The sequence below is a fragment of the Pinus tabuliformis genome, chromosome Q, assembly GCF_031772625.1.
Source record: "Pinus tabuliformis cultivar Carrire ecotype Pingquan chromosome Q, CPIR1, whole genome shotgun sequence".
NCBI classification, from domain to species: domain Eukaryota; kingdom Viridiplantae; phylum Streptophyta; class Pinopsida; order Pinales; family Pinaceae; genus Pinus; species Pinus tabuliformis.
The window spans coordinates 1,322,605,854-1,322,750,032 of NC_142296.1; the positions used below are offsets into that span (position 1 = coordinate 1,322,605,854).

Consider the following 144,179-nt stretch of genomic DNA (forward strand, 5'->3'; position numbering starts at 1 on the left):
AGTCATGCCTCGCTTGAGCTGCTCCAAGGGAAAATTGCTTTACACTTGTGATCTGAAGTAGATTAGCACTTTGAAACACAAAACTGATCACAATCCTTGATTCTGCAACCTCAAAACTGCCTACCCAGCCTACTTACCTAGCATTTTGTCTTCTTTTTGTTTGGGTGCACTTGAACTAGCAAACCCAGCTTTTCATCTTTTCTTTTGGCTATCCTCCTATCTAAATCTACCCTTATTTCATCCAAGGGCTCAGATTAAGCTGTTGAGCACCCTTGCTTCTCTACCTAGCTAATAATCTGCCAAGATTAAACAGTTTGGTCAAATATTATTTCTCTATCTTCTAGAACAAGCAATTTAAACCTAGGGAAATCAATATTAAGTTGTTTGGCCTTCCCTTAACTATGAAATCCTTCAAAAATGGAACATAGTAGTGGCATTTGATCTTGCACACTTTCCTGCCTTTGTTTGGGGTTCATTTCATTTATATATTTTTTTCTTTGGCCATTTCATTCTTTTTGCCCTTTGATTATTCTTTTAGGGCATACCCTCTTTACATTTTTTAAATTTTTCTGAGTTTTTCTTGGAGATATGGAACCTTTGCAGCATGAAAAAGATGACATATTTGGCATATAAACAGTCAATCATGAAATATGAAACCTATTGCAATAGGAGGCTAACAGGCTCATTAAAGTGATCAGAAAATTCATCCCTTTCGTATTATTTTATCCTTTTTCGGACCTAAGGGATTAATTTACGAAAAAGGACTTCCGGAGTTTCCTTTTCGTCCCTTTTCAAACTCTCTAAACATGAAAAGGACTGGGTTATCCTTGTCATTAAACTCATTAAAACAATAGCGAAAAACTCACCCATTCTAGACGAGACAGAGTTTCCTTTTTGTCCTTTTTCAATCTCTCTAAACATGAAAAAGACCAATTTATCCTTGTCATTAAACTCATTAAAACAATAGCGACAAACTTGTCCATTCTAGACAAGAACGAGTTTCATTGTTGCTAGACTCGTTAAAACATAGTGACAGGTTTTCCCTAAGGGAAATTTATAGAACAAGCATATGTTATCCTCCTCAAGCTTGACAAAAATAAAGAGGTACTAGTCAGCAATGACTGGGGAAAAAAGGAAGAAACTTGAAGAAATTTATGGTAGCAGGTCGCTCTTGAACATGACACTTTCACTCCATCACCATTATTGAGTCGGGTTGGGTTATTCCGTTCACCGGTCATCTCACCATTGGTCTTCCACACCATCCATATTTTGGGGTTAATGCTACCAATCCATCTCAGTGTCGCCGACATGTTCAAGAGAAGTCATTCAATTGAGAAATCACAAACCCAGTTAATGCCTCATCCATTGCAATACCCTCAACCTTCATTTTTCATGACCGCCATTCCTGAACCTTGTGTTGTCAGATCGTTTTCACCTCCAGAAAATCATTTGCTTCATTTCGTGTCGTAGATGTGGGATACATCAAGGCCCTCCTACAATGAGTCACTTCTTGTCGACATCAACACATTATCCAAGAAGTTGACTTAGAAACACCCCTTTCAGTACTTTGAAGCTTGCATGCCTCAATGGCAAGTTTCTCACTTCCGGTGACACGTTGACATCAATGACCTTCAACCAAAAGATTTTGCGTGGTGTTCGACATCGGATCATATATTCACACCACGTGAATTGTACTGTAGTACCTTGAGGGTCATTATCATTATCGGTGGATCCTCTCGCGTTTGTTAACAGCCCACATTATTGGCTAGTAATCAGGTGATGTCATTCCATGTTCGACTTCAGAACATATCTTCACGTGGATTGACTTGTACTTCCGGCGAAGATTGAATGAGTTTGAAGACCCTGGATCTAGTTTCGTCCATCCGGGCTGTGATATATTCATGGATATAAAAACATCAAATGTATAAAGAAGTTGTACAGATGGTCATCCGAACCAAGGATGATGACTCCACATCTAAATAATCATCTGACGACTATCTGATCTATGTACATTAAATGAATTTATAAAGCTGAGCATGGGAATGCCCGCCTCAGCTAGATCATGAAAATTATATTATGATGATGTATTGTATTGTATCTTATACAGGTCACCTTCCAATTCGAAACCTCGGATCCTCATGATAAAGCATTTCACCCGACATCAAGATTTACGACTTCATGCTTTAGGGGGAAACTGTTATAGACATATTTGGGCACTTCAACCCCAAAATTATATGTTGATAAACTAGGGATCATCAACCCCTAAAAGAGTTGTTTCATACCTTAAAAGAACATGGTCATCTGATTACATCATTCCCCCAAAAGTTCTGCTTGAAAAAATGATCCAGAAATGGCCTAAACTGAACCATACTGACTGTTGCACTGGCCAAGTGTGATGTATACTGAGCGGTACACTGGTCAGGTGTGATGCATACTGATTAGGCCTTGTGTAGGGTGCGATGGGCAAGGATGGACAAATGTCCGAGATAGTTTGCTAAGTGGATACTCATGGAATCTTCTAGAAACTTCTCCTATGACACTTGCCTCTCTGAATTCGCCTAGGGATGAGTAAGAGATCCAAGAAATCTCCAAGTGGAACCAGTTTCAACAAGTGGAATGACACTAATCAAAAACCCGGAGATGACTCACACCCTTGCACACATCTATAAATGGATCCCTCATCTAAGAGATCTAGAGGCTGGAATTTTGTGAATTGCAAGGAAGTGCTAATAGTTTGTATTTGAAGAAAGAGCATTGTATTGTTGGTGTGATATTTCTATTTCATGAGGTGAAGAGGGATTGACGCTGGGAGGATGATGCTGGATCAGACAACTGGGTTGTAATTCTCCCTTCTATTTAATAAAGTTCTTCAAGTTTTCTTCCATATGATTGTGCAATCGTGAATGTTCTTATTTGTGAATGCTATTATATGTTCATTATACATCTGATTCTGTAATGCTTATGATATAATAGATCAAGATGCTTTGATGGTTCTTTGTTATTGTGTCTCTACAGGTACTCTCCAAGCGGGATAAGTACGGGGAGGAGTTGCAAGCTCTGTCAAGGGGGAGAGAGATAAAACAAGGGAATAAGCGGAAGTTCCAGGTTGTTCCCTTTGTCTTTCTCTTATCTGTTATACATAGAAGGAATCGTGAATTGCTTTAAACTATTGTTTCTAGGGTAGCTGCCAAACCTAGAGGGCTAGTCATTCGAAAAGACACTAGTTTCCCCAGAAACACCTGTTCACACTTGCCTTATCTGTTTCGAGTTCTGCAATCTTCTCTTCTTTTTCCTTCAACAAAACAGATATCTCGGTAGCTTTTTCCATGGTGGCAGTTGCATACGCTCCTGTAAACTGTGACAATCTAGTCAAGTTTTTAGCTGGGTTGGAAGGGATGTCCTTCCAAACTATGTCCATCGGCTCATTCCCAAGTGGGAGCTCGGGTGTTTCTATCCTTCTCCTTTTCCTCTGTCTCCTTACTACAACCTTGTGCAGCGAGTTGTAGAACACATCAAGAGGATGGATTTCAGTCACCTTTAAGACAATTTCTGATGTGGGAAAGCGGGAATGATTTCAGTTTGCTGAGACATCGTCGCTTGCTCATCCATCGGTTCAAACTCTATGTTTTTCTGAACATGCAGAGGATTTTGATACTCCATAGTTTCCTGGGCATCTGTTGTCTTGGGAGTGTCTTGTAGTTTCTTATTGAATTGATCCCACTCCTGCTCCAAACTATCGCTTTTTTTATCTCAAAACTAATATCTTTAGGTGGGGCACTCATACCCTGCTTTTTGGTTGACTTCCTACTATATTCTGTTGTATTCTTAGTGTCTTGGGCCTTCCCTGTATCCAGTGCTTTCCTTGTATCTACTTGAGACTCTATGCGAGAATCAGGTCCCTCGTTGTTGATAATCACACTGGGTGTAGGTTTGTCCTCAATTTTTAACAAATGTAGCAGAATTATTTCGAGCCCTTTGTTTCTAAACTCTTGAAAGCCTCCAAAATCTTCAGGACTCAGATTATTCCTTTCCCATTCGAACGATTGTTCGAAGGATTGAGCTGACTGTAAAAGGTCTTCAAAATCATTAGCCTCATGGTTATAAGGCTTGATCTTTACTGCAGTAGTGATTTTATATGCTATCTTGTCTGGATCAAATTGCCTTTTGGGCAAAGTATGGAGCCTGAGGCTTTCTAGGCTTACTGACTTCTTTATTGCATGGCTAAAATTTTCTAATGAAAAGGAACCGCACCTAATAAGAAAAGATGGCCATAATAAATTCTTCCTTTCTTTCAGGACTTTGGTCAAGCCTTTTCCCACAGTCTGGTGGGCTATTTCTCTTGCTAATAATTTATCAGAGACATACAAAGGGAGGACATGTGGGTCTGTTGTACTACCAAAAACCCTGATGTATGTAAACCATTCTTCAACAAAATATTTGCCGACTGCAAGAAGGTATGTAGCGGCTTCTTTGGAAAACCTAGGGGCTTTCTTATTGAAAATTAATTGATGCAATGGAAAAATAATAGCATGGCATATTTTATAAAAATTGGGTATATAATGGGATTCCCAAATTTGTTTATGGTTGAGATGGATAGGGTAGGGGCCTGCAAGGTCCATTTCCAACCCATGATTGGAAATTTAGTGCAGAAAAAGATGGCATCCATAATGTAGGCACTAAAATAGAATGGAGGAAGGTTCTCTGGAGAGGAAAATCTCTTTTGTCGATATTCGGTGATGATAGTGGCTAGGTTATCAAATAGGATGGTGGCCCAATTCATAATGTGGGAATTGACACAAGCATCAATCAAAGGAATTCATTCTATGGAAAACTTAACATTATTAGGTAACGCGTATGCCTACATAACATAGCAGCTGCATAGTTGTAGGGGTTTGCCAAAGAGGCTACAGGATACATATCCATTTTATCAAATTTGAACTTGTTCTCCAGTACCCTCCAGCCCTGGATCATCTTAAAAGGTTCTTCGTTCTTCTTTGTGAAGTTGGCCACGCATGATTTATCATATTTGCCCTGAGGGTCAAGTATATGGTACATTTTCTTCAAGTCTTCTACTTTGAATGACCCCATGAGTTCCATTCTCAAGTTTCTGAATTGCCTATATTTAATAGTGAGGTTTTCCACCACCCACCTAATCATATCATTTTATGGGAGGATTTTCGTTGTCGCTCCTATTCTGTGAAGTAAAGAACAGGAAGCATCCTTGAATTGGAGTCCCGAAGGTTTTATTGAGTCAGTCATCTCTTTTGTGACAGTAATCTTGGGACGTTCATCCTCAATCCTATTGTCTATTACCTCCCAAGTTGTTGCCCCCCCATTGGCGCTGCAGACCGTATCAGAGAATATAGGAGACGTTTCTGATAGCTCGGACTCTATAATGCTCTGCTTTTTTGTTTCTACATCACTTTCCACAATGACATGTCTTTTGTAGCTTGCCTGAAATGGAAGAGATATATTCAATGCAGACGATATAGGGCAATTAAGGCTAAAAACTCTCTAAAATGACTTTGAATCGTGGGAGGATTTCGAATGAGATATTCAGCGTTAACTAGCCATAAATTGAAACATCATTACCTCTCCTCAGGCCACTAAACATTAATTACCTTATCAAACCATTCATTATTATATTAAAACACAGTTACTTCCCACGCTTGGTGCTTTATTCGTGCATCACATCTTTTTAAATGATGTCATATAGCGTTGCATGTTTATAATGCGAAATGCGATTGCGAATATCACATTTCGCAAATCGTTAACGGATGACACAATGGCATGGCTTATTTATTTGTGACTCCTGCGAAATGCGATTGCAAATTGTTAAGGTGTTTTGATCAGAATGTCGCAGCGGGGGGGTTGATCGCATATCGCAATTTCTTTAAGGTGTTTATGATTATCACATGGAAAAATGTGATTTGCGATTTGCGATGAGGATCCTAAACTTGGGTTGTTTTCAAAGAGTTTTCAAGGCAAATTTTTAGGGTTCGGATTTATTTTTCAAAGAATAAAAAATCAAAAAGGGTCCCCATTTATATGTCTAATATTAGCTATTACTATATATAAATGGGGGGGTTGTTACATAGTACAACAATACCTCATTTACCTTTAGGTCATCTAGGCTTCTTTCAATAGCTTCCTTGATTGAAAAGAGCTTCAACCCCTTGATCTACTTCATCTCTTATGTCATCATAGCATCATCCCATGAATTACACAAGTTGGAGTTCATGATGAAACACTTGCTTCCTCTCTAGATTGGTGAACCTTCCGATGAAGATTCCATCATAGAATATTGAGGATCTTGCATATCCCTATCCAGTGATGTTACCTTTTGATGTATGATGAGCTTTGTCCTGGATGACTTCTTTGTTTCCTTAAGTTTCCAATGAGGTTCCCAAGAGATATATTCTTCATATTTGACTGCCATAGATTTTTTTCCATCTGTGCTTCATGTTTCCCTATGGTGATGTCACGAGTTATTGCTTCTAATGTTTTTCCTCTTTCTTGGACTTCCTTTTCAGTTTCCTCCACTTCTTTGGTGAAATGGGATTCTTCTCTATCTTTCTTGTTATTTCCCTTCTTGAGCTTAGGACAATCTTTCCTGCAATGCTCATAGCATTGAATCTTAGCTATGTTCTTCTTTCTTTCTGACAGATGTTTGAGCACTTTTTCCCTCAACCTGTCTTCTTCTATCTTGCATAAAACCACAAGTTTCTGAATGAAATAGCTTTCCAATCCTCATAAGCAGTTGTCACCTTGTTCATCATTTAATGCATTTAGAACAAAAGTGATCATTTCCTTATCTGAAATCATCTTTCCCAAGTCTTGCAGTTGAGATCTTATGAGGATAACCCTTTATCCTTTGATACCTTCAATTTGTGTAGATCAAATATAAGTGACATGACCTTCTTTATCACATATTCAGAGAATAGTTCTACCAGGTATCATATACATATTTTGATGTTTGCAATCCTACTACGAGGGAATCCTTGGCATTTTCCATAAGAATATCTTGAGCCCTTATATCCTTTTCCATGTATTCAGATATTAGTTCACCTTCGGATGGTTTGGAGACTTTTCTAATGGCTTCATTTTCTTTGAGGATTATTTCTATCCTCCTTTTCCATGCAAGGAAGTTTGATGACCCAACCATCTTATAGATCTCCTTGCAAAACGAAGCCATTTTATCATATTTAGATTATATAATAAAAGATACTTACTTATCAACTGAAGATAAAATCTTCAACTTGATCCCTTTGTTGATGATGATTGATGAAGATGCCTTGATGCTCCTCAGATAATCTTCTTTAAGGATAAGGAGTTCCTTGCTTCAATGAGGAGTGGACTACCTTAGGACCTTTTGAAGATGATGGAAATGCCTTTAGCCTTATTTGGATAAATAGCCTTCAAGATACTTCAACTTCTTCGGGTGTGAATGAGTGAAGATCAGAAATGCTTCTAGGGTTTTGACTTTCTCCAAGATGATGTGATCTTAGTTCTAGAAATTATTCTCTTGGATGTCTATACTTTGGACTACCTTGCATTGTAGATCTCTTCAACTTGATGAGGGTCTTTCGGGTATTTTAATGATGACTTAGAGGATCCAAAACTTTTTCTAGTGTAGACTTCTTCGATCTAGGGTTTGATACTTCGATGTAGATCCTGACTTCACTTTGATATCCTTCAACTTGCTTTGATGCCTTCCTTGAAACTCAATCCTTGAGTGTCTCTTTGATTCGATGCCCTTTTTCTTGACTTAGTCACCTTAGCTCTGATACCATGTTGAGGAAATTAGGGCATCAATAGTTGGGTGATTTATCTTTAATTAGTAATTGCTTGTGAGTGATTTTTACAAATTTAGATTAGGATATTCTTCACTTAAGTTATTAATGTTATTCTTCATCAAACAGCTACCAGTGCACGAACATAAATAAACAAGAGACACAAAATGTAAGCTATGAGCCAAAGCCAAAACCTCTCACTCTTTGAGAGGAAAACCCGCACAAATTCTTCTTATAGAGATTCTAATTGACGAATACCAAGAGCAACACCCTTGACCTAGTTTCCAATCCAAGACAAAGGCACAAGTTCTCTTGACTGTCTTCATCTCTTTTCCTCTTCTTGATTCCTCTTCCACTTCGACCTTCTTAACGTTGAGACTACATCATTGAGACATTCACGAGATCTTATCACTTGTAGGAGCACCAAGACCTCATAAACTGTAATGATACCCAAACTGTGATAGCACCAAGACTATGACTTGAGAGAAGTTAGCATTGGATCCTTATTTTTGTGGTAGCACCGAGACCCCTTCATCTAAACAGAAATTGCACCGAACCTGTGGTCTTCTCAAATCATCGAATTGTAGTTATTAGGTCCCTATACTACTAGTGTAACCTCTTATTTTTATTAGTACAACCCCCTTATTATATTGTTGTTCCCATGTAGTCCCCATATTGTTATTATTGTGCCCCATAGAAGCTCGCTATTGTTATTATTGTGCCCTTATATTATTATTGTTATGTCGGCTCTGATTATATTATGACCCCTTAGACTCCTATATATAGAAATGAGGTCTTGTCATTTGTATCATCCAAGAATTATTCATTTGTGTAATGTGAAGGAGGTTTCCCCCTCGAAGAGGCTTATTTCTAAGGCATTCATCTATCTTTTCTATCTTTTTGTGAGTTGGTTTCATAATATTTGGTATCAAAGCTTTGCATTTTAGGGTTTCGCTGCTCCAAACAGGTCATCGTGGAATTTTCGCTATAAATTTTTTTTTGCGACGTTTCAGAAGCTAAAAAAAAACTCATTTGAGACGAAATCGTGCTAAACCTCCCATCTAAATTTCAGATCCTATCTCGCTATAGTATCGGAGATATAATTTGAGGAAGTTGGGGTTTTTGCAGACCCCCGAATTACATTCAAAACAGGTCACCTTGGGAAAATTGTCATAACTTTCCCTTTGAGCATCAGATTGAAATTTCGTAAGAAGTTAAAGAACAAGGACGGACTGTAGTTTCTTGTGTATATTTTTCAGATCCGAAGGTCAAAATAGTGACACGTGGCACTTCATACAAGTTCGCTCTTCTAAAAAGGTATATAATCAGGTCATCTTTGGAGATTGTGCATAACTCTTTGTTTGAGAATCTAATTTCAATCACACTTGTGGCATTGGAAAGAGGACGCAGAGGGCTACTGCAGGTCACGATTTCAAAACTGGAAGATCCTAAATTGCAGAGTTACAGTCATTTCAAGATCGAGATCCTAAAATCAAGAAAAGGTGATATGAGGAAGTTTGATGGCAAGGATCCGGTAAGTTAGATACTACAGATGGAGCAATATTTTGATCTACATGAGGTGCAACTGTTACAAAAGGTATGTATTGCATCTTCATATTTAGAACTGGATCAATTTTTATGGTATAAAGGGCTTTGTTCTTGTAAACGACTTGTTACGTGGTCAATTTTCATAGAGGAAATGATAGCACATTATGAGTATACAAAGAGAAACACATTCTTTAACCAATTGATAAATCTCAAACAAAAGTGTTCAATGGCAGAGCACATCGAGGAATTTCAAAAATTGAATATAAAGGTAAAAAAATATTCCAGAGAAGCAAAGGATTGATGTCTTCATAGGTACTTTGAAGGATAACATTCAACATGAGGTTCATCTTTGGGAACCTGATTCATTGGAGAAGGCATTCAAGTGGGCAAGAAAAATTGAAAGCGAAATTATGGAAACAAGGAATCCCACCACTCACGACTATAATTATGGAAGATTTTTTTCTCCTAGCCTTCCACAACCTACAAGGTTTACACCACAACAATTGGAACAAAAAAGAGAAAGGGCTTTGTTACAATTTTGATAGCAAATGCACTAAAGGTCATAAGTGTGCTGAGAAGAAATTATTTTACATAGATTATGAAAAGGAGGAAGAAAAAGATCAAGAAACATCAAAAGAAGAGCATATACACCAGGAACCAACCCCAGAGAAAGAAGAAATGAATCTGAACATATCTTGTAAAGCATTCGCGAGAATTACCACTCCTCAAACTCTCAAGATAGAAGGACATCTCAAGAAGAAAAAGGTTCAAGAAGTGAAAGATCACATCAAGAAAGAATAAATGAATCCAACCATATCTTGTAATGCATTGGTCGGAATTACCACTCCTCAAAATATCAAGATGAAAGAACATATCAAGAAGAAAAATGTTCAAGAAGTGAAAGATCACATCAAATATAAAGAAATGAATCTAACCATATTTTGTAAAGCATTGGAAGAAATTACCACTTCTCAACCTCTCAAGATAGAAGGACATATCAAGAAGAAAAAGGTTCAAGCAGTGAAAGATCACATCGAGCATCAACAACAAGTTCTCCAACTTTTAAAGGATAACGCCAATTTGGTGCAGAATCGAATGAAACAACAGGTAGATCAACATCGCAGTGAAAAAAAATTTGATGTAAGTGATTGGGTATTTTTACGGCTACATCTCAAGCAAGTTATTTATGAGAAGGAAATGTTGGCAATACTACATGCACTTAAAGGATGGCGACCTTACCCAATGGGAAGACACTTCAAGGTAAAAACGGATCATGATAGTCTTAAATACTTTTTAGAACAAATATTGTATTTAGAAGAACAGAAAAAATGGGTCACAAATATGTTGGGTTATGACTTTTGACATAATCTACATAAAAGGGAAGCAAAATTTTGTTGCAGATGCACTCTCAAGAAAGGATGAGGATGTGGAAGCATTGTTTTGTGCTATTTCTATTATCCAACCAGAATGGATAAAAAAGCAAGGGATGAATGGAAGAAGGATGAAGAAGTGTGGCCACTCATTCAAAAGTTGTAGAACATACCAATTCAAACAATATTGCCAGAACTTGAAGAGGAAGAAAAAATCATATTAGAACTTGGAGTAGTCACTGAAACAAGAACCCGACGGCTACGAAATCGATCAATTTCAGAGTATCTCGTCAAGTGAAAGAACTTACCAACTGAAGATTCCACATGGGATGACAAGAATTTATGCAGAAGCATCAAGAACTACTCAAGCGTTGAGGACAACACTTTTTGAAGGAGAGGGGCATGCTAGGTCCCTATACTACTAGTGTAACCCCTTATTGTTGTTAGCACAACCCCCTTATTATATTTTTGTGTCCATGTAGTCCCCATATTGTTATTATTGTGCCCCATAGAAGCCCGCTATTCTTATTATTGTGCCCTTACATTATTATTGTTATGTCGGCTCTAATTATATTATGACCCTTAGACTCCTATATATAGAAAAGAGGTCTTGTCATTTGTATCATCCAAGAATTGTTCATTTGTGTAATGTACAGGAGGTTGCCCCCTCGAAGAGGCTTATTTCTAAGGTGTTCATCTATCTTTTCTATCTTTTTGTGAGCTGGTTTCATAACAGTAGTCTTCTCTCAGCACCGAATTGTAGTCTTCTCTCAACAACGAACTGTAGTCTTCTCAACACCAAACTTCTGATTGTGATTACACCAAAACATCCTTTTTGAGATTTCACAGAAACTATCTTACTGAGATCTAAACTTGGAATCGTGATTGCCAACGAAATTATCTCTGAGATACAAGCTATTGTTCTGTTGCATCACCGGAATTATTTCCTCTGAAATTGCGAACTTCTGAGATGATGAAATTTGAAAATCCCAGGTTTGTATATATAGTGGTGTGTCCATAATAAATGAGTTGACATGTGTTATTCAAACAGTTGTGTCTCTATTTAGGTGAAGCTGACATGAGATCTTCTACTTCTTCTGACTTGAAGAGGAGAACTTGTGCTTGCCTTTGGAGGGATTCTAGACAATTCTATAGACTCATATACATTTGTAATATGCCCAAGAAAGGTTATTCATACATGACATTGACTCTTTTTTACTTTAATGACAAATCCTAAAGGCTCTCAATGGGAGCCATCTAAAAATAAAATTTCTTGCTCATGAAACCCATGAAGCAAGCATTACAATAATAATTTTATTTTTCTTCTTTTCATCATTTACAAAAATCACAATTACATGTCATTATGAAGATCGAACCTAGTTACACTTTTCAACAAGAAAAACATTCAGCACCCAACCAAAAGGGGCTAAAGGCCAGTTCGGTGAAATTAAGCAGCTTTTGTTTAATAATATAAAAGAGGCCCATGGAGTTTGTATTTGGCAGTGCAGTGATGTTTGGAAGCAGTGGCATGTTAAAATACCTTGAGATCTTGCATGGATGAGTTGGCAGCTATTTTTGTTGAGATAATCTTGATAATGGCATGGATGGGTCGGCAACTAGTTTTAGTAGCAGTTTTGGTGGAACTTCCTATTAAGTGGCAGCGTTGGTAATTTGAAAAAATTTAGAAAGTCGCCAACTTTAGAAAACCTTAGCTAACTCTGTTAAAAGCCAAAATTAACTAAAATCAGCAGAAAAACTCACAGAAAAGTTTGGGACTGGCAGAAGACCTGAAGATAACATGAACAACAATCCTAGAAGACTGGAATGAACAGGGCAAAGGCAAAAATTGAAGATTCATGCAAATATTTGAAGGTGAGCTAACTAAAATCTCCAATCCAAAAATATCATTTCAGAAATCTTTATAAGCAGAATTCGAGTAGCATAATTACTAGTGCAGAGCAGAGTGTGTGAGGTTATTGGTGCATTGTGATGCGTAATCATGGGATGCATTAGAGATGTATCAGAGACAAATATTGGTATCTGAAAGATGTTTTTAAAGATGCAAATAAGTGCATTAATGATTGATGTCGGTGTTGTTGGTGCATGATTTGTTCAATAATTGAAAATTGTTGAAGGTGGTCTATTGGTGTTTTGTAACAGTGATCAGAGATTGTTGAAGGTGTTTGTATGGTGCCTTTCGTGAGCAGTTGCAGTGAGAAAGATTTACTTTTTTATGACATAAGAGTGTAGAGAAGAGTGCGTGGATTAGAGGCTTTTGGTGCAGCGTGATGCATAATGGTGGTATGCATTAGAGGTGTATCAAAGACCAATCTTGGTATCTGAAAGGTGTTTTTAAAGATGAAAATAAGTGCATTGGAAATTGGTGTCGGTGCTACTGGTGAATGATTTGTTCAGTAATCAAAAATTGTTGAAGGTGATCTTATTGGTGTTTTGTAACAGTAATTAGATATTATTGAAGGTGCTTGTATGGTGGATTTGGTGAGCAGTTGCAGTGAGAAATATTTATTTGTTTATGACATAAGTGGCCTATTGGTTTTGGTTTAAAATGGATGAAAGATGGATCAACAAGGTTGGCAAGTAATAACTTGTAGATCAGGGGTAGGAGCACCTTCTAGTGGGTGCTAGTAAATGAGCAGGGGCAAGAGTCTCTTTCAGCGGAGACTGATAGACGAGCAGGGGCAGCAGTCCCTTTTAGTGAAGATTGATAAACGAGCAGGGATAGAAGTACTTTTCATTAGTACTTGATAAACCTACAAGTAGTAGCTTGTGGGGCATTAATGTAATAAAGTTGAAGCTTGTAAAAAATTAAAGATTGGAGTCTTGTGTAGATGATGCTCATATGTTTATGATGTTATGTTTACATGATTAAGTAGTGTTTTTTATCCATGAATAATTGTTAAAGTGGTTGAAAAGTATAATTTGTGAAGAATTGTATAATTTGGCCACACTACTAATTCACCCCCACTCTCAGTAGTGTCTTGGTTTCCATTGTTTCTAATATCATTATCTTCTTCTAACGGGTGTGGGTACATTTTGGGGTCTCGTAGAACATCGTCTTAGATTAGGATAACAGGTTCCTAAGAACATTTTGGTCGAGCCTTTGGTCATTGTTGGACACCAAGCTCAGCAAATCAACTGCCTTCCACCCCCAAACTGATGTTGAAATGGAGGTTGTCAACAAGATGATAGTGCAAATTTTGCACATGTACAACTCAAAGAATCCTCGTACATGATGAGAGTCTCCCCTATGTTCAACACAGCTACAACAGAGCACTCCATAGCTCAAATGATCATAGCCCCTTTTAAGTGGGCCTGGGATTTCAACCATTATGTCCCATTGATGTCACACTACCCCTTGCAACTACACAACGAGAGTCTACACATGTTCAATCTAAAGTTGAAAAAGCTAACAATTTTATTGAACAAATTCATCACATATGCCAGTAGGTCCATGATGTCTTGCAAAAAGCCAATACTAAGTATAAATAATTCCATGATCAACACTCGGTTCCACACAAGTTTCAAGTGGGAGACAAGGTTTGGTTGCATCTACAAAAGGAATTCCTTACAGGGGCCCATCGGAAGCTTTAGCCACTCCACTTTGGATTTTACACTATCACCAAGGTTGCAGGTGTGTTGTCATTGCGAAAAACACCCTCCAAAAAATTTCTTACACTTGAATTTTGGAGCCTACTGAGGATCTTGCAATGTATCATTCTATGGTCACTTCGTTTTCCTATAATGTTTTGTAATGTATTGAGTCTTATTCTAAGTGTCAAAGTCACTTTCTTATGCATGTTTAGTTTTTGAAGAATTTACAAGTGCACTTCTTTCAATGCAAGCTTACATAGGCACTACGTAGCTCTTAAAGATGGCATATGCAATCACTGGTGACAATGACTATGCAATCCATAATCACATTGTACTATGCAACATATTTTGACAGTCAATGCGCACTCCACATTCACAGTGTCCCTCACTCTAGTTGCAAATGTACTTTTATTCTGGTGAATTTACTCAAATGTCGCTTTGTCGCACCTTCATTTTCACAAGTGTCACTTTCACATTCGTGACTATCATTTTTTTCTTTCACTTTAACAAGTGTTGTTTTCACGTTATATTTTCACTGGCATGTGTTGCTTTCCTTTTTCTTTAAACCTTTGCAAGTGCCATTTGCACTTTTCTCTTACTTTTGTAAGTGTCGTCTTTTGGCATGGGAAGTTTCACACTTTGTGAAAGTAGTGTTCTGGTCTATTTCAAGAGGAAAATTTGAGCGACGGGTATTATCTATCATATTTACATGTATTAGACTCATTCTTAAAGTTTTATGCAGTGTCATATTAGTATCGTCATTGTCGTCGCAAAGTGTATCCTAAGTGTCGCACTTGGAGGCGGAGGTTGTTTTGTCATCGCATTAAGGGGATCATGTTTGTTCTTAGTGTTGAGTGTTCAATGTTGTGTCATTGATTGTTCTGAGTGTTTGATCATGTTCAAGCCCTACCTTGCTTTCATCTCTGCCTCATTGGTCCTACACTTAGTCAAATTCTAGAAGATCTCATGCCTGACCAACTTGAGCTCAACTTGCCCTCTAGAACTATGCATTATGCAGTTGCAAGCCTCAAGCATGCACCCTTGACTCATGGAACTACGCAATGCGTAGTTCCCTCCTCTACGAACTACATAGTGTGCAATCACAGTGCTTAATCATGACCTCCTAACCTCCACAACTGTGCAATCAAGCCTCCCTTTCAGTCTCCTTCTGTGCATTGTGTAGTGGCAAGAAACAAGTTATCTCCATGCCTTCTTGAGCTATGCAACTGCACAATCCCCTAGCCTCTCTCTCTCCTGAACTACACAATGTGCAGTCTCAGTGGGAAATCATGCCTCCCTGAGCTCCTCAACTATGCAGTCTTCCTGCCTAGGCCTCTAGAACTGCGCATTGCACAATCACAAGCCTCAGTCATCCACTCTCGACCTCTAGAACTGCGCACTGCACAATCCTTGAGCCTTCCTCCCAATTCAATACCCAATTCTAGCTCCATCAGTGAATTTCATGAAGTATGTTAGACTAGGATTTTTTCATAATGATTTCACTTTGTCGTGAGTAATTTCCAGTTGCAGGTATTGTATCTTTTCATGATAGAATGATGATTGAAGAGAAGGAGGAGGAGACCATACTAGAAGACACTTATGACAAAAGTTGGAATATCAAGATCATAGTGAAGACTCCCGATTTTCAGCCTCTTTGAGGGTGAAGAAGAATAATAAAGCAAATCTTTCATGAAGATGACGTACTAAACAGAGCTCTCACAAAGATTGAAGACAAAGAAGCAAGAGGAAAAGCTTGGCATTTCCACTTCATCATGGATTCCATGACATCATTATCAAGTTGTGACTTGCACCAATGCCATTGCAATGTCATGTGTCCATGTGTCTTGCCACGTCATTTGTGGATGTAATGATGTAACTATCAAAAAGAAAGGACAAAATGTAATGTGTGGAATTCCAAGAGTCATATGTGGAATATAAAAAGTCACATATTCATATATGGACAAAAGAGTCTTTAGGAAAAGTCCAAAAGTCATATAGAAGTCTAAAGGTCACATTAGAAGTCTAAGAGGCATGGGGATATGAAAGGTCATTCCTCTTGTTATAAATATGCCCTCATGACTCGCGCAAAGCGATTTTGGGAGGCTTAGCCTCTAAGAGCTAGCCTTGGCTTCTCTAGCTTAGCATAGGAGAGAAGATCATTCTTTGGAGAAGCAAGAAGTGACTTAATGTGCCACTATTGGAGCTAGTGGCTCATCGTTGTAACTATGTACTTCGATCTTTCACCTAATAATCAGAATCTCAATGAGCCAACACATTTTCATTAGAAAAAGTTTTGAGGTCTAAAATGGGCCTCCTAGGGAATCTTATAAAATAATAATGGAAATAATAAAATAAGATTAGATTACCTCATCAAGTTTTGGAGAGGAAAAAGAAAAAACTACTTTTTCAACTCGTATTTTAAACTTATATCCCTACGATTTTACTCAATTTTCAAGTGGGACAACTTAATGGATGCATAATTTAAGTTTGTATCCAAGTAGTACCCATGTTGTGTACTTTCAATGAACCGTACTACACAAAAAAAATGTGAAATATATGAAAAAAATGTGATTGCAATTACGTTTTTGCATGTATTTCATATTTTTCGTGTACTAGGGTCCATCAAAACTATGCAACATGGGTACTCCTTGGATGAAAAATTAAATTTTTCATCCATCAAAAGTATGCAACATGGGTACTCCTTGGATGAAAAAACAAATTTTGCATCCAACGAGTGCTCCTTCTCGAAATTTGAGTAAAATTATAAGGAGATAAGTTGAAAATATGAATTGAAAAAAGAGTTTTTTTATATTTTCATTTTTTTTTATTTTTTTACTCCAAAAAATGGTGAATCATCCCCCATGGTTGACATCATCATATTGAATCCTATTGGTTCTTATAAAGTTTATTTTTCTTGTACATTTTCATTTTAAGGCCCATTGTTTACCTCAAAATATCTCTAATGCACGCTTGTATCGTGAATGTAATAAGAATATTATTTATATGTTTGTGGTATGTATTTTGTTCACATGTACTAAGGAAATTGAACTATTTTGGTGGCTTTGGTACTTATCTTGTTGAATGCGTGTTGTATTTTCTTTAATGATAATTATGTCTATGTGAATTGCTTCGCTAGATAATTAACAAATATTTTCATGCTCTCGTGTGTCTCTCTTAGGATAGTACTATTACTTTTATTTCTCTAGAGACTCACTCTTACTTCCCTCTTGTGAAAGACTCCTTTTACACATTGGAATTGGTGTTTAATAGTGTCATATTACTTGTTTATATCAAAGGTTATGTGCATACTCTCTTATGTTATCCATTGCAACTAAGGCAAACCTTAAGTTATAGTGGTTGGGTCAATATTTTGGATGGGGCTCCTACTCCAAACGATACAAGGTCTAATTGGTACTTCACATCGAGGAGAACCCCTTGGTTGACGGGTTTCCAACACTGTCAACAAGGTGATAATGCTTGTGATCTAAGTATCCCAACATTCTTTGGCTCGCACCCAGTATTCAATGTGGATCGCCTTTGGCTATACTTTCCAACATTGTTGGATACATTAGAAATCACAAAGCAAATAACACATATAGAACTTGACCTATATTGCATTGAACAGGGCACAACTAATCATATGGTGGAAACACGAATTAAGTGCACTGACTAGCATAGGGTTCAGTTGTATTAGGTTGTCAAAGTAGGCCAGCCCTTGCACCAAGGGCCAAGTTCAATAGAATTTTCTCATCTCATGGAGGAACTCAATGTAATGGATATCATTTATTACTAATCGAGAAGGATTGATCTAGGTGGATATCAATGGCCACCCACCAATTCCACTGGCTCACAGCATAATTTTCTTATTTTGGTGGTTTTCTATTTTTGGTAGTTTTTAGGCCCTGAACTTCTAGAGCATTTTTGAGGCCCTAAATGGAGTTTTTAGGGAAACATTGCAATTTTACATAGTCGTAAAAAATTGTATTCCTCAGATAGACCTTTCAAATGAGCTATTGTGCATACCAAACTAATACTGTATGTGAAAGTTACGACCCTAGGAAGTTGATGTTCCAACTTACCCTATCGGGGCCTTTGACACTTCATCTCCTAGGGTTAATTTTTTGGATGTTTAGGGATTTTAATTACTTCTTCATAATAAAAAGTCATGTGAGTCTCATTGTAACACAATTCAGGAAGGCATGTAACTATCACATCTCTAACTTAGAGATAAGCTACCACCATTCAAGCTAATTTGTTTTTATTATGCATATATATAGTTTCAGAATTTCCCATTTATTAATTGAAGTTTCTTGTATCTTTTTGTTTTTGTATAAATTTTGAATTTCATTTATTTCCCTTCATAAATTCAATTTTAGTGACACTTGCAAGATTATCTGACGATCAACGGTATTGATGAGGGGAGATTGGATTGGAACTCTGTATTATTTGTTGGCAATACTATTAGAGATGGGTGCAATAGTTCCATTGTTCTTGAGATTGGACCATAAGAAGGAAAATCTCTTATGGCCTCTAGATAAAATACTATGTTGTGGCATCAAATATTGGGACAGATTGAAGAGAAGGGTCTTTAAGTTGTACGTGATAATGGTATAGTAGAAGGTATGTCTAATTGCTCTCTGGATTTTGATTTATGAGAACATTGTTTATATGGGAAGCAGAATCATGTAAGATACTCCTCTAGTTCTATGAGGTTAGAGGGAATATTAAAATTGGTGCACATTGATGTGTTTGAACGTAAGTCGGTTCTATCACTGGGTGAATCTATGCATTGTATCTAATTTATAGATGATTGCACAAGGAATACATGGATTTATTTTCTCAAGAAGACATCTGAAGTCTTTAAAAAATTCAAATATTTTAAGGCCCTTGTGGAAAATTAGACAGAGAATAAAATTAATGAACATCGTAACTTAATCATGTCAAACATAACATCATAACCATTATAATACACATGTGTAACATACATAAGACATCAATATTCCTTTTATTTATTTTGACAAATACAAGCTTCAACTTGCAATTACACCATTTACCCACAAGCTACTACTTGTAGGTTTATCAGTTGCTACCGAAAGGAACTTCTATCCTTGCTCGTTTATTAGTTTTCACTGAAATGGACTCTTTCCCCTTCTCATTTATCATCTTTCACTAAAAACATTGTTTCCCATGCTTGTTTATCAGTTTTCATTGAAAGGGACTCGTCCCCCTACTCGTTTATTAGCCATTGTTGAAAGGGACTCTTGCCCCTACTTGTTCATCAACCACCGCTAAAAGGGAATCTTGCCCCTAGAATGAAAACTATCACTTTCTAGCCCTGTTGATCCATATTTCATCAATTTTCAAACTCAAATGAATAGGCCACTTCTTTCATAAAAAATTAAACTTTGTTACCTCAACCACTCATCAAAATCACCATTAAATCACCTTCAGCAATATCTTATCACTAAAAAGACACCAAACACATCAGTAATCACTGATTACTGACCAAACACCAAACATACACACCAGCAACATCAATCCTTTACAATTTATCAATATCACCATAAAATTCTCTTCATCAAAACATCATTCAAATCATATCACCAATTGCACCTCTTCAGATATCAAATCTGATCTTTGATTCACCCTTGATGCATACTCACATTATGCATCAGGTTGCACCAACAACCTCTCACACACCTCTACCAACCAACACGGTTGCGCTCTTGCACACACCTTCACTTTGCAAATTTGATTCTGCTTATAAAGGAATTTGGACTAAAATTTTTGAATTAAGACTTTAGTTATCTTTTCTTGAATACTTGCATGAATCTTCTATTTGTGTCTTTCTCCTGTGTCAACTGAATCTTCTAAATATGTTCCTTAAGTCATCAAACTCTACTATGTTGTTTCTCCAAGAAAAACTAAGTTAAATTGTTGTTTTCCTCAATTCTAGTGAGTTACAGGATTTACTATGAGGTTATTCTATTTTTAGTGAGTTCCAATTTTGGTTGAGTTTCCAAATCTGCCTCTTAATCTGTCCATGCCACTATAATGTTTCCAACTCGTTCATGCATTTGATTTCAAGCTTTAGCGCTTTGTCAACTCGTTCATCCAAGGCCTTAAATCATGGCCCATAGCGCTTATTATTGCAAATTATAACTTTTCCAATTGAATATATGCCATTAACTTTGCAGTGCTTTATTAAGATAACTGCTACATTATATATGTTTGTGGCTCATTTGTCCATGCTGGCCCCAAGGGCTTATTCAACAAACAAATATTGCATATACCTTTGTCTCTAGCCCATGGTTCTTTTGATTAGTTTCCAACTCATTCATACTTAAGGCGCTAATCCTTTTAACTATGCACATAACATTTTACCTTGTAAGTAGCTCAGAATCCCTCGATCACAATAACACACAAAAAACCCACAAAACCATGACCTAAGTGTGCCCTCTATTACTTGACAGAACTGTTAAACGTCGGCAATATCTCTGTCTCCCGGCCCCATTATCCTGACCGCTTTTACCATGTACCTTTATTTTTCTTTGGGATAAATTCTCCCATGCTTATGTGTGCAAAGTGGGGCCACATTTCCTCATCTCCCATTGGTCCTCAACTCTACTACAACTGCCACCACATACCGGTGCCTAGTCAACGGGGTGTTCCTCTTCCTCGTTCACTTGTGTTACCTCCAAGATCCGAGTATCGGGATGAGCTGTCCTAGTGGGTTCCACCCCTATTATTGTCGATCAATCAAATGTTGGTCAAGCCAATAAATATGCCACATGTGCCCAGTGCCAAGTCATCCTGAAGTCTCTTCATGCGCAGCACTCAAAACCTTTCGAGTTGTCATCATGTTGACGTCACCAGCGCCACGTGGTGCCATTTAAGTGGTGACACATGTCACTCAGATTTCGCCCACTTAAGTACCCAAAAACATCAAATATGCACACGTGTCCTCTATACTAACATCATGCCGACATCAACATCCACTAAAATTTTGTCACGTGGCTATCAAAGAGGTGAGAGAAAACGGTCTCAATCCTTGTGTTTTTTTATAATTTCCTTTGTTAATTTTCTACGGATCCCAACCATTTCTTTAACGCTACATTATCATCTTGGCTGATTTTCCATTGGGCCTTTGCTACATCATCGCTTCGCTACACTAGCCTAGCTCTTAATCATCCTAACGCCTTGCTCTATGCTCTACTTTAAGTTCTTTTTGGCAAACCTTTGCGAACTTAGTTGTCAAGTGGGGATTCCTGCTTTAAAACTCCGCCAATTAACTACACATGCACCTATTGTTGCCATGCCACCTATGTCTGTGGTAACGGCATCCCTAGCATTCCCTTTTGTTCCCTTTTAATTTCCTTTGGGCTACTACCACCAGGATCAACTATTATACGGGCTTTGCCATGGGCTAATAAGAAATGGTTCCTAACGTTGTTGTCATAGCCATGCTTGCCCAGTCCTTTGGTTTGGCCACTCTGCCAAGATTCTACCACGTTTTGGAATGTTTTCTGAACTAAACTTGCTCCAAAGGTCATCCAACTACTTTAGCTCTACAGTCCTTGACTTCTAGGGGTCCTGCCTTTGATTGGCCATAAATTTCAATTCAAGAGGCCATTTCTAAACTTCCACATATAACAAAAAAACTATTTAGAATCTCTTTCCATCTAAGTTGGTCCCCACTATATTTGAAGTGATCTTATGAGCTAGAAATGGCTTCAAAGACCACTACATCTTTACCAATTAGCTCCACCTCTTGTTCACCAATCTGCTTGGAAACATCTAAGCTTTGCAACACATTTGTGTTGATCTTCCTTCTTCTTGTAGTCTTCTCTACTTTTTCCATTTCAATACCTTTGATCTCGATACAACACCATTGACACATGTGACATCCTCCTTATGCCAACATCCTTCTTATTGTCAACAACACCATTGTCAGTAACAACATATCATTACTTGACATCAATGATCACCTTCGTTGATAGCATATTCTCACAATATTCAATCATATTCTTTGCATTTTCCTTCATCTTCATCACCTTTTCCATTAATGACAACACATTTCTAACAATCTCCCCCTTTGGCGTTGATGGCAACACCATGATCAAACAAAGCAACATCACCAATAATCAAGCAAAGAGAAGTGTACTCTGCCTTCTCCTCCTTTGGATGTTGCTCCTTAGTGCACTACTACTCTGATATACTATCTATTGGTGGACTTCTCCTTTTTATTGATCACTAATACTTCTCCCTCTTTTGTGTTTGTTTTTGTTTGAGATACATCTCCCCTTTTGACATCAATGGCAAAGACATCAACATGCTCCCCTTGTCCCAATCTCCCCCTTTCTTGCTAATCTTGTAGACCTATCAATTGCTTCTTCTTATGCTAAAGACTTCAAGGATCTATGATATGATCTTAAGCGGATTCCTCTCAGTCATGTGAAGAAGATTGAGTTGAAAGGAGAGGAGTTCTTACTCTGAATCTCTGCCTCAAGTAGTCAAGAGGGATCTCTTGCTAAAACAACATATGCTTGTACAATTAAGCCATGAGAAAAGTCATGCTTGCTAGTCTAAGTCTCAGATAAGCTTACATTCATAATAGTGCCTCCTCTTGGATACATACACCTGACTTCTAACAACAATCTATCCCATGCATGACTGACACCATCAACTTATCAACTTATGAACAACAAAGTACAACACTTCGAAGTGCTTATATGAAAAACATAGAGGGACTCTCACCAATGCATGCTTAAACCAATCCCTCAAATTCTACTTGACAAACTTCTAATGACAACACACTCACCATGATACATTTGAATCATCGTGAACAATAATAGAATTCAAATAAGGATTCTTTCACCAACACTTGGACTTGCAATCTCATACTTCTGACCAGAAACTAATGACAATTAATACCAATTGATATTACCTTTGAGATCAATTATACCAATAGTTTAACTACTACCAATTATTGAGAACTTGTTAACTAAGTGTTCTCCCCCCATGATCATGCTCTTTTCACCAATATTTGTTCTCTCCAAAAATCTGATGTCTAATACCAATTACTAATTAGAGTAGTCTGAAAGCATCACAACGGTCAAACCATTCATCATATCTGCAACATAGAACTTCGATCATTCAAGCAACATTACAATGTAGCAAACACCATTAGCCTATGACTTACATGCTTGTCCTTAAGCAACAAACAATTGATACAAATTGATGATACCAATTGTTAATGAATAATTTGATACTCAAATGTTAATTTGAGTATACTCCCACTGTGGTTATGCTCCCTCTTAGCATTAGGAATTTTGTAAACATACTTGCACAAAACAAGAAAACTTTGACAACAAACAGATCATCATCCCTATTTTTTTATCGGCATCTATACATACTAAGACTAACTGATTTCACAATAGTATTAAATCAACCACAATAATTAGCGACACCAGTCTCCAACATTTTATAAACTAAGGAAAAACAAAAGGGGCATACTTCCCTTATCCTTCATATGCATTACTTGGTGTCTTTCTTTATGCTCCTTGCATCTATCCTTTCTAGCTTCTCTTGATGCCAGCCTATCCTTTTCAATGAAGAGGAACAAGGGATCTACTCCCCTTGAGTAGATTGTCTCTCTTTTTCTTCCACACTTGGGTATGATGAATTTTTACGTGGTCAACACCACGCGCTGGTACTCTTACCTGATTGAGTGACTTACTACCATTGTCTGAGCATACAAACCACTAGCCATTCCTCTTGTTAGCACCAATTAAATCCAATCTACATCTTACCTCTTATTCTTCTTTCTCATTGTTTGTGTTTGCTTTCTGCAATAAAGAAATGTTCACTCACCTCTTAGAAGGGCTAACCTTCAATTGAGTAGAGCTCCAACACAATATCAAATAATAGTCATACCCAATTACATAGCTTCTACTACTACAAATAGTTTCTAATAAACAAAAACCCTAACCACTTGGTATACCTTCATTAACAACGCTACAACACCTACCTACGGGACATTCCTTAATGAAGCCACCTTACATTTAAACTACCTAGAAGGGCTAACCTTCAATTGAGTAAAGCTCCAACACAATATCAAATAATAGTCATACCCAATTACATAGCTTCTACTACTACAAATAGTTTCTAATAAATAAAAATCATAACCACTTAGTAGACCTTCATTAACAATGCTACAACACCTACCTAGGGGACATTATTTAATGAAGCCACCTTACATTTAAACTACCTAGTCAACCTTATTTAATAAAGATGGGCCACAATACATTAAGTAACAACCTATCCCTTGACTAGGAGATTTGGGGTGGGACAAGCAATGAGTGTAACAAGTTAGCAAGTAAACTTTTTTTCAATGCACATTGAGTTTAACCCAAGCATTTAGTAACTTCGTTGAGCTTCTTAATAAAGAATACCATAAAATGCAAATTGAAGTTTGTAACATAATTATCTTTTGTGGATGAGGTAGAATGTGATGACAATATACTTGACATGGGTAGGATTTATTTTGAAGCATGAGGGGTCCTCATGTTTCACAAATTGTAGTTTGACTCGAGAGGCATGAGTCTAGCCAAGTCACAATTGAGACAAGTATTGAACCCAAACTCTAGCAGAGTCTCAGAACTTAGTCATACTCAATAAGACGCAAGTCAAACTCATGTCAAACTCGGCTTGGACTTACCAATCTCAACTCAGATTCAAATGACACAATTTACTATATTTTGAGTTTTCATATTTGTCAAGTTCCATTTTGTCTTTAACCAAGTTTTGTTGATAAGTGAATTTTATCAAGCCAGGAGCTAGCTTAGTCTTTGTCAAGTCCAAGACTCACAACTTTGGTTTGACATGAATTTTGCCATAAACTACACTTTTACAAGTTGCTTAAAGGATGACAACGGGTTCATTCTAAATTCTAAAAGGGGCAAGGTCCTATGTTTAAGCAAAAAGGTTAATTAATGCTACACAAATGTTCATGTTTTGAATGTTAATGCAGTGAAACATAAATAAGTTGTTTGTGGTAAATTCAAACATTGAAAAAGCATGGAAACCTATAACAAGGAAAATATTAGAAAACATGTTAACAAAAATGATAAGATTACAAGGCTTATGAAGAAGCTCAAAGTTAGAACCCAATGAGATCAAATAATTGTGGGAGATGCTTCATAAAGGAGTATATAAGTTACTCCTTACCATGTGGATCAATAGTGTTGTTATACTCCATAAAGAAGGCAACTAACATATAGAGTGGCTTGCACCATTCACATCTATTTATCAATCCTCCACTATGGCAAGAAACAATTATAGGGCATACGTGGATATTCAAGACACACACTAGAGTTTATTGGTGCATAATGTGATTCAAAAACATCTATTTCCTTTAAATCATTCCAGTCTATTTATAAGTGCTTTATGATGAAAATAAACAATATTGGGAAATTGGTGCATGATCAAGACACAAGGCAAAATTTCCTAGTGCATGATGTGATTCACAAAAATCTATGTCCTTCGCATCATTCAAGTCTATTTATGAGTATTCTATAATGAAACAAAACAATCTTGGACGCATATGGATGATGAAGATTCAGAGTAGAGTTTCTTGGTGTGTAATGTGATTCACAAGCATCTATGTCCATCACACTGAACACATCTATTTATGGGTGCTCTATGATGAAACGAAACAATCTTGGGAGGCACGCAAATGATCAAAACACATAGCAGAGTTTCTTGGTACATGATGTGACGCATAAGCATATATTTTCTTCAAAAGAGATGTAAGACAATACTAAACATCAATCTAAAGTAATTTTTAGGACTCCTTTGTTCTAGGAGTTAATGTTAGCTTCTATGACCTATATTCACTAAATTAATGTAAAAACGCATGGCTCATGAATAACTATTGATATAATCAAATTATGTTTTTAAGTAACATTTAGAACAACATCATTTAATGAAAGAGAGAAGGCAAAGCTACAGATCAACTTATACTTATTAATTTAATATTTCCATGTGTATGAAACTAAGTTGCATGATGCAGAGGAATGGAAACGCATGTATGAAACAGGAACACACTTGAAACATGACACCTTAAAAATAAGAAAACAAGGAAGCATGATGTGTGCACGCGCACGCATGTGCCCTATTTCAGAAAATTATATTGAAATGTTTAAAAAAACATTTAAGTTTTACATTTCAAAATTTCGATTTAGAATAAATGATTTAGAATATAGACTCATAAGCACCATTGCTCAATTTCCTTTGCTCAAATCTCCCTTGCTCAAACCTCAAATGGTGTGAGAAATGAAAAGGGCATCATCTCTTAAAAGAAATTTGTTATTTCTAGTCTTTAAAAAATTCCCAAAACATAATAGTAAAACCTAATCACTAAGAAAGAATGATCACTTAACAATTTTAGTGTCCTAGGCAAAAAAATAAGCTGCACAACTGCGTCGTACACCCACGCACATGCCATACAAACACATACAAACACTAAAACACGATATACAACACCTGAAACACATTTCAACCGGGTTGAAACACGTTTCAAAAACGTGAACATGTTCCACACAGAAATGCAGTTGATGAGGGGGTGGTGGTCCACTATGAAATAATATTGTGTTAAGTATGTGTAAATATGATCCTTTCTTTCAAAAATGCAAAAGAAGGGCAAAGTTAATTTTGACATTCCGAAATAGGATGGTAAGCTGTAAAAAACGCTTTCAAATATAAAACCAAAACAACTTTAAATTTTGATAATTGCTTAAGAAAAACATTTCCAAATATAAAACTAAAGCAGCCCTTCAAATTTGAAAATTGTTAATAGGCCCTATTGCCACTTCAAATTAAATTTAACTAATAATGTAATCTCATACCAGTGGCTAATTAAGGAATAATGGGAAAGATTAATTGATTAATTATTGCAGAAGCCCTACAGATGGCCGAGGGCATATCCTTTAATGTCGCATAATAAAATTTATCCATTTTGTTTCTGTTATACAATGTAATATCATACCATAGTTAAAGCCCAAGGGATACAATGTGAGAATAGGAAAAAAAAATCAATCTAAGATAAATGCATACATATAACCTTAATTCAGCAAAAATACAGATAACTGAGCAATCAAAGCTGGGATATTATTTTGATCCTGCTTTGAACATATGAAGTATTATGATCTGTCAAAGGAAAGATTTAAATAATAACTACGTCTAAATGCTGTCCCTGACAACACTGTAATAAGTGTAGGACAAAAGTAGAAAACACTGTAATAAGTGTAAGACAAAAGTAACAAAGCATCCACAATATACAAATCCTTGGCCTATTTTTGTTAAAATGAATTCTCTTTATACCATCTAATAACGTAACATATGAAGTCATTTCATCTCTAGAAATACAAACCTTCGATAACCACAAGGTTGACAAGGGATCAAATATGCTCATGCCACTCTCTTTACAAACTCGTACCAGCATTTTCAACGCTGGTATGAATACTGAACTTATTTCTTCTTAACAGGGTACAGCACATTGCACAACCGATTACGTTCATTAAGTGGAAGAACAGCTTTTTCATCTGAAATTCCTCTTCCACCAGAGGGTGCACTCCATCTTCATCCCCTGTATTGAGGGCCAAATAAAAATATACACTGAACAATAAAAATAATCTTGCTTCTCCACTCCAATTCATTGATTGCAGATGCATTCTTGAACTGCCAAAATAACTTGATCGAAAAGTGACATAATCTACGCCAACATGGAGGCTGAAATGCTTAATGCAATGCTTATCAGGATTCTGGAAATTCATCAAAGTGTACACTTCTCATAAAACAACAGGTAGGCTTCACTTCCAAGAACTTCTGATAAGGGTACTCTTTTCACATGAGAGTCACTAACATAATACCATGGGCTTTTTTTAGAAGAACCATCCTTTCTAACATCTTCAGAAATCTCATCCTGATGACATCTTACATATCCAACATAATGACCACCTCTCATGGTACCCAAGTGTTCAACCACGCCAATTAGACGGTAAATACAGCTTCCTTTGTCACAACATCTGCAAGCAAACAAAGCAATTAATTATTGTTGTATATAGACCACAATTCAGTAAGATGCAATCTATTTTTCTAATTATCAATACAAACAAGCTTGCAGAAAAACTGAAAATGTCATCCAGCCAAAAAAGGAAAGATGGAACTGAAATTTATCTGGAGTTCAATTGATAACAAACACTATTCATCTAAGCCCTTGATTATGAATAACAAATAAGCATGTTAAGTTCTTTACATGCCTTAGTTATTCGGTACAAGAACCATGTTACTTGTCATATGCAATAATGCATGTACCTGCTTTATGAAAATTTTCACTACATACAAGTGCCAACATGGCTACATTTATAAAGCAAAATAACATGTTCTGGAAACACGCCCTGCAAAGAAGCCAACAAGAAATTTATGCCCTTGCATTACTGTTTTATATCTGTAGAGTTAGCCAATAATTTTGGAATTATTATGGTCTAAGAAGATAGGGAGGCGTCACAACTTTATATAACCTTGTTTGTCATTTATGCCATAAGTTACTGGACACATCCCTCCAGGATCCTGGGTATGTTGCATCCCTATCCAATCCAGATATGGCACAGATACAGCTCATATACAGCTCTGACACAGCTGGGAGATGTATCCTGCAATATACAACTAGGATACAGATAGGTTACATTAAGAATATTACTGATATACATTCAGGATACAACTAAGATCCGGCTGCAATACATACCAGATACAGTTGTCAGGGAAATACCGGCCATATCTTTTAAAACCTCAATCTAGGAAAGAATAAAGAATAAAAACAAAGCCTAAAATGAAAAGGTGGCATATAAATCAGAATCTAACCGGTTACACCACTCATATAAGTTTGTGCTGCAATTTACCTCCAGTATGTGCAATTTGTAAAGGGAGATTGGAGGGTTTGAAAGGCAATTTGGAGGTGATTTTTCTTCATTATGGGCTAATTTTGCATTATCGTGGGCTGAGTTCGAGGAGGAACTTTTCCACGATTTGCTGATTTTATTCATTGTGGGATGATTTCAAGGAGAAACTTCATTAGTGCAGACTGATTTCTTCATCTCTCTTGGCCATACTATGCAACATAATCGTGTTATATTATTTTTTCCTACATAGGAAAAACCCTACAATACTCAGGGCTAACAAACTAGCCTATGTTGATACAATCTCAGTACCTAACATGCAGCAACATCATCATGTTCAGACAAAACCTGACCACCTGAAATAACCCTTTGGTCCATAAGAAGGTAGAATTCCACAGATGCCAGATGCCTCAGCGTCTTGCGCCATAAAGATGTTTCATTACATCCAAGGAAGACAAGCTCTTAGCCAATTAGAAGCAGTTTATGGTCACACTCCAGAACCCAATGGCAGTTTCAGCCTGTCACCAGTATCTACCAGATACCCAATATACCATCATGGTCATCACTGAGGCTGTCCTGACGTTCCCAGAAGCATCTAGCCTTCAGCCCCATACGTTAGACTTACATGCCTGAACCAAGTTGCAGTTTAGCCTCATTTTTACAAATTCTATTATAGTGTACTCATTTTTCCAAATTCTATTACATTTATGTTTTATCATAAATTTCCATGTACTTTGTTATGACCTGACCACAACATCCTTATTTGGTATTAGACTCTATGTACATGTGCTATTTTTGTGTATGCTCGCGATTGGGTAATAATGTTCCAAGTACTAAGCATTTATAGTTTCATAATCTAACACGTGTCCAAACTTTTAAAGAAGAGCCATAGTGACTTCATTGGTCACTTGTACTATTGGAAGGTAGTGCCTTCTCAACAAACCCATAATCTAACCATCTCTACCCTATTCCTGAAATATACGGTGATCTTCTAGGAGATGCATGCAAAACTACCACTTGACACGGATATGAAAAATGTTATTGAAGTTTGACCCTAAAAGGGCCCCAAGGTTATTCGTTCCTGTCAATACTGTCATTTTCAAATGTTTGAAATTGAAGGGCTAATTGTGTTGAAATTGTAACTAGGTTCGGTCTTCATAATTGTCATTATACTGGTATTTTATGTTCAAAAAAACAAAAGAAGAAAATTATTATTATTTCCTAGCATGTTCTTCATGCTTTGTTTTGGTCAAAAGAAAAATGTAAAAGGGCATGTACTTCGTGACCCTAGTGAAAAGAAATAAAAAAATGATTTTCTGTAAGTGTCATTTGTCCCTCCAATTTGCCAAGTCGGCCCTCCAAGGAACAAGTCGGCTCAGCCCCTTTTTGGCACCCATTCGGCCTCTTTGATGACTATATAATAGAGACATTCGTTCTCCCTCATGAACACTTTATGATACATCCAACAAGTTATCCATCTCTGCAATCTACAAAGAATACAAGGATGAAGGTGGAAGTACAGAAGAATAAGATATGGTTTATATACCCTCGCTCAAGTAAGATTAGAACCCTGAAGGAGAAGTCTAAATCTCTGTACTGTTTTCTTGAGGAATGTGATCTATCCAAAGCAATATATCTCTGTGGAATATGAACTCTCCAAGACAATATACTTGTGAGGAATGCGAACTCTCCGAGACTATATACTTCTGAGGAATGTGAATTTTCTGAGGAACTCTTTCTCTGTGGGACTTGACATCTAAGTACAGAAACATGGCACCTTGTGACCTAAATTATTGTCAAAGTTGTGGCAGAGTTTGGAGGGCTGACTTGGCATTTGGATCACTAGTCAGTTTGACTCTAATTTCTCTTGATCAATGTTGCGGGGGAGCACCCCCCCCCCCAAATCGATCCTGCTCCCAATCCGCACTCCGAGCAGGAGCGACTCAGGAGCGCCCTCTCATAAAAAAAAAAATATGCTCCTTGCTTTTTTTTCAATTCGATAGAGGAAGCATTGCTCCGGGAGTTGTCGAGGAGCGATCGCTCCCAACTGCTCCCGGGTTATAAAAATCGCTCCCGGAGCGACGCCCGAAGAGGCGCACGGAAAGGTAAACCAACAAGAAATAAACAAAAACCAACAAACAAACAACAAGAAGAATTAAAAACAAAAACAAAAAAAAGAACAAACGATAAATACAACAAAAGAACCAAAGAAAGTGAAAACAACACCAAAGAAATAATTTAAAGAAACAAGGGAAACAAACAAACAAACAAAAAAATTGGGCGGAGAACAAAAAAAAAAAGGAAAGATTTTTTGTGGAAATAAAGTGAGGGAGGGAGGGAGGGTTAAATAGACCCTCCCTCATTCATTTCATCATTTTATTGAGAGTGAGAGTGACAATGAGAGAGAGTGACAGTGAGAGAGAGGGTGAGGGTGAGAGTGAGAGTGAGAGTGAGAGCGAGAGCAAGAGAGTGAGGAGCAAGGAGACAGCAAGAGAGAGAAAGGAGCAAGGAGGAAGAGAGTGAGAGAGCAAGAGAAAGCAAGAAGCAAGGGGAGATTGAAGAGCTTGCAAGGGGAGATTGGACGCCAAAGAGGTAGGCTCTACAATATTGAATAGTGTCTAGCAAAAAAAAATTTAATGTTCATTCCTAAATAAATAAATAATTTTTTTCTCTATTTCCCATTCCCATTCCCATTCCATTCCATTTTTTTTAAATTTTGCAGATTCAAAATTTCAAATTTCAAACATCATGGTTATATTTCTTGGCATTTTCTTCTTCTTGGTTCCTTTTTTGGTTATTATGGTGTTGGAAAGTAGAAAAAAAAGGGTTGAAAATGAAGAAAGGGGTCATAGTGGATTTGATGAAAACCCCAGTGAGGAGGCGCTGGAGGAGAGTGAACATGAGTCAGCTCAAAAAACTAAACAAGAACAAACTCCATTGTGGAAATATGTTGATAGGCCTGAAGTAGGGAAAGGGGGTGGAACCACTAAATTTCATTGCCCCCATTGCAACAATAATTACACAGGTTCATACACCCGTGCCAGAAAGCACCTCTACGGGAAAAGGCCATGGGATGGAGATAAACAAATAGGAATCAAAACTTGTTCAGGTGTGTCAGCAGCAGATAGAGCCAAATATATAAGGGAAGAGGAGGAGGCCCAATACAAATCTAAAAAATCAATGGGTTTCTTTGAACCACGCTCACAATCACATGCACAAAGAACTCCTTCAGCATCCTCCCAAGGCAGTGGATATGTAGGCACAGGGTCCCCAAGTTTAAGGCGTAGAAGCATATCAGATTTCCTTGATGAAGGGTGTAGGAATGATGTGGATTCAAAAGTTTACAAGTTTCTCTATGCATGTCAAATACCATTCAATGTTCTTCGCTCACCTTATTGGCCCGAAATGGTTTCTGCCATAAATGATGCCCCTAAAGGATACAAGAACCCTGGGTATGACAAGGCAAGAACCGTTGGACTTGATCATGAAAAAGCAAAAATATCACATTCTTTGAATAGAATGACAAATTCTTGGACTAACCATGGGGTGTCCATTGTATCTGATGGATGGACAAATGTAAAGGGCAAGCCATTGATAAATGTTCTTGTTGTGTCTGTTAGTGGTGCCATCTTTCTTTCAGCATATGATTACTAAGACAAGTTCAAGACCGGCATCAACATTACAGAAGCATTACTTGAAACAATTGACCGTATTGGGCCATACAATGTCATCCAAGTCATCATTGATAATGCTCCTAATTGTAAGGCAGCGGGAGTAATTTTTGAGGATAAATACCCCAACATATTTTGGTCTGGGTGTTTGGTTCACACAGTGAAACTTTTGATGCATGATATTGTTAAGAACAAAAATGAAAAATACAAATGGATTGGTGATTTGTACAAGAGGCAAACAAATGATAAAATTTATTACAAATCATAGCAATACCCATGGCCTTTTCCGCAATCGCTCAAGATTGGAGTTGTTGAAGATTGGGAGGACTAGATTTGGTAGCTATTACGTCACCTTCAAGCGCCTTTTGAAGGTAAGAGAGTCATTGGCTAGCGTGGTATCAAGTCCACACTGGCAGATGGATACCATGTCGGGGCAAATAAAAGATATTGTTCATAACAATGATCCCAACTTGTATAAACTGATTCACGATTGTGTGTGTATACGGTGGGATAAACTTAATGTTCCACTACATTGCTTGGCGTATATCCTTACGCCAAAATACTACTCTACATCTTGGTTGGGCCAACCTGCACCAGGGGGTGGGGTTAGAGTCAAACCCCATATAGATGAAGAGGTATCTACAGGATATTTGCAAGCATTAGAAAAGTTGATACCTGACAGGGAGGAATGTGCTAGTGTGCGCCTTGAATTAGGCAGATACTTCAGTGGCACTGGTTTGTTTGGTAACTTTCATGCAATGGAAGATAGAGACAGATTTGACGCTCTCACATGGCGAGAATCATATGGCGGCCATGGACTTTTGCCAAAATTGGCAAAAAAAAGTTCTCTCACAGGTTGTAAATACTTCTTCTGCAGAGAGGTGTTGGAGCACCTACAGCGTCATACATAATGTGAAAAGAAACAAACTCAATGAAAACCGGGCAAAAAGCTTGGTTTATGTGCACTACAACTTGAGGTTGTTGAGTCATTACTGTGATCAAGCTTATGAGAATCCAACATATAAAATTTGGGACAACCACCCAGAGGATGATAATTTGGAGGATGGCACTATACATCTTGAAGAACTAGAAGCGGAACTTAGGAGAGAGGAAGATGAAGCAACAACCATGCCACCTCCACCATCCAGTAGCAGTGCTCGAGTTCCGAGTCTTGTTCCTTTGCTGTCGCCGCCTCCATCTACACCCTCACATGGAGGGCATGTGCCTTCTGGTTCTGGTCGTCGGTCTGTGCGACTCCTAGAAGACCACCACGACCTGCTCATACATCAGACACTTCTCGTGGCAAGGGCCACATTAAGTAGTAGATAATAGATTTACAGTTTACTTGTCTTTTCTAGTTTCTATTAGTTTTCATAACTGTTGAGTCTTGACTCTTTCATACCATAATAATATTTTTTGTAAACAATATATCACTGTGACAATTTAAGTTTGAAGTTTGAAGTTGGCAATTATAACTCATTGGTAATGATTCTGAATTATGGATATGATGTTTCGTGAAATTTGTTTCATTTCATTTCATAATTCATTTTATAACATGTCATTTCATGTTAGATATTATTTCTTGTAATGGTTAAAGTTTAAACTTAGCTTACAAGTACAACTTTGGTGATCAATGATGATAAATGCTATATATTGAATTTTCAATTTTGAAAGCTTGAAGTTGAAACATTAAGATTGATGAATCATGATTCACGAGACTCAATATGTTGTATGTTACTGTTGAAATTTGGTACCGGAGGACAGGTGGTTCCCTTAGGCTTTGATCTTTGGCCTAGGGAAAAGTGTCCAAAAGAATTTACTTTTTCTCCTAAAGTGACTTTATAATTTTATAAAGTTAAATCTAATTTAAAAGTGACTTTAAGTGATAAAGTTACTAAGTCTAATTTTAAAGTAAATGAAAAATTAGAAAGGAAAAGTGACTTTGGAAATAAATGACTAAGTGGGTCTTTATTAAAGTGGGGTGAATTAAAAAATAAAAAGTGAGATTTAAATGAGCATTTAATCTCAACCATTGATCTAAATCTATTTCAGCCATTGGATTTAGAAATCACCCAAAAGTCACTTGGAGTTATATTAAAGGAGGAAAAGGTCATTCATTCTTTCATGAGCAGATTGGGAGAAGGAGAGCAAGAGAGCAAGAGAGATTTCTGAGCAGGGAGGAGAAGGAGACAGCAGCTTGGCACACATTCCAAGGCAGCAGTTGAGCAGATTTGTACCGCTGATTCAGCACATAGTGAAAGGCAGATTTTTGCACAAAAATCGAGGAGCAGTTTGCTGATTTTTCTGCACACAAAACAGAGGCCGTACAGCATTTATTGCTGTCCTGTTTGCTGTAATTTCCAAATTGCTGTGAGGCACGGGAAAGGAGATAAGTTGTAAATTTGCTTGCTGATTTTTTGCTGAATAATTCTCACTGTAAAAAGGCAATTTTCAGAAATAAAGAAGAGCTCTCAAACTGGTTTTCCCCAAGAGTTGTAGGGGGTTTTTCCAGGGTCAAGTTGACCAAAAATATCAGTGTTTTAATGTGTTTTGATGGGTGATTGCTGATTTTTAATTCTGCAATTTCCAGCATTCTGAAAAATTTCCAAAATATGTGTTTTCAGCAATATTTATTTTTTTCAGTCTGTTAAATGTATGGTTATGGGAATGGGCATTTAACTACATGGGAGAAATAAGGAGAAACTGAAAACCGGGGTGGGAAAACAGAGATTTTTACAGTTACTAACTTGTGGACGTGGTTGATGAAGATTATAACTTCTAGATGATTGATGTTATATGGTTAAATGATCAATCTATGTTTTTTTACGTTTTTTATATCTAATTCATCATTCTACATGTTTTTGTTGACATATATGTATCAAAATATAAAAAATATATATATTATATAAAAATCGCTCCGGGATTCGCTCTCAAACCGAGAGCTTTTGAAAATGTCGCTCCTGCACCTGTTTTCGCTCCCACTCCCAAGTAACATTGCTCTTGATGACAAAGATTCTATAAGGAAAGGATTGATGGGTTTTCCCCTCATGAGATTTGCCCTGGCCTCTGGCCTAACTTCTGGTGTCTCTTGTCCCTTAGCACTATGATCTCTATTTGAATGGCTAAATTGTTAATGTGTAATTGCTTAATGACATAACTAAATGAAGTAAATGCTAAGAGAAAATATGTAAATCAGTCACAAGTAATTATCATGTTTAGAAATTCTATCATGCATTCGAATTTCAACAAATTGGGTAGCTCTTTTGGAATCATAACTCTTAACAAGAGCCCTTATCTTTTCCTAGTTACTTCGATGAAGAAAAATTATGGCTTTTACCCACTTTGTATTGATTACAAACCATTCGAATCACTATCAAGAATAAGTTCACCATGCCTCACATAGATGATTTAATGAACAAGCTAAATGGTGCCAAAAAAAACTATCAAATACCTATACCACTTTAAGATCAGGAAAAGGTCACATTCAAGAATCATCACAACGAAATACAATTTCTAGTGATGTCATTCAACCTTGCAATGGTCCTACCATAGTACAAGGTTTAATGAACAAGGTGTTTAGTAAGTATCTCCACAAATTTGTTTTACTCTGTCTTAATGATATCCTCATAGATCATAGAACATTCTCACAACATTTAGAACATTTGGATCTTGTATTAGATACTTTAGCATAGCATAACCCTAATACAAAAGAATATGTGTTACTTTGCCAAAATTTATCTAGAATATCTTGGTCGCATCATCTCTGCAAAAGGTGTCCGCGTTGATCCTAGAGTGGCCAATGTGTACGACAATCAGGAAGCTTCAAAAAGGGGTTAGCAAGCCTCTACAATTGATTTGTACAAAATATCTATTATTCTTCCTCCTTTAAGTGACTTGGAAGGAATAGGATCCTTTCATTGGTCAATTAAGGCACAACATGCTTTTGATAGCTTAAAAAAATCCCTTGTTTTGGAACCGTTGCTCACTACACCTAATTTTCACCAAGGTTGCAGGGGAGCAGCCCCTCCCTCTCGAACCTACTCTCGAAGCACGCTCCCATCGAGAGCGGATCAGAAGCGACCCCAAGAGCGCGCTCCCAAAATTCGCTCAAATTTCAAGAGCGCATTCCCTAAAAAAATCGCTCCCTAGCTTTTTCGCAATTTTTTTTATGCAAACATGTTCCAAACGCAATTTTTTTTCAAAGAAACAATAATTTTTGAGTGGGGCAGCCTAATGATCAAGCCAATGGCCCTAGTATTGATATGCAATTCATGGTAATGTTTATGAATTTAAGTAAAAGTGACATGGAGATAGTAGAATTTTAGATCTCACTCAAAACCTAGCAGACTTATCAATTTTGTAGGATTTCAGGATTGGAGGGATTGCAATATCCTTTGGATTTTGTCAAGTACTAGGCTATGGAACTCGTCAAGAGCACCAATCCCTTGACGTTAGTGACATTGGTTTTCAAACTCCTCTATCATGACCCTACTAAAAATGTACCCATAACTCAAACAAAATCTTGACATGCTACCTTTTTTCTATCTTATGTTAATGCTTGGAAGATGATATTTATGACAAAGATCCCAGGATAGGCAATGATTTTGATGATATGTAAGTATTTGTTGTAGCATGATTTTTTTGGATGATAGAGGCCATCTAGAGCCAGTTTGTTGATGTTTTTTAGGTTCAGAGATGGATTGCACTCGATGTTATTTTGGTTATGTGCACCCATACATGCTATATAAATCAAAACTTGTAACTTGTGGACCTATGGTTGATAAGGATTCTAACTACTAGATGATGATGTTATTTGGTTTAATCCTTGTTTTTATGCTTTTTATAACTAATTCATCATTCTACATGTTTTCTCAGAAATTAGACATTTCTTGTCGTGGTAAGAGGCCCAAGCATTAGCAATAGATAATAGATTTACTTGTCTTTTCTAGCTTCTAGTAGTTTTTATAATTGTTGAATGTTTCATATTTATTATGATATTTTTTGTAAACAATATATGACAACTTAAGTTTGAAGTTTGAAGTTGGCAATTATAACTCATTGGTAATGAATTATGAATATGATGCTTCGTGAAAGTTGAAAGTCGAAACATTTCATTTCATGTTAGATATTTTGTGTTATCATTTGGTTACTTGGTAATGGTAATGATCACAAGTACAAGTTACAACTTTAGTGATCAATGATGATAAATGTTATCTATCGAATTTTGAAAGCTTGAAACTTCAAGATTGATGAATCATGAGACTCGATATGTTGTATGTTACTAACTTGTGGATGTGGTTGATGAAGATTATAACTTCTACGATGATTGATGTTATATGGTTCAATCCATGTTTTTTATGTTTTTTATGTTTTTGATATCTAATTCATCTTCTACATGCTTTTGTTGACATATATGCACCAAAATATATAAAAATATATATTATATAAAAATTCGCTTCCAAACCGAGAGCTTTTGAAAATGTCACTCCGCGCTCCCACTCCCAAGTAACCTTGATTTTCACCTCACCCTACATCATTATGTCTAATTTTTCTACGTTGGGACTTGGTGCACTACTCTTATAAGATGACAGCCCAATGCCTTTGAAAACAAGAAGTTAAATGACAAAGAAAGGAACATGTCATGCATATATTTCATGCAACTGCCAAGTGACATCAATTCCTCTTTGGTAATAAGTTCATCAAAACCAATCACCTCAGCTTTGTTGACACCTAATCCTCAACGGATGGGTGAACTGGAACGCGAACAGTCATCAAGAAGATGAACTGATCTGTCCCATTTATGTATATAAATGATAGTTAGCTAATGAATTAAGCAATCAGTTTTTCTCTGCCCATTCTGGAGTTACCCTGGCCTGACATGGTATCAAAGCACAGGTCCCAGAATCCTTGTAACTCCTCTGGCCATAATGCCTCTGCTTGAACGTTTGCCATAATGCCTCTGTCCTGCGCTGCTCTGCCTCTGTCTGATATTCCTCTGACAGATATCTCTGCGCTCTCTGACTAACATGAACGCCTGAGACTGCGCACTGCCCGGTTTGAACGCCTGCGTTATTTGTTATGCTGGTTACCGTTGATACTGTCAATCTCGTGACTACAGCCATGCTCAGATAGCCGTAACCCTTTTCCAGAGCTCCAGTGAACGAGCACCGACGAGACAGCGCATTTCCTTCTGCGAGGAGGTATAACGTGTCCCCAGCCTGCCGGAACCTATCCCTCGACGCCTTACAGCTGGTAATGGAGGTATTTTCCTTCTCTTCACGCGTCTTATCGTTGGTATCGTGCTTCCGCTCTTGAGCGAGTAGCTCGAGGCATAAAGATTTTCACGTGACCTGACATGGTATGGCGGAGATCGAAGCCGAAGTCCTGGTTTCATCGGCCTGGCATTCAAACTATGGTATATAACCTTGATCTCTGATGCACAAAGGCGTTTCCAAACAGCGACAACAATAGACTTTTGCACAGCGCTTGCTGATCTCTTCATTGGCAATCTCAGGGCAGTATTCATCATTTTCTTTCTCTCTGGTTTTTAACGAGCATACATATCGAGCCGAAATTGGCACTAATTTTTGTACACCCCCTGTAATTGAACTCTCAAATACTGCGCTTCTCCTTTTCGCAATTAGAAACGCTTCGGAATACTTGGGGATTATGTGCGGTTGCAAAGCAGGCAACAAGATATTTGACTGATTAAGCCCTAGAGCTAGGGTTTGTGCCACCTATATAAACAGTTTTTCAAAGCATTGCGTTGTTTTTTCAAAGTGTTCATATATATCATTCAAGGCAGTTTTCAAAGCATTCAAAGTTATATCAGTCAGAGTGTTTTTAGTGTTACATGATAAATTGATATATTGAAGTGATATATTAATACATTGAAGTGATATATTCCCTTGCGCATTTTTTCAAAACATAGTAGTATTGCAGTGATATGTACAATGAAATGCTGATGCTTTTAGCAAATATCAGAAGGATTTGAAGGCTGTAACGTAAGGATTTTTTTTAGCAGAAGTAATTTTTTTTACAGAATGCATTCAATCATCTCTATGGTCGGAATAGTTCTCACTGGCAAGGAGAACTATTCTGAATGGTCTCGGATGGTAAAACACACCCTCATCTACAATGAGTTGTGGAAAGGAGTGTGTGTCGGAGAAGAAGACAAAGACCCTGTGCAGCCTACATCAGATAAAGAACTTGTCATTTGGGAAAACAAGAACAGCAAAGCCTATGCATTGATCGCAGCATCTGTAAATGAAGAAGTAAGTCGTCATATTTCATCCTATTCCACTGCCTTTGAAGCTTTACAAACGCTGAAAGAACTCTATGATTCACATTCTGCACTTGAAGTTGTTCAGCTCATGATTAAACTCTTCACTCTTGAACTGAAAAATAATGATCCCCTTGCTCTTGCATCTGAAATAAAGTCTATAATGCATGATATTAAATCCATTAAGGTTGAGCTGGATATCTCTCTTATTTCCTTTCTCAAAGAACTCTATCCTACCTACTCCAATTATCTTGAGTCTTTACAAGCAAATGGAAATCTTAAAGACATAACCTTTGAGTCTCTTGTGAAAAAGTTTGCTGAAAGAGAAAAAGCCTTTGGAAAGAAAACAGTCCCTGAATCTTCTGAAGAGACTGTTTGCCTTGCTCATAAAGAAAAGCATCCTGCTCAAGATTCTACAAGAGGAAGAGGTGGACGAAGAGGAAGAGGAAGATACTTCAGAGGCAGGGGGGGCAGACATTCTCAAGCAGAAAAGGCAGATATGCATTGCATTCGCTGCAAACGAAATGGATCACATGATGCTTCTACATGCAAGCTACCATGGGACAAAATTGAGCAGAGAAGAAATCAGCAGAAAGGTAAAACTGATGACACAGACAAAGGTAAAGCACCTGAATCCGTTCACTATATTGAGGCACAATGTAACATTGGAGTAAATGAAGATTTGTTTAATGCTTCACTTGCTTCTTCGAAAAATGACTGGTTGCTTGATTCAGGAGCAACCTGTCATATGACTCATAGGAAAGATTTTTTTGAAGATTTCACTGACAATGTTGATGGAGCAGTATACTTTGCAGATCAGTCAGAAATCAAGCCATCAGGGCTTGGCACAATCAGGCTTAAACTCTCTGGTCTTCCAGACTTTCTTTTGGACCATGTTCTATATCTCCCACAGCTCAAGAGAAACTTGCTGTCCCTGGTCCACATCCGCCAGCAAGGTCACTCCATTCATATGTTTGATGGCAAGCTTGAGGTAAGAAAGGCATCTGACCACTCACTTGTCATGAGGGGTATAGAAGAAGAAAGACTTCTTAAAATGCAAGGAACTTCTGCTCATGCACAACATTTCTCATATATTTCTCATCATGAAGAAGGTACACTTCCGTCAAGTTTATTATGGCATGCTAGATTTGGACATTTAAACTATGATAGTCTCCGCTTGTTGAAGAAAAATGGTGTTGTTGGTTTGCCTACAATTCCTAGAAAACATAAGCAATGTGATGCTTGCATTCTAGGAAAGCATAGCAAACAGTCTTTTCATGATTCACATTCAAGAGCACATAGGAAGCTTGAACTCATTCATTCAGATTTATGTGGTCCAATGCCTGTTCCTTCTGCAAATGGAAATAAATATATCATGACATTTATTGATGATTACACCAGAATGTGTTGGGTTTATTTATTGAAGAACAAATCTGATGCTTTTCAAACATTCAAGAATTTTCATAAATGGATTGAAAATGATGCACAATCTCATATTGGGTCTATTCGCATTGATAATGGAAAAGAATATACATCAAATGAATTTGAACACTATCTTCGCCAACATGGGATTAAACATCAAACAACTGTGCCTTATAATCCTCAACAGAGTGGTGTAGCTGAAAGAATGAACAGAACAATTTTGAATATGGTACGATCCATGCTTTTCTTCAAAAATGTAAAGATAATGTTTTGGGCTGATGCTGTTCTATGTGCTGCATATATAAAGAATAGATGTCCATCTAGTGCTATAAGAAACAAAACTCCTTATGAATTGTGGTATGGACATGTTCCTTCGGTAAAACATCTCAAGATCTTTGGTTCCACCTGTTATGCTTTAATACCAAAGGTACATAGAAACAAACTTGGTGCTAGAAGTCGTAAGTGTATCTTCCTGGGGTATTCAAACACATCTAAAGCATACCGTCTCTATGATGAAGTAAATAAAAAGTTTGTTGTATCTAGAGATGTCATTTTTCTTGAATCATCCAAATCTGACAGTGTTGTTGAGCGGCAACTTGATCGCTTGGATAGATTCACAAAACCGAAATCATTCCAAGAGTTTGATAATCAGATTCCACATCTTGAAGGGGGGATTCCTATACTAGATCAACATGTGGAATCTTCTTCTGAAGAACAATCTCCCCTGCATGACACTCCAACAACGGATGATGCTTTAAGTGATGTAATTGATAGAATTGGGAGACTCAATCTTGATTCAAACCCAACTCAATCAACAGAGCAGCCTGGACCATCTCAGAAAGGTCCCCCAAAGTGGCTGACAAAGACACTTGAAAGTGTTCATCCTGATGAAATTGGAAAAACAGGAACCAGAAATACAAACCGACAAGATGGAGGTGATGTAGATAACTCTAATTCACCTGTTGATATGGATGTTACTTATGATTGTGAATTGAACTTGTCTACAGATTTTGAAACAACTTCCTTCAAAGAAGCTGCTTCTCATGATGAATGGAAAGAAGCGATGCAGAAGGAGTATGATGCCCTCATAAAGAATGGCACTTGGAAGTTGGTTGATCCTCCATTTGGAACCAAACCAATTGGCTGCAAGTGGGTCTACAAGAACAAATACAAAGCTGATGGCTCACTTGACAAGCACAAAGCTAGGCTTGTGGCAAAAGGTTTTGCACAGAAGGAAGGGGTCGATTATGAGGAAACTTTTGCCCCCACAGCAAAATGGGCCACCATCCGGACACTCTTTGCACTAGCTGCTCAGAACGGTTGGAAAGTCCATCAAATGGATGTAAAAACTGCATTCTTGAATGGAGATCTAAAAGAGAATGTTTTTATGTCCCAGCCTGAAGGATTTGCTGTGAAAGGACATGAACATAAAGTATGCAAACTTGTGAAGTCCTTGTATGGCCTCAAACAAGCACCACGAGCCTGGTATGAAAAACTAACTGAGCATCTTCTGAAACTCAACTTCAATCATTTTGATCTTGATGATGCAACTTTATTTATCAAGAAAGTTGGCAAAACAGTTGTATATCTTGTGGTATATGTAAATGATCTTTTAATGACAGGGAACAATGAAAGCTATATTGCATCCATAAAGAAAGAATTAGGAAAAAGTTTTGAAATGACTGATTTGGGCTATGTTCATTAATATCTTGGCATTGAAGTAACCCAACATCCAAAATCCATATTTCTTTCCCAAAAGAAATACATTGGAGATTTGTTAAACAGATTTGGCATGACAGAGTGCAATCCTCTTTCTACTCCAATGGAACAAAACTTGAAGCTCACATCTATTGAAGGAAAGGAATTTGAGGATGCAACAAAGTATAGACAGCTTGTAGGAAGTCTCATCTACCTCACTACTACCAGACCAGACATTTCATTTGCTGTTGGAATCCTCTCCAGGTTTATGCAAAAGCCTTGTGAGGGACATTGGTCTGCTGCAAAAAGAGTTCTAAGGTACTTGAAGGGAACTCAAGACCTTGGAATCAAGTATACACAGGTGGACGACTTCAACTTGATTGGATACTCTGATTCAGACTTCGATGGAGACAAAGAAACTGGGGTATCTACTTCAAGATATGCTATGAGTCTTGGATCAGGAGCTGTCTCCTGGAGATCACGCAAACAATCAGTACCAGCAGATTCCACAACAGAAGCAGAATATGTGGCAGCGGCTGAAGCAACGAAAGAAATTGTGTTGCTCAAGAAAATTCTTGAAGATTTGCAGGTAAAACAAATACAATCAACTCCACTCATGATTGATAACACCTCTGCAATAAAGTTGGCCAAGAACCCAAAGTTCCATGATCGTACTAAGCACATCAATACTAAATTTCATCTGATCCGACATCATGTTGAGGCCAAAACCATCCATCTCCGTCATTGTTCCACAAACGAGCAAATTGCAGACATCTTCACCAAAGCGCTTGGAAGAGAAAAGCTTGAAAGATTCAGAACGATGCTTGGACTCACCAACATCCCTTCAGATTAAGGGGGGGAATGTTGACACCTAATCCTCAACGGATGGGTGAACTGGAACGCGAACAGTCATCAAGAAGATGAACTGATCCGTCCCATTTATGTATATAAATGATAGTTAGCTAATGAATTAAGCAATCAGTTTTTCTCTGCCCATTCTGGAGTTACCCTGGCCTGACAAGCTTGAAGCACTTATTGATGCAAGGAACTCTCATAGAGGAGCAATAAAAGTGGAAGCTTGAAGCATTTATTAATGCAAGGTACTCTCACAGAGGAGCAACAAAAGTGGATTTTAACTAACTTCAAGCTCATGACTTTGAAAACATCTATAAGAAGGTTAAAGAAATATTATTGTGGATGCTTTATCTCAGCGAAATAAACCACCTAGTAAAGAGAATGTTGTGTGGATGCTTTCACTTAGTACAATAGACCACACACCTCCAATTCCATCTCAATCAACCAACCTACATGGGTACGTGAGATCCTTGCAAACTACATAAAGGATCATCATATGGCTCAACTTCAATAGCACATTATTAATGGAAAGAAGGGCCAAACATGGACCATCAAGAACGGTATTATCCTCTTTGAAAATTACATCTATTTACAACATGACTCCTCTCTTATAAATCAACCTTTTCAACATGTGGGTTTCCACAAGACTTAGAAGAATGTCTCCTTTGACTTTCATTCGACAAAAATGAGGTTTGATATTTGAGTGATTTTTGGAAAAATGTGGCACTCGCCAATGCAATGAGGTAGTTATTATTTCTTATCCTAGTCATCTTTAGCCTAATATCAACTCCATCAAGTTCTATGAAGAGGTATCCATGGATCTAAACTTCATCACAAGTCTATCACTCTTTAAAGATAAAGAAGTTATCTTTGCAATAGTAAGCATTTAACTAAGTATGCCCATTGCATTGCCCCAATTACAATATTTACAACTTCTACAGTTGTTGATCTATTCTTTAAACATGTTTATGAGCTCCATTGACTCTCCCACTGATCATTAGTGAAAAGGATTCCAAGTTCGTAAGTCACTTCTGGAAATAACTTTTCAAATTAGAAGGGGTCACTCTTAATATGAGACCTATATATCGCCCTCAAAAAGGAGGCAAATACAAATTGTCATTAAGTGCTTGGAGAGATATATTTGGATGTGTTGTGGCTTGTACAGCATCCCCACATTATTGTATATATAAAATACCATAATGGGTTCCCTACATAAATTTCTATTTTACAAGTTTCTTGATTTATTGATGTGTTTTATTTTTGAGTTTTAATTGTTTAAAGTTTTAAGCATTTATATTTTTAATTTCAAATAAATTAATACAAAAATGCCCAAAAATAATTTTTAAAAAAATTGACACTAAAGCTATGTGGACTCTTGAAGTCCCAATGTCTCAATTTCCCAAAATCCCGACACAACAAAGTCCTAAAAAGAAAAAGTTTTTACAACATATAAATAGAATAATATTTGTTAGTTCACAAGAGTTTATCGAATTTTATCACTATCAATAAATAATTCAAATCATGAGTAGGCTAATTAACTGATATCCCAATACCCTGGCATCCTAACGTCCCAATATCCCAAGCTTGATCATTTAGTTATCATAATATCAGGGAATAGTCTATTCACCCAATGTTTGATCAGGCACTTGGACTTGTAGTTTTGCACCTTCATCTTTCATCCTGACACCATTCATTCTTCCATCTATACTACAACTCATTTTGCTTGGGTTCACTCTTCAAAAAAAATTCTTGTGCCTCAACCCTATATCCATAGCAATCCTATCCTTAGGAACACCTCCCTTGAGTTGGAGAAGAGCCAACCAAAAATGAGAGGGAGAGGAGAGTTATGGTTGTGATAGTGTATAGCCTTCTTGAGTTACAAAAACTAACACCTTACGCTTGGGAGTTATGTTCGTGGGTGCCATATTTTGTTGTAAAAATCCCTAAGATGATTCAAACTCAAAGCTACCGCACACTAACTTCAACCCTAAAAACCCCTTGAACTCCATAGTTGCTACCCCACTTGCCCTAGATAATTTCTAGGGCTTGTCTGCTAGTGACTACCTTTCAACCCCAATGCCCCCCCCCAACCATCCCACACGACCTTGACTTGTATGAGGTAGCTCCTCTTGTTTCCTCACCTCCAAAGGCTCACCTCCTTGAGATTTTTCCAACAAACAGCTCCTTGTGTCTCCTCCCTAGAGCTTACCCTCGGGCTTTCATCTCACCTTCCCCCTAGTAACCTTTGTTAGCCTTTGGTGCCATACTCAACCAATATGATAGCAAACTCCTTGAAGCCATAAATATTTCATTGACTCTCAAACCCAAGATTGTTACAACAAAGGTTTTTGTGCTCAAACTTAGGGTACAATCTCCTCTTAGGCCAATCATGGTTGGATACAATGTTGATCATTCCATGCACTTTCCTAGGCCAACTACGGTTCTTTCAAGAAGGAAAAACCTTCTTGGTTAAGCATGATCTGGCCCCTTTCTTGGTTAAGCATGATGTGGTCTATATTGTCTGCATGACCCCTAGATCCCTCTCTCCCAGAGCTCCTCTAAGCCCAAAGTCACTTCACCCAAATCCTCTATATTTGCCTCCTTCCTTTGCTCGCCCTAAGCCCTCTACAACCCAAAATTCTTGTGTATATGATCCTCCTCCATGTTGATTCAACTCCCATGGTATTATGCTTGGCAAGCTCGATGATGATTCAAGCTCAAAGCTACCTTATATTGACTTTAGGACTAAAGGCTAAAACCCCCTTGAACTCCTTGGTTATTACCCCACCTGCCCCAACATATTTTGGTACTTGTTTGCTTGTCATTTACCTTTTTCTCCCTCCCTCTCACATGCTACCTTGACTTGCACAAGGCAATGCCTCCTATCAAATTTGTCTCCTTCACTCTAGAGTTTCACCTCCTCACAATTTTTCCAACATATGCATTCTAATGTTCCCCCCTTGAAAAATAAGGTCACCTCGCTAGAGCGACCATCTTACTTTGAACTCACCTTCCCCCTAGGTTTGCCTTTGGTCTCATGCTTGCCTCTATCCTTTTGGTCACATTTTGTCTCTTCATCTCCTTCACATGAGGAATCATTTTTTGTTGGACACCTCCTCAAGTCAAGTGTTTTCAAGGACTAGCTTGAGGTAACTAATCCCCAATAGGACTCAATAATTGGGCCACCTTTGTCTCTTGCTTGAGATGGAAACCATATCTGGCTCACTCATCAAACCACATCCAATGCAATGTTGCCCCATATTTTCCACTATGACTCGCCTAAGACTTCACCATCAAGCCCCACTCTAGCTTTGCTGTATATTTCGGAGAAAAATTTAACCAATTATTTGCAGTGGAAAAACACAAATAATTAGCTAAGGAAAAAAACTCCCTAGAGTGAAACCGATATGTGTTACATGGCTTTAGTTTATCATGCTAGAACATTTTTACACTGGCCATACAGGGTTGTAGAATTTGGATTACATAACTCTCACAATTTGCTAAAAGGTGATGATGATATTTTGGACTTCTAACTGTTCTGCGCATAAAAAAATGTACTCTGCATATAGGGTCTTTGACAGTCTTCTAGTTGACACTTGAGTGGTCAACAGTACCCATCATACACAAAACCTTTTGAATGTGGTTATGCAGAGTACCCATAGCACATTCACCATACATGAACCACCATTCTAGGTTTGCCATGGGATGATAACAAGGGCCATAAATTTGCCCTGCAACAACCCATTTGTGATGGGTTACCTCCTTTGAGTCACAATGTCTAGCCTAGACACATGACCATGGTTCATCCGCTTGATGTCTAGTGCTTAAACAAGGTCACCTTTGTCTTTGTTCCCCTTTATTTTGGCCCCGGGTCACATGTTTAGCCCTGTTAAACCCTATTGGCATTCAATGTAGGGCACTTTCCAAGTGATTTGATCAACCTCAAGCTTCGTGCCATTGATTTGGTCTTCTTTAGTAGAGAATTTCTCATTTGGTGTTTCTAATAGGCCCAAATCCATTTGAACAAGCTTTTTAGGTGGCTTACTTGATCAAAATTCCTTTTACCTTGATTAATCAACCCATAATGTATCATTCACCCTTGTAGTTATACTTTTCCAAAGGGTGCAATACTATGGGTCTATGTCTTCATCATCTCCTTCGACTCCTTTATAATTTTCTAAGGATATATCCCCAAGTCACTTAAATAATTAATTATTTATCCTTAGATAAAACATTAGCCCAAGTCTACATTAATCACTTAAATTAATCAATGTACTTTTCCTATGTAAAACTTAGAAAGGAAATCATATTAGTAGTTGATCCTCGTGAACAACCATTTAAAGAGGACATTTCTTCCACATGCTAAGACACCAAGCCTAAGTGGAAGACCTCTTGATGATAGCAAAAATCAACACTCCCTCCTAGAAAGGAAGGGATTTTCCACCACCCCCAACTTGTCACTATAAAACACGAACTTCCCCTTCACTAGAGGCTTGGTAAAAATGTCTACTACTTGCTCCCCTATGGATATGTACTGAAATCTCACAGCATCTCTCTAGACCTTGTTTCTGATGAAGTGATACACGATGTCTATATGCTTGGACCTATCATGAAAAATTGGATTTTCAGAGAGCTTAAGACAACTCTAATTATCACAATGAATCACCATGAACCCCATCTCAAGACCAAATAACCCTAAGAGCATCCCGCGAAGCCATATGGCCTCACAACTCGCCAAAATCGCTGCCATGTACTCTACCTTACTAAGCTAAGTGCCACTAAGTGTCGCTTCCTGCTATACCACGAGATCATAGCTGATCCCAAGCTAAAACAACATCCATAAGTAGACCTTTTGTCCATTGCACTCCCAAACCAATCAAAATATACGTAGCCCTACAACTGCACTCCACAAACTTTGAGATATCTCAACCCAAAGTCCATTATACCTATCAAGTACCTTAGCACATGCTTCGTTACCACCCAATGAACCCTCCTCAACTACAACATAAACTGGTTCAATGTATTCACAACAAAATAGTTGTTTGGCATAGTGTTGACCAAATACATCAAAGAACCTATCAGCTGCCTATACAATGTGGGATCCACCAACTCCCTCTTAGAAGCGCTCAGCTTCTTTAAGTTGGTGATTGTTGACCACTCTATGTCAACTACCCTATAGCAGTACACTTTTTCACAAAGGGATTCCATCATGTTCAAGCATTCAAGTCATCCTGGATTCATCAGTCATCAGTTTGTGAGAGTTATAAACCCATTTTGCAATTTGTAATGTAAATGATCTTAATAAGACCATAAATATAGGTAACAACCTAGGTGAGCCTATTATTTTGATGATATTTTCATCCTAGGAGTTTTTTTGTCTCACTAATTCATCTGTGTTTCTAAACACAGATGATCTACAGAGTTTTTCCCTCTAGCCTCACCCCAAAGCTAGGGTGGATTTTGTCATCAAAATCTTAAGTGAGTCCTAATGTCTTAATCGAGTCTTCTGTAAAAGTGATTTCGGAATAATTTTAGCTAATTGACTAAATTATTTTATTACAAATCAATTGATTTACTAGAACATGTTGAATCGCAGAATTGGGTAAATAATTGAAGTTCTATAACAAACGGTCTTTTCCCCTTTGAGGGTTGAAATGTAATTGTCTTATGTAAATAATATTTTAGTCATGGTGCTAAAATATTAGAAGGTCGCAAAAAATTATTAATCCCCTCATGTATCAATTAATTAAATTTTCTGACAAAAAATAAATTAAAAATCCTAAGCCAGAAATTTAATTAATTAGAGTCTAAATTAAGTTTTAGGAAAAATAAATTCTCCAAAGTAAAAAATAAAAAATAAAAAATCATGGGTTCTAGAGAAATTTATTTTTGGAGGTCCCCCATTAGGGAAATATTGAAAATTTCAAGAAATTTTGGATCTTGAACCTTGGTGGTTAAATCAAAATCAATTTTTTGAGGAAACTGGCTCAAACTAATTAATTTTGAACTAATTAAAAAATAATTAAAAGAGAAATTCAAAAATTACTCAAAAAATAAATATTTTGATGGTGGTAATTAAAAAATAATCAAATCTTTATCAATAGTCAAGATTACGTTGAAGGGATCAAGCCAACTAGCTGTTTGGAGAATTTATCTATAAATTAGAGGGCATTTGTCCACAAAGAATCTGATCTTTGAATCATGCACTTGCTTTTGAAGATCTCTTGTAATCTTTTCTGGAATAATAATAACGCAAAGTCTTTGGAGTTTTCAATGATAGTGGTATTCTTTTTCTACTTCTTATGGTAATATTATTCTTAATATTCTGTTAAATAGATTTTTATGAATTGTTGATTATTACTCTTCATGCAATAACTTATTGCACAGGTATCTTGCATAGGTTATTGGATCTAAGATAGCATTTTAATTTAATTGAATTAACAAGTATCTCTGACTTTTTAAAATTACATTGTTATTTTATATCTCTATCGATTTGATAGCTTAATCTTGAGTGTGCAGAAATCATTTGTATTCAAAACACTTTGGCATTAGGGGAAGTCTTCGGTTGTACCAGCCAACTCCCAAGGTATAAGATCTGAAGAGCCTTCCTAATTGAAACCCCGAGATCTATCTAACGAAGTTTCTCTTGCAGGAATCTTGGCTAGTGCTTCATTTAAAATTATTTATCTTTCATATACCGAGTTTAATTGATATATTTGGATAGGCATAGCTTGAGTTTACAGATTTGGGAGCAGAGTCAGACTCATACTCCTCAAATCTAGTAGATTTGTATTTTATTTGTATAGATCTAAAGTCTTTGTAAAATAATTTTTAATTTCTAACGTCTGGGTTTTGGGTTTAATTTTTATTTTTATACATATTCGGGATCAGGGGTTTCATTTTTTACTTGTGTAGGTGTAGATCTCAGATTATTCAAAGAGATTTTTGGAATTTGAGACAGATCTAGGCCCTGGAGGGCAAGATCTAGTCTCAAATCTTTGTTTGCAAGGCTAAATAATTCGAAATCATTTAGTAAAAAAGCAAGGTTGACAAATTTTTTGAGGTTGGGCAAAAGATCTGAGTTTAACACTGCTCTTTTTCTCTGCGGCTTTTGTTTTCAGGCCTCCCCAAGCTTGTAAATCCCAACGCTGCCCTTAATAGTCCTCCGTTCTACCCTTAATAACCCTGCCACAGCTCCAAAAACCCTCCTACCTCCTCTCAGATCTCCCCTCATCCTTGGCCCTTCCTCCTCCTCAATCCGCAGCTCCTTCCTCCACGCTGCCCCTTCATACCCTTAACGCTGTTTGTAGCAGCCTCTTTCCCTTGTCGTTGTTCCTCTTAAACCTGTGTCCCTCTTCCTTAGCTGTGGCTCCCTCTTCCTTCGTCTCCTCTTCCCTTGCTGCCTTAACGTAGCCCTTAACCACCCTGCTGCTGCCTGTAGTATTCTTCCATGCTGCCTGTAGCAGCTTATTAATCTTTAACGCAGCCATTATTTGCTGCCTGTAGCAGCCTTCAAGCCATCATTCACTGCCCTCACATTTCATCGCATCACCTTCCAGCCTTCAGATCTGCCTCTTAAGCCTTAAAACAGGCTTTGGGAGGCCCTCTATAGCTCAACACAGTCTTATTTGGGTTTCTTCTTTCTGCTGTTCAGACTGTCATAGGCTCGGTTTCATCACTGTGAAGAAAATTTAATTTTCTGAGTTGACACTTAATCAAAAATTGCAGAGAACTTTGGTCAAGACTTGTGGCATTCATTGGAAGAAAATTGGCAAACTGTTTCAAGGCCTAAGGCCTCAGTTTTCGTTTTCTAAACCTCTATCACTGTCTAATACATTAAGCTAATCATCTAAAACAGTGATATTAAAACAAATTGGTAAGATAATCTCTAGCATAAGTCTATAAATTCAAGTGAAGTCATACATTGTGCAAAGTCTGATCATAGCACTGGTTTGCACTTTTATTTTGGATATATTCAAGAGAATGGTAAATTCAGAATTGTTTAAGATACTAGACGATGATTTGACATTAAATACTTCACTGATGTCACAAGAGAATTTATTGTTGTCCTAAATAAATATCAGTGCTGTTAGCTCATTGATTCAAAATTGTTTGACATATTTGGCACTAGTTTGGCATCTTAATCTCACTATTGTCACAAGTATAATTTTTGTTTTGAGCTCATTGTAGAGGCGAGTGTTCACATTATTCATTTCAGCAAGGTTTTGGCATTAGAATCTAACTTTGAATACTTGTTCTTGAGAATTCACACAGAACATATTTGGGTTCAGTAATCATATTTAGGAAACTGATGGTATTTGTCTTCTAAGATATTCTTGTTATTTGATTAGTGAATGGTAACTTTGCTGGAGTCTAATTCTCTTTGAACTAATTCACATTGAAAGAAATTCACTCTAATTGCATGACATTGGAAAATCTAAAGATAGTTGATTGGTTTGGATCTAATTGAACACTTGGGCTATTTGAACATCCTCTTGGATAAATAGTTTTGGAATTTCAAGCAATTTTCATTAGCATTTTACGTTGAGATTTCTATTGTGAATTGGTGGCAAATTGTGCATTTTAGTCATTTATTTTATTTTGTTAGCACTTTACAACATTAGCATTTATCTTTGTGATTGGTATTATCCATTGAATTTTTGCTTAAGTACTTAACGTATAGCTCAAATTAAATTGTAATCTAAGTGCTTCGAGGTTTTAACAATCTTGCTTCATTACTCATCTGCTAATCTCACCTTGCATTTGCATTCTAAGTTAGTCTTGCATTTAATCACTGGCCTCTAAGCATAAGCTTGGTTGATAGAGAGATTGGAACACCTTTGCATCTTCTCTTGAGAAGTCTACCCTTTTTAGTATCTAAAACGGTGACCTTGTAGTCATTAGAGCCACAGCGTCGGAGGTGTTATCTCAAAATCAGGCCCTGGAAGGCTGCTGACCAGGAAGACTTCAAGTAACTATTTCAAACCTACTTTAGGCTGAGGCTTAGCCTCCTCAACCTGAGAGGGCTCTCTCTAGAGGGGTTTATGATTTTGATTAAGATAAGATGGCTAACTCTTTGTGAAATAACTGTGACAAAAATGAATGCTGGAAATATATTAAACAAGTTTCCATTGGGCTTATGGAGTCACTAACATTTCAAGGTAACAGTGAACTTAATCTTACATGGCAGTCAGGGCATTCTGCATTTGAAGTTCAGAACATAACACATATGGAACCACAGTTTATAGATGCATACAGGAAATCAGAGCACAATCAGTGAATTCTGAGTGATTATACATCTACACAACTGTAAAAAACATTAAGGGAAGGATAAAATCACACATTCTGAACATAGAAATCCTTCATGAATCCTGAGAAGTAAAATTGAAATTATATTACTGAAATGAGTGTTCACATAAGCCAAATACAAGCTGTGTCATAAAATTTTCCAACCCCCATTACATTGCTGTTTCAGCTATATATAGAACTCTTATTCTAACTGATTCGAGCTTCCTCCTCCAGCATGAGGGGAATTCGATAACTACCTCTAATGACACCTATCAACTATTTAACTAACTAATAAATACAATAAAGTGCTGACTGGAGTTTTTTAAGAGTTCTAAATTAACTATGACTCTAACTCCATTTTCCATGCATAATGGCTTCTCCTTGTTCTTTGACACCTGGTCTTCTTTCGATTTGGCTGAGCTGGATGTTTAATGCTCCATATTGACCTTGAACGCTGAATCTTTTAACTGCTCAGAAGTATTAGGAGATTTCCCTTGCTTCTCGGCTTCAGTTTTCCTCAAAAAGTTCGAATGTACAGAAGCATGTCTTCTAGCCTTTAATAACCCAAAACATGGAAAACTGCCACGTTCTTGATGCGTTGTAAGCTTCATCAATGAACATGTGTGCAAGCAAAAGTTCCTTGTATGCAAATCGTTTGATACCTCTTGAACGGTGATAAAGGGGCTTTACAACAGAAATTTTAAAATTGGGTTGAAATATTCCACCTTTTTTAAGCTTCCACCTGTCTTGATCTGATTAACTGTTAGATATCTTCAGATAATGCTTTGTATGCCCTTTAGGTGTTCCCATTTTAAAATTCCCGCTTATAATTAAAAACTGTCTGTTTGCGTTAAAATCATCACCTACAGCAGATTCGTAGCGTGCTAAGAAACTGCTGAGTTTTTTAAAACAGCTTGCTTTTTACCGGAGACCTTTATTAGCCGAGTATTTGATTTGCCCAAAACTTCCTTAAACTTTACACATGTCGCACAGGGATTTATGTTTCCTCAAAAAGATAAAGTCAAGCAAATTTGTCAAAATTTTTAAACAAAATCTTACTTGGCCTCAAAACTCATTTAGCAAGTAGCTGACCTAACTGTGCCTTCAGATCTTCAATTTGTTTCTTCATAGCTTTATTCCCAGCTCTCAGCTGCATATTGATTCTTCTGATGTACCTGGCTTCTCTGATTGCTGGTACTGTCCATGTGTGAAATTGTGAATGGCCATCAACCACTGAATTCAACTGGTTTTCTAGGGTTTCACTCCCTTTCCATAGAGCTTTACGATACTCTGCGTATGTGACTGCATGTTTTCTAGCAGCTTTCTTCAATTTGGCAATCTCATATTTAGCTGCTTCTAATTGGCTCTTTATGGTTGCTATATTATCTCCTTGAGATGTGATGACTGTTTTGCTTGTGTCCCTTTGCGTTCCTTTCCCTGTTTCCTCTGTTCTTGGCAGTGCTTCCTTTACTTGCTGGAATTTCCTTGTTATAGGTCTTCTGGGTTTAAAAATGAATTCTTCAGCTGGCTCGTCGAATTTAAGCCTTTTTGAGGCCTTAGACTTCTTGGTACCTTCTTGCTCTGACTGTGTCAAATCAATTTGGACTGGTTCAGACTGCTCAAATTCAATGGCCTGTAATAAATCATTCAAACTTGCCTTAGACACTGGGCTCTCTTCAACTGCTATGGCTTTACCTTTTTCCTTATTTATCTGGCTTCTTGTCCTTACCCTTGAGACTGCTTCAGATGTGCTTGTTTCAGGTATATTCTTTTTACCCTGAGCCTTTTCCTTATTTATTTGCTGAGGTTGATCTTGAATGATAAGAGGCTTCATTGGTTTTCTTAGCTGTGACTTTGGGACCCTTTTGGCTCTTGCCTCTTTTTGGAGCTCAGCTATTGTGAAATCTCTGGCCGGTTGAGGAGTGAGGCCAGTCTTGCTTTGGAATCCAGCCATAAAAATAAAAGAATTCCAGTCTCTGTTTATCTTCTGGAGGCCATCTAAAACCAGTAACTTAATCAAACCATGATGAAACAAGGAGGTTTCAGAATCCTCTTTTCTCAGCTGCACCTTATCACACATCTTACTCAAGCTACGGAACAAATAAAAAGGTAGGTCTAAGGAGATTTTCCCAGTGAAATGCAACAGCAGTTTGAAATGGTAAGAATAAACCTTATTATACCTTCCTTCACAAGTCAAGTATTTCTGTATGCAGGTGAGTAAAAGAGCATAATGTTCTTTGACATAATTCCTGGGCACTCCCCTACTCAAATCTTCATTTACATATGCATCCTTTAAAAACTCCTTACAAGGATTCATGTCAAATTTGAAATTCTTAAACCATTCCTCTTGTCCTCTTGGGATCTCTGTCACAGCAGATATTGCTTCTGGAGAGACTTGCACTTCTAACATGGCTACCTTTGAATTTAAACCAGTGAAGTTTAGTGCAAATTCTTTGGTTACCTGCGCATGTCCTCCTTGTAGCTTTTTGCAAAAGTTCCAGCACCCGGCATCTTTAAACGCTTTCTTCACCCCTTCATCTCTCAGCGTTATGTCCAGGCCCTCAGGTTCAGTCCTCTGACATTTACCGGATCTGTGCTCTTTTTTCTCCATTCTTTCTTCGAGATCTTCACATACAAAGACTAACAGCTCCGGTTGAAATCGTGATTCAGCTCCTTTTTAATTCAGCCTCGCTTGAAATTTAAACTCTTCCATTTAAAACCTTTCAATACATAATCGGGCAGATTTGTCACTCATGCAGCACTTACGACCATCATTAAGGTTTATGCACGGTAAAATTTCTTGGGAATGATACTCTGTGCATATCAACAGATCTAGTGGTGGTGATAGTGGCAAATGAGCGTTCAAACTTGATACGAGAGGTACATAAACTGACATGAGAGGACAAGACTGATGACTCACCTAACGGACTTGACATTTCGGGAAAGATTCGCTGCGGAATGCACGAATCCATGATTTCGCAGCGCTGTTAGTTTAAAATTTTAATGATGCGCTGCGAAACTGCCTAATCATGATGCGCTGCGAAAACGCTTAACCATGATTGCGCTGCGAAACTGGCGAATGGGATTACGCTGCGAAATTACTAAAAGACATGGTGACTCAGATAAGACAAGATATGACTATAGAACAATGATGGTGGAGGAGAACCAATGGGAGTTGAGTATGGTTTGAGTTAAAAACTTTTTAAAACTCCAAATCCTAAGTGAGGAAAAAAGAAAAACGAAATCAACTTAACACAGACCTATGTCATCGGAGTAGGATAGAAAATGATATACATCAGATTTTTAGTTCTAAGTGATAACAGGAGGCACCAAGTACGTTAGATTTCAAGGAAAGGGATCGTTAATCACAACCTCATGTGTTTCACCTTGACTTCTCTCTGCCATTTACTCTAAAGTTTAGGCTTAATATAAATAAAGATCAAAGGATCTTACTTAGACTAGGCATTTCAGTAAAATCAACCAAAATTCCTGCATTTCACATAAGTCCTAGGAATTGCATTTCATATAAAAGTGTTACTCATCAAAGAAGCAGTTGTCCACCTGATACTTGGTCTTAAAATTTGTAAAGCAAGAGTATTGACTCCATAAGGCATTGGTTTCAAATCTTATAAATCTAATCGAATTCTTAAAATCTTGCTAGATCTAAACAAGTACTTGGCCACTCAATTGTGTCTCTCGAGTTAGTTGGTTCCCAACTAGTCCTTCTTCATCTCATTTCCATAGGGTCTACCCCCCATAGTCATTGTTGGAAGACAGCGTAAACAAAGAAGTTGGGGATCAAGGTGACAGCCCCCGACCTGAGTCATTGTCGCGGTGCCTATACATTTTGAGCAACAACAGTGATCATAGGTGTAGACATAGGCTTGCAATCCTCCATCCCGAATCTCCTCAGAATCTCAATTGCATACTTAACCTGCCCAAGGAAAATCTTTCTTGGTTGTTGCCACACCTCCAATCCCAAAAAGTGCATCATGCCAATGTCCTTCATCTCAAATGCAAAAGCAAGGTCTTCCTTACACATCTCTATGAACCTCTCTAATCCTATCAAGAAGAGATCAACATACAACACCAAGATAAGTGGGTCACCCTCAATGAGTAAATAGTACAAGTTTAAGTCGACCTCACTCTTGGTGAAGCCCAAACCAAGAAGATATCGATCAATCCTGGATTACCATAAAAGCAGAGCCTGCTTCATCCCATAAAGGGTCTTCTTTAACCTGCATACATGAGACTCCCTTTCATGCACCTCAAAGCCTTGAGGTTGTTGAATATACACCTCTTCCTCAATCACCCCATTAAGGAAGGCATTATTTAAATCCATCTGATGTATGCTCCACTCCATCTCTGAAGCAATGGAAATAACGTTCCTAATAAATGCATATCTGGTGACAAGAGAAAATGTCTCCTAATAGTCTACTCCCTCTTATTGGGAGACCCCTCTCGCCATAAACCTCACTTTGTGCTTCTCGATGTTGTCATTTACTGCATGCTTGATCTTGTAGATCCATTGTGAAGTGACCACTGACTTCCCCTCGGGCCTCGACACTATGTCCCACACATCATTCCTCATGATGGAGTTATACTCCTCCAACATGTCATCCCTCTAGACCTGTTGATTTGTTGCCTCCTCAAAAGTAGAAGGCTCAGACTCACTAATGTTGCTCATCAAGGCCAAATAACTGGAAAATCTGGCTACTGGTATACTCTCCCTTAAAGTGTTGCTACGAGCCTCCACATGCTCCTCAACATCCCTCAAGGTTTGCTCGCACCATCTCAACCCTCTCCTAGTGGAGCTCAAAGGAGCCTCTCGCTCCTCCTAATCTACAAGCTATGTCCCTGTTGCTGGTGTTGTTGGTCCTTGCTCAACCTTAGGAGCCTCTTGCTCCTCATCCTCTACCCATGTTGGCCCTATGTCATGAGACCTACTAAAGGTCTTGCCCTCCTCGAATCCAACATCCCAACTAATGATGACTCTCCTCTATCCTAGAATGTAGACCCTATAGGCCTTTGAGACCTCACTGTAGTCCACAAAAATGCCTTTCTCTTATGAGGGCTCCAGCTTAATCCTCTTCTCCGTAGGAATGTGGAAATAAATTGAACTACCAAAGATGCATAGATGACTCACCTTTGGTCTCTCTCCTATAAACATCTCTAGTGACATGGCATCATTGAGCTTGAGGTATAAAGACAGGTTGGAAGGGGCCAGTAACTTCAGTCCATGTAAAGAGCACATAACCATTGTCTTGAAAACTAATAATTTGTGGGAGTTTGCAGATCATGAGGTTCCAGTTCCTTCAAATGTTGTCGTAGCAATTGAGCATGAGTTAAAAGATGTGAAAGGAAGGGGTATCATCTTGGATGGTGTGAGGGATCATGTGATTTCTCACATAATAGGGAAGACTACAACACACATGATGGACGGCCTTGACTAGTTTATACCAGAGTACAAATGAGAACAGGAAAATGGTGTTGAGAGAGAAGTTGAACAGCATTGGTATGAACAGATCAGAGACTGTGAACTCATATTTCACCAAGATCCAACCAGCTCGTGGTGAGCTATTAGCTGTGGGAGAAGTTGTGAGTGATTCGGAGCTAATGAAGGCAACTTTGAAGGGTTGTGCTAAGCAATGGACCACCTTTGTGGAGGGGATCCTTGCTAGACAGCAGCGTCCTGATTGGAGCCGATTGTGGGATAACTTCACCTTGAAATAAATTTGGGAGAGTTCAATAACTATTTGGACAACAAAAAAGAGTTGAGTTTGCCCCTGTTTGGATAGCAGAGAAGAGCTCAATTTGCCCCTACTTGGATAGCAGAGAAGGGTGAAGTTGCCCTTGAGTTTGCCCCTGTTGGACAACAGAGAAGGGTTGAGTTTGCCCCTATTTGGATAGCAGAGAAGGGCTAAGTTACAGCCTTGTTTGGACCAGTGTTCCAAACATCGCAATGTTTTCAAAAAATCGCGACTTTTTCAACTCGCTGATAAAATCGGACGATTTATAAGGCATTTTTTATTTCGAAAAAATCGTGAAAAAATCACGATGGAAAAAATCGCGATTCGACGGGAAAACATCGTGCGACTCCAAAAAAGTGCGTTTTAAAAGCGAATTCTTGGTTTTTATTTGTCATTTTTTGAAGACAGTAGGCTTGCTTGAGAGCTGAGGAGGAGAGGAAGGCGACTACTAGGACAGAGGAAGAGAAAAAGGAAGATTTTAGCATCCCAAGCAAGAGAAATTCGTGTTTGGATAAAATTTCTTCAGCAAACCATAGTTTTCAAGTATGGGCACCAAATTTGGCCATTTTTTTTCTTGTTTTTGCTTGGGTTTCTATAACCCATTGATTATCAATGATTTTTGAGTGGATTTGATTGTGTTTTTTTTTCATTTTTGTTGCATAGAGTGGAGAGGGTTCATTTTGGTCAAAAATTCAAAAACTTGATTGTTGGATTTATTAGTTTAATTTCTTCTTGTGCTCTATTTTTTGCATCATTTTTGTTTGGGTTTGAATGTGCATTTTTTCTATTATTGTTGGATTGAGTTGAGGTTTTTTTTTGTCAAAAATTCAATGTGTTGTGTCATGTATGTAATTTTTTTTTTTAACTTGCAATTCTTCTTGTGCCATAGGTTCAAGTTTCAACTTCAAACTTCATCTTACATTAAAACTCGAGAGTTCGACCAAATTACAAACATGCCAAGGAAATTGGACCCTATGTGGGAATTTGGTAAACCTGATGGAGGGTTTTATAGATCAAATTTGTCTTGCAAGTTGTGTGGGCATCATATGACAATGGGCGTTTATAGATTGAAGTATCACCTTGCAAAAATCCCTGGACATGAGGTAGGGCCTTGCAAAAATACAACTCCGGAAATCATCCAAAGAGCCCTCAGATCATTGGAAGAATTAGAGCAAGCCAAACTGTCCAAGTCAGATCTAAGGAAGCAACTAGCAAGGAGAGTGTTAGGAGGTGAATATGAAAGTGGCACTGGTTCTACTTCAGCATCAATATCTACAACCAACCTTATAGCTACCTCATCATATTTTGTTCCTAGAACCACGGCTGGCTCACAACCATCTATCTCTTCAATGCTTAAAAAAAATGAGAAAGAAGAAGTTGACAAGTTGTTGGGCAAGTTTCTCCTTTGGAGTGATATTCCTTTCAGCGTTGCAAGGAATAATCCATTTTTCCAGCCTGTTGTTGATGTTATTGCAATTGTTGGCCTAGGGTACAAAATCCCTTCTTATGATGACTTTAAAGGCCGCATTCTTCAAGATGAAAAGATTGACTGCACCAAAAGATTGGAGGAGTTTACGGCATCATGGGCACACACAGGATGCACTGTGATATCAGATGGCTAGACCGATCAAACGGAGAGAAGTCTTATAAACTTCTTGGTTAATTGTCCCAAGGGGACAATGTTTATGAAATCTGTTGATGCATCTGCACATATCAAAGATGCAAAATTATTATGTGATTTGTTGGATGTGTTTATTTTGGAGGTGGGTGCAGAACATGTTGTCCAAGTCATAACGGACAATGCTGCAAATTATATTGTCGTTGGCAAGATGCTTATGGAGAGGCATCCTACTTTATTTTGGACACCTTGTGTTGCACATTGCAATGATTTGAAGTTGGAGGACATAGGAAAAACTTCTTTTGTCAAAGATATTGTTGACTCATCAAAAAGCATTACAAAATTTATATATAATCATGCATATGTGCTTCATTTGGTGAGAAAAATCACCAACAAGAAGGAGTTGGTGCGCCTTGCCATTACACGGTTTGCCACCAGTTTCATATCTCTTCAATCCCTCTTCAATTCTATGTGGGATGTGAAGAGAATGTTTCTTTCAGATAAGTGGCGTGCTTTGACATTTAGCCGCAAACCAGAGGGACAGGCCATATGCAAATTAGTTTCATACCATGAAAACTTATGGGCGGGAGTGCAGGACGTGTGCAGCATTACTGAACCTTTGGTAAAGGTTCTTCGATTAGTTGATGGTGACAAGCCCGCAATGGCCTACTTGTACGAGGCCATGCACAGGGCCAAAGAATCCATTCAAACCTACTATGATGATAAGAGAGATGAGGGTTTCAAAAACAACCCCTCCTATGGGAAGTGATTGATGAATGATGGAACAACACACTCCATCGTCCCATTCATGCTGCAGGGATCTACCTAAACCCCGCATTTTCTTACCCCTGTGGGTTCTTAATTGACGCCGAGATCATGGGTGGATTCATCACTTGTGTTCAAAGGATGGTGCCATCTCTAGCAAAACGTGCAGAACTCTCCAAAGAAATGGAGATATACAAAATGGCAGGTGGCACATTTAGCTTTGAGATGGTTGTGGTTGATAGAAAGACTAAAATGCCAGGTATTTTTTAGTTTGTTTCAAATTTCATTCTCTTCAAGTTCATAACTTCATACTTTGCTTCAACTTTCAAATTTCATTCTTTTCTTATGTTTATCTTATTTGTAATTTTGTTGTAGATGCATGGTAGAGAAGCTATGGTGCCAGAGTACCCCATCTGCGAAAGCTTGTCATTCGAATCCTCAGCCAAACATGTAGCTCCTCAGGATGCGAGCGCAACTGGAGTGTATTTGAAAAAATACACAACAAGAAGCGCAACAGGTTAAACTTAAAACTTAAAATATTCCAAATTTCCAATTAATTTTTTGAATTCATTAAATAATATTTTTTTATAATTATTATTTTATGATCTTTGTACAGGTTGGAGTCCCAGCGACTTAATAACATGGTCTACGTCTACTACAATCTTCGATTGTGGGTGAGGCAACTTGAGAGGACACCTGATATAGAGGCCATCTCATTGGATGGGATTGACACCACTGCTGCATGGAGGGTTGAGGACGAGAGGCCTCTCATGGAGTCTGTCGATAATTGATTAGAGCAGAAGGTAGTGGAAGGCGTAGACGGGGCAGGGGAGGAGGAGGTGACACCACCTACCCAGACTACCCCTGCCACCAATAGAGGACGTGGTCTACCTCCTATAGCTCCTAGTTCTTCAGCTTCTAGAGCACAACAGAGTCCACTGCCAACTCCACCGGCATCTACATCTAGAAGGAAAGGGAAAGCTATTGCATTTTCTCACAAGAGGGGCAGAGGAAATCAGTAGTATTAGTTATTTCGTTAATTTCATTGTATATGACATTATGACTCATGATATGAGATACATTATTATATTTTTTGTTGATATTTTGAGGCTGAGTTGGGACTCAGGAGTCAGGACTTACTATTCAGGACATGATTCACTGTTATATGTGATGTAGCACTAGAAATGATATTACACATCTTATATATTAGTTCTTTTATCATATTTATGTGTCAATGGATTTATTTTATGTTGTAGATGCTTTAGATATTAAAAATTTTGAAAAAAAAATGAATATTTCTGTATTTTCCGATTTTTTCCCAATTTTTATGATTTTTTCCCCTCACTGATTTAATCCTGATCGTGATTTTCGCAACACTGGTTTGGACAAGAAAGAAGGGCTAAGTTACAGCCCTGTTTGGATAGCAAAGAAGGTCTGAGTTACAGCAATATTTGGACAGCTTGGAGGGTTGAGTTTGCCCTTGTCTTCCAGTGATTGGACAGCTACAGGAGCAGCCAACAATGAGCAAACTGTGGCAAGTACAGTGAGCAGAATGTAGCATGGAGGGTGAGGAGGGTTTCAGCAGTAAAGACAACGGTTTTTCTATATAAGTTTTCCCTTGTATTTTGCAGTTTACTAAGCATTGTAAAAGGACCATTTTCCCTTGTATGGGAGCCCTAGATTCTTGTTAAAGAACTAATGAAAATTCTATTTTGGGGGCTGAATTTTTTGTGCATGATCTAATTACTAGTTTTAAAATTTTTGCTGTGCAAAAGTTAGACACATTAGTGTGTTTCAGATTATTAGCTGAGTAAAGTTAAGTGGAAGTTGTTACCAGATTGTATGTGTGTGTGTGTACTGAGTCTAGTGCCCAAAATCTAACAGTTCCCCCCCTACATCTCAGCCAAACCTGTCATCTGCAAATCTAGACATGATGCAGTCGTGGAATCAATTGATTACTGCTAGAAAGGAAATCTCATTCAAACATCGCTCTCCTCCTCCATCTAGGCATAGTACCTCACCTCCTCACCACAACTGAAAGGCTCACAAATGGAAGTAGCAAATGCAATATGGATAGCATATCTCCTAGGAGGTATATCCCCCTCATCAAAGATCTGGGTGCTCCTACATGCTCTTGTGCATCCTACAATACCTGAGTAAGCCATCTAGGCTTTCCACATACTAAACCAAAGGGTGAGGACGTATCTTTTCTAAAGTTCTCCTCATCGACACTTGGATCTTACTCTTTTCTAACTTCTGAACCAGATTTTGAAATAGCAACCTTATCACTCCCTTCAATCACTAAAGGAGAAACTTGTAATCTAGAGGACCACACATCCTCACCAAACTTCACATCTTGGCTCACCACAATCTTCTGCTATGCTAGAATGTAGATATCCTATGAGCTTTAGAAGGTTCATTGTATCCTACAAAAAAGGATATTATCACCGCATCTCGAACCTTCCCTTTGCCAGGCACTTGGCCACTTGTAGATCTATAGAAAGAAACACTAGACCATTAGCAACCTACCAACCTCCAACCTTCTTCATATCAACTTCATAGAACAAAATTTTCAAACACCACATGATGAATTGTTCTAGACTTCCTGCACAGATGATCACCAAGTGGATCAAATCTATCAAAATCACAAAGGAAACAAACTGCACAAATATCATCCAAGTCTTCTTGCACATAGCTCATAATAGTGCAAACAACAACCCAAAACCTCCGCCACTAAAGCAAAACCCTCAACAAGAATAATTGCCCCTTTCCAAGAGAATCCTCTAGTAACTAGAGCAAGCATCTCATCAACATCAACTACCTCATTCTGAGAAAATTCAACAACCATATCCTAGTACTCATCAATATTCCCATCAGCTACAAGCCCGCATTCAATTATTGATTCCACAACAGATTTTGAACCTATCTCCATGGCATCCCACCATACATGCTCTACATATGCCTCCTCACACTAAAAGGCTCACCCAACATCTTGCTGGCATGTACAAGTGCCACAAGATCAACAAGCAACCTGTAAAGGCCACTACCTCAGAACATGCTAGTCTACAATCATTGATAGTGCATTATGGTCCTTCAAATGCAACTCTATACTGTAAATTTGTCATATAAGAAACTAAAAGAAGATTTATCTTCAAACCAAGAACAAGCAAAACATCATTCAACTTAAGAACATCATCTAATGGCATCTGGAAGGAAATGAAGCTCGCCCCTTTCACAAGATTTGTAGCATCATCACCCAATCTTGATCTTGAAGCCTGGAAAAGAGTTTCATATCATAAATCATATCTCTTGATGCCCCACTATCCAAATACCATCTAACACTTGACAACATTTTGGAAGATGAACAAGACACCATGGAGAAGATGATCTCAAGTTGGGATGCTAACTCATCCACTTTTATAATAATATTCACACTCATTGCAACCTACTTCTAAAGCTTGGCTTTCCCCATCTTCTTTTTCAGACATTGATTGGAAAAATGTCCCATCTATTGACATGTAAAATATTTCACATTACTGAAATCCTGCTTCTTACCTTGGCTTGATTCTTCAATAACTTTCTTGTGTCCTTTCTTGTTTCCCTTCCTCAGCGTCCCAGTGAGGGGCTAGGTCTTCTACTTCCTTTTGCTTTGTTGAACAAGGTTCCAACCTTATCTCTTTCTACACAAAGTCATCCCAAAGTTTATCACAAGCAAGCAAAAATTCTCACGAGGACAAACATCTTGGACAAAGGGTTTCCAAGATGGAAAAAATCCGTTCAAAGCAATGGGCACTAACGCTTTATCATCCACTTTTGTCCCTACGGAAACCAATTGATATTTCAAATTTGTGATCCCACCTAGGTAGCCCACCATTGAATCTTTGTTACTCATGCAAATGGTTGAAAGCTTATTTCTCAAGAGAATCTTCTTACAAACATTTGCACCATAATATAATCCCACCAAAGCATAATACATCTCCTCACCAATCTTCTCCGAAATGGAAGAAGTGATCAAATGATCCTCTTCCCCAAATCAAGAATGACTATATTTGCCTTGGACTCATTCACCTACATGAACACTCCTCAGCGCAAATATCCTCAAGTCAACACAAGCCTCCGTGCAAGCAACCAAGTGTCTTATGCTAAAGACTTAACGCTAAAGACTTAACGCTCTCTTCCTAAATGCCAAAGACTCCTCGTCCAATTGAGTCCTCCTCCCAAGCAAGCAACCAAGCCCTCCATGTACACACCTCAATAAGAATGTCATCAAGCGACATCAATCTCAACTTCCCAAGGAAATACGCCACAGAAGCATCAAGTCAAGGTATAGCAATCCATGAGTAAGCTATCTCTAATGTATGGCCAAGATACAACGAAGTCTAGTCAACATACCATGGACCCAACATCAGATGAAGCTCCCTCAAGAATGGTGTAACACTTTTGGAGTAACCCCAAAATCTAACACCCATATGGATAATGCCTCTTTAAACACAAAAAAATGAACTATTGAGCTCTTATTATTCAACCAAGCATACAGGATCTAAATTGGAGCATAGTTTAGGTTACTAAGACTCCAACTTTATACACACCATAGCCATTGCAAATCTCTCAATTTAGAAAGAAGACATAAGCACCTAACAGGGGTGCACTTCATTTAAACCCTAAATCTTACTCAAATTGAAGAAGGGAAAAATCAATAATTATGAACATTTGGATGGTAAACCAACTAAAACGAGATTGGTGGAAGGATACTTGAGAGGTTAGGGTTTTCATAAGAATGGTGACACTTCAGCACAACTAGGGTTTCACTAGAACTTAGGGATCAACGGATGTGGTCTCAAACCTTTCGTAGGTTGTCCCTCCTTCCTCCAAGGCTCATGGAAGAAGACCTCATGGATTATGCAGATGATCCTTTGAGCGATCAACAGGTATGTGTAGACTCAAAGGACATCCAAGTCAGCCAAGACCCCCTCTTGCTCCTACGCCCAATTTCAAAGAGGGGCAATCTATCAACAAAGACCCTTTTAGATGACGATAGTTTTAGCCTTGGATCGTCAACCTTAGGAAATAAATTTAATCCCACCACATATGAGAGATGTTGTCAACACTTCCACTGCATGTGAAATCACCTTCAATTTGATGGTAGGAGAGTTTGGCTCAAGCTTCATTGAAGGAGGCATTCATGGTTATGAAGGGCATGGTTTCATCAGGGAAAACCTAGTGGACAACTTAAGGCGCGGTCTCTTCTCCCTCGATACTAGATCATCCACAACTAGTAGCATAGGACCAAGAGACCAAGCAACCCTTGCAAAAGGAGGAAATGCATGAAACTCAAATCTGAGGTAATCAATGTGCTATTAAGGGATAGTGTGATGTTACATGAAATAATGAATTTTGAAAAATCTTAAATGGTTAGAAGATTTCCAAGCCAAACAATGGGAGTGACCTCACTTAAAAACTAGATAGAGGAGAATTTCAACACTTTGATAGGATACATACTCTCAGGCCCTATTTACGAAAATATGACATCGGGGCATTAATGCACATTCAACACAAATTGATTTTACCACTATTTGGATTAGAATACTAGGTCTACTGTTGAGGCTCTAGTTTGAGGAGATTTTCAAAGAAATTGACAAAACTCTAGTTTTGTACCATGAAGGTGATAATTCTTTTCGAAAACCAAGGTATATGGGGTTGGTGAAAATCCTTCTATGCCTTGACCTAACTAAAGATCTGGTAGATTTCATCATCAAAAAGGACCCATGTTCTTACCAAGTTCTTGATTATGAAGGAGCTCCCTTCTGTTAGAATTTACCCAAACCCGGCACCCGATAGTTTTATCCTAGGCAATTAATAATGAACAAATACCTAGCTAAGTTCCTAACACATAAAAAATCAGCGGAAGCAAAATACAATATGAATCACACAAATTACAACAGATTTATGCCCAACAAATCAATTCTTCATTATTAAAAAATTCCGAACATACTTGGGCTCTTGCCCTAAGATAATGGCCCAACTGAGAAGATATAGATTACAAAAACTTTGGGTCAAATCCAGCAGATCTCCTCTCTCTCGCAAATTTGTGGATCTCCAACCCCTCTGCACTCTCATACCAAGCACACTAACTGAGATGTTTCTCTCAATCTTGTGTTGTTGTTGTGTGTCTTCTCCTCACCTTAGCCTTGCCTTTATAACTTTACATTAAGCCAAAACCTTAACCCTAATCTCAAAGTGATTAACGGTCGAAATTAGATCTCGCCTCACTTGCGACCAATGGCTAAGATTAAAACTTATTCACTAAAGTAAATAATTTACTTTATCTAAGTTTTATTTTAGCTCAATAAGCCAACATCTTAATATGTGTTTATTCCTAAGTTAAACTTAGGCTAAGCCGCTAAGTTACATCAGCAACTTACTCAACCTAGAGCAAGTGTTCTAAGGTGTTATGAGGACGACTTTTGCATCCCTAGACACAAGGCTTATGCAAAAGTACCTACCCAAGCTACAAACTTCAACACTCCCTCTTAGCGAGGGAGGTACTTCTGGAAGAAACTCCTCCACCTGGATCTGTCTCCAAGCCCATCTCAGTTTCTGTAGTTGCTCCCTCTGACCCTGAAGCTTGTCCTGCTACCTAACCTGAAACTTGAGCTGAGAATCTGTCACAGCCAGCCATGCTCTGAGGAGTCCAATCACACTCCTGAGGATCTATCAATGTCATATCATACCAACTGAGTCTCCAAGCAGTACATGAACAATTACTCTTGCCAATCACTCGTCCCCTCATAGTAATTGACACTGACCATGTATCCAAGATCCCCTCAAATACGTTCACGGATTGTCCTAGCAACCTATATGATTGCCCCTGTCTGATGCTAAGCACTACTGCTGCTGCATCCAAGGTCGCTCCCTCTGAATATAGAAGCACTTGTACATCCATGAACAAAACTCTATATCCATCATCCTCTAAGGTTGATACTAAGAGCACGTGTACCATCAACTCTAGAACAAATAACATCCCTATCACCTTCAGAAATCCTCCTGACTCTAGTTGGAATCTGACACATCAAACCCCCTTCACTACACGCGTGGTGCTAGCTCCACAGCTCACATGGCAGTCTAAGTCTGTCTCTAAAATATTGCGAAACACTGACCTCATTCCCATCATGTGACTAGATGCTCTAATGTCCACTAGCCATAATCTATTGTCCTCATACACAACAGTGCTATTATCCGAAATATAGGCAACAAGAGAACTTTTTCTCAAATTTCTCTGTAAAGTCGTCAATATCAATTGATGTTGTTGCAACCACCTGATTCTCCTTCTTCTTCTTCGTCTTGTATGGGCATTGGCTTGCATAGTGACCAGTGTTGTGACATGCAAAGCACTTCACTTTGCTCATGTCCTTCACAAAAGCAAATCCCCGATTTCCGTTTGCAACAAAAGCAACATTTTGCTCATCATCCCCACCATCATGTTGGCCTGCATTTTTGGAACATCTCTTTGTCTCTTCTTGTACGAAATCATCCCAAAATCTATCCCAACTAGGCCGATTTTTCGATGCAACAATCTCGTCAACAAAGACATCCCATTTCAGAGGAAAGCCACTCAAGGCTAATCTAACCAACTCTTCACTATCAATAGTTTCCCCCACTGCTACCAAATCATCTCTAATATGACGCAACTATGTCATTTTAGACATCCTGGCATTTCTCAGTTTCTCTTTCAACACCATTTTTAAGTTTTGGTTTGTACTCTAGTATAACTTGGTTAAAAATGCCCACATCTCAAAGGCATTTTTCTTCCCTGTCACATGAGGTATAATATGATCTCTAATGGAATCTAGGATTATTCTCTTGGACTTCACGTTCCTTTTATTAAACTCAACCAACTTAGTACGATCTGTAGGAATAATGACAACCTTCTCTACAATGTCCCACAACTCCTACTCCTCAAACAACAAAACAATCCACTCCTTCCATGGGCTTAAATTTCCTACCCTATCCAACCTATCCTCATAACACAACCCAATAGCCATCATAACCTAGTTGACCTACAGTAATTTTCACCTTTTTTTAATATTATTTGGGTTACCCACGGCCTCACTCAAGCCTGCACCCTGCTGCCAGGAAACTCGACTGCAATCTAAGCTTCGTTTCTCTGCAGTCTAACACCTAGACTTCTCTATTGCCTATTGATATTCCCAATACGTAGCCCTCTTCACCTCCTGGTTGCGAAATATTTGTGACTAGTTGTTGGCTTATGGCTACAGTCCTAGCTAAACCCTGCATTCTACACTAAAACTCTTGCAATCGATCTTTCTCCAATGTCCTCCCCCACCACAACCCACACACTCAGAACACATCCACAGTTGGCAGCAACAGTGTCCAACTCTAGCGGCTTGAATACCTCCATTTCTATCTCCTTAGCCTGCTATGTTGGGTTGTTGGCTCTGGCTGACAGTGACGGATCCCTTACAACTAGCCAATTGTGGAGGTTGTGCCTGCCACCCTCCTGCGCCCAACTGTGCTCAGCCCTCCACTTGACTGTTGTCAGCCCAATGCTACCCCAACACATTGCTTCACAACCATCTCGTCTACCTGCAACCTTTGTCAACCACAAACGCAACCTGTGACATCGTTTGTTGCTATGTGATCTATCTATGTAGCTATTTAGGCCGATTTTCCACCTACGGCGACTTAGTTGTGTCTATTGGTTTCTCCACCTTTGTCTCTGCCTGTCGAGCTAGAAACCTTCGCTAATTCGCTGCCAAGCTTTCTTCCTCTCCACAAATGTGTTCACCACCGACTAGCAACACTGCGTGATCGTTGGCAGTTGTGTCGGTGGCCAGTCAACAGACCTGGGGGCTACCAACTACCTTGACAGTTGATGCCATTGCAGTTGTTGAGCTCCGGCCTGCCGACCTTGGCTAGCGATCAGCTAGCTTGGGTTGTCGATCACCCACGGCTGCTCACCCTTTTTTATTTTTTCTTTAGAAAAAAAAATCATGCCAATCAAAAGATATTCGACCCAAATTATCAAACAAAACAAAAAAATCACCGCCTTTAAATAAAAAATTATGATTCGTACAATCCTAGCCAAACTTGGCTCTAGCGATTCGATACAAACCCAACACCTACAATTCCAAGATCGATTTAGAGTTGGCACTCTAATACCATGTTAGAATTTACCCGAACCCAGCACCTAGTATTTAATTCCCAACAATTAATAACTGAACAAATACACAGCTAAGTTCCTAACACATAAAGATTCAGTGGAAGCAAAATATGATCTAAATCACACAAATGACAACAAATTTTTGCCCAACGATTCATTTCTTCATTAATTAAAAATTTCGAACTTACTTGGGCTCTCTTCTAGAGATAATGGCCCAATTGAGAAAATTTAGATTACAAAAGCTCTGAATCTGATCCAACAGATCTGCTCTCTCTCGCAGATTTGGATCTCCAACCCCTTTGCACTCTCTCGAACCCAGCGCACATTCACTAAGATGCCTCTCTCAATCTTGTGTGTCTTCACCTCACCTTAACCTTGCCTTTATAACTTTACATTGACCCAAAACCCTAATCCTAACCACAAAGTGATTGACAGTCGAGCTTAGACCTTGTCTCACTTGAGATCAACAGCTAAGATTAAAACGTATTCACTAAAGTAAATAACTTGCTTTATCTAAGTTTTATTTTAGCTCAATAAGCCAACATATTAATATGTGCTTTTTCCTAAGTTAAACTTAGGCTAAAGCATGTGCAAAAGCACCTACCCAAGCTACAAACTGCAACACCTTCAAATGTAGAAGGTTTCATAATTATGGTCGCCTGGTCAAAAAATTTGCTCTTAATTTCTCCATAAAGGCATGGATTCAAAGCCATGTCTTGTCAAAGAAATAGCTCCCTTGTTGCAAGAAAAAGCCCCCCCCCACCCGGACCTCCTTACATGTCTCCTTGGTAGATGACCCTATAGTAACAGATATACCAACAAAAAGGGCAGTGGTGGTAGAGTAGGACTCTTCCGAGGAATCGCACTCTCAGCTAGAGAAGGAGAGCTCATCTGCTCTAAGTAAGATCCCCCCCCTTCTCCTATAGATTCTTTTGATCATTTACAACTTGGCTCCTGGGAAGTTGAATTAGAGAATGAGACCAAAATTGTCCATAAAGACTTTCTCTCTAGTCTGGAAGGGTTCTCAAAACCTCAATTTACTTCGCTCATTCCCTAGATGGGTTAGGAGAAACCCCTATTGCAAAAAATCTAAAACCCCCTAACACCATTCCTCCCCTCTTGACAAACCTTCCTGTAAAGGAACCCAAAGAAAACCCTCCTTCTAAGGGCTCAAAGTATAACCTTAGACCTCACAATAAAGGAATTGGGGTTTTGGATGGATCCACTGAAGGTGGCTTCAAACATCTAAACAAAAAACACCTGAGACGAGACAAAGAGGCTAAAAAATCAAACCTACCCATTACCTAGAAGCAAACCAACTAAAAGGTAAAAAGTGCTAGGTAGCAATACTTACTTAGGGCCCTTAGAGCAACTTCCCCAAAGGCAACTTCAAAATGATCTTTCTCCCCGTAGACTGCAAAGGGTTGGCCAATCCCTCCAAGAAATTGGCCCTAAAGAGGTTAATTAACATTAACAATCCGTCTGTCATTTTTTTGCAAGAGCTCATGACAAACAGGGGATAAGATGTTCAAGACCTCTCAAAGATTATCAAAAGATGGGAGTTCAGTTATGTGGATGCTTTAGTTAATTCGAGAGAGAAGACAAGCATCTATTCCCTCTAATTTGTGGGATTTTGATTCAGGGATGGTTGTCTCCATTTTCTCCCAAAATGACAAAAGAGCTCAATTGTCTAAACCAATGTTGCGAACATTGGCATCGAGATAAAATAGGCAAGGGTCCTTAAAACCAAAAAATCGTAAAAAATCAGGAAAATATTGGTAAAAACTCGACAAACATCAGCAAAATTAAGATGCCATAAAAATATTTTTAAAAATCGGCAAACATCGGCTAGGCCAAAAAATCGTGGTTTCAAGATAAAATCAAGATGTTATCGAGATGTTTGCAACACTGGTCTAAACATCTATGGAGTCATGGACCCCTCAAACCATCAAGGTTAGTGGGGCTGTTTTTTTTCCAAGTCGTGGGTTTGACAAGGGTTGGTAATCCTATGAGGGGATTTAATTTTTACTCTCGATACCTCTAAGGTTTGGGTGGCCAATGACCCAACTAAATTCTCTCTCATATTTTTTCATCAAAATCCCTAGAGGAAGTCGATTTGCTTGATAAACAAAGGGATTGGGAAGGCAAAAATAACAAAGAAACTCGACCATTTTATGGATTCAAAGGATATATTGGAGGAATCACTCATAACACAGCAATTGGTATCAATAAGAGGGAACACTAACCACAACCCAATTTTGTTGGAAGGGGCCCCTGCTTTAGGAAAGCCCCCAGTCCATTCAAGCTAAACCCTGAATGGCTAAAGGATGAAGACTTCATCCAAATTTTGAAGAATGTATGGATTCCCTTCAATTTTATGCTTAATAAATCTACAACCATCCAATTTCATTTGAATCTAAGAATAGCTAAACAATTAGCAATCCCATGGTCAAAGAATAAAAGGGAAAAGGATGAGAGGCTCCTTTAGGAATTAGAAGAAGCCATTACCTCCATACTCTCAACGGAAGGGTTTGGACTCCTATCCAATTCATAGAAGGAGCAGCTCTATCAGCTCAAAAGCAAAAGAAGAAAACTACTAATAAGAAAAAAAAGAATGGCACCTAAGAAGCAAGGTGATTTGGCTTGGGGATAGAGATGATAATATAATTTTTTTCCATTATTTTGCAAATTACAGGAAAAATATCAACTTAGTCTAGAAAATAGACAAAGGGGATGAATCATGGGTTGATAAGTTTACTAAAACTACTTGTGAATGGGTCTCCCATTTCCATACTCCCAAACTCTATTCAAAGAGGATAACCAAGCTTCCATCAATGCAATTCTAAGACTACCCAGCTTATTCCCTAGATTTGTAGACCTAGAAGACAATCAATACCCCATTGCAAAGGCAAGGAAGGAGGAATGGTTCAAAACCCTGCCCAACCTTCAGAAAGACAAGAACCCTAGTCTAGATGGATTACCCATTGAATTTTCCACAGTTACTATGATTTCATAACGAAGGATCTCCACAAGGTAGTGTAAGCCACATTTGCTACCTTCAACACCACTTTTGTTGCACTTATTTTGAAGATGGACAACCTAACCATATTTGGGAGCTTTCATCCAATCTCACTATGCAACAATATCTATAATATTATCTCATAAATTATCTCCCAAGGACTGAAAGAGACACTCTCTAAAAAGGACTCTCCTGAGCAATTCAACTTCCTCGAAGGGCACCAAATTCACAAGGTGGTTGGTGTTGCTCAAGAAGAGATACACTATGAAAACAAAAAACTTGAAGGCCATGATAACTAAATTATACCTATACAAGGCCTTCAATAGAGTCAGTTGGCTCTTCCTTCTTGACTCATTCTCATTCCTCTGGGGTTCATTCTCATTCTTCAATTCTAAAAGAGGCACTTGTTAAGGATGTCCTCTCTCCCCCTTGGTCCTCCTCCTTGTAGCACAAGGCTTAAACAAGGCACTTAGGGCAGCTTCAACAAATGACTCTTTTAAAGGTATCTTAATTGGCAATTCCTACTCCATTTCTCACTTTTTGCAAATGACATCTTAATCTTCTGCAATAGTTCCAAGTGTATGGTGGATAAACTCAAATAACTTTTAGACTTAGTCTGCACAGCGACAGGTATGTTGATAAATTCTTCAAAGTCTTTAGTTATTAGTTTGGATCTCTCTAAACCCAAGAAGCACTATATAAATCATATTTTCCCTTTCATGACCTCTGCCTTCGAAGTCAGATTTAAGTATTTGGGTTTCCACATAAATGTTAACTTATACCTAAAGGAGACTATCAATGGCACATAGCCAAGATCAAAAAAGAACTAAATTCTCACTGCAACATATGGTTTCCACACAGTAGCCGCCTAATTCTTGTAAAATTAGTCATTGAGGCCATCCCAGTTGACTAGATGTCTCTTGCTTGGATACTGAAAGGGATCCTCAACAAAATCTGCCAGCTCTGCTACTGTTTTACTGGATAGGAAACTGGGAGAAGGGAATAGCATTGGTCTCCTAGAGAAACCTGGCCATCCCTAAGATCCAAGGGAGTTATGGTCTTGAAAACTTGTTTCTTTTCTCCAAAGCCTTCACAACCAAAAATGTTTGAAGATTTATCTAGGGAAAAGCATTTTGGGCACAAATCATAAAAGATAAGTATCTCAGACACCTATTCATCAAAGAGACTGGATTCAATCCTGAAATAAAAGAAAGTCCAAAACTCTTCTATCATTTGGAAAGCCACCATCATTGCTTTCCCCTTAACTGGGAATTGGCTAATTTGGAGGGCTGGTAAGAGGGACAAGGTCCAACTTTGTTGTGACCCCTGGATTGGAAGCAAATATCAACATAGATTTATCATCCCCCTCACTCATGATCTCAGATCAAAAGGATTCTACACCCTCCATCATATTGCAATGGGTCAAGCATTGAACTCCAGACAACAACAGTGGCTTTCCTGGAGAGACTTGGATCTCAAAGAGGAATATGCTACATCCTGTGACCCCTATACAGACTGTCCTAGAAAGTGCAATGTTTCCATCAATGAAGAGGAGGATGAACTCCTTTGGTCAACAGACCCCTCAGGAGTTCATGAACCTAGACACAGATACAAATCTCTGGCCATTGAAGGCTTTGACTGACCATTGTACCGGTGATAGAAAGGACTCTGGAAATACAAATCCCTTGCAAAAGCTACAATTTGTATGTGGCTTCTTCTTAAGAATACAGCCTTAGCCTAGGATCTGCTTCAAAAAAGAAGCTACAAGGGCCCTAGAAGATGTAGCTTATGTGAATCTGATCTGGAAACAAACATTCATTTCATCCTCTCCTACCCATACACTAAGCAGGTCTGGAATGAAATTGAATGACTTACAAGCTTGAAATTCAAATGGTAAGGGGACTCAATTGAAGCTGCTCTAAGGAATTGGCATAAAGACAAAGAAACAAAAGTTTACAAAGGCTTGCCTATCACCTTGCCTTAGGGAGTCTGGCTAGCAAGAAAAAAAAAAAAAAAAAAAATATGAGAACAAGGACACTCTACCCTTCAAATGCACTTCCCTAAGTCTGAATATCTTGAGCACTTTTCCCCAATTCTCCTCCACCACTCATCATGCTCAGAGATCTGATATGAACATTGACACTCAAATTCCATGGGCATTTTTTGATGGAGCCTCCCAAAAAGATCTACCTGGAAGAGGAGCAGGGAGCTTAATCTACCTCACACAAAATCACTTCCTCAGCTTCAAATCTGGTACTGGCCATTCTTCAAACAACCATAGTGTACTCACAGCCCCTACATTGGTTCTAATACATGTTCTTGAAAAAGGCATTTCTCAAATACAAGTCCTAGGGATATCCCTCCTTATGATCCAATGGATGAAAGGTGATGCTAAGCTAAGAAATTTCTTTTTACAGCCCCTGTTTCAAGACATCAAGGAATTGCAGTCTTCTTTTACTCACATCATTTTCACTGATGTATACAGGGAAATAACAGGGAAGCTGATAAGCTATCCAAGGATGGGTTGGAACTGCAAGAAGACACTTGGGGGAGGAAATAATCCCAACAGAAGCAAAAATTTTATTTTCATCAATCCTGGCATTAGGATTCTGACTGTTTCTGAGCTGAGCTACTGTGAAGAACTTAAATAATTTTTTTGAATGCTACAGAGAGGAAATGTGTGGTTTATGTTGATGTTTCTGCTGTACTGTGGTACAGATGTTTCTTGGTTATAGCTGCTGATAGACACTGTAGCCCCTAGAACAGCAATAGCTTCATGTACTTTTTTATTTTTTGGCTCCACATTAATTTCACAATCAGCCAACCTTTTTTCAGACTCGGACCTCTCAGTCTCTTCAGATTTTGACCCAACAAGGATGGATGATGGCTAAGTTGCAGGAAACGTTGGAGAAGGGTCCGTTTCCGGCTGGAAACGAAACGGGAACGAGGAAACTCGTACCGTACGGCCTGGAAACTCATTTCCGGCCGTACTGGTCCGTTTCTTGAGGAGGAAATGTGGCCAGTACGGCCGGAAACAAGTTTCCAGGCCATACAGCAGAGTTTCCTCTTCGAACTTGACTTTTTCTTGTATTTTTTTTTTTGGCTTCTAATTTTTTATTGGGCAACTAAAATATCTTATGGATGCTTCTAGATGCCTCTCAAGTTATAAAAAAAGAGGATTTTTTTGAGTGGGGCATCCTAATGTTCAAGCCTATGGCCCTAGTGTTGATATGCAATTCATGGTAATGTTAAATTCTTAAAGTAAAAGTGACATTCTCCTTTATTTTTAAATGAAAAATGAAGGAGAATGTCACTTTTACTTAAATTTTTAACATTACCATGAAATGACTCAAGATGTTTGAGAGTGGTTTCGCCCTCATTGGATTTCATATGGAGAAAGTAGAATTTTAGATCTCATTCAAAATCCAGCAGACTTATCTATTTTTCAGGATTTCAAGATTGGGGGATTGCAATGTTTCCATTGGATTTTGTCATGTACTAGGGTATGGAACTTGTATTTAATCAAGAGCACTAAGGTCATTTGACTATGTAGGAGGAGACTCCCAATCAAGCACGAGACAAGAAATTAGAAATTTCTCGTGGCTGATTTTGGATATTGCTATTTTCATTATGTGATCATTCATGAGTATATATATATATATATATATATATATATATATTGTGTTTTCCCGTTTCCAAAATTTAGGGGGGTCACGTTTCGTACCCATGCCCGTTTCGGAAACTCGTGCCCGTTTCGGAAACTCATACCCATTTCCTCGTTTCGTGCAACTTAGGATGATGGAGATACCAGTCATGGTATTCTGTTCATGTAATTTTGCTATCCCTCTAAAAAAATTACTCAATATTTTCATGCTCTCAGCTATATTGACAACATATTGTATATATGAATACACTATGATAATTAAGATTAAAATTCCTACTGTGGAAAGGAAATAAATCATATTTGAATGTTACAAACAATTTAAAAGACAATGGGCAGTGGATTTCCAACATTCTGCAAAGATGTTAGATATGACAAATTAGCATTAAATGAGATACCATACACTCCTAAAGTTAACATGTAACCAAATTTAATTTCCTATGGTCAAGGGAAAAAATGCATAAGCAAATAAAAAACAATGAAAGAGAAGAATATGTCTCAGAAATCAGGAAAGAAAGCAAAATATAATAAGCATACTTCAAAGGGTCGGAAATCACCTGGGGTCCAAAAAGGGCCTGAGGTCAAGCCTCTCTTGAAAGGTAACGTGACCACTTAACTTGCTTAAGCGCCCTCGAATGTCTTGGGAAAATCTCTTTAAATGTATGGTTAGAACAAGTGGTGCCTTGCTGATGAGATATCTTTTAGTTGCTTCCTGTTTTATGCCATTCGCTTCAGGTTCTTTTTTCTTTGACTTTCTTTTCTCCAATCTATTATATCCTTTCCCAGTTGACCTAAATTTTTGGGGCTGCAAATCACATCCTCCCAAATTGACTGAACTTCCATCACCCTCTGCCACTGAGCTTGTGGAAGCAGGCCTTTCAGCTAGTTTGATCCCATCAATTTCTGAACTGTATTCAGCCTCACAAATCCCTAAAACATTCTTGTTAGAATAACCCTCTGCTTGACTACATGAAGACCCTTGAACACAAGAATCGTTTATCATTCTATCATAAGAAACACCGGCTGGGACAGTGTCTTTCCCTGCAGATCCCCTTCTCATTTGATGCCCCTCGTGGTTAGATGGTTGACCATTGTCTATATCATCAAAACTAGATAGAAACTCAGTCTGCTGACATTGAGTTTCAATCTCACCCTGGGCATTGCATCTTCCCTTCTTGGCAACTCCATTGCACATACCTCTCCCACTATGTATCTGTGGCTCATCTGCTTTTATAGCAGAAGTTCCAGAACACCTTGTTGAAGAGCAATCTTCAAGCTCTGTACCTCTTACTTTCTCAAGTAAGTCGGACTTCTCTCCATTTTCCAATTCCACTTGTTTCTCACCCATCGGCAATGCATCCGAGATATTCAACACTGATCCTGCAGTCAACCTGCCGTTAATTCTCATAACATGCTCTTCTTTTGCTGCCCTCTTTTCAAGATTATCAGAACCTTTAACAAGTTTGGAAGCACATTTCTCACATTTCCATGCATTTTCTCCACTGAGGAGCTCTGGTCTTGTGAACTCCGCCAAACAACCATCAACAGACATTGGAAAAACTGTGGCCTTGATCTCTTCTTCCTTCATTTCAGTAGTAACAGAGATACCCATATCCAACAAATAATCTCCACCATTTTCATCATATAAAAAGTTCACTGATTCAATTTCTTCTGATTCTTCTTTCTGAACAACAGATGTTTCATCCTCATCAAACAGTTGCCCAAACCCATCAAAAGATTCATCGAACTGTTTGTGTAAGCCATCATCAATGTCCACCTGAGCCAAATCTGGAGACCTACATGTTACCTCCAGCTCATTCCCAGCTACAAAATCCATTTCTTTGTACGGAAGTAGCAATACCTCTGAATCCCCAATCACAGGAAGAGGAGACTCTGTTTGAGAGCCATCAGGCAGAGTTAAATCAGATTCAGGGATGGAATTTTCTACACAATGATTCTCAATTTGCTGCACATTTTCCAATGTATCAAAAGAACCTTGCCCTTGATATAACATATCTTCAGATCCAGTTGGCGATCCAAGATAGTCCAACCATCCAGAGTCTTCTTGTGGACCAGATACATTCCATACACTATCTTCTTGTGGACCAGACACATTCCATCCACTATCTTCTTGTGGACCAGACACATTCCATCCACTAATTTCTTGTGGACCAGATGCATTCCATCCACTATCTTCTTGTGGACCAGATACATTCCATCCACTATCTTCTTGTGAATGAGATACATTCCATCCATTATTTTCTTGTGGACCACCTACATTCCATCCACTAATTTCTTGTGGACCAGATACATTCCAATCAGTATCTTCATTCAAAGCAGGTCCATCTGCCACTCTACCTTCCAGCAGATCAGACTCATTTGCAGCCTTTTCTTCTCTTTCAGTAATTCTGTTCTGAAGAATAGGTGGAGAGGTTGTGTGGGAAAGTATATCTATCTCTGCCTCTGATTGAATCTTAAGGTCTGATCTGCAACTTCCCTCTCCGTGGCCAATATTGCTACTTCTAGCATCATCCTTCAATTGCATTTTTGAAGCTGCTGAGGCTCTTTGTCGAGGCAGTGAGACTTTCTTTGATGTTCGTATAGTCGGGATAGGCAATGACAAATCAAGAAATGGCTCATACACCACCGAACAATAATCACATTCACAGCAGCGAACTGTGCTACATAGTTGACCATCAAATACACGATTCACCAATGTTGCTATTTTCGAAGCCCCGTTCGTATGGTTTGACTTTTCATCTGTGTTACCCTCAGCTACCTCATCATCTCCAGGATTCTGATCTAAATAATTTGGGTGGATCATGGATTTTGACTTGCTTACACCTAATTCTTCTAAGTGTAAGTTGTCCAGTAAACATCTCAGCAACTCATGGCTATCCTGCTGCTGATATCCCCTGAATTGAGAAGCCTTGGCACAAATAGCTCCAAAAAGAACCCTGGGGCTGATCGCTCCAATACCTTTCATCCCCTTTTTAAATCCATTGTCATCACCTTGCCTCAGCCCCTCTAAACTTGTTTCCACATACAGCTTCCTCAGAGCCGAAGTTATTGGTCCTTCGGGAAGTTGTGAGGGTTTCATGAAATGGTCACGAAGCACATCCAATGCAAGCAAATTCTGCAAAACCGAATTGAAAAAACAAGTATTACCTAGATTCATAAGACCTTTAACTACATGGCTGCTGCTCCCATTGCATATACCATCCTTTTCATCTGAACTTTGCGATTCAAGTTTCCCGTTGAGCCCCAGAACATTTTCCTCTTCCCTAAACCCGATATCATTATCAACCTGTGATTTATTCAGCAGTTTCTCCTGCACCAACTTAACGGCCTGCATCTGCAAACTCGGACAGCCATCTTCACCTTCGCCATGCGGCACAGCAGAACTGTCATGCACAGTCCTTTGGCAAGGAAAACACCAGCAATGGAGCTTCTCATTGCATTGCAAAGCATAAGGGTGATGTGTATAGAGCCAGTGCTTCCAAGCGTGCCTATCAACATCAATTTCTTCTTCTTCATTACCACAACCCATATTGCCACAAGCCAAACAAACCCAAATGCTTCCTGATGAAAAATCCTTGGACACCCTCTTGTTTTTCCCAGGTTTACCCTTTCCTTTCTTTTCCTTCTTCCCTCCGCTACTCTTCAGACATCCCTGGCATTGCAAAACTGATGACTTCGCAAGCTGGGTGTTCAGTTTCTCCAGATTAATACCCTTATCCATATGTTTGCAACTTGTGTCTGATGTAATTTTTTCATTGGTTTCAGTCTTCTGTGCTGGAGTAGTATTGGAGGGTGCCTTCTTAACCCTTTGCCCAGATCCATGGTGGGTCTTCTTCTTGGCTTTCTTCCCCATGTATGCCTATGTCTTACTGTAGGGTTATAAAGCAATCTAACCCTTCAGATGTCTGTAATAGCCAAAGAAAGCATTGCCCCTTGCCAACTTAATATTTCTTTCAGTTGGGCACAAGGGAAAGAAAAATGCAAATAGATTCAAATTCAATGATATAAAGAGCAAAAGCCTCAAATTATCCTTACCTCTTTCATAATACAGATGAGATTAATTGAGTAGAGATCACTAAGAAATCAGTTGTGGTTGATCGGCATCCTCTGCCATTGAATTCTGATACGAAGTTGAAGGCCTTGCAGTTTATTCAGTGCAGAAAGGCGCTCGTGGTGTGCATATGGAGAACAATTGTGGGCAAAATAATGCACTTAATGCGCGGCTTTTATATAGTATTTGTTTGGTTCGTAGTAATCGGGCCCGTTGCTTCCACAGATAGTGAACTTTTAATGGAGAAGAATTGAGTGGGATTCGCAATCTTTCTGTCTACACAACTCCTGCGTCTGTATAAACACGTCTCCGATTATAAAATATTCGGAAAGTGGAGTTCAATTTTTTGGACTCGCTGATGGATTGATCATCATTAGATCGGCTCATTATTTGAGCCATTAAAGCAAACACCTACCTTATTTTGTTATTTATAGTTCATTACATATGGAGTGGTTTTGGACATTATTAGCTTAACTTGGATGAGAGATATAAATTTGGGTGCCTTTATAAATTTAATGGTTAAATATAGATGTTAATTTTTTAAATAGGGAAAAAATTTCAAATATAATTATTTTTATAAATTTAATTAAATTGTTAAAAGAAATTATTTTAACGTTTAAGAGGTTAAAGATAGTTTATGAGACAGATTGCTTCTGATGTATTTGGTCTTTTTTTCTATAAAGCTTCACAATAAATGCTCCCAGCTTCTCGACAAACCCCTTGCTAAATAGATTATCCCAAGAGCTAGCTACCAGCATATCTGCATAATTTTCCCTATTGTCTTTGAAGGCCTCACATTCTAAAATGAAATATTTTTTGTTTCCACTTTTCCGGAAGAACAAAAAATGCACTCTTTCCTCCCACACTTCTTTTGGCCTCTTTCAGCGCCCTGTTTCACAACGGAGTTGATGAGAATTAGTCCTTAACTGAGCAATAAGAATTTTGGCTCTCCAAGAGATATTGGCCTGTATGTATGCTTTTGGTTGATGACTATGAGTGGGATTAAACACTTCAATATAGTATTTTTTTCTTTCTTCCTAGCTCCTTATCCCAAGTATGCTTGTGGAACTTATCCATAACCAAAGCTTTTATCTATTTGTTGTTTATGGGACACACGTTCAAGCAAATACCCCATTTACTAAACCATTTGTTATTTTGCTACATCTAAGTTTTTTTTCTATTGCACAATTTGTCATTAAAGACAACCTTAGGCCATCTACTCTCTTCCATTTGCTCAATTTTTTTTAAATACCTTATGACTCGAACCATAGCAATTGCTTCAATAGGAGCAGCCCATGTTTCACTTAACAAAATAGCATAAGGAACTGCACTTTTAATCTTGAATTTGTTTATAATCAAACGCTTCTGAATTTTCTCAATTTGTTTCCACTGCATGTCGGATGTATTGCTTGCCCATACTTCACAACCATAGAGAATCGTCGAAATTACTAGAAGCCCAAAAAGAGTTTGAGTGGTTTCCTAGTCTCATAACTCTGCCTCTCTGCACCTATCTTGAAAAGCATAAAATGCTTTCCAACCCCCCAAACTTCTTTTCTGTCTACAACCATCCCAGCTTAGATTTTTGTTGAAGTCAATTTGAGGTATTTGTAATCCGGAACTTCTTCCAGAATGTTGCCTCAAAGTAGAACTTACGCTGGTTATGTTTTCTTTTCTTAGAGAAAACCATTGCTTTCATTTTGCCGATATTGACTTGCATCCCCACACTTCTCCAAAAATGCTCAAGGGATAGTAAGTGCTCTTGCAAACCAAGAGCCGATTTAGCAATCAGAATAAGGTCATTTGCATACAAAAGAAGTCTTATAACAAACTTGCCCAAATAGATACCATCACCCCCTTGCGAATTTAACCACTCCTCAAGCTTGTTGATATATAAACCAAAAACGGTAGGAGACGGTGGGCAACCTTGCTTGACCCCGATATCGCTTCTAAAACTTTCAGAAATGCCTACTGAAGTTCTAATTTTGACTTTCACCTCTTCATACAGCCTATGCACAACTGCTCTCAAATGTTTAAGAACCCCATGTTCCTCCATTATGTGTCAAAGCTTACCCCTAGGAACCGTGTCAAACGCTTTTCTAAAATCAACAAAGCAACAAAAGGCTTCTTCCTTTTTCTCCCAAACTTTTTCAATGATGTGCCTTAAAGTTATACAATGATCAACTGTGGAATGTTTAGGTCTAAAACCTGCTTGCCCTTTAGCACACTTATCTCTTTCTTATGCCCACTTGCTAATTTTATTTTCTAGCATGCTTCCAAATAGCTTCGCAAACAAAGGGTTTATCATGATGGTCCTATAATTGGATGGATTATTGACGTCACCGCTCGTGAAAAGAGGTATTGCCATACTAGTTGTCCAATCTGTGGGGAGCCCCTGTTGTATGATGTTGTTGAAAATTTTTGTAATGTGAGGTGCAAGGATCTTTGAGCCCCACTTTAGATATTCTACTTGGAGTTCAAGTAAGTCTTTTGCTTTTTCAACACCCAACTTCTTGATACCCATCTCTACCTCTTGCATCGTGAAGAGTTCAGTATCAGTGTTGACCAAGGGGGGGAGGGTCAACCTTGGGATCCTGGTCATAGAGTTGTCTTGCATAGTCAAACCATTACAAGTTATAATACTCTTTCCAGTTTGTATCTTTTTCGGTTGGAGCTCCTTCCAAAATAATTTAGAAGGAACTCGAACTAAAGAAAAAAATAAATAAATAAATACAAACAGGAAATATTGTATCTTTTATGTTATTTTTTAATATTGAAAATTTTATAAATCTGAATCATATAATAAATTAAATGGTTAAATATAAATGTTAATTTTTTAAATATAAAAATATCTTATTTATGATTTTAAGTTGATAGAGGCACTTATTTATTGAATAATTATAATTTTAATATGTAGAAGACACTTATTCATTGAATAATTATAACTTTAATAATTTTGATACTTAGAAATTTTTTATTAATAGTTAGTTTTTTTTACTGTTAAGATAACTATCTTTATTCAAATGCTTTTAAACTCAATCTTTTTCTTCATAATTGTATATTATATTTTTATTTTTTTGTCATAGAGCTTTTAAATCTCTAGTTAGTGGGCTATAAAGGATATATATTTAAATATTTTTACCAATTTTATGCACTTCATGTAGAGGAAGTAATCTTCATAATTGTATATTATATTTTTATTTTTTTGTCATAGAGCTTTTAAATCTCTAGTTAGTGGGCTATAAAGGATATATATTTAAATATTTTTACCAATTTTATGCACTTCATGTAGAGGAAGTAAATTGATTGATGATAATCAATAAAATTATTTAAAAAGTTTATATGGGTTAATGAACCTAAGTTAAGTTTTTAGTTAATGATTGTAAAAATATATTTAAGATTTTTTGGCTTATTATATCTTGGTTTGATATTTTATTAATCAAACTCCCTTCACAGGTGGGTGGCAAGAGCGGGAGGGGTGATTTTCTGCCTTGAAGAACAATCAGAGACTAGATTTTCCTGGGCTCTGGGTACCGCAATAAATAATCAAGCAGAATTATTGGCATTATGGAAAGGTCTGGACATAGCCATTAGCAAAGGAATAAGGAGATTAAAGGTTCTTAGCAATTCAATGATAACCATTAGGATGATCTCCAAATTGAAACACGAAAGTTCTTCCTCCCTAGCTATGGTGAATAGGATTGCATGGTAGATGGAGAAATTTGAAGAGATTTCTCTATTCCACATCCTCGGGAATTTAAATGAAGACGCAAATAAATTGATCAATCGCCGAGTAGAACTCAAGCTAGGGATATTCCAATATAATAATGATCAAGGGGTCTTTTCTGTAATATCCCCAACTTCTTAAGTTACTTGGGAAAAATCATAATTTTTGACAATTTTGAGTTGATGGCAATTTTTTATCCGAATTGGATCATTATATTGTTTTTCATCCATCTCGATGCATTTGGAGTGGAAAAAGTGGAGGAATCAGCTCACGGGACCATTTTTACCGTGGGACCTAGTTTAGCGAAATGGGGTCTGAAACCTTCCAGGAGCATTTTGAGGCATCAAACAACATTTTTTGGGGGTAAAACTTTCTTGATTTAGTGTCGCACCTTTTCATGTTATTCTACACACAATTATCTTTCCAATGGCGCTAAAAGCGCGTCAATCAGAGTCTGTATGCAAAAGTTATGCCACATAGAAGTTGATCTTCCTGTTTTCACACCTATAGTTCAGGAGGATGTTGCGTCAACCCCCATTATTTATGGAAAAGGAGCTAGCCAGATGTTTGTGATGTAAAAGACTCTAGAAGAGTATATTGTAATTCTAGTTAAGAGTTGATGTAGTCAAAATTAACCACTAGTAGGCTATTGAGATGTGTTATAACCGGACCACTAAGAGGAATAAGCATTCCATTCTTTCAAGAGAATTTTGTTCCATAGCTGAGCAAAGATAGCTAGAAGAGATAGGAGGTAGAGCACACGGAGAGGATTTGTGCACTATAGCAGCCCACGAGCCACAGGCATTTCTTCTTTGTACCTGTAGCCATATTTCCAAACAGAGAAAGAGAGCGAAGTGACCTCACCTTCCAATTGGGTTTTCTCCTGAAAGGGTTTCCCAAAGAGAATATATTATGTCTTATGTGTGTGTGCACTTATTTTGTCATTCTCTACTTTTCTGCATAATTTCCATTCGTATGCATGCACTAATTACAGTTAAATCCACAGATGTTAAAGTTTAATAAACTGTAATAGTGTAGAATTTTCAGAGTTTTAATATAATATTATTAGATCTGTTGTGACGAACTGTCCAGTGGAATATCCATGACAGTTTATGGATCAATTTGGGTATAAACTTAGGAGGAAAAAGGAGAAATTGCAGCACCAATGGAATGTAGGGGGCACTAAGGAACGAAATTCACACTACATGAGAATGGAGGCAATTTTGATAAAACATGGAGGCCACCAAGAGGGAAAATTAAACTCCTCAAGGAGGGAAGTGAGCTAATGGAAGGTTGGGACCACAAGAAGAAGAGGGAGCGATAATGATAAATAGAACTTGGAGGCCATTTCTCGGGACTTTTTGCCAATTTGAATTTGAACCAGATGTCCTTTTGAGCTGCTTAGCACAAGTTGATAGTGTTGCTTAGCACAAGGGATTCCAAGCGGAATTCCACCTCTTCCTTCGGAGAACCTTGAGTGCGTCCTTAGGAGAGAAAGTAGGAGTCCATTATGGGCTTTTCTGGAGCTACATACATAGAGATGCTTTAGCAGTGCATTTTTTTGGGCGCATGAGGCAAATCGAATTGCAGAGATTGGACCAGCACTGGGGGTGGTTTGGGTCTGGGAATTTGTAGAAGGTTTTCCTACCATTTGGGTTGAATTTTCATACCATTTGCAGGGTTGGAAATAAAGGCATTTTTCAGGGTTGAATTTATTCATTTTGCTAGTGTGTAGAAGTCACTGGGCAATTGTTGCACAGGGTAGAGAGAGAAGATAGTTGCTAGAGTCTGGAGCTGGAAGAAGTGGAGTGTTTCAGGAAGGAATTTTGCACGGGATGTGAGATAATTCTTGGGTTACTTGGGAGATAATTCAGTAGCCCATTTCATGTAGCTCGCTTTGGTAACTAGTTAGAGTAACTCACACTATTTGGGGGTCGTCGAAGACCATTGGATTCTGGCCAAACCCTTATTGGGTTTTGAGGGCCTATTGAGGGGATGCTCCAACTAATTTTGCAGAATTTTCTGAGCATTTAAAGGGTTGAAACTCCAATTCCATTTCATTTCTAGAGCCAAAATTTATTGGGCTAGCGCGTAGATTTCTAGGTTAAGTCACTCCAACACTTGGGTGTCACATCACCACCTAGGTTTTGTGTAGCTTGCAGAAGCAAGCCCAGGTTCCAGCTTTCTTGTTATTTGATGTACTCAGTTTCCCTGATAAATAAAATGGCTCAATTCTTTGCCCAATTTCCTTTGGTTTACTGATTTTGCTTGTGTGTCAAATTTTAAACTATAGTAGCTTAGTTCATGTTTTGATATTTGTTGTAATATTCCCTAGAGATAATTCATGAGTTGTTTGGGAGATAATTCAGTAGCCCATTTCCTGTAGGTCACTCTGGCAGCTATTTGGGGGTCATCGGAGACCATTGGATTCTGGCCAAACCCTTTCTAGGTTTTTGAGGGCTTATTGAGGGACGCTCCAACTAATTTTGTAGAATTTTTTAGCACTTAGAGGGTTGAAACTCCAATTCCACTTCAGTTGCATAGCCAAAATTTATTGGGTCAGCGTAGATATTTCTGGGTGAAGTCATTCGAACACTTGGGCATCACATCACCACATGGGTTTTGTGTAGCTTGCAGAAGAAAGCCCAAATTCCATCTTTCTTGTTATTTGATGTACTCAATTTCCCTGATCAATAAAATGGCTCAGTACTTTGCCCAATTTCCTGTGGTTTACTAATTTTTCTTGTGTGTTAAATTTTAAATTGTTGTAGCTTAGTTCATGTTTTGATATTTGTTGTTAAATTCTTAGTTGGAATATTACAGTGGTATCAAAGCATGTTCTTGGCCAACTTGGGCACTAGAGCAGGTGATGCCACACCCCTTTGGTGGAGCAATCTGCTACGAGGGTAGGAATAAAGGAAGAAGAGGGGTTCATGGTAGAGGACGTAGGCATGATCCCTTTTCCGATACGGAGGTTGAGAACACCAGAGAAGGTGGCATTTGGGTAGAGGAACACATGGAAAATGATGGGGGACATGAGAAAGGTAGCAGTAGAGTGAACAATGAGACTCCAGTGAAGTTGGTGAGGCATAATAGAAAATTGATAGAAATGATGGGCAGAATGATGGGAACACTTTTGCAAAATCTGCAAAATCACACAAATCATGGGGATGGTGGTGCCAAAATAGGAGAGGGAAGCCACACACATGAGCACACAAACCAGAAGCCCCGCACACATGTGCATGGGTAATCTAGTTGCCCCACCATGCCTCAGTTTTTAGAGGAGTTGGAGAGGGAGAGAGAATCAAAAGCATTTGCATATTTTTTTATGCCTTTCACCATAGGGGTTGAGGAGTATGATGGGCTAGAACACAATATTCAAAGGGCCATTTAGCTTGGGGAGTTTATCCACTTGAGGGAAATGCATAGAAGTGGAGTTGGGTCATCACATAGAGGGGGTCAGCAGAATCATAACCAGGAAACACAAAAGTTGGAAGGGAAGATTACACTTCCAATCTTTGATGGATTTGCTAGGAGTTCAACCAGGGTGTGGGTATAGAAGTTGAACACCTACCTTCATATGAACCCCATGCGGGAGACATGTCATTTGATTTGCCACTTTACACCTAGATGAAGAGGCGCAGGAGTAGTGGTACTACGGGTTGGTTATATTGGGGCATGTCATCATCACATCTTACACTGAGTTCACGAGGAGGATTTTTGAGTGATTTGACCATAAATAGCATGAATTGCACTTCTAGGAGTTGGGTAACCTGAAATAGACAGGTAGTATTGAGGCATACATGGGCTAAATTCCAGAGACCATTGATGATGGTCTCTGATATTTCAGAGGCAGCGTTGATCATGTTGTTCATTGAGGGGTTAACAGAGCCTTTGTGTGATTAGGTGAGAGCCTACAGGCCCACATATTTGCAAGATGTCATTAACTAGACCAAGGACATGCTTGATGCAGTTCTGAAGACTAGAACACCAATACCCTTTAATTCTACAATTCCCTAGAAAGGTAAAGACATCACACCTCCTCGAAAGGTAAAGACATCACACCTCCTCGAAAGGAGTGGATTGAACTTGGACAACCAAATGATGAGACTAAGAGAGACCTTAGGAGGAGGAAGTTGTGTTTCACATGCCAGGAGCCATGGGCATTGGGACATAGGTGTACCAAGGGCAAGGCCCATTATATATAGGTCTAATTAGATAATGAGACTAAGGAGAATGAGCAAGAGTAGGCTGGAGGAGAGGAGGAGCACCATGATGATGGAGAGGAACCATCTTTCCAGGGAGTCAAGGGAGGTGTTATAACTCACTTAAGGGAGTTCTAAAGTACTTGACACTTCAGGTAAGAGGCACATTTTAGGGGCAATGTGTGTGTAACACCCTCTCCCGTACTTACCCAACTTAACCAGCCTGCCAGGGTAAATTTGAGAGGAAGGGTTACTATGATATGATATGACCTCCAAATTCCAGTTAAGGAAGGGGGTCGACAAGATGAAACCTTTATGACATCTCTCAGGGGCTACATGACACTTTGGGATCAAATGACCACTCCCTGAGTTGGTGCTCTTTTTCTCTAACTTGACACCCCAATCGCACGCACAACAAGGCAAGAGTGTGATTATAGGCCTCCAACCGCACGCATAAGCTTACTTCCATGCAATTATGCCCTAATTCTTTTAGTTTTGTGCCACATTTCTAGGCCAACTTCCATACCACTACCTAGAAATCCTTGTAACTTTCCAAAATCATAATCTACATGATGACAATGCCAAATATTCAAACTTGAAGAAAGAACTTGACCTAGACTGCCTAATCCATAACAAACATTTCATCAAGCATATGGAAAACATGTAATATATAGGTCATGAATGCATATTTGATCATAAACTAATAGTCTTCATATGAAAATAAACAAGAAGGTTCCATGCCCTCTCTACATAGCTACAATAACACTTATTAGTCCATGCATCCATCAACCATTCATTAGCTTATCAAATATTTAAGGAAGCATGGATAGAAAACATCACATAACCAACATATAACTAGCTTACAACTAGAATAAAAGTCGTGGCAAAGCAACCATAAGGTAACCATCATAATCAACACACATGTTCATAGATCACAATAGGAAAATATACCATATTAACATATGAAAATGTCAACCAAGTCAGGGACTTCGATGTACCACCCAACCATAGATTGGTTGAACCAAAATCTCTCTTTCAACCAATCACCCCCATGCCATATTCCAAGCATGAATATGGGATCATAAGTGTAAAACCAAAACAAAACCATCCAGGGCTTCCAAAGGCAAAACCACCTCAACCCTCAACTATAGTGATTCCACCTCTACGATCCGAAAATCACTAACCATAACCACATCGGTCTCTATCCAAGTTATCCAGGGCTCCAGGAACTAATAACTCAACCCACAATTGTCGCAAGACTCCATAGTGTTTGTCTAACCTGACTCTAGGGACTAGTAACTCAACCCACCAAGGGCTCCAGAGCGTTTGTCCCAACCTAGGCTCCATGACTTGTAACTCAACCCAAGTTGTTCCAGGGCTTCCAGAGTGTTTGTTCCAACCCACAACCATAGGGAAAACTGAGCACCAATTAGAAAAACAAGTGGGGAAAACCCACAACACCATGGTTATCCAAGAAATGTCAAGGCAAGGCTAAAACCATTGTCAACCCAGGCAAATCTCCATGCCAATGGTAGCACATAACCAGATAATCACATACGTATGTCATGCATCCAAATATCAACAAGGCGATCATACAACAACCTATTACCTGCAAAGCAATCCAGTTGTAGTTATTGATCATGTTGTCTCCTTGTGCTTCCTTACATTCCTTTGCCTGCTTTCTCCAATCCAAGTGAATACTAGAGTGCTCCAAGCATGCTCCAAGAATGCTTTAAGTGTGCAAGAGTATGAGAGAGAGAGAGTGAATGAAAGGAGAGAGCCAAAACTAAACTGGCAAAAGTTAAACCAACAAAAGTTGTGAATTGTTTCTCTGATGCCTTTTTATCATTGATGCCTTTATTTTCTTCATTTTTCTCTAATTTCCCTCTCATGCATACTTGTGTCTCTTCATCTCCCTTTTATCCTATTTTCCTTTATTTTCATAATTAAATGCCAATTAATGCATCTTTGTCGTTGTCAATACCTTTGTCGATTTCCATAGCCATAAATAAACAACAAGTGATGGCCATCACTATGTTTCACCCACCATTCAGCTTGGAATACATGCCCCATGACCTTGGTCTTATTTTATTTACATGGAAAATCAACTAGGGGTTGTTACAAACCTATCCCCCTTGGGGGAACACTCTCCTCGGTGTTCAATGATGCTTATAAACCAGCAAAACATGTTTCTCATGGAGCTTTATAACACAACTCGATGCAACATTTACATCATACCAATCTACTGAAAACATGAACACCATACTACTTATTGGAGCTTTCTAACATAGCTCGTTGCAATATTTTCAACACACATATGCATATATATATATATATATATATATATATATATATATATATATATATATATATATATATATATATATATATATATATATATATATATATATATAAACATAACATCAAACAAATATACCAGAATACATCTACTCAACCAGTGAATAAAGAAGGGTACATAGCCCGCATTTGATCAACCATCTCCCATGTAGCTTCATCGGGCCCAAAGTGCTTTCACTGCACTTTAACTTGCTCGGTTGCTCGATTCCAAAGCATGAGCATCTTTCACTACAAAATGCATTGTGCCTCTGGCTGGAACTCTCCCTCTAGTTTTGCCTGCAATACAGACCAATCAATCACATGATCAACATCCTTCACATATCTCTTAAGCAATGAAACATGGAAAACGTCATGGACTTTCACTGTTGGCAGCAGTGCAAGTCTGTAGGCCACTGGTGCAATCCTCTCAAGGATCTCAAAAGGCTCACAATACCAAGGTGCCAACTTGGCACATGATCTAATCCTCAAGGAGGTCTTCTTGGGCTTGATGTGCAAGTACACATGCTCTCCAACCTGAAACTCCTTGAATACTTTGTGCTGATCTGCATAACTCTTTTGCCTGTCATGTGTTGCCTTTAGATTCTTCTTGATAACTTGCATTTCTCATCCATCTCAACCAACATGTATGGTCCAATCAGTACCCTTTTCACTAGATCACTCCAGTTGATGGGAGTAATACAACTCTGCCCATAGAGAGACTCAATTGGACTCATCCCCAAGGATTCTTGATATCCATTATTATATGCAAACTCTACCAATGGAAGATACTCCTCCCACCTCCTCTACAGATGCATGACATACATACTCAACTTGTCCTCGAGGATATTGTTAACCCTCTCTATATGTCCATTTGTTTGTCGATGATAAGCTGTACTGAAGGCTAACTTTGTCCCCAAGCCTGCAAATAAATCCTTCTTAAACTTGGAAGTGAAATTGGCATCTCTGTTTGATATGATCTTCTTGGGAATACCATGCAACCTCATTATCTCCCTAATGAAGATCTAAGCTACCTCACTAGCTAAATTCATAGACTTCACTGCAATGAAGTGAACCACCTTGCTCAACCTGTCAACCATAACCATGATGGAATCATCTTGTCTAGATGTCCTCGGCAAATATGTAATGAAGTCCATGGAAATGACCTCCCATTTCCACTATGGAATTGAAATCGGCTATAGAAAGACCAGCTAGGTGCTTACACTCAGCTTTTACCTGCGGACATTTCATGCATCTTGCAACAAATTCAACCACCTCTTTCTTCATATTCAACCAATAGTAAAACCTCTTCACAACTATCAAAGTCTTCAGATATCTCAGGTGACCTAAATACGGCTTGACATGAAACTCCCTCAAAATAAGCTTCTTCATCTCACTATCATATGACACATATACCCTGTTCCTGAATCTGAACAAACCATCTACCATGAGGTGATACTCCTCATCCCTATCACCTTCACCCTGTTGTTGCAACCTTTGCTTCAACTACTGGTACATGTTGTCATGTTGCCCTGCATGTAAAATTTTCTCTTGTAAATCTGTCCCATATGAACTCACAATTGAAATGTGATTCACATGTACTCTCCTATTGAGAGCATCTGCAACCTTGTTCTCCTTTCCCTTGATGTACCTAATCTCAAATTCAAACTCACCGAGGGTAGCCAAACATCTAGCTTACCTGGCATCTAGATTAGGTTGGTCAAACAAGTACCTCAACCCACTATGATCACTCATCATAACGCACCTCCTGTGAATAAGATAATGTCTCCACATCTTCAATGCGTGAATGATAGTTTCCAACTCAAGATCATGAGTCACATAGTTCTCCTCGTGCTCATTCAACTTCCTTGACTCATAGCATACCACATGTACTGACCCCACCAAGTCCTTCCCTGCAAGAATTTGTACATACCACAAATTCTTTGTCGGGATTTGCAATCTTCAAGACTAGAGCATTTGTAAGTAAATGCTTCAACTACTCAAACTAGTTGCACGTTCCTCAGTCCATTCAAACTTCTTTCCTTTTCTCTGGAAGGATGTAATAGGATATCCAATCTTCAAGAAGTTCCTGATGAACCTCCTGTAGTAACTTGCCAGTCCCATGAATGATCTGACTTCATCCACATTCCTAGGAGTATGCCATTCCATGATAGCTTTAATATTTTTTGGGTCCATTGCTATGCCTTCCTTGGAAACAACATGTCTCAAGTAATGAACTTCAGATTAAAAGAAACTACACTTGCTGAGCTTGGAATACAACTGATGCACTCTCAAAAATCTCAATACTGTTGCGAGGTGCTCTACATGCTCTTCCTCATTTTTAGAATATATCAATATGTCATCAATAAACACTATCACAAAATTGTCCAGATAAGGAAGCAACACATTGTTCATGAAACACATGAAAGTAGCTAAAGCATTAGTAAGACCAAAAGGAACCACCACAAACTCATAATGTCCATACCTGGTATAGAATGCAGTCTTTTAGATGTCCTCTACTTTAATGTTCTCCTGATGATATCTTGATCTCAAATCAATCTTTGAGAACATTGCTACTCCCTTTAACTGATCAAACAAATCATCAATCCTCGGCAATGGATACCTGTTCTTGATTGTCACCTTGTTCAGTTGCCTATAATCAATGCACAATCTGAGAGTACCATCCTTCTTCCTTACAAATAATATTGGTGCATCCCAAGGCAATACACTTGGCCTTATGTATCCCTTATCCAACATTTCCTTAAGCTGCAACTTCAATTCCACCAACTCTAGGGTGCTCATTGTGTAAGGTGACTTCGATGTTGGGGTTGCTCCTAGAATAAACTCAATAGGGAAGTCCACTTCCCTATGAGGTAGTAACTCAGGAATCTCTACTAGAAACACATCTTGAAACTACTACAACACCGTATAATTCTTCAAGACTTCATTATCCTCAAATTCCTTCCCTTTATCACTAGAGATGTGCATTGCAAATAACAAGCACCTTTTCCTGTGGTTGCACTTAGCTTGCATATTTGTAACCATTCTTACCGATGTAGGCTTCTTCTTTCCCTGCAAGATTCTCTTTTCTCCATCATCATTCAGGCACTCAATAGCATTTTCATAGAAATCCACTTTAGTCCTGTGAATGAACAACCAAACCATCCTCAAAAACATACTATATGAACCTAAAGGAAGCACATTTAGATGTGCTGATGTAGGCATACCATTCAACTCAAATGCATAAGATCTGCCCAGCTCCCAGCGAGAAATGCACATTTCCTTCAAGTAGACGAACAGCCTCTTGTATGTGCAACTGAGTTGACCGGTTCCCTCCGGGACCAAGCAAAACTGACTTGCATGCATGGGATGCTTCTCCCAAGGTAGCATGCAAAGGCATCCCTTGTTTCAGGGATCTATGTTTAGCAGTTGGAGGTTATATGTAAGGATCAGTTCAGAAACCTCCCACCAAGTGTCATTTTCCCTAGATTTGTGGCATACACGTCACAACCTCAATGTTATCAAAACTCATCAATCGAACGCTACAGAGCTCATTCCTCACATCAACCTTGAAGCTCTGACATCCCACATCACGTCTAGGAGCAGTTGGCACATTCAACTCAATTGTTTTGGGGTAAGCCCGCTTTCCATGCCTTGTGTTGCATTTCTATCACTTTTTGTGTTTTCACTTGTGTGAGTATTGTTTGCTTGATTTCTTTGAATGCTTGTTGTTGTTTACATGTATACTAGCTTGTCCTAGCACTGTTTTAGTTTTTGTTGACATCTCACTGTTGTCGCATGCATGAAATTGTTTTTCACGAACGGTTGTCGATTCAGCGGCTCGCCTCACCCACATGCATGTTGTTTTGTTTTCTGAATCTGTCATTCATTTTTGGCATGCATGATCATTCACTTATGCTTACAATCAGTATCACCATGCTTTCGCACTCACATTCACTTTCAGTTGCCCGTCGGCGAGTCTGGACAACCTTCGCCCGAACTCTGCCTCACCAAGAGCCTCACCAAGACAACATTGCACAATCCTGAGCGGGAAGGCTCTGCCTTCCACTCCAGAAATGTGCATTTCTTCCCAACAGTTATTCCCCAGGCCTGTTTTGCACAATCCTGAGGGACAGTGACTGCTGGCCAAGAAAATTGCACAATGCAGTCACTGAGCTTGCAACCATTGCCAGCTGAGATTGCACATTACGAAATTCTAGCAGGAAGCAGCCAGAATGGACTGTGCATTGCACAATTCCAGCATTCAGTTAGTCTCTCGACCTCCTAGCCGAGATTGCACAACCTTCATGATTAGTCACGTAGGTATGTTACAATTCAGTTCTCAAGTTCAGTTTGGTTTTCGATTGACGAATTGCTTTCCATGAGTGTTACCATGTCTCTAGGTATTGCAGGTGTTCATCTGCCTCTCAGTCGTGTAGGTACAATGGTTTCCAAGAGGGCAAAGTCGAAGACACCATTAAGAGCACACCTGGAGATGCAATCAATCAAATGTTTATGAGCTTGCCTACTCACGAAGATATCAAGTTGTTCGTAGACAAGAACATCGAGATATCACAACAAGCAGCATCATGAACAACAGTTGAAGGAAGCATACCGAATGCAACAAATACAATGAATACAACAAACACAACGAATGCAACGAACACAACAAATGCAGTGAACGCATCGAATGCAGCAAATGCAATGAATGCAAGAGGAAGGTTGTTGACAACACATAGGAGGAACAAAGTTTCAAGATCAAGTAGATCCACTGATAATGAAGGAAATTTTGTAGACTCGGGCTATGAGGTGATGGCACGACATGAAGATCGTGTGAAGGCAGAGAATGGAATAAAGAAGGAGTTACATGTGCTGAAGTAGCAACTCAGGAAGAACATGAAGTTGCACAAACAGAAGAATGAGTTGCAGCAGGAACAGGAACAACAATGGGCACAACATGCACTCACGAATGAAACTGTGCCCGTACAAGTTAAAGATCCATCCCAGTAGCTGACACGGAACAGACATGGTGAGCAGTGTTGTTGATCGCATGTAAGGGATTCAACAGCATGCATGTCATTGTGCGCATGCATGCAATCCAACCCATTTAACACACTCACCAAGGCAAGCATAAGAAGCAAGTCCAATTGGAGCTGAACATGTACTTCGACAAGTTGATGCGCATGACCACCAGCACACACTTGAAGATCAACACAGACACTATGCATCAGTGTGTTGCCGGTTTAGCTACACCAAAGAAGACCATGCGCATGTTAACATACGAATTGGATAAAGGAGTTGAACCAATGCACCGATTGCAACAGAGGCAAGAGTTCGCTTCAACAAGATGTCACCATGGGGTGCATGCACACCATCACGGATGACCAATCTTGGCATCAACTCACCACCTTCACCATCACAAGCATGTAAAAGAGTTGGTCTCATCACAATGGACCGAGTGTCAGTGATGTCTTGCATGGCTTGCTCAAGCCATTGTCTCACATGGGAACATGTGCATTGTAATGTTAAGTCATGTCAAGTGTAAGTCGAGTGTCAATAGTTGGATGTAATAGTCATAGAGTAGGTGAAGAGTCATGAGGGTAGTTGAACGGTCACAAAGGGGAATGTCAAGTGTCACACCACCCTTTGCTATAAATAGCCTCTCATAACTCATTGTATAGGCTTTTGGTCAGCCAAGCTTCTAATGAGACTATCTTGAAGAAAGCTTGGACAATATTGTAGCACGCCTTGGCTTCTCCACTGCACGGAGCTTGTTCATCTCTTTGGAGGAGCAGGCAGATGTGGCTGTAACATTCCACTGTTGGGGCTAGTAGGCTTACATGGATGTATTGTATGATTGGGACTTACACTTCTTTATATAATAAGAGCCATCACATTTTCATGCATATGTTGTTATTGTAGTTGGACTGTTCCGGTTGCTTAGCAATGTATGTTGTTTAACTTACGTAGTTGTGTATGAACTGCTTCGTATGTGATTATATGAATCTTGTTGCAGATGTGTTGTTGGTTTAACCATCACTTTGGATTGCCGACTGATATGCTTTCTAGCTTGTGATGCATCTTCGCTCGTGTGTTCCCTTCTTAGCTAAGTACTGCTACAGGTTGCCAAGGGGCAGACTCATCTCACCCCCCATGTGTTAGAATATCTCATTCATCCTCCTTGACTCACTGCAGTAGTCACACCCTTGCTACTGACAAAGTTATCTTACTTGCCTCTATGCGACATCGTCGTCAAGGCATTACCTTGCGACCCACTACTGGGACTCCTACACCAAACGGTCTGAGGTCTAATTGGGACTTCTTACCGGGGAGATCCCCTTGACATGTTGGCGGGTCCAGCACTGTCAACATTTCTGGCGCTAGAAGGAGGGCCAGATGACAAGTTGTGTCCTCTCATCTGGTTTTGAACCTTTGCATACCTTTCATGGATTCTTGCACTCTTCTCCCCCTACGATGTTTTTCGAATCATGAAGATGTCTCCATCACGGGGGAGTTTTTCGATCTCTTTTCCACTTTCACATATGATGGTGAAGGTGAAGTGGCCTAGCCTGAGTACTTACATGGCTTTCTTTCCATGCTTCATGAGGAAGATGGGTGTTCTAATGAACAGGCCAGCTTGCTGCTTGCACACACACTTCACGAATCTCCACGTAGATGGTTTCTCAGCCTATCGGTTGACAACGTGCACTCACTTGAGCACTTCTGTGATCTTATTGAAGACACTTTCTATCATTTTGATCTAGACCATCTTGACCAAAACGTTGTTACAACAACAGAAGGCTCCACATGAATCGGTTATTGATTTTTGGCAGTGCTTCCGTGACTTGCAGTTTCAAGCTTCGAGGAGCCAGATGAAATTTGCTTATCTTTGGGACCGGTTCGAGTATTGCCTTAAGAAATCTACCCGTCCCAAGAAGAAGTTTGAGATCAAGCCTCGCTCAACATTCTTCATTAATGGAGCTGTGCAATCTCATGTGGATGTGGTCACTATCTCGACTGATTGTCTGCCTTCCTCTCATTTAACAGCTTGGCCACTGCCAAGTGATGTTGAAGATCATGCTCACACACCTGTTCATCTTTCACATTCTCCCAACATCACTTCACTCAATTTTTCGCGTAGAATTGGTTGTGATTCCTTCGAGTTCCCATGTGCATTCTTCTCTATGACCTTCGTCTTCGCACTTGGGTGTTCCTCCAAATGATGTTGTCCTGTGTTCGTCCATTCTGGACTCTTCACTTGTTGTGAACGAGGAACAACCCATTAACGGAGTTGGTGTTGCACAACCAACATGCACTGTCATTCATGAAGAGTATGAGTGGGAGCTTGAGCATCAAAACTCAACGAAGGAGGACTCCCTTCTGTCTAAGCCCCCTCCATTCTTTCCTAACATCTTTGGTGAACCTGTCATCCATGATTTCGCATGTGTGTCTTCATCCATGAATGCACCCATTGTTGTCGCTCACAGGTCTCACCGGATGTTGGCCCATCATTCAACAACGGAGAGGATAAGCTATTCATTGAAAATCCACTTGATCTTTCATCTGTCTTTTCTGGAAATACAGAGGATGAGTTTGTTCGCTTTTCATCTACCCCTCTATTTGATTCATATGATCATGAGGATGCCGATGAAATGATTGATTTTTTTGATCGTGGTGGTTGTGATCCATTTGTTTCCGTATTTGATTACGATCATGAATCTATCACATTTGATCTTTCGAAGCCATCGATTTATGATGATCTACCTGATGATGAAGTTGAAGCACCCAAGACTATCGAGGCACTTCAACCCGAGCTAATGGTTATGTTAGGCCCTCGCTCTCTTGTGGTTAGTCTCACTTCCAGTTAGGAAACTGTTCAATCACCCAAGGCTCCTCATCACTCATCTGTACGCATTGAAGATCCATCTCACACAAAGATCACACTTCCTCCACTTGAATTACACGATCCCATTGCTCATGCATTGGAGGAATCTTACATTGCAAGCACACGTGTACGACGCAAGTTATCTTTATTTCTTTTGTTTGCTTGCATGTCTCAGTCAAGAGTGTGCTTATGCTTCAAAGTTGCACGCAGTGTCACACAACACCATGATAAGTCCATGCACTGCTCGTCATGCACTTGCACTCATTTATGTCCTGTGGGCACTGTCAAACACGAAATGTGGTTCACACAACTTGGTTACTCGCAGACCAAGCCTTCACCAACATGGGTCTACCAATACACCGGTGGCTGCAATGGAAATATCACTTCACGTGATTAGGCCCATGCACCATTAGTATAGGAGTAGGAGTAGTGTTTGCTTTCAGTGAGTTTGCTTGCATGCTTGTTTGCTTATGCACTTTATTTGCTTCTTTGCTTACTTGATTTTCTTTCACTTTTGCTTTTTCTCTTGTTTTTCTTTGTTGTTTCTTAGTTTGATTGTTTTGTATAGTTCATTTTTTCGTTCGTAGGTTAGTTTTGCATGAAACCATGTATGACTCTTGAAGCGAACTGGGTGAAGTACAAGAGGGCTTGTACAACTATCACTACTTGGTTATTTGTCATCTTGCCTTTGAATGAAGAACTTGTTACTTTCATTCCATGATACGTCAAAGGAAAATACGTATTGTTCGAAGTGAACCTTGGTGAAAACACAAGGCTTGCGCGCTAATTAGTGTCACCTTCTCTAGTCGGTTGTTTTTGGTTTAACCCTTGTCAGCTTAGTCAAGTAGAGTAAGGTGAGGGGGGGAACCTTAACAGGCACGTCAGAGATACAAAAAACTACTTATCTGCTGGAACAACCTCTTCTGCTCTCAATAAGTCGGGATCCCTCTTCCGCCTCTGAAATGAATAAGTGTTAAGCACAGTTGAAAAAATGAAAAAATAAAAAATGAAAAGCCAGAAAATTCAAAAATCAAAAATCAAAATGAAAAAATGGAAAGTCAGAAAATTCAAAATGAAAAATGAATAAGGCGAAAGAAGAGAAAGGCTTTCTGCACAGGGAAGTGTTGCAAGTAACTCTGTCGGGGTACTAACAAGGCTCGCTGGAAGCGGAGCCATGCTTGTGTTCCTATGTGACTCCACTGGGGTACTGTCCAAGCCTGCTGGCAGTGGAGCAACACTAGAGATGAAACTAAGACTCTCACGGCTATACTGCTTGTGCACCAGTATACCCCTCAACTGCAATTGAAACAACTGTGTTTCCTTGGCTTGGAATGTGTGTCAATCGACCAAGAGTTTGGCAGATGCTACATCTTACAATCAAGCTAGTGTGAAACCAAGATGAGCTGAGAACTGAACAATATTTTTGGAGGTGTTAGACTTGCTTTTCACGAACAAGGTCCATTGAGAGAGCTGGATTTCTACCAGTGTGTCACTAAGTGTTGTAGTGGCTACAACCACCCTCCAAAATTTTGCCTTAGCCCGTTTTGAAGCCTCCCTACCAACCTTTCACAACACTTTGTCTTGCTTTGTCAAGTACACAAGCTTTAGTGTTTTTCATGCACAAAGGCATCTTGTCGATCACAACGTGATCCACTTCCCTCACAGGCTGTCCACCCGGACTTGGTCCAACTGCAGGCTAAGCAGCTTCCCCAAGAAAATTGCGCATTTCTGGAGGGCAACCAACCCTCCCTCCAAAAATTACGCAATTCTGTCTGGCAGCTTGCTGGGCTCCAGAATTGCGCAATTCTGCCAGCCAACACTCCCAGCAGCAATTGCGCAATTTTCCCCAGAAGGGCTGCTCAACCCAGAATTTGCGCAAATCTGGGCAGCAGTTAGCTGCTCTGCCCAGAAATTGGGCAATTCTCGTGGGCAGTGAGCCCCACTCCCAGCCAAAAATGTGCATTTCCTTCAAGCAGTCAAACAACCTCTTGCATGTGCAACTGAGTTGACCGGTTCCCTCTGGGACCAAGAAAAATTGACTTGCATGAATGGGTTGCTTCTCCCAAGGCAGCATGCAAATGCATCGCTTATTTCAGGGATCTATGTTTAGTAGTTGGAGGTTACATGCAAGGATCAGTTCAGAAACCTCCCACCAAATGTTTCTTTCCCTAGATTTGTGGCATGCACGTCACAACCTCGATGTTATCAAAACTCATCAACCAGACGCTACAGAGCTCATTCCTCACATCAACCTTGAAGCTGTGACATCCCACATCACATCTAGGAGTAGTCGGCACATTCAACTCAGTTGTTTTGGGGTAAGCTAGCTTTCCATGCCTTGTGTTGCATTTCTGTCACTTAATATGTTTTCGCTTGTGTGAGTATTGTTTGATTGATTCTTTGAACACTTGCTGTCGTTTACATGTATACTAGCTTGTCCTAGCATTGTTTCAGTTTTCGTTGACATCTCACTGTTGTCGCATGCATGAAACTGTTTTTCATGAACGTTGTCGATTCGGTGACTCATCTCACCCACATGCATGTTGTTTTGTGTTATGAAACCAGCTCAAGAAAAGATAGAAAAGATAGATCAACGCCTTAGAATTCAGCCTCTTCGAGGGGGCAACCTCCTTTACATTACATAAATGAACAATTCTTCGATGATTCAAATGAAAAAACCTCCTTTCTATATATAGGAGTCTAAGGAGTCACAATATAATCCAGCCGACCTAACAATAATAATATAAAGCCACAAAAATAACAATAGAGGGATTCTATGGGGCACAGTAATAACAATATGGGGGCAATAGGGGCACAACAATATTAAGAAGGGGTATAACTACAATAGTAATGGGGTAATCACTAGTATTATAGGGACCCAACATGCCCCTCTCCTTCAAAAAAATGTTGTCCTCAACGCTTGAGTAGTTCTGGATACTTCTGCATAAAATTCTCATCCTCCCATGTGGAATCTTTAGCAGATAAGTTCTTCCACTTGATAAGATACTCTGAAATTGAACGATTTCGTAGCTATCGAGTTCTTGTTTCTGTGACTGCTTCCGGTTCCAATATAATTTTTCCTTCCTCGTCAAGTTCTGGCAATATTGTTTGAACTGGGAGCTTGTCGCCTATAACCTTCTTTAAACATGAAACATGGAAAACTGGGTGCAATCGAGAAGCTGCAGGAAGCTCCAATTTGTATGCCATAGTACCAATCTTTTGCAACACCTTGTACGGACCATAATACTTTGGTGATAAGTTATTATCCTTCTTAGCTTGCTTTAGGGACATTTGCTTATATGGTTGTAGCCGTAGGAATACCCAATCACCTACATCAAAACTTCTCTCACTGCGATGTTGATCTGCCTGTTGTTTCATTCTATTATGTGCCAACACGAGGTTATCCTTTAAGAGTTGGAGGACTTGTTGTTGATGTTCGATGTGATGTTCCACTGCCTGAACCTTAGAATTTTCTCTTAAATATGATGTGATGGATGGTGGTTGATACCCATAAAGTGCCATAAATGGGGTCATTTTTGTTGCTGTATGGAAGGAAGTGTTATACCACCATTCAGCCAGAGGCAACCATTTGACCCATTGTGTCTGTTTATCAGATACAAAACAACGAAGATATCCTTCCAAACATTTGTTTACTATCTCAGTTTGCCCATCAGATTGAGGATGATAAGATGAGCTATGAGCTAACTGAGTACCAAGACAAGAAAATAATTCTGTCCAAAAATTTCCAGTGAAAATGGGATCTCTGTCACTTACAATAATCTTTGGGTTTCCATGTAGCTTTTGAATTGTTTCCATAAATGCAATAGAAACTGTACTGGCTTTAAATGGATGTGATAATGCACAAAAGTGTGCATACTTGGTAAGTCTGTCAACTACCACCATGATGACACTCTTTCCCTCAGACTTGGGTAAACCTGTGATAAAATCCATTGAAACCTCCTCCCAACATTGGCTTGGAATGGATAAAGGTTGTAATAGACCCGGTGTCTTAATTGTTTCAACTTTATTTTGTTGGCAAACCAAACATTCAGCCACAAACTTTTGAATATCTGATTTAAGGCCATCCCAAAAAAATTCCTTCTTAACCCTGTGGTAAGTTTTTAAAAATCCTGAGTGCCCTCCTAAGGGAGAAGTGTGCAATTCCATAAGAATCTTTTGTTTTAGCTGGGAATTCTTACAGAGGTATAAGCGATCTTTGTACCATAACGAATCATTTTGCCAGCTAAATGTATCAGACGTACTGGAATCTTGTTGTAACTTTTGAATAAGTGCCCACACTTCTTCGTCATTCTTCCATTCCTCCCTTGCTTCGTTTATCCAATCTGGTTGGATAATAGAAATGGTGCACAACAATGCTTCCACATCCTCATCCTTTCTTGAGAGTGCATCTGCCACCACATTTTGCTTCCCTTTTTTGTAGATGATTTCAAAGTCATAACCCAACATCTTTGTGACCCACTTTTGTTGCTCTTCAGAGGATAATCTTTGTTCTAAAAAGTATTTAAGGCTATCATGATCCGTTTTTACCTTGAAGTGTCTTCCCATTAGGTAGGGTCGCCATTTCTTAAGTGCATGGAGTATTGCCAACATTTCCTTCTCATAAATAGCTTTGCTTAAAAACTTTCCCTTGATTGGACGACTTTCAAAAGCAATGGGTCTTTCATCTTGCATTAGAACAGCACCAATTCCATTTCCTGAAGCATCACATTCCACAATAAAGGTTTTTGTGAAGTCCGGTGTAGCTAAGACCGGTGCTTGGCACATTGCCTCTTTAAGATGTTCAAAGGCCTTTGTTGCTTCCGGAGTCCATGAAAATGCATCTTTCTTCAATAATGTTGTTAGAGGTGCTGCTATTCTCCCATAATTCTTAACAAACTTGCGATAATACCCTGTCAACTCGAGAAATCCTCGCAGATGCTTTATGGATGTGGGGATTTTCCATTCCTTAATGGCTTTAATTTTGCTAGGGTCTACCTTAACTCCTTCATGAGATACAATATGACCCAAATATTCCACCTCCTGGACTCCAAAGAAACATTTGGATCTTTTTGCATATAATTGTTTCTCCTTCAATAGTTGTAGCACCTTGTCAACATGTTCAACATGATCCTTCCAAGACTTGTTGTAGATTAGTATATCATCAAAAAATACTAACACAAATTTTCTAAGGAATGGTTTGAAAATTGAATTCATCAAACCTTGAAATGTTGAAGGTGCATTGGTAAGGCCAAAAGGCATGACCAAAAATTCATAATGACCCTCATGAGTTCTAAATGCTGTTTTCGGAATGTCTTCAGTCTTCATTCTGATTTGATGATATCCTGAATGAAGATCCAACTTGGTGAAGTAAATTGATCCATGCAATTCATCCAGTAATTCATCAATGACAGGAATGGGGAACTTATCTTTAATAGTGAGCTTGTTGAGCTCCCTATAATCCGGACACATGCGCCATGATCCATCCTTCTTGTGCACCAATACTACTGGAGCAGAGAAAGAACTTTGACTCAGTTGAATTATACCAGCCTCTAGCATTTCTGCAACCATACATTCAATTTCACTCTTTTGGACATAGGGATATCTGTACGGCCTGATGTTTGGAGGAACACTTCCTGGAATCAGATGAATAGCATGATCATGATCACGCATAGGTGGGAGACCTTTGGGAGTCTCAAATACCTTGGAATGATTGTCCATGACTTTTTGGAGATCTGGAGAAATAGATGATTCCGATGTGGAAACATCTAGCGAGCATAATTGTGCAATTACACCTCTTTGCTCCTTTTTTAGAAGCTTTGTCATACCATTAGAGCTGATTATCTTTCCTGGTTTCCCTGCAATACCCCTTAATTCAACTTCCTTTCCTTCCGTAGAAAATTTGATGAAAAGTTCTTGAAAATTAAAAGCTATTGTACCCAGGGATTGTAGCCATTGGACTCCTAGTACAACATCAGCACCTCCCATTGGAATGGAAAGCATTGGGCTAGTCAATACATATTCTCCCATGGATAGCTTGATATTATGGCACTTTCCAGAGCAATTTATTGTTCCTCCATTTGCAATCATCACTTGACACTCTGGTGCTGGATATAGGAAGCAATTCAATTCTTTTGCTACCTTACAATGAATAAAATTGTGGGTGCTTCCTGAATCAATCAACACTATTACCTTTTTCTTCTTGATTTGTCCTTCTATCTTGATGGTTTGAGGAGTGGTAATTCCCGCCAATGCATTACAAGATATGGTCGGATTTATTTGTTCTTCATCTAGGCTTTGTTCCTGGAGTATATCCTCTTCTTTTGACCTTTCTTGCTCTTTTTCTTCTTCCTCTTCACAATCTATGTAGAATAATTTCTTCTCAGCACACTTATGACCTTTAGTGTATTTGCTATCACAACTGTAACAAAGCCCTTTTGCTCTTTTTTCTTCCAATTGTTGTGGTGTCAACCTTATAGGTTGTGGAAGACTAGGGGCAACAACACTTCCATCTTTATAGTTGTGAGTGGTATGCTTCCTGGTTGCCATAATTTTGCTTTCCATTTTTCTTGCTAACCTGAATGCCTTCTCTAATGAATTAGGTTTCCAAGGCGAACATCATGTTGGATATTATCCTTTAAAGACCCTATGAACACATCAATCCTATGCTCCTCTGGAATATCTTTTACCCTTATGTTCAATTTTTGGAACTCCTCAATGTGCTCCATTATTGAACCCTTTTGTTTGAGACTTATCAATTGGCTAAAAAAAGTGTTGCTTTTTGTATCCTCATAATGTGCTATCAATTCTTCCGTAAAAATTGCCCAAGTGATAAATGGTTTACGAGAGCAAAGCCATTGATACCATACAAACTGATTTGGTTCCAAATATAAAGTTGCCATACGTACCTTTTGTGTGTTTTGCACATTATTGAGATCGAAGAATTGCTCCATCTGTAATATCCATGTAGGAGGATCCTTGCCATCAAACTTCCTCATATCGATTTTTGGAATATGGTGAGTCTTCAATCCAACATTAGCTTCTATGGAATCATGATTAACATTTCTTTTGTTCTCATCATGAGTTTCCTTTATTACCCTTTCACCCTTAGGGACCATTTCTTGTAGCAACTTATTCATATTTATCTTCAATTCGTCCATGTCTGTCTTCAAATCTATCTTCAAATCATCCATCTTAGCTTCCACGTCAATCATCTTAGCTTCTATGCCTTTCTTTAAACAGTCCATCTTAGCTTCTACACCTTTCTTTAAACCATCCATCTTAGCTTCTACATCTTTCTTTAAACCATCCATCTTAGATTCTGTTCCTTTTTGTGCAAGGGACAGTTGTTGCACTTGGTCTTGTAATTTTGATATATCATGTTGCATTTCTTCCTCTTCTTCATGAGTCATGCTAGAGCTTTCAGGTTCCTTACTAGGTGTTTGCATTTTCTTTCCTCGGGGCATCAGTTATCAATAATAATGCTCTACTATGCCCTTTGAATTCCTTCAAAATAAATTTTCAAACCAAGCTTAAGCAAAAATTTAAGAAAATCTACACACCTTTTTTCACTTTGTAGGAGCTCGATATTGCCTCTGATGTATCTCTATACTTTCCAATCATCTAGTTCTAAATTTGTGAGCTGTAGTAGCCCTCTGTGTCCTCTTTCCAATTCCACAAGTCTGATCCAAATTGGATTCTCCAAGGAAGAGTTATGTGAAATCTCCCACAGTGACTTCCTTATAGACTAGTTCAGTAGAGCGAACTTGTACGACGTGCCACGAGTCACTGTTTCAACCTTTGGATCTGAAACATGCATACAAGAAACTACAGTCTGTCCTCTTTCTGTACCTTCTTACGAAATTCCAATCCGATTCCCAGAGAGAAAGTTATGACGATTTTCCCCAGGTCACCTGTTTTGAATGTAATTCAGGAGTCTGCAAAAAGATCAACTTCCTCAGATCATATCTCAGCAAATATCGCGCAAAAAGATCTGAAATTCGGACCCAAGGTTCAGCACGATTTCTTCTCAAATGGGTTTTTTTTTGCGACTTCTGAAACGTCACAGAAAAAAAGTTATAGCGAAAATTCCATGATGACCTGTTTGGAGCAGCGAAACCCTAGAATCCAAAGCTCTGATACCAAATGTTATGAAACCAGCTCAAGAAAAATATAAAAGATAGATCAACGCCTTAGAATTCAGCCTCTTCGAGGGGGCAACCTCCTTTACATTACATAAATGAACAATTCTTCGATGATTCAAATGACAAAACCTCCTTTCTATATATAGGAGTCTAAGGAGTCACTATATAATGCAGCCGACCTAACAATAATAATATAAAGCCACAAAAATAACAATAGAGGGATTCTATGGGGCACAATAATAACAATATGGGGGCAATAGGGGCACAAGAATATTAATAAGGTGTATAACTACAATAGTAATGGGGTAATCACTAGTATTATAGGGACCCAACATTCTATTTTCTGAATCTATCATTCGCCGTTGGCATGCATGATCATTCACTATGCTCACACTTAGTATCACCATGCTTTCGCACTCACATTCACTTTCAGTTGCCCGTCGGCGAGTCTGGACAACCTTGGCCCGGACTCTACCTCACTAAGAGCCTCACCAAGACAACATTGCATAATCCTATGAGGGAAGGCTCTGCCTTCCTCTCCAAAAATGCACATTTCTGTCCAGCAACTTTTCCCTAGGCCTGATTTGCACAATCTTGAGGGACAGTGACTGATGGCCAAGAAAATTGCGCAATGAAATCACTGAGACTGCAACCATTACCAGCTGAGATTGCGCATTGTGCAATTCCAACAGTCAGTAGCTAGACTGGATTGTGCATTGCGTAGTTCCAGCAGTCAGTCAGTCTCTCGACAGCCTAGACTGTGCCTCATGCAGTCTTGGCAGTCGATCTCCCAACCTCCCAGCCGAAATTGCACAACCTTCATGATTAGTCACACAGGTATGTTGCAAGTCAGTTCTCAAGTTCAGTTTGGTTTTCGACTGACAGATTGCTTGCCATGAGTGTTACCATGTTTCCAGGTATTGCAGGTGTTCATGTTCCTGTCAGCCGTGCAGGTACAATGGTTTCCAAGAGGGCAGAGTTGAAGACACTGTTCATAGCACACTTGGAGATGCAATCGATCAAATGTCTATGAGCTTTCCTACTCAAGAAGATCTCAAGTTGTTTGTAGACAAGAACATCAAGGTATCACAACAAGCAGCATCATGAACAACAGCTGAAGGAAGCATACCAAACGCAACAAATACAACGAATGCAGTGAACGCATCGAATGCAACAAATGCAATGAACGTAAGAGGAAGGTTATTGACAACACAGAGGCGGAACAAAGTTGCAAGATCAAGCAGATCCACTGATAATGAAAGCAACTTTGGAGACTCAGGCTATGAGGTGATGACGCAACATGAAGATCGCATGAGGACAAAGAATGGAACAAAGAAAGAGTTGCATGTGCTGAAGTAACAACTCAGGAAGAACACAAAGCTACACAGACAGAAGAATGAGTTGCAGCAGGAACAGGAACAATAGTGGGTGCAACATGCACTCACGGATGAAATTGCACCCATACGAGTTAAAGATCCATCCCAGCAACTGACATGGAGCAGACATGGTGAGAAGTGTTGTTGATCGCATGTAAGGGATTCAACATCATGCATGTCATTGTGCACACGCATGCAATCCAATCCATTCAACACACTCACCAAGATGAGTATAAGAAGCAAGTCCAACTGGAGTTGGACATGTACTTCGGCAAGTTGATGCGCATGACCACCAACACACACTTGAAGATCAGCACATACACTATGCATCAGTGTGTTGCCAGTTCAGCTAAACCTAAGAAGACCATGCGCATGTTAACAGACGAGTTGGATAAAGGAGCCGAAGTAATGCACTAGTTGCAACAGAGGCAAGAGTTTGCTTCAGCAAGATGTCACCGTGGGGTGCATGCACACCATCACAGATGACCAAGCTTGGCATCAACTCACCACCTTCACCATCACAAGCATGTTAAAGAGTTGGTCTCATCACAACGGACCGAGCGTCAATGATGTCTTGCATGGCTTGCTCAAACCATTTTGTCTCACATGGGAACATGTGCATTGTAATGTTAAGTCATGTCAAGTGTAAGTCAAGTGTCAATAGTTGGATGTAACAGTCATAGAGTAGGTGAAGAGTCATGAGGGTAGTTGAACGGTCACAAAGGGGAATCTCAAGGGTCACCCCACCCTTTGCTATAAATAGCCCCTCACAACTCATTGTATAGGCTTTTGGTGAGCTAAGCTTCTGATAATACTATCTTGAAGAAAGCTTGGACAGTATTGTAACACACCTTGGCTTCTCCACTGCATGGAGCTTGTTCATCTCTTTGGAGGAGCTAGTGGATGTGGCTGTAATGTTCCATTGTTGGGGCTAGCAGGTTTACATGGATGTATTGTATGATTGGGACTTACCCTTCTTTATATAATAAGAACCATCACATTTTCATGCATATGTTGTTATTGTAGTTGGATTGTTCTAGTTGCTTAGCAATGTATGTTGTTTAACTTACGTAGTTGTGTATGAACTGCTTCGTATGTGATTATATGAATCTTGTTGCAGATGTGTTGTTGGTTTAACCATCACTTTGGATTGCCGACTGATCTGCTTTCCAGCTTGTGATGCATCTTCACTCGTGTGTTCCCTTCTCAGCTGAGTACTGCTACAGGTTGCCAAGGGGTGCACTCATCTCACCCCCCATGTGTTAGAACCTCTCATTCACCTTCCTTGACTCACTGCAGTAGTCACACCCTTGCTGTTGACAGAGTTATGTTACTTGCCTCTATGCAACATCGCGTTCAAGGCATTACCTTACGACCCACTGTTGAGACTCCTACACCAAACGGTTTGAGGTCTAATTGAAACTTCTTATCATGGAGATCCCCTTGACATGTTGGCGGGTCCAACACCATCAACATAACTCTTTTATTGGTCTTGTAGCCCTACACCAACCAAGATTTTGCATGCACTTCTTTACTCAAGCCACACTTATCCATCAGGTCAACGCTGATATAACTATAGTTAGATCCAAGATCAATCAAAATAGAGACAACTTAATCATGGAGCTTACCGTCCATCTCGATAATATATGCTTGATGATCAAATTTTTTATCATCCATTGCTGCGTAAATTCAAGGAATACTTTGTTCGACATCTCCAATTGTCTGTGCCTCTTGAGCACTGTAAATATGAGCTATACCACCTTGATGTTGTGGACAATCTCTCCTACGATGCTCTCCACCACAAGTCCAACATCTCAAAGGTTGCCTACCATCTCCCTTATCCTGTTGATAAACGACCCCATACACCATGATGCTGGTTGGCCCTCTATGCCAACTAAGCTTCCCTTAGACATCCCGAAGTTTGAGGGTAATGCTGGAGAGGATCCTACCAACCATGTCTGATCCTTCCACATGTGGTGTTCATCCAACTCCATAACCGATGACTCCATTCGTCTTCAGCTATTCCAACGCACGCTCATTGGAGACACCGCAAAATGGTATGTAGACCAACCCTCCGCATCTCATTCCGTTTTCACGATGCTTGCTAAAGCGTTCCTCTCATATTTCCAGTTACCTCTCCGGTACGCCACTGGTATGGAGCTATTGACAACATTCCGTTAGTCCTCCACCACTCGCCTTTCCGACCATGTTCAAGAGTGGCATCGAAGGAGAAGCACATGTCATGCCCTGCATTTCTAAGACCATGTATATCTAGATTAGTTTCTTAGGAGCCTTCCATCTCCCATTGGAAAAGATGTTGCGTCCCATTTTCCTCAGACTGAGGAAGAAGCTCTCCAAATTGCTATGAGATATGATCTGCTTTGTGCGCAATCCGGTTATGTCTATACCGTCATTCCAGACCTCCCTCATCCTGGAAGTGCCAATGCACTGGGGGCATCTCACGCTATTGACGGTATCACTGGAGCCCTTTCACACTCTTCGCCATATACTCAACAAAATTATGGTTACTCTCAGGGGGGCACCAATTCCTCCAACACTTATGCCCCTCCTACTAGCAACATGTTTCCAGGATCCCAACCCATCTACCAAACTGTTGCTCCTCCTTATGCACATCCTAGCGCTCCAGCCCCTCAAGCATTAGCGCTGCAGCCTCCCATGCATCCTCAGCCCCAGCAGTCACTGCCCCCTCAGGGCCAAGTGTTTGCGCAGCAGAGTGTGACCCATCCCCAAAATACGAAGAAAAAGAATATGGGGAAGGGTAACAAGGGTAACCAGGGTAATCAAGGTAACCAATCTATTGAACCCCAGGGGAACCAACCCAATACCAATAACCAACAACAGGGCAACCAACCCAAGCAGAACAAGTTTATTCATACGAACAAGCCTTGTGCATGTTGTGGTGTATATGGCCATTATAGACATGAGTGTCCTCTCTTACCCCAGATGCACCAAATGTGGGAAGCTCACGCAACTTCTAGAGGTCAACACTCGCCTCAAAATACTGTGCCATCTCAATCGACATTGCTCACAAACATTTCCCTCAGCAAGGATTTGTTGTTGCTTAACCATGGTCGCATTAATATGACAAGCCCTCAACTTCATCTGCCACTCAGTCCAAAACCAAAGTATCTATTGAGCCTCTTACGACACCAAATGGTCCTTTATAGATCCCTCAACCTAAAGTTGAGGCCATTCCTAAGATCCCAAAGGGACCATTATGCCGTAATGCAGCTTCTAATAGAGCTGCCCATACATATAGTATAGTAAATGACTTGACGCAATCACCTACTGCCATGTTGACGCTGGAAGTCCTCTAGCCATGCCCATCTCAAAAGAAAGCTCTACTAATTGCCTTGGGTGTAGTAGATCCTTCTGACGATCATTTGATTGTCTTCCTGGTTAATACATCAGAGCATCCCCCATTGCCTTCATCTGTTGCTTTCCAAATATTAATTAGAGTCCGTAATGCCATAATCTCCCAATGCATTATTGATGAAGGCACATCCACCTATTTCATGTCCATTGTTGTTTGGAAACAAATAAGTCGCCTAAGTTGTCCCCCTCCACCATCACTTTGCGTGCTTGGGATGGACACTCCTCCTAGCCCCTTGGCATGTACTGCAACTGTCTAGTGACCCTTGCGGGCAAGACTGTCCATGTCGACATTGAAGTCATTGATGCCCCTTTGGATTACAACATTCTCTTAGGTCATAGTTACACATATGCCATGTTAGATGTCGCGTCTGCAGTGTTCCACAAGATGTGATTCCCCCACGAAGGGAATATCGTTACCACTGATCAGTTGACTTACTATGAGTCGGCATCTGTGACCTCCCCCGAGTCCATTATCTCCTCAATGTCTGATAAAAAATCTTCAACTCTTCCCACCGGTGTTTCACCTGGAGTCTATAAATATTCCTCATTATTGGATGCTTTCCTTGGTCCTCCCCCTCCCATCTCATAGCCTAACTCTATGAGTGTTTGCATGTTACAAGCATCATGGGATGCCCTTAAGCAGTCTGGTACACCTGATCAACAACCAGCTCCTCAGCACCCTACTGTTGCCCTTCCAGTTGAGCCCTCTAGATCCACCCCCCTAGGACCTCCTCCATTTGTGGGTGCCTCTCCTATGTTTCCACTAGGAATTGTTCCTCCAGGTCTCAACCATCCAGGAGCTATTTTAGCGGGACATTACACTGTAGGCCAGATACATTTCTTATTCCCCCCTCCAGGAGTATTTTCTGTCCCTTTCATGGCTTCGCTGGTCCTTCCTAACATGACTTTGGGGATCCTAGTATGGTACATCAATCCCCCTGCAAGCATTCCGCTTGGTCAGCTAAGACCTTATCATGCTTTGACCCTGGTTCAACCGGTCCCCATGACCCTTGTCATTGCTTTAGTTCCATCACAACCTCAATAGGAACCTGCTCTTGTTGCGAAAGCATCCAGACAGAGGAGCAAATCTAAGAGGAAAGAACCTAAGGATAAGGCTCCCCAAGCTCCTCCAGTCCCTAAGGCCCCAAATCCGACACCCTCATGTGCTTTGTGTAAAGTTGTTGGGCATGCCACCAACAATTGTCCTGAACTTCCTCAACTTAAACATTTTGTTCATGAAGCATTCCCTAAGTCAAATATCCCAGAAGTTCATGTTAACTTACCAGACCCACCCAAGAAACTCAAAACGTTGCGCACAAATCACCCTTGTGCCCTGTGTGATCATCATGATCACTATTCCATTGTTGCCCTCGTCTCGATGAATTTCGTGATTACCTTAGGGTGATTTGCGAATACGAGGCCACTCGTAGTGGATCATCTACTCCTCTAGCTGTGGATTTTGGTACCACTAGTGAACCAGAATAGGGAGACTCTGGTCCCACCATCATGATCCCTCCCCCCGATGTCGAATTGATGGACACCACAGGCCACATCCTTTACCTGTCGTCATCCTTGAGTTCCTCACAGGAAAACCTTTATGAGGTTTATGCATGCGCTTCTATCAAAACTTTTTCAATAGAATCCTAGGTCTCAACATCCATAGATCCTCCATCTACCGGCTCATCATCTACCATTCCAGATGATGCGTATGTGAACCTTCTTTCTCAGGTTGATGCACCAGGGAACGTCGCTGCATCATGTAGTTAGTCTTCCTCCCATCCACCCATCTTCCATTTTGATGAGGACACCATGGAAACTATGTCTACCCTTGATTACCCCTGCACTTAAGTAAGGGGGCATTTCTTCAGAGGATTTCGAAGGCCATTTCCTTCCTAATTCTCCTAATGTGTTCTACTTCAAGAAATTTCGCTCATAGCAAGCCCCTTTGATTTGTGTTTCTTTATTTCTACCATGAAGCTAGGTATATTGCATCATCTCATCTGTTGTCTTTTGCACCTTTCAGATGGATCCATCATTCACATCGTATATCGATCACGCCTACGGTGAGAGTCGCTTCTCCCGGAATCTAGCTTCAGGAGCTTGGGCCATTTTTACCCCCTTGCATATGTTAGTCCTTTCAAATGGCATATGCACTAGATCTACCACCAATAAGCAGGCCGAATATGAGGCTGTGATAGGTTTGTTAGTCGATGCCCTTTCTCATCGCATCCTTCATCTTCATGTTCGTTTATATTCCTTGCTACTTTTCATGCAATTGAATGGTGTGTATCATGTGCATAACCAAGTCCTATTTAGAAAATATCTACGAGTTAAGCTGTTGGTACGTGAATTTGAAACCATTACGTTCAGTCATGTTCCTAGAGCCCAAAATAACTATGTAGATACCATTGCAAATAACATTATAGATTGGCATTTATCACATGTATACCATAGAAGACAACCATAAACAAAACAAATGACAAACCATCATCGTCATATAAAATGCATAATCATATTATGTATCATATAAATGTTTGGAGCCCTTAACTCTAAATACATCCAGTACGCCCATAACATACTGGGGGGCACATAGGCCCCTACATCTTCTTTGGAGGACCTCGTGCCAAGCTGGGACGAGATGCTTGAATCCCTTTTTCAAGCACTCAGAACACAATGGTACTCCACAAACTCCTCCTGCTGGCGGGGCATCATTCCCACCTTTTCATACCAAGATCAGTATCCCATGCTTAGGGGCATGATGGTTTTCACCTAGCCATCTTCTCAATTAAGTCTCAGCCTAGATCCCACCGAATCTAGGTACGATCGATTATACTCCCATTCCTTAGATAGTTTTTCCTACCGGCCTCTCCGGCGAGCCATATGCACATTGCATATTGTAGACGTTTGATACCATATCTTCAAATATTCTACTCTATGTCCACATAGTCCCCATGTTTGACTTCGCGAGTGAGGATGATTCTAGACCTCCTCTAGTAGTTCCTTCCCGTTTTCCTCTTCCCTTAATTCTTCACTAGGAACCATCGTTCCAAGAAGCATTAAGGCCATATTTAGACAAGTAAGGCCACCTACCTGAAATTCGCAGATCCTAATTCCAATGGTTTTTTTGTCTGCTACAATCTCCACAAGATTTAGGGTCCTTTCCTCCTCTCCAAATTCACCACATCTCACTTAGCAAATGAATCCAAATTGGAGGGAAAATGTCCTTTCATAGAAAAATACCCAATTTTTCTATCGCCCATTGCGACTAGACTGTAGCTCAATTTGACAAACCATCCGCACCATTAGAAAGCTCTCCTCGATCTTTATAATGGGCCTTCCTCGGTTTTTGATGATTTGACACTTCACCAGGAAGCCTTTTTTCCAAGAAAGGTCACTTCGTCGCCTCTAAAAATCGAATTTCGTCATAATGTGACACTTGTACTTTGAGGTCCACCTCCTCTTAAAACTTTTCGTACCATATGTCAAATTTCTGCATGAGTAAGCATCATTTATTCATGTTTTGATGGTCCCCATCGGCAGTTTGTGTGGCAGCGTCATCGAGTCACCCTTGTTCAAAGCAGTCACCCTTGCATTCTTGGAGTCTATTTCATGTCCCATTATATCATGTCACAATATTCCATCCATATTTTCATACCGTTCATCCTGTGTTGCCCATTTTTGGCTCCAGTCATAATGTCCCCATCCCCTCCGGAGTTGAGTCAGTTGCTGCCAGGTCAACCATGCACTTGATGCTATGACAAGGGTAGTCATCTGTTTATCCCTCATTCCCACTTTTTCCCCATTATCCCTGGTGTCAGTCCATTAGTCACATTACTATTTTCCCTCATGCTTTAGTTGAGGATCCTCATTGCATCATCTATTGCAGGCCCTATTTTGTCGACATCAGTTCATTTATTCCAGAAGAACGGCCTAGAGGGCGGTGTATCTCGGTTCCAGCTTCCATTCTTGTTCGACGCCTTGGATCGAGCAGAAGGTATCATTATTTCCCTTTGACTTGGTTGTTTCATGTTCATGATCCATACAATTGATGGTCCAGCGATGTAACAGATTGTACTAGTGATTCCCAGGTGCGTGTGAGATGTTTAAGACCTCACGAGGGGGTGGCCCTTCAGGTAGCGCCCCACATGCCCGGATGGATACCTACTATGCTATAGCCTTAGATGCAATTCCCAAAGTTGATGGGTTCGGTTCCTACCTATCACAGTGTTAATAGCATGCACGTCTCCTCGAGATGATCCATTCAGTTTTGTAAAGTCCTTCCTTGTTCAGTAGGGCTTCTCCGGTTGTTCTAACCTCCCTCCCACCCATTTTTGAGGGAGGGGGCTTTTTATCTCATGTACTCAGATAATATTTTATTCAATCATGGCTCATGTTTTTCCAGGTGCATTATGTATATGGGACACATTGTATTATTTTCTGGCTCCGTTATGCCAACATGTCATGTGCCATTCAATATGTACTTCATTACTCAGTTTTACATTTATGGGTGAACCATTATTTTCATACTAAGTTATCTTGGCGGGTATGGGTATGCCTCCCCCGCATGTCCCATGTCCTCTGTCAACTGCATTGAACTTCTTGTACAATGCTACATTCTCCTTGTTGAGATTGCAACAAGATGATGGAGCTTAGTGAAAAGAGTCGCCTTCACTAAGTGGGCCCGCAGGCTATTTTTGGCGCAAGTCTATTTTTAGACTATGTCTATTTTTAGACATATGGATCATGTCTATGGATTGCAGGTTGTTGTTTATGGATGATTGATCAAGTTGGGAAAAAAATAGATGGACTTCTATTTTTGATGAAAGTGTGAGTGATCACAGTGTGAGTGATCAAAGTCTATTTTTAGACTGGCTGTCAAAAATAGAAAAGTCAAATATTATTATCTCACAATAATATTTGGACTATAAACTTAATCTTATTCTCTTGGAGCACTTTAGTTTGAGCTACAGAGGTGGCACATGCAGCTGTTAGAAGGAAATACGCTTTTCTTATGAGTCAGTTGAGTTGTTGCATGCATGACTTCAGTTAGAACTCAATCAGTTGAGTTTGGTGGAGTTGATTGTGGAGTTGATGGAGTTGTGTTCAGTTTAGCTTTGTTAAACTGGTTGTATTTAGTCTAACTGGCAAATAGACTAGAGATGAGTTGCGTGAATTAGTTATTAATTAATTCACAAGTTATTAACTCATAATACAACTAATGAATACATCAGTTAACTCAGTTGCATGTCAGTGCATGTTCAGTTCAACAGGGACAGGTGGTAGAGAATCAGATTGCTATCAGTTGTGACTATAGTTGTGCACCAGATCTTGCACAATCAAGGGATTGAGTATGCCAATGAGTTTGCTCACGTATTTGCCCACATTATAGCTTGTGCTCACGTCCAACAAAGTGTGAGTGACTATTTTGCAGGTGAAAAACGAGTTTGGTGAGCCATTCTCATCAGTTCTTGAGCAGGTATTGAGCAGGTATTGAGCAGTGGAGGCAGGCAAGCAGTGGAAGAGATTTGGAGATCAGATCTGAGCTGTATTATGTGTAACAGAGGTGGAGATACTTGTGAGAAGTATTACGCTGTGTAATGTTACATGACTCAATCATTAATATACAGATAGTTGGGGTTTTTAGCGAGATGCTTTCCCCGGGATACATACTGTGTTAATGTGTGAATGCTCTTGATGTTTTGTTGTTATTGATGCTGCTATATTGATGATCAACGTAGAGGAGCTTATGTATTGTGTATGTTTTCCGCAATAGTACATGATCAGGATAATCTCCATTGAATATGTGTTAAATTATTCAAAATTTCTACACTCCTTGTCATCTACATCATGAGGTTTTCCTCTCTTTTTAGACCACTTTCCTTTATTCTTCTCATTCCTTTTCTAATCCTGCTTAAACTCAGGTTTGCGCTTTGACTGTTCATAGCAGTTCTTTAGCTTCTTGATGGCTTCCTCCAGCGATATAGGCTCACCAAACTTAATCTTGTATTTGAATGCTAATGGTAATCCATTGATTAATCTTTGAATATTTTCTTTCTCTTCCTTGATATAAGGCATATACCTCAACAACTCCATAAATCTACTAGTGTACTCGTCATCTGTCATAGATCACATCTTCACTTCATAGAAATCATTTACTCTGTCATCATAGTACCTCTCTAACAAATACTTCTTCCTCAAAAGTCTCTCAAACTCATCCCAAACCAACTCCTCTTCTTGAATTCCTCTAATTTTCTTCACGTCTTCCCACCAAATGTCTACTTTCCCTTTAATACTGAAAGTAGCTATCTTGGCTTTCAAGTTCTCTGAATATTCATGCAATCTAAAGAATTTCCTCATTCCCAACAACCATGCCTCTACTTCACTTCTTCATCTCTCCATCAAATGTAGGAGGATTGGATTTCTTAAACTCCGCTGGAAAATATTGCTTCTCTCTCCTCTTATACAGATGATGGCGGTGATGATGACGATGTCTCTAATAACTAGAACTAGAATAAAACTCATGATCACTACCCCTCATGTTAGGTGTATCCAAGAATCTTCCACTTCTAACTGTGTCCTATCCATCCAACCTTTGTCTTGATCAAGACCTACTTCCATATGCCCCATTAGTCCTCTCCTCCCGTCCATGATTGATCCTCAATGGTCCCTATCTTTGCAAGTTTGATAGACTCTTAAATATCACTCCATTGACTTTTTCTTGCTTTTCCTATGCTCTAGCAAGCCTTTCATGTGCCTCAATTAATTTTTTGTTGTCTGCATTGCAACCTCGTATTTCTTCCTTTTGATTTTCAGTGTATTTGTTATATGAGGGGAATACTCATCTCCTTGTTGCTCATATGATATGTAAGGAGAGTCACGTGAACTGCAATCCACCATTATGCTAGTCATCTTTGACCTTTTCTCTCCTGCAAACATGCCATGTTAGATAAACTAATAGACACATAATCAAACTATACCTCAGTGAAGTTCAGGGGAGGCAATCACATCTACACAAATCAATCCAGAGTAGCATGATACATGTACATAAATAATCATATCAACATATCGACATCATGCATAATAACACCAATAACATACATGAACCAGGCCATGAGGTTGATAACAAGAAGCAACCTACGTACATGTATGATGAACATATAACAACTTGACAAGAATGCAGGACCATATGCACTCATCCCATCCAGTCCAAGTGTTTAAACCTGGAAGCTCTGATACCAATCTGTAACACCCCCTCCCATACTTAACCAACTTAACTTCCCTGCCATGGTAAATATGAGAGGAAGAGTTACTATGATATGACCTGACCTCAAAATTCTAGTTATGGAAGTGGGGCAAATAAGATGAAACCTTTCTTACATCTTTCAAGGACTACAGGACACCCAAGGGCCAAATGAACACCCTAGGTGAGCAACCTCTGCGCTATCTCTATCTGTCTCACAACTTCCTAGACATGCTCGAGCCAATCTTGCCCAAGTCTCTATTTCCTTTCATCGTTCCTCAAGGAATTAGCTCCATACTATTTAGGGAAATTCCTCAATTGGAATTGCACAATCCTCATAGGCCTTCTTATGATTGCATGCACCACCTGTGCAATTTGAATGATCGTAAAACTGATATTACATTGTCCCTGGACTCCAATTCAAATAGGTCTTTCTATGATCTGACATGCATGAGTTAATTATGAGTGAATCTTTAGTTTACTGGTTGATCACTGCAGGCAACACCACACTCCACTATAGGCAGTACCACACTACAAGACCTCCCACTAGTTCCTCCAATAGTTGGAACTAGTTTAACTGACTTTAACTCAGTTGAACTAAATTAATTAATTACAACTCAAAATAAACTCAACTAGGGATTCTATAATGTAGGAGACACCCTACATGACTCTAGTTAGGCCCTCAACTCAAATTAACTGAGCCAACTACGTCAAATTAACTTAGTTAACTAATACAAGTTGTCATGAGATGTGGAATTACAATTTTATTCCTAATTCAATTCAAGGACAAATTAAATCAGGATCTTTCTTGATGTTTTTTTTAACATTTCTTGTTGCTATTTTCAACACTCCCTTTAAGAAATGGATTCACATCTATCCTAATCCAGTACCTTTGGAATGTTTTGCATGTAACTCTTATTATTGTTGTTGTTGTTACTGCAATATCTGCAACGAAAAAGCATCCAACCAAAATAAACTGAATCAACTGTGTTTACAACTGTCTACTGGGAAAACTATGTTGTTGTTGACTCTGCTACCGAGCCTCCTGCTCTGTTGTCAACACTTCTCCGAACTCATCGGTATATGACTGACACTGATCCTCATGCTACTGAATACTGTGGGCCCCCCATACCAAGGTAATGATCCACGAGACAAAAAAACACCTCAATGGATCCTGCCCAAATTTCTGCACTCTTGGAACTATTTCTTCACATCACCCCACCTCTCACATAGAGGTATGGTTTTATGTGCTCCATATGCCCACTTGTCTCAAAATTCTCCCTACTGGAGGTTTATGCTTGAATGGATGTCTCCACTCGACCTCCTCCCTGCTTCTCCAATTGTGGCTGCTCCACAACTTACTGAGGTTACCTTTGAGGCTACAAGTTGAGAGGTAATTTGTGCTCCCTCTCAACCACCAAGTCTCTAACATTTGACTTGCTCCTCAAGACTTTGCATGCATCTTGTACCTCAAGTGAAAATAGGTCCTTGACTCACACACTAATATGTTTCACCTTTCCCATGGTGATGTGCCTAAGGAAAACCTTCTCTTTGCTAAATGCCACATCGTAGCCACGATCTTCCAGTATCGCGATGGAAACAAGATTCTTCTTTAGTCCTGGAACATACATCACATCTGTGAGTCTAAGAGGGGAGCCAGACTCCCTCTGAAAAGTAATTGTACCGATATCGGTCACGCTATTCCTCCCATCATCTCCAAACTCTATGTCCTTCTTGATATCTTTCTCCTCCAAGTTACTAAAGAGATCTCTATTCCCCATCATATCGAACGAGGCACCGTTGTCGAGATACCGCATGCTTCCCATTACAGTGCTTTCCATGCATGCAATGACAGTAAAAGCAAGCTCGAATTGTGAATCGAGATCTTCACTTGCTACTGCTACTATAGGCTCCTTCTTGTTTGGTTTATTTTGTGGACATTTCATGGCATAGTGCCTGAACTCGTGATAGTGAAAACATTTGATGTCAACAAGTCCTTCTTCTTGTCATCCTCTCCTTGGGAATAATTTCCCTTGGATTTCTTTTCTTTGCTAACTAATGCAAAATCCTCTTCCACTTCTTTGGATGAGGTCCCATCTCTAGTGTTTCGTCGAATCTCTTATTGCACCAAGTCGGACCGCAACACTCCCACTCTAGTAACTTCTCCCTCCCATTTACTGAGTCCTGGTAGTTGTGCCAACTCTTGGGCAGGCCTAGAATTTTTAGGCTAACTAGATCGTCTTCAGCTTCTGGCACACCAACACTTCCAAGCTCATCCCAACAATGGGTGAACTTGGTCAAGTAATTTTGTATTGTGTCACACGTCTCCATCTTGATTTTTCTAGGGTTGTCCTTCAGTGCCCATTTCCTATGGTCACTGATGTTTTGAAATAGGTATGTGAAGGCCTTCCACATTGCATATGGAGTCTCCTTACCATGGAGGTTCGAGACAATATGATCTCGAACTCCTTTTAGGATAATCCTTCTCTCCTTTGCAACATTTTCTCCACTCTGTCAGATCTTGAGCATCAACTATTGGAGGCTTAGGAATATATATTGTCTATGAATTCCTTGAGCTCGTTGTCTTCTAACACTATCTCCATCTTGTCCTTCCAAGCAATATAGTTCGAACTATCCTCAAGGGCATATTCGAGTCTCAATCCATAGAACAAGATCCTGATCGCTCTGAAGTATGATACTGCAAATTCTATTGCACTTTGATAAAATCCATTAAAACCTCCCCACAATGTTGGCTTGGAATGGATAAAGGTTGTAATAGTCCTGGGGTCTTAATTGTTTCAAATTTATTTTGTTGGCAAACCAAACATTCCGCCACAAACTTTTGAATATCCAATTTAAGGCCATCCCAAAAAAAATCCTTCTTCACCCTGTGGTAGGTTTTTAGAAATCCTGAGTCCCCTCCTAAGGGAGAGGTGTGCAATTCCCTAAGAATCTTTTGTTTGAGTTGGGAATTCTTACATAGGTATAACCAATCCTTATACCATAACGAATCATTTTTCTAGCTAAATGTATCAGACGTACTTGGATCTTTTTGTATCTTTTGAATGAGTGCCCACACTTCCTCGTCATTCTTCCATTCATCCCTTGCTTCATTTATCCAATCTGGTTGGATAATAGAAATGGCACAAAGAAATGCTTCCACATCCTCATCCTTTCTTGAGAGTGCATTTGCTACAACATTTTGCTTCCCTTTTTTGTAGATGATTTCAAAGTCATAACCCAACATATTTGTGACCCATTTTTGCTACTCTTCTGAAGATAATCTTTGTTCTAAAAAGTATTTAAGACTATCATGATCAGTTTTTACCTTGAAGTGTCTTCCCATTTGGTAGGGTCACCATTTCTTAAGTGCATGTAGTATTGCAAACATTTCCTTCTCATAAATAGCTTTGTGTAAATACTTTCCTTTGATTGGACGACTTTCGAAAGCAATGGGTCTTTCTCCTTGCATTAAAACAACACCAATTCCATTTCCTAAGGCATCACATTCCACAATAAAGGTTTTTGTGAAGTCCGGTGTAGCTGAGACTGGTGCTTGGCACATTGCCTCTTTAAGATGTTCAAAGGCCTTCGTTGCTTCTGGAGTCCATGAAAATGCATCTTTCTTCAATAATGTTATTAGAGGTGCTGCTATTCTCCCATAATTATTAACAAACTTGTGATAATACCCTATCAACCCGAGAAATCCTCGTAGATGCTTTATGGATGTGTGGCTTTTCCATTCCTTAATGGTTTTAATTTTGCTAGGGTCTACCTTAACACCTTCATGGGATACAATATGACCCAGATATTCGACCTTTTGTACTCCAAAGAAACATTTGGAGATTTTTGCATATAATTGTTTCTCCTCCAATAGTTTGAGAACCATGTCAACATGTTGGACTTGATCCTTCCAAGACTTGATGTAGATTAGTATATCATCAAAAAATACTAACACAAATTTTCTAAGGAAGGGTTTGAAAATGGAATTCATCAAACCTTGAAATGTAGAAGGTGCATTAGTAAGGCCAAAAGGCATGACCAAAAATTCATAATGACCCTCAAGAGTTCTAAATGCTGTTTTTGGAATGTCTTCAGTCGTCATTCTAATTTGATGATATCCTGAACGAAGATCCAACTTGGTGAAGTAAATTGATCCATGAAATTCATTCAATAATTCATCAATGACAGGAATGGGAAATTTATCTTTAATAGTGAGCTTGTTGAGCTCCCTATAATCTGGAAACATGCGCCACGATCCATCCTTCTTGTGAACCAATACCACTGGAGCAGAGAAAGAACTTTGACTAGGTTGAATTATACCAGCCTCTAGCATTTCTGCAACCATACATTCAATTTCACTCTTTTGGACATAGGGATATCTGCAAGGCCTGATGTTTGGAGGAACACTTCCTGGAATCAAATTAATAGCATGATCATGATCACGAATAGGTGGGAGGCCTTTGGGAGTCTCAAAAACCTTGGAATGATTGTCCAATACTTTTTGGAGATCTGGAGAAATGGATGATTTCAATGTGGGAACCTCTAGTGAACATAATTTTGCAATTAAGCCTTGTTGTTCTTTCTTTAGAAGCTTTGTCATTCCGTTAGAGGTGATTATCTTTCCCAGTTTCCCTGCAATACCCCTTAATTCAACTTCCTTTCCTTTTGAAGAGAATTTCATGAAAGGTTCTTGAAAATTAAAAGCTATTGTACCCAAGGATTGTAGCCATTGGACTCCTAGTACAACATTAGCACCACCCATTGGAATGGAAAGCATTGGGCTATTCAATACATATTATCCCATGGATAACTTGATATTATGGCACTTTGAGCAATTTATGGTTCCTCCACTTGCAACCATCACTTGACACTCTAGTGCTGGATATAGGAAGCAATTCAATTCCTTGGCTATCTTACAATGAATAAAATTAGGGGTACTTCCCGAATCAATCAACACTATTACCTTTTTCTTCTTGATATGCCCTTCTATCTTGATAGTTTGAGGAGGGATAATTCCAGCCAATGCATTACAAGATATGGTCAAATTCATTTCTTATTTTTCTACGGTTTGTTCCTGGTGTATATCCTCTTCTTTTGAAGTTTCTTGTTCCTTTTCTTCCTCCTCTTCACAATCTATGTAGAATAATTTCTTCTCGGCACACTTATGACCTTTAGTGTATTTTCTATCACAACTATAACAAAGCCCTTTTGCTCTTTTTTCTTCCAATTTTTGTGGTGCCAACCTTGTAGGTTGTGGATGACTAGGGGCAGCAACACTTCCATCTTTATGATTGTGAGTGGTAGGCTTCCTTGTTGCCATAATTTTGCTTTCCATTTTTCTTGCCAACCTGAATGCCTTCTTCAATGATTATGGTTCCCAAAGGAGAACCTCATGTTGGATGTTATCTTTTAAAGTCCCTATGAACACATCAATCCTATGCTCCTCTGGAAAATCTTTTACCCTTATATTCAATTTTTGGAAGCCCTCAATGTGCTCCATAATTGAACCCTTTTGTTGAGATTTATCAATTGGCTAAAAAAAGGTTGCTTTTTGTATCCTCATAATGTGCTATCATTTCATTCGTAAAAATAGCCCAAGTGACAATTTGTTTACAACAGCAAAGCCATCGATACCATACAAACTGATTTGTTCCAAATATAAAGTTTCAATGCATACCTTTTGTGTGTTTTTCACATTATGGAGATCGAAAAATTGCTCCATTTGTAATAGCCATGTTCCGGGATCCTTGCCATAAAACTTCCTCATATCGAACTTTGGAACATGGTGGTTCTTCGATCCAACGTTAGAGTCTATGAAATCATGATTAACATCTACTTTGTTCTCATCATGAGTTTCCTTTACTACCCTTTCGCCATTAGTAAGCATTTCTTGTAGAAACTTTGTCAAATTTGTCTTCAAATATTCCATGCCTTTCTTTAAATCATCCATCTTAGCTTCCACGCCATCCATCTTAGCTTCCACGCCGTCCATCTTAGCTTCCACGTCATTCATCTTAGCTTCTACGCCTTTCTTTAAACCATCCATATTAGCTTCCATGCCATACATCTTAGCTTCTACGTCTTTCTTTAAACCATCCATCTTAGCTTCTGTTACTTTTTGTGCGAGTGAAATTTGTTGCACTTGGTCTCATAATTTTGATATATCATGTTTCATTCATTCCTCTTCTTCATGAGTCATGCTAGAGCTTTCAGGTTGCTTACTAGGTGTTTCCATTTTATTTCTTCGGGCCATCAATTACCGATAATGATGCTTCACTATGCCCTTTGAATTCCTTCAAACTAATTTTTCAAACCAAGCTTATGCAAAAAGTTTAAAAAAACTACACACCTTTTTTCACTTTGTAGGAGCTCGATATTGAATCTGATGTATCTCTATAATTTTGGATTTCCAAGGTCTAAAATTTCTTCCTACGGTAACCCTCTGAGTAATATTTCTAACCTCGCAAGTCTGATCAAGATTGGATTACCCAATGAAGAGTTATGCCAAGTCTCCCACGATGGCCTGAGTATAGACTGGTTCAATAGAGCGAACTTGTACGACGTGCCACGGGTCACTGTTTCAACCTACAATACATCTTCTTTCTGTAACTTCTTATGAAAATTCAATCTGATGCTCAGAGAGAAAGTTATGATGATTTTCCCAAGGTCACCTGTTTGGAATGTAATTCAGGAGTCTGCAAAAACCCTAACTTACTCAGGTTATATCTTCGAAAATATAGCGAGACAAGATCTGAAATTCGGGCTCGAGGTTCAGACCTATTCCGTCTCAAATGGTTTTTTTTTTTAGCTTCTGAAACTTTGTAACGAAAAAGTTATAGCGAAAATGCCACGATGACATGTTTGGAGCAACGAAACCCTAGAATCTAAAGCTCTGATACCAAATTTTATGAAACCAACTCACAAAAAGATAGAAAAGATAGATCAATGCCTTATAAATAAGCCTCTTCGAGGGGGTAACCTCCTTTACATTACGCAAATGAACAATTCTTAGACGATTCAAATGTTAAAACCTCCTTTCTATATATAGGAGTCTAAGGGGCCACAATATAACCAAAGCTGACCTAACAATAATAATATAAGGGCACAAAAATAACAATAGTGGGATTCTATGGCGCACAATAATAAGAATATGGGGACAATAGGGGCACAACAATAACAATAAGGGATACAACGACAATAGTAATGGGGGAATCACCAGTATTATAGGGACCTAACAGATCTGATGAGCTCAATTATGTCATTTATCCAACTAAAATTCCTCGTGGCATCATTATTTATTTCTTTGTGACATTCCTCTGGTATGGTTGTTATTTGAATGGAAGATCCTTCTCCTATTGTAGGCTTTCAGACCTGAGGAGATCTGGAATTAACACCTCCTCTCGAGTTTCATCTCGATACGTGCAAAGAAGAAATGTTAAATTTGCAGGGGTTCTTTGGTTTATCCTCCTCCCTTCTGCTTCTTGGGTCGCCCAACACCTTCGAGTGGCCTTTGGTTCTTGATTTAGAAAGAATGAATGTGGTTGTTGTTGGGGGTCAAGCTCTTGATCCTGAGTTGGAATGGTGGAAACAATCAATTGAGAATTTGTTCAAAGTGTTGATGGGTATGGTCGAACTTTCAACTAGAAAGCTAGAACTTATGGAAGGTGAGAAGGAAGTGAGAATCAATCTGTTGGAGAAAAAATCTGAGTGGTTGCAGATGAGAATGGATAGGAAGCTAGCAATTTTATAGTCTGATTTATTCATGTGGAAAATGAACACCAGTGGGAACAAGTTGTTTGTTGGAGAACCGAGTTCCAAACGTGGCAATGTGGATATTAGCAGATAATCTCAAATGAAGGAGGTTGGTTGCACTGCATTAGGAAATGATTCACCTTGCGACAAGGAGGTGATCTAAGAACACGCTGAAGAAGTTACGCCCTCCCAACTTGTTTATATTTAATGTTTGTTTTTGTATTGCAAGTATGTTAACATTTTGGGGCAATTTTGTAGAGAATATGGGAGGTTTCAATATAAAATCATAGTCTAGAAAGCCTGCACATGTAAAAAACAATTGTTATGGATATATTAGAACATAAAGGCAACATAAATCATTGAAGCATGTAAATGGTTCTAGCCATGAATCTAGATCTTTTAATAGAAAATCTACCCATTCTATTTAAAAAAAAAATCAAGCACCATTGAAAATGTGAAACAAGTTTGTGTATAGCAATTGTTAGTTGCATCACTAACATATGCATGCTATTGAAAACACTACCAAAGATTTATTCTTGTCTCAATTTTAATGATCCATTAGCTTTTTGTAATCAGCTAGTGAGCAAAGGTACACGGGTTTGTTGAAATGCCTCAATGATATTTCAAAATGGTCAAAGATTTTTGCCCATAAGTAACAAAGCTAAATTAGCTACTATGGATATAGTTTTTTGGTCGGTTGCTACAATGTTGGCCCTTCATGGTGTTTTTCCAGACAAATCCCTTGTGTGGATAGAAGTGATCTCCCTAGGTTCATTGACTTAACCTAGAAACAACCAAACAAACTACATTATCCGTCCCTAGAGATATTCAAAGTATAAGGAGAAAAATTACTTGATGTTTGCAAGCTCTCTTCTTCTCTCCACTCATTCACTCTAGTTCCAACTTTAACTCTCGAAAGAAGAACCTACAAATTAGCCAAAACAAGCAAAGATATCGAGATATACATTTTGATATACTCAAATAACTCTAAATAAGAAATCAAGGAACCTTATTCGACACATGTATAATCTCAAAGGCATGATATATGGGAAAAACAATTCATTTAGTATTAGTGATAACATAGAAAGATTACAACCCTTATTGAGGCCTTGATGTTGTGAATCTATCCCAGCCTTCTCGTCCTTTCTTTGCCACAATGATAAATATTTCAATCTCACCAATGCATAAGGAGGGATTATGGACCTCCAAATTCAAACATATAACATAAGGGTAGAATCAAAGTCTCCAAGAGCCAACCCAGACTCTATAGCAGACACCTCTTTTATAGGGAAAATGAGGTAGTTTTAGATCCACCATACTAGGGCTAGATCCACTTTGAAAGGAGGTAAGTTCCATGAGATAAGGGATAAAGCCTCATTAGTATGAATTCAAGATCATATTCAACAGAAAATGGATGAATCTGTTCCTGAAGCTTTGAAATTATATTTTATTTTCCTTATTTCCAAGTGTCATTGAATTTTTAGTCAATGCAACCTGTATTGACCAACGTAAGTTTCATGTATGCAACATGCACCATCGAAAGTACTAATGGTGCACGATGAGATGGAGTCTTAAATTCGGGTTTTGAACCAATGTAGTCCAAGATTCTTACAACTTTCAGGAATAGTTTTTCTTTTGGCCTTGCAAGGGATTAATGCAAAGTGTAATGGATGACGAGAGATCTGGGTTCGGGGGCTTTTACCTAAGTGCGACAAAATAGCATCTAATAGATTTCCCCTTAAAGTACAAAGTTATAAGTTGTGGATGAGAGCTAAAGTGCTTTACCATGTGAAAAGTTTGGATCGAGAATCAATTGGTTGAGATCTAACGATCATTAACTAACTATTACAATACATTATCACCATGATATCACCGTTGAGGTAGGCATACACAAACTCAACATATAAGTCATTTTACATGTATAATGATCAAATTTACGTCCATTGATTATGCATTATGGACCTATTGACGTTGTTGGACCCACCAACGTGTCAGGGGATCTCCCTGATAAGAAGTCCCAACTAGACCTCAGACTGTTTGGTGTAGGAGTCCCAACAGTGGGTCGTGCGGTATCACCTTGACCATGGTTATGTGCAAAGGTAAGCAATATTTCCTTGTTGGTAGCAAGGGTGTGGCATGCGTAGCAAGCCAAGGAAGGTGCATGAATGGTTCTAACACACAAAAGGTGGAATGGTGCGCCCCTTGGAAACCTGTGTAACACACAACTTGGAAGGGAACACATGAGCAGAGATGCATAACAAAATAGAAGGTAGGTGTACCAACAATCCAAAGTGATGCTTAAACCAACATCACATCTCAGTAAGATTCATACATACATATACGGAGAGAGTCTATGCATACATGTGTAAGCAAACAGATACATATATCATTAGAGTAACCAAGCTAACTGAAATACAATAACAACATATGCATGAAACATGTTGGCTCTGTTATATTAAGAAGTGAAAGTCCAATCATACAGTAACCCCATGACCCGCCACGAGTCCCGAAACGGAACGCTACAGTCACTGTCACCTGCTCCTCCAAAGATATGTACTAGCTTTACACTATGGAGAAGTCAAGGCTCGTTACAATACTCTCCAATCTTTCTCTAAGATACTCCTATTGGAAGCTTGGCTGCCCACAAGCCTCTACAATGAGTTATGAGGTACTATAGATAGCAAAGGGTGGGGTGACCCTTAACATTACCCTTTGTGACTGTTCACCTACCCTCATGACTCTTCAATTACTATATGACTGTTACATTCAACTATCGACACTTGGACTTTCACTTTACAGGATGTTATATATAATCTGCACATGTACCAATGTGAGACAAACTAGGCTTGAGCAAGCCATGCAAGACATCACTAAGACTCATACAACTATGGGAAGACAAACTCTTCGACATCCTCATGATGGTCGACAATGGCAAACTGATGCGAATCTTAGTAGTTCGTGATGGTGTCTGTGTACTATGTGGGGACATCTTTTTGGAAACGAACTCTTACCTCCGTTGCATCTGGGTACACTGATTTGGCTCCTCTTTCCAACTCGTCTGATAACATGCACATCATCGTCTTGAGTGCTGCCGGACCAACGAAATACTGATGAGTAGTGTCTGCGCTGATCTCCAAGTCTGCGCTGGTGGCTATGCGCATCAACTCGTCAAAGTACGTGTCCAGCTCCAGTCGGACTTGATTCTTTGTCTTTGCCTCAGTGAGTGTCCCAATAGATGGGATCACATGCGCACGCACAACAACATCCATGCTTCTGAACACTCGTGCATGGGAAGCCTGCAAACTGGTGATGAGCTGCGGGAGTTCCTTATAGTTCTGGATATGACTTCGGATGCGTGCCTCCAACCAAACCACATTCGACTTCAACAACTTGGGAAAGTGTAATGGGGCTCCCTTGTATCTCATTTTCCATGTTTGCATGTGATCGACAACAGTATGCAGGTTTGACAACATACATGCTCTCCTAGCACAGCGCCGCTGCCAACTGTTGAGATGGACAAGTGCCTTATGCACGGTACCAAATCTGGAAAACAACATCCTTATGACTATCTCAAGGGTCGATACTTCATCCATTATCGCCTTCTTCAACTTTTATCTAACAAATGTTGTAACATGTTCTCCTCCCTGCTTGGCCGTCTGTAACTCCTTAGCCATTTGCTCGTTCTCTTCTATCACGAAGTGAACACTCGAGCTAGTGTCTTCGGCATATGCTCTGGTAGCATCGACCAATGTTGTTGGATGCTTGCGCACATTAGATATGATCACTCGTTCTTCAAACTGCACAGGAGATGTGTGGAGATCCGGAGTAGCCACTCTGCGCGATTGCACAACTCTATGCTGCGACTCGTCAAATGATATGTTGTGCATCTCTGCTTCCGAATTGTCTCCAAGGATCTCAGTATCTCCTTGGTCGCTCAAGACTTGCTCTGCTTCCGAATCTGGTGAAGCCGGTGGGTCGACCTCTTGGTTGTAAGGCATGAGGTCGATGTCTTGTTCTAACTCTGGTTGCTCCATCTCTGTATCCATCTGCTCAAGTATCTGTTCAATCTCTTGAGTGAAGTCTTGCTCCTGCGACTGCTCACCCTGTCTGCTTTGTGCCAGCTGCTCGGATGAGTCTACCACCTATATGGGCGTAGTTTCATCAATCTGTGCATGTTGTGCCTCCTGTTGTGTCTATCCATGTTGCGCTTGCTTCTCCTATTTGCATAGCTCTTGTTCTTCCCGAAGTTTCTGCTTCAACTCTTGCAACTCCTTCACTGTTTCCTCCATCCTTTGTTTATCTCTTTACCTTTGTGCATTCCTCTTGTTGCACTGTCGCCTCTTCACCTATATCTCAATGCTTCTTTCTCTACAATTGGTTCTGCTTTTAACTTGTAGCTTTGTTCTGCCTCTGCGTTGTCAATAATATTTCTCTTTGCTTTGTCACGCACGTGTATGTTACCCTCTGCTTTTGCTAATGATGGTGCTCTCCTAGATGCTTCTTCGCTAACCACTCCATAGCTATGCCGACCAGTTCATTGGGCCTGGAGAAGTTGTGATAATATCTCCATGGGTCTTCTTCAGCCCAATGACACGCCCTGTTGATTCAAGGAAATTGCACTCTCGCACACTGATCCTTTACAAAGAAATGCGGGTCATACGGATTGAAGCTTCTGGTGCCGAAAGTAAATCTTTTGAACTCTTCTGTCTGACCATCAACATGCTTGAGATTTTGTATCTCATACAACCCGATCTGCAACGGAAGAGTGGACCATGGTGCCTTTTTCTTCCGATGCAGTATAGCTGCAGTCCTGCTGAGATGTGGTACGACACTTCTTGCATGACGAGCTTCTCCATGGCAAACTTCGGTAAAACATGCAAAGGCTTCTCCGCGTTGTACATCCGTATGAAGGTGCCAAAATGTGAGGCATACCAATCTGCTATGTCGATCAGTGCCTCCATTGGTTCCTTCGACATGCAAGGTGGATCCTGCTCAAATATCATCTTGTACACAGGGGTGACAAAATGGTATGACGACTGTGTGATGACTCCACAGAAGCTGCCTTTGGAAAATAGTTTGCAATAGTGTGTACAGAGGTTTCCCTCAATGTCCATGCCCATTTCAAGCCTAGGAACTTATGACAGGCACAGATTGCATCCAGAATGTATGCAGACACGTATATTTCTGCTTGCTGACCTTTGTGCAAATGTCAGGCTGTTGTCACCTATTCCTTCAACCTGTGAGCCAACATGTCAAACCAGTTGCATGGTTTACCTTCGCTAGCCAGTTGGTCCAACGTGATCACCCAACTATGTGGGATGGTCTCCGTGCTATCTTGTCCATATAATTAGTATGCAAAGATGACCAAGTATCGATATGCCTTCCGTAGCATCTTCGTCTTGTAAATTTGGTTGGGTGTCATCCTCAACTTGGCTAGCTCCTTCACCCAGCTCTTCAAGATATCCCTGGAGTTTGCACTGCTGCTGGGTATGCTGAAGGGTGTATATGTTATGATTAATGGCTTTGGCAAGTGGTACATATGTTGATAGTGCCCTAAAGGTAGCAATCTCTGTCCCGCTAACACTGCTTAACACCATCATCTTGGGTTCAGTGCGAAGACGATCCAATGTATCCTGTTTTCGCATGGAAACATGTGATACCTGCATGCAATCCTGTACAAAACAGACTTTTGAATGTTCACATAGACCCTACGGTCTTCAAGATCTTTCCCAAATGTGCTTGAGAACGTGTCATTGATATCATGCCATTTTAGCTTGATGTCTTTGTCTACAATCAACTTGGTGTCTTCGTAAATCGGCAAACTCATAGACACTTGCTCAACTGCATCTCCAGTTGCGCTTCCGTCGGTGTCCTTTGACACTGCTCTCTTGGAGGCCATTGAACCTAAACTACTGAGAGACAGACGGACACCTGCTATACTTGGAGACATTGCGACATGCATGGCAAGAAATTTTTCAATTGAAACCAAAGAAAACTTGAGGATTGACATGCAACATACCCGAGAGACTGACTGCAAGGATTACACAATTTTCATCAGGAGGCTGGGAGATTGATTGTCGAAACTGTGCAAAAGGTAGTCTAGACTGTCAGGAGGTTGATTGATTGCTGGAATTGTGCAATGCGAATCCAGGATAAGCTGTTGGGTGTTGAGATTGCACAATGCACAATTAGTCAGTAAGGCATGCAGGACCAGGGACTGCATTGCACAATTTTCTATGCCAGCAAAGCACTGCCTCTCAGAATTGTGCAAAGCAAGCTTGGAGGACAGTGTCTGGCCAGTTTTGTGCATTTTCTGGGAGGAAGGCATAGCCTTCCTTCTCAGAAATGCACAATGTTTTCCGGGCAAGGCAAGGCGCAGTCCAAGGTTGCCTTGACCCGCTGACGGGTGACTAAAATCATATGAAGATCTAAATGCATGGTGAAACTAAGTGTAAGTAAGAGTGAGTGATCATGCATGCAAACAACGAATGTAAGATTCAAAAAATGCAGAAACATGCATGTGTGTGAAATGGGTTGTTGAATCGGTGACCATCAGTGCAAAACAGTTTCATGCATGCAACGATAGTGAGATGTAAACGAAAACAAAACAGTGCTTGTACAGGCTAACATGCATGCAAATGACAACAAGCATTCACAAAAATCAAGCAGACAACACTCACACAAGCCAAAACACAAAAAGCGACATAAATATTGCAAAAGACATGTAAATCGAACTTACCCAGCAATATCTAAGCTAGATGTGTTGAAGACTCCTAGATGTGTTGTGGGATGTCAGAGCTCCAATATCGATGTGAAGAATGAGCTCTGCAGTGTCGAATAAATAAGTTTAAGGCTTATAACGCGTATACCACAAATCTAGGAAAAAGTGACACTTGTAGGGAGGTTTCTAAAACGATCTTTGCATGTAACCTCCAGCTGATAAAAATAGGTCCCTAAAATCTAGGGATACTTTTTGCATGTTGCTTTTTTCTATTTCAGGAAAATTATCCCATGCATGCAATTCAGGTTTGCTGGGTCCTGGAGGGAACCGGTCAAACTGAAGGCACATGCAATAGCCTGCAAGACTGGGAGAGGGATTTGCGTAGTTTCTGGGCTGAGTTGGGCTGGCTGTCCCAGAGGGATTGTGGAATTTCTAGGGTCAGCAGGTGACTGCTTACCAGAATTGCGCATTTTCTGGCCTGAGCTACAGTGTCGAGCTAGATTGTGCATTTTTCTCTGGGAAGCCTGTCTAACTATTCTGCGGAATTTTGGAGCCCAACAAGCTGTCCAGCAGATTTACGCAATTTTTGGAGAGAAGGCTGATTCCCCTCCAGAATTGTGAAATTTTTTGGGGGAGATGCTGAACCAACAAATAGCTTAAGTCCAGAATGGTAGCTTGTAAAGGGAGTGAAGCAAACTGACATGCACAGGCTGGAAAGCCATTGAAAATCAAATGAAGCCTATGTAATTGACAGTGTAAAACATGCTGCTAAGGATGGTTGGTAGGGAGGCTTTAAAATGAAGCTAAGGCAAAATTTTGGAGGGTCGTTATAGCTGCTATAATACTTGGCGATAAGCTGGTAGAACTCCAAATCTGTGAATGGACCTTGTTCATGAAAAGCAAGTCTAACACCTCCGGAAGTAATGTTCAGTTCTCTGTTCATCTTGGTTTCCACATTTGCTTGATTGTATACCATCTGCCAAGCTCTTGGTCGGTCGACACACATTCCATGCCAAGCCAACATAGTTGTTTCGATTGGGGATGAGGGGTATATTGGTGCACAAACCATATGGTCGTCAGAGTTTTAGTTTCATCTCTGGTGTTGCTCCGCTACCAGTAGGCCTAGACAATACCTCGATAGAGTCATGCAAGAACATAAGCATCGCTCTGCTACCAGTGAGTCTGGTCAGTACCTCAGCGGAGTTACCTGCATCACCTCTCTATGCAGGAAGCCTTTCTCTTCTTTCGCTTGATTCATTTTTCATTTTTTGAAAATTTTCAGATTTTCATTTTACTTTTCGTAACTGTGCATAACACTTATTCATTTCAGAGGCAGAAGAGGAATCCCGACTTATTGAGAGTAGAAGAGGTTGTTCCTTCAGAGAAGTAGTTTGTATATACCTCTGACGTGCTTGTTAAGGTTTTCCCCCTCATCTTACTCTACTTGACTGACCTGACAAGGATTAACCCAAAAACAACCGACTAGAGTAGGTGATACTAGTTAGCGCACAAGCGTTATGTTTTCACCAAGCTTCACTTCGAACAACACGTATTTTCCATTGAATTATCATGGATTGAAGACAACAAGTTCTTCATACAGAGGCAGGACGACAGATAACCAAGTATTGATAACTTCACAACTCTTCTTGTACTTTACCCAACTTGTTTCAAGAGTCGCACATGGTTTCATGTGAAACTAACCTATGGATGTAAACAAGCAAACAAACAACAAAGTAAAGAAAAAGCAGAAGTAAATGCGTAAGAAAAGCGAGTAAACAAATAAGCAAGAAAGCAAGCAAACGAACAAAGTAAGAAGCAAACATGCATGCAAGCAAACAAACCAAAAGCAAACACTACTCCTAATCCTAAGTTAATAGTGCATGGGTCTACTCACGTGAAGTGATACTTCCAATGCAGCCACCAGCACATTGGTCGACCCATGTTGGTGAAGGTATGGTTCGCGAACAACACAACTGTGTGAACCAACAAACATGAAATATATAACAATGAAGACAAACACACTCCGAGTTTAAATGCGTCCACATAACATAAGTGAGTGCAAGCAATTGACATACAATCCGTGGACTTACCATGATGCTATGTGACACTACGTGCAGATGTTAAGCATACACATACTCTTGACTGTGACATGCAAGAAAACGAAAGAAACAAATACATCTTGCATTGCGCACATGTGCTTGTTGTCTAAGATTCCTCCAATGCATGAGTGATGGGATCATGTAGTTTGAATGTAGGAAGAATAATCTGTGTGTGAGATTGATCTTCAATGCATACAAATGAGTGGTGAGGAGCCTTGGGTGTTTCAAAAATTTCTTGATTGGAAGTGAAACCAACCTCACGACAACGAGGGCCTGACATAACCATTAGCTCAGGCTAAAGTGCCTCGACAATCTTGGGGCTTTAGAATTCGTCGATAGATAGATCATCATAAACAAGTGGCTTTGAAAAATCAACTATGATAGAATCATCATCGTGATCGAATATAGGGGTCAATAGATCACGACAGCTACGATTAGAAAAATCAATGATTTCATCGGCATCCTCATGATCTGATGAATCGAACAGAGGGTAGATGAGAAGTGGAAAATTCACCCTCTGCGTTTCCAGAAAAGGTAGATGAAAAATCAAGTGGATTTTCAAAGAATGATTTGTCCTCTCCATTGTCAAATAATGGACTGACATCTGGTGTGTTTTGTGAATGATCAACAATGGGTGCATCTGTAGATGGGGATACACATGCGAACTCAGGGATGTCCGAATCACCAAAGATGTCAAGAAAAAATGGAGGAGGTGTGGACATAAGGGAATCATCCTTTGCCACGGGTTGATGCTCAGGCTCCCAGTCATACTCTTCATGAATGACAACGCAGGTTGGTTGTGAAACAACAACTCCGTCGATAGCTTGATCCTCATTCACAACAGGTGTAGAGTCCGAAATGGAAGAACACAAGACAGTGCAATCCGGAGGATCAGCATAACATGAAGATGGAGGTTGAGGTAAGACATGCATGTGACAACCCATGGGCTTCGCAAGAAAATCTGCACGAAAATGGAGAGAAGTGATGTTGGGAGGATGTGACAGTTGAACAGACGTGTGCATGTTCTCCCACATCACTCTATGGTGGTGGAGTTGTTTGATGAGGGGACGACAGATAGTCACTTGTGATAGCGACCGTGTCCGTCTGTGATTGCGCATCTCCATCAACGAAGTATACTAAGCAGGGTTTGAGCTTGAATTTATTCTTGGGATTGACAGATTTGGTAAGATAATATTCAAATTTGTCCATGAGATATTGGAATTTCATCTGACTTTTCGGAGCTTGAAACTGCAACACATGGAAGTGGTCCCAAAAATCCATAGGCGATTCTTGCGGGGTCTTCCGTTGTTTTAACAGTTTTTTGTCAATAGGTTTTGGATCAAACTGGTGGAAAGTAGATTCAATGAGATAACATAACTGCTCAAGTGAGTGCACAATGTCGGGTGGCAGACTCCAACACCACCATTGTGGGGATTCGCAAAGTGTGTATGCAAGAAGCAGGTTGGCCTCTTCGTCAGAGAAGTCATCTTCATCATTAAGAATTGCATAGAAGTCTTGTAAGTACACAGGTCAGGCCACTTCACCTTCACCATCATACGTGAATTCCGACAAGAGATCAAAAAACTCCCTCGTGATATAGATAGGTTCGGCATGTGAAAAACATCGCGAGGGACGAGTCTGATAGTATCCATGATAGATGTGCGAATGTTCAAAACAGGATGAGAGGACACAACTTGTCATCTGGACCTCCTTCTAGCGCTATAAATGTTGATGGTGTTGGACCAGCCAACATGTCAGGGGATCTCCCCGGTAAGAAGTCCCAACTAGATCTCAGACTGTTTGGTGTAGGAGTCCCAACAGTGGGTCGTACAGTATCACCTTGACTGCGGTTGCACGCAGAGGTAAGTAAGATGTCATTGTTGGTAGCAAGGGTGTGACATGCGCAACAAGGCAAGGAAGGTGCATGGATGATTCTAACACAGAGAAGGTGGAATGAGTGCACCCCTTGGAAACTTGTGTAAACACGCAGCTTGGAAGGGAACACATGAGTAAAGATGCATCATGAACTGAAAGGCAGGCGAACCAACAATCCAAAGTGATGGTTAAACCAACAACACATCTCAATGAGATTCATACATACATATACAGAAAGAGTTTATACATACATGCGTAAGCAAATAGATATATATATCATTAGAGTAACCAAGTTAACTAAAATACAATAACAACATATGCATGAAACATGCTGGCTCTGTTATATTAAAAAGTGAAAGTTCCAATCATATAGTACAACCATGAGAAACCACTAGTCTCGATAACGGAACGTTACAGCCACTGCTGCCAGCTCCTCCAAAGAGATGTACTAGCTCTGCAGTGCGGAGAAGTCAAGGCTCGTTCCAATACTCTCCAATATTTCTCTAAGATACTCCTATCAGAAGCTTGGTTGCTCACAAGCCTCTACAATGAGTTATGAGGTACTATAAATAGCAAAGGATGGGGCGACCCTTGACATTCCCCTTTGTGACTGTTCACCTACCCTCATGACTCTTTAACTAACCTATGACTGTTACATTCAACTATCGACACTTGGACTTTCACTTTACAAGATGTTACATACAATTTGCACATGTACCCATGTGAGACCAAATAGCCTTGAGCAAGCCATGCAAGACATCACTAAAACTCAGACAACTGTGGGAATACCAACTCTTCGACATCCTGATGATGGATGACAATGGCTAATTGATGCCAAGCTTGGTAGTCCGCGATGGTGTCCGTGTACTATGTGGGGACATCTTTTTGGAAACAAACTCTTGCCTCTGTTGCATCTGGGTACACTGATTCGGCTCCTCTTTCCAACTCGTATGATAACATGCACATCATCGTCTTGAGTGCTGCCAGACCAATGAAATACTGATGCATAGTGTTTACGCCGATCGCCAAGTCTACACTGGTGGCTATGCGCATCAACTTGTCAAAGTACATGTCCAACTCCAGTTGGAATTGATTCGTTGTCTTTGCCTCGGTGAGTGTCCCAATAGATGGGATCGCATGCGTGTGCATAAGAACATCCATGCTTCTGAACACTCGTGCACGGGAAGCCTGCAAACTGGTGATGAGATGCGAGAGTTCCTCATAGTTCCGGATTTGACTCCGGATGCGTGCCTTCAACTCAACCGCCTTGGGCTTCATCCAATTGGGCAAGTTTAACGGGGCTCCCTTGTATCTCATTGTCCATGTTTGCATGCGGTTGACAACAATATGTAGGTTTGACAAGATACGTGCTCTGCTAACACAATGTTGCTGCCAACTGTTGAGATGGACAACTGCCTTATGCATGGTACCACATCTGGAATACAACATCTACATGGTTGTCTCAAGGGATGATACTTCATCCAATATCGCCTTCTTCAACTCTTCTCTGGCAGTTGCTGTAACCTGTTCTCCTCCCTGCTTGTCCGTCTATAACTCCTTAGCCATTCGCTTATTCTCTGCGATCAAGAAGCAAACACTCGAGCTAGTGGCTTCGGCATATGCTCTTGTAACATCGGCCAATGCTGTTGGATGCGTGCACATCAGTTATGATCACTCGTTCTTAGAAATGCGCAGGAGATGTGTGGACATCTAGAGTAGGCACTCTGCGCGATTACAAACTCTATGTTGCGACTCATTGAAAGATATGTTGTGCATATCTACTTCTGGATTGTCTCTAAGGATCTTAGTATCTCCTTGGTCACTCAAGACTTGCTCTGCTTTCGGATCTGGTGAAGCCGGTGGGTTGACCTCTTTGTTGTAAGGCATGAGGTCGATGTCTTGTTCTAACTCTGGATGGTTCATCTCCGTATCCATCTTCTCAAGTATCTGTTCAATCTCTTCAGCGAAGTCCTACTCCAGCGACTTCTCACCCTGTCTGGTTTGTGCCAGCTGCTCAGATGAGTCTACCCCCTGTAGGGGAAAAATTTCATTAATCTGTGCATGTTGTGCATCCTACTGTGTCTATCCATGTTGTGCTTCCTTCTCCTGTCTGCGTAGCTCTTGTTCTTCTCGGAGTTTCTGCTTCAACTCTTGCAACTCCTTCACTATTTCCTCCATCCTCTGTTTATCTATCTGCTTTTCCGTGTTCCTTTTGTCACATTATCACCTCTTTCCCTCGATCTACAAAGTTGCTTTCTCTACAAGTGGGTCTAATTTGAACTTGCAACTTTATTCTGGTTCTGCATTGTCAACAATCTTTCTCTTTCCTTTGTCATGTGCATGTATGTTATCCTCTAATGCTTCTGGTGATGTTGCTCTCCTAGATGCTACTTCACTAACCACTCCACAACTATGCCGACTAGTTCATTGGGCCTGGAGAAGCTATGAAAATATCTCCATGGGTCTTATTTAGCCCAATTACACGCTCGTGGATCCAAGGAAATTTCCCTCTCGCATAGTGATCCTTTACAAAGCAATGCAGTTCGTACGGATTGAAGCTTCCGATTTCGAAAGTAAAGCTTTTGAACTCTTTTGTGTCGGCATCAACAAGCTTGAGATTTTGTATCTCATACAACCCTATCCAAAATGGAAGAGTGGGCCATGGTGCCTTTTTCTTCTGATGCAGTCTAGCTGAGAGTCCTGCCAAGATGTGGTACGACACTTCTTGCATGACGAGCTTCTCCATGGAAAACTTCAGTAAAACATGTATAGGCTTCGCCATGTTGTACATCCATATGAATGTGTCAAAAGGTGAGACATAACAATCCGCTATGTCAATCAGTGCATCCATTGGTTCCTTCAACATGCAAGGTTGATCCTGTTTAAATATAATGTTGTATATTGGGGTGACAAAATGATCTAACAACTGTGTGATGACTCCATGGGAGTTGTGTTCAGAAAACAATTTTCAATAGTGTGTACAAAGGTTTCTGTTGATGTCCATGCCCATTTCAAGCCTGGGAACTTCTAACGGGCACATATTGCATCTGGAATATATACAAACATGTATATTTCTACTTGCTGACCTTTGGGCAGCTACCAGGCTCTTGTCACCTATTCCTTCAGCCTGTGAATCAACATGTCAGACCAGTTGCATTGTTTGCCTTTGCTAGCCAGTTGATCCAACGCGATCACCCAATTCTGCGGGAAGGTCTTTGTGCTCTCTTGGCCGTATAAGGGGCATGCAAAGATGACCAAGTACTAATATGCCTTCTGCAATATCTTGCTTTTGTAAATCTTGTTGGGTGTCATCCTGAACTTGGCTGGCTCCTTCATCCAACTCTTCAAGATATCCCTGGAGTTTTCACTGCTACTGAGTATGCTAAAGGGTGTCTCCATTATGATCAATGGCTTTGGCAAGTGGTACATTTGTTGATAGTCCTGTGCCCTAAAGGTAGCATTCTCTACCCCACTGACACTGCTTAACACCATCATCTCATGATCAGTATGCGAGACGATCCAATGTATCATGTTCGCGCATGGAAACACGGGATACCTGCATGCAGTCTAGTACAAGCCAGATTTGTGAATGTTCACATAGACCCTGCGGTCTTCAAGATCTTCCCCAAATGTGCCCAACTTGTAGAATGATGGAGGACATAACAAAATACCTACTAAATACATGCCCAAAAGTTGAACTCTTATGGACAAAAGTGCAAAGCACCTTTGGCCACCTAGATCGCTTATGAGACAACTTAGTTGATACGATTGAGCAGTGGAGGATGACTCTATTTAAAAATCCAATTGTCAACAGAGCCTAGGTGCTAGTGAGACAACTTGGTTGATACGATCGAGCAGTGGAGGATGGTTCTATTTAAAAATCCAATTGTCAACAAAGCCTAGGTGCTAGTTTTGGGTTTCCTCCTATGGAACATTTGGAAAGGCCTCAACAAAATCATCTCTAAATATCAAGCATTATTGGTTAAGGAAATCTAGTGAATGACCAAAGAAAACATCTGCGTGATCATACTGGCAGATAGGTAGACTAGGATGAAGTTGCGATCCTATACAAATTAAAGTTTTCTCTGGAAATGATGATCCAACAGGCCCCCTCTAAAAAAGGTTCCCAAGTTAAATCCCCCTCCATTTTCATCCCCCCCGAATGGTTTCATTAAAATCAGCTTTGATGGGGCTTCTAAAGGGAATCCCGGAGTGGTGGGATATGGTGGAATCCTTAGAGACTCTGTAGGTAATACTTTGGGCATCTTCACGGGATACTATGGATCTATGACCAACAATGTAGTAGAACTAATAACTCTTGAAAAAGGGCTTCTCCTAGCTCAAAAGATCTCATTTTCTAAGGTCTAATTATCAGGTGATTCAAGCCTCGTCATTCAACTGGCTCAAAAGATGATCAATGACACCCCCTCTTTAAAATTAGTTACCAGTTGGTGCTTAGAAACCCATACTTCAAGAATTGGGGATCTTATTTGTATTATCCCATATGTAATCACATCACATACGACGAGGCCAGGGAACAAGGTTTCCAATTGGCTGGCAAACTGGGGAACTCTGGATAGCTACCAGGGTGTTACCGCCTGTTGGAATTCAGTCCTAAGCTCCTTAGACTTATACCTTGGAGACATAGAAAATATTACTCGATTGGTGGAAGAAGACAAATCCTCCCTGTTGGTGGTGAATGAGTCAGTAATCGTGCCATCTCAGGGTACTCATCCCCTCCCATACGACAGTAATGAGTATTAGAGAAGGTGTGTACACTAGGCCGGGTGGCTTGCCGATGAAAGTTCTAGTGGATGTGGTAGTTTTAATAACGCTAGTGTTGGAGGTCGTGTCTGGAATCATCAGCTAGGAAATGAAAAAATGGGTTTTAGGCAGATGTTCCCACTTGGTTCGCCTAGAGGGCTCCTCTGGAAAGCCAATCTGGCATCGCAACAATGGTGAAGGTTGGAAAGCATAATAATTTTTGGGAACGCGAATAGCTCAAGTGTTCATCTAGGATCCAGGGCCAGCATTGTGTAAATATTTGTCTGTGTTTGTTAGCCTTGAGGCTATCCATGGTATAATTGGCATGCTTTCAATCCTGTGGTATCAACTCCTCATCACTAAATCCTTATTAGAGGTAATCATGTTATTCTGGGCTTAGTGTGGAGTTTCTGTCTTTCTTTCTCTTGTGTGGCTGTGTAATTTAATGTTTGTTTTTGTATTGCAAGTATGTTAAAATTTTGGGGAAAATTTTGTAGAGAATATGGGAGGTTTCAATATAAAATCATAGTCTAAAAAGCCTGCACAGGTAAAAAACAATTGTTATGGATATATTAGAACATAAAGGCAACATAAATCATTGAAGCATGTAAATGGTTCTAGCCATGAATCTAGATCTTTTAATAGAAAATCTAACCGCTCTATTTAAAAAAAAAATCAAGCACCATTGAAAATGTGATACAAGTTTGTGTATAGAAATTGTTAGTTGCATCACTAACATATGTATGCTATTGAAAACACTACCAAAGATTTATTCTTGTCTCAGTTTTAATGATCCATTTGCTTGTTGTAATCAACTAGTGAGCAAAGGTACATGGGTTTGTTGAAATGCCTCAATGATATTTCAAAATGGTCAAAGATTTTTGCCCATAAGTAACAAAGCTACATTAGCTACTATGGATATAGTTTTTTGGTCGATTGCTACAATGTTGACCCTTCATGGTGTTTTTCCAAACAAATCCCTTATGTGGATAGAAGTGATCTCCCTAGGTTCAATGACTTAACCTAGAAACAACCAAACAAACTACATTATCCGTCCCTAGATATATTCAAAGTATAAGGACAAAAATTACTTGATGTTTGC

At 39.4% G+C, this 144,179-nt stretch overlaps 1 protein-coding gene across 2 annotated transcripts; it reads right to left on the reverse strand.

Moving 5' to 3' along the window:
* Window positions 1-27,472: 27,472 nt before the first annotated feature.
* Window positions 27,473-81,924, reverse strand: LOC149224707 (ubiquitin carboxyl-terminal hydrolase 2-like). Of its 2 annotated transcripts, none has more exons than XM_089386227.1 (3): window positions 81,547-81,924; window positions 78,048-81,380; window positions 27,473-28,410 (listed from the first exon to the last, which is right to left on the reverse strand). In XM_089386227.1, exons 2-3 carry the CDS (start codon window positions 81,362-81,364, stop codon window positions 28,158-28,160), a joined length of 3,570 nt encoding a protein of 1,189 aa, XP_089242353.1. In that variant the 5' UTR covers window positions 81,365-81,380; window positions 81,547-81,924; the 3' UTR covers window positions 27,473-28,157. The 2 variants fall into 2 exon arrangements, with proteins under 2 accessions (XP_089242353.1, XP_089242352.1); XM_089386226.1 differs by having other exon boundaries at window positions 78,048-81,416.
* Window positions 81,925-144,179: the final 62,255 nt, after the last annotated feature.

Coding starts and splice junctions, on each gene's coding strand:
- LOC149224707 (XM_089386227.1), bottom strand. CDS start 81,364: ATGGGGAAGAAAGCCAAGAAGAAGACCCACCATGGATCTGGGCAAAGG. Junction 28,411..78,047: donor AGGCCCTTTTTGGACCCCAG/GTGATTTCCGAC, acceptor GTTTGCTTGCAG/ATGTTGTGACAAAGGAAGCT.